The sequence below is a fragment of the Oncorhynchus clarkii genome, chromosome 23 (assembly GCF_045791955.1).
Source record: "Oncorhynchus clarkii lewisi isolate Uvic-CL-2024 chromosome 23, UVic_Ocla_1.0, whole genome shotgun sequence".
Lineage (NCBI taxonomy): Eukaryota > Metazoa > Chordata > Actinopteri > Salmoniformes > Salmonidae > Oncorhynchus > Oncorhynchus clarkii.
In genome coordinates this window covers 36,051,949-36,162,511 of record NC_092169.1, presented here as the reverse complement: position 1 = coordinate 36,162,511, position 110,563 = coordinate 36,051,949, and the positions used below count along the sequence as shown (strand labels likewise).

General features: G+C 42.9%; 4 protein-coding genes, 1 non-coding gene and 1 pseudogene across 7 annotated transcripts; 3 read left to right on the top strand and 3 right to left on the bottom strand.

The window, feature by feature from the left end:
- Nucleotides 1–11,822: 11,822 nt before the first annotated feature.
- Nucleotides 11,823–38,049, top strand: LOC139381902 (eukaryotic elongation factor 2 kinase-like). Of its 3 annotated transcripts, none has more exons than XM_071125761.1 (18): nucleotides 11,823–12,831; nucleotides 13,294–13,577; nucleotides 14,156–14,230; nucleotides 23,559–23,659; nucleotides 29,955–30,015; nucleotides 30,194–30,231; nucleotides 30,879–31,050; nucleotides 33,456–33,605; nucleotides 33,856–33,988; nucleotides 34,112–34,239; nucleotides 34,492–34,714; nucleotides 35,040–35,110; nucleotides 35,211–35,315; nucleotides 36,371–36,505; nucleotides 36,586–36,774; nucleotides 36,875–36,999; nucleotides 37,207–37,385; nucleotides 37,510–38,049. In XM_071125761.1, the coding sequence occupies exons 2-18, from the start codon at nucleotides 13,329–13,331 to the stop codon at nucleotides 37,623–37,625; spliced, it is 2,250 nt and encodes a 749-aa protein (XP_070981862.1). In that variant the 5' UTR covers nucleotides 11,823–12,831; nucleotides 13,294–13,328; the 3' UTR covers nucleotides 37,626–38,049. The 3 variants fall into 3 exon arrangements, with proteins under 3 accessions (XP_070981862.1, XP_070981861.1, XP_070981863.1); XM_071125760.1 differs by having other exon boundaries at nucleotides 12,792–12,947; XM_071125762.1 differs by lacking the exons at nucleotides 11,823–12,831; nucleotides 13,294–13,577 and having other exon boundaries at nucleotides 14,167–14,230; nucleotides 23,563–23,659.
- A 7,124-nt stretch (nucleotides 38,050–45,173) lies between these two features.
- trnal-aag (transfer RNA leucine (anticodon AAG)) lies at nucleotides 45,174–45,255 on the top strand. Its single transcript has one exon. It is a non-coding gene; the product is annotated as a tRNA-Leu (tRNA).
- A 168-nt stretch (nucleotides 45,256–45,423) lies between these two features.
- On the top strand, nucleotides 45,424–68,187 carry LOC139381133 (DNA-directed RNA polymerase III subunit RPC5-like). The gene is made up of 20 exons (XM_071124454.1): nucleotides 45,424–45,603; nucleotides 51,992–52,087; nucleotides 52,223–52,273; nucleotides 52,386–52,463; nucleotides 54,225–54,340; nucleotides 56,017–56,099; nucleotides 56,236–56,393; nucleotides 56,517–56,636; nucleotides 56,736–56,821; nucleotides 57,587–57,631; nucleotides 57,723–57,814; nucleotides 57,998–58,118; nucleotides 58,343–58,424; nucleotides 58,634–58,693; nucleotides 60,080–60,237; nucleotides 60,345–60,406; nucleotides 60,492–60,973; nucleotides 63,507–63,584; nucleotides 66,527–66,652; nucleotides 66,869–68,187. The coding sequence occupies exons 2-20, from the start codon at nucleotides 52,025–52,027 to the stop codon at nucleotides 66,923–66,925; spliced, it is 2,118 nt and encodes a 705-aa protein (XP_070980555.1). The 5' UTR covers nucleotides 45,424–45,603; nucleotides 51,992–52,024; the 3' UTR covers nucleotides 66,926–68,187.
- A 3,335-nt stretch (nucleotides 68,188–71,522) lies between these two features.
- LOC139381280 (protein NLRC3-like) lies at nucleotides 71,523–79,761 on the bottom strand (annotated as a pseudogene).
- A 2,149-nt stretch (nucleotides 79,762–81,910) lies between these two features.
- On the bottom strand, nucleotides 81,911–90,486 carry LOC139381847 (cerebellar degeneration-related protein 2-like). Its single transcript, XM_071125661.1, has 6 exons — nucleotides 90,193–90,486; nucleotides 88,431–88,543; nucleotides 86,132–86,280; nucleotides 85,706–85,876; nucleotides 84,434–84,659; nucleotides 81,911–84,299 (listed from the first exon to the last, which is right to left on the bottom strand). The coding sequence occupies exons 1-6, from the start codon at nucleotides 90,272–90,274 to the stop codon at nucleotides 83,643–83,645; spliced, it is 1,398 nt and encodes a 465-aa protein (XP_070981762.1). The 5' UTR covers nucleotides 90,275–90,486; the 3' UTR covers nucleotides 81,911–83,642.
- A 10,155-nt stretch (nucleotides 90,487–100,641) lies between these two features.
- Nucleotides 100,642–104,758, bottom strand: LOC139381279 (zinc finger protein 665-like). Its single transcript, XM_071124741.1, has 4 exons — nucleotides 104,726–104,758; nucleotides 104,446–104,556; nucleotides 104,207–104,330; nucleotides 100,642–104,095 (listed from the first exon to the last, which is right to left on the bottom strand). The coding sequence occupies exons 1-4, from the start codon at nucleotides 104,756–104,758 to the stop codon at nucleotides 101,775–101,777; spliced, it is 2,589 nt and encodes an 862-aa protein (XP_070980842.1). The 3' UTR covers nucleotides 100,642–101,774.
- Between the last annotated feature and the right edge of the window lie 5,805 nt (nucleotides 104,759–110,563).

Genomic DNA, 110,563 nt, shown 5'->3' with positions numbered 1-110,563 from the left:
ATACCGGTTTCTTTCATTTAATGTTCATGTTATGGGGATATTTATATAAAGGAAATTTGTCTTTTGTGTCTGTTGAAAATTAAAGATTACTGACAGAGCCATAAGAAAATATTGCTTTATTTATCTGATCATATTGTAATATATTTGTTAGGTTTTCAGTAGGTTCAATTAGGTTCACTAGACTATATGCGTCATTTAAAAAATTTTCAATGAACATTCGAACAGTCCGGCCCTCGTCTTGTAGCTGATTTTTTTATTTGGCCCTCCGTCCATTTGACTTTGACACCCCTGTTCTACATTGTAGAATAATAGTGAAGACATCAAAACTATGAAATAACATATATGGAATCATGTAGTAACTAAATTAGATTCTTCAAGGTAGCCACCCATGCCTTGATGATAGCTTTGCACACTCTTGGCATTCTCTCAACCAGCTTCATGAGGTAGTCACCTGGAATGCATTTCAATTAACAGGTGTGCCTTGTTAAAAGTTCATTTGTGGAATTTCTTTCCTTCTTAATGCGTTTGAGCCAATCAGTTGTGTTGTGACAAGGTAGGGGTGGTGTACAGAAGATAGCCCTATTTGGTAAAAGACCAAGTCCATATTATGGCAAGAACAGCTTAAATAAGCAAAGAGAAACGAACATTGACACATGAATGAACATTGACACTTCACGTCAATTAATTACCATTTAATTAATCTAAATATAATTTCAAAATGTACAAATAATCAAACTTGTATGTAAATGTTAGACATCTTAGTAGGTAGGCTTTACTACTAAAGCATAATTTTGGTTGAAAAAAAAAGTCCATACCAGATATGGCCAACCTTGCTCCACTCCCTGATCTACTGGGTGAGCAGACATCTACTCCAGCCCAGCAATAATACACATTGATAAGTTAAATCAGCTGTATTAGTGCTGGGCTAGAACAGAAGCCTACACACACAGCATACTTCCAGGAGAACGATTGGCCTGCTACAGTGTAATACATTTGTAGCCTACATTACATTGTGTGTGACTTTCAACTGTATTGTTGTATACAACATTTGCTAACATAAGTACACATACAAACCATGGCAAAAAAGGATGTGCAAGCAGTGTCTTGGGACATTTACTGGGGACGCTTGATTGGCAGAACGACTTTCACAGCTCTCCATATCTGAGGACAGACATCATTGAAACAGGCTTCATTTTAATACAATTAGACAGCCTGACTATTATCGCTCTGTCTGTCTTCTTAGTTTTCCTCTCTAGGGACTAAAACTGGGGAATATGTTCATGTCATCCCACAACCTGCCCTGTCCAACTAGTACATTTGGAGCATGAGTTTTTAATTTACAATGTTAAATAGGCCTACATCAATTAGGGCTGACACCATAGGGTTGATTGTTTGGTCGATAGTCTGTTGGTCAAACTATGTTTTTTTAGTCAAGCAGTGGCAAATATTTAAAAAAATTATGGCATCTGTTTGATTCACGCCTGTGGAGGCCGCGGGGATTGCACATCAGTATCACATTTACCATTAATTACCATCATTTGTCATCTACAATTCTTGTTGGGTTATGGTCATTTCTGTTAATGCATTCAATATATAATTATTACAGTCTTACCGTTGTCATTGTAGGAGTGGACACGTTGTTTGCAGAGCACACAACCTAGGCTACACTTGTGAGAAACGTTTTGGTTTATTTCATTCCATTTATGAGTTGTCAATTTATTAATTGTCTTTTGTTTGGAGCTCTTCTGTCAATCTTGAGTAAGGACATGCACCTGATTACGCACAGAAGTAGGCCTAGGTTACCTGGCCTGTGTGCAAATGTAGGCTTTTAAATGTGCCTATTTGGGGATCTGATATTATTTCTTATTGTCTTAATTCACCATCACTATAGAGCTTCTCAAAGCAGTTCTAGTGTTGAGACCGTGAAGAGGGTGAAGGTAGTGAATGGCCCTTCTATAAGCGCTGTTGACCGCAGTGGCAGGTCTAGTGTTGAGACCGTGAAGAGGGTGAAGGTAGTGAATGGCCCTAAAGAGGATGAAGGTAGTGAATGGCCTTTCTATAAGCGCTGTTGACCACAGTGGCAGTTCTAGTGTTGAGACCGTGAAGAGGATGAAGGTAGTGAATGGCCCTTCTATAAGCGCTGCTGACCGCAGTGGCAGTTCTAGTATTGAGACCGTGAAGAGGGTGAAAGTAGTGAAAATAAAAGTAATGACGTGTTGGAGTGGAAAGTTGTAATCGTGTTTGATGCGACCACGGGGTCTAATATGCACCGTATTCGATTACCCAATGCCATTAAGAAAGAGATAGGGTAAGTCACATTAGCCCGGTTCATTGGTAATGGTAGACTGTTAATATTCTGTGCTGACCATCTTCAGCAAGGGAAGATTCTGAAAATGAAAACTCATGGGGAAGAAAATCACAAGTCATGTCCCTGGAGATTCGGCTAAGCTGAGGGGGGTCATTTCTGGGGTTCCACTATCTATGTCCATAGATTATATAAAATAAAATATATAGGAGGGCATAGTGGTTGAAGCAAAAAGGCTGTTCAGTAAGAAAAGGGGCGGAGAAGTGAAAGCCAGTATTATTCATGTTTGAGAAGGTTGTACCTAAGAATGTACAGATGGGCTTCCTGGATTTCACTGTTAGAGAGTTTGTCCCACCTCCATTAAGGTGTTTTAAATGCCAAAGAATGGGACATGTAGCGGCTCTGTGCAAAGGAAAGAAAATATGTGTCAATTATGGAGGGGAACATGATTATGGTGAATGTGGGAACAATGTCAGGTTTGGTGGATGCCAGGTGCAGAAAGAGGCTAGAGAGGTTCAAAGATACAAAATCACTCATAATGTCTCTTATGCAGAGGCTGCAAGGCAGATTAGTTGAACTATTAGGCAGAATGATGGAGATAATAGGGCTACTCCTGGAATAAGTGGACCTACTGTAGGAAATGTTGTTTATGTTGGTCCAGACACGGATACGAGACCTGCTCAGAAATCTCGCTCTCACAAATGTGTCGTTTCAAAGGATACCTTGATAGTTAATCAGATTTACTTCATAGCCTTCATTGGAAAGGTGATCAACATGACAACATTGTGGAAGGAAGAACTGCCAAGTTGAAGATCATTGTGGAAGCAGCAACAGAGTTTTTAGGAGTAACAGATGTTACTGTTGCCATGATTGTTCATTTGTTGACTCCTAATAATACTAATGATGGAATGTCTCAGTATGATGATAGTTAGTTATGGTTTTTGTCATCCTTCAGTGGAATGCCAGATGCCTTATTGCTAACGGTCAGGAGTTTAAGGCTAAGACCACATCTTGATTGTATTATTTCTGGTTATTGTTCAAATCAGATCTGATAGATCAATTAGACAAGGTGGTGGTTGTGCCACGTTCATAAGAGAAGGTCTTGTATAGTGTCACGCCCTGACCATAGAGAGCCATTGTTTCTCTATGGTGAAGTAGGTCAGGGCGTGACTGGGGGGTATTCTAGTTTATTATTTCTATGTGGGGTTCTAAGTTATTATTTCTATGTTGGTGATTTGTATGATTCCTAATTAGAGGCAGCTGGTAATCATTGTCTCTAATTGGGGATCATATTTAAGTAGCTGTTTTTCCCTCCTGTGTTTGTGGGATATTGTTTATGTGTAGCTGCATGTTAGCACGCCATTATGTTAGAACATCTCGCTCAGCAGACAAAACATTACAAACAGCTAGCAGCTAAGTAGATTGGTCAGAAAAGCAATACAATCAATCGCTTACCTTTGATGATCTTCGAATGTTTGCACTCACGAGACTCCCAGTTACACAATAAATGTTCCTTTTGTTTGATAAAGATGATTTTTATATCCAAAAACCTCCATTTGGTTGGTGCGTTTTGTTCAGAAATCCACAGGCCACAGGCAGGTCATGACGGGCAGGCGAAAATTCCAAATAGTATCCGTAAAGTTCGTAGAAACATGTCAAACCTTTTTTATAAACAATCCTCAGGTTGTTTTTACAATAAATAATCGATAATATTTAAGCTTTTTCAATAGGAGAGAGAGAGAAAATGTCTGCTCCAAGTTGTTGCGCATGCAAAACTCTGCTGGCACCCAGCCATCCACTGACGCGATGTGATCCTTCTCGCTCATTTTTCAGAATAAAAGCCTGAAAAAAGACTGCTCACACCATGTGGAAGCCATGGGGAAAGGAATCTCATTGATATCCCTTTAAATGGAGGAAAGGCATGCAATGGAACAGGGAGATTAGTTTTTCTTAGGCACTTCCTTGTTGGATTTTCCTCAGGTTTTCGCCTGCAATATCAGTTCTGTTATACTCACAGACAATATTTTGACAGTTTTGGAAACGTTAGTGTTTTATATTCTAATCTGACAATTCTATGCATATTCTAGATTCTGGGCCTGAGAAATAGGCAGTTTCATTTGGGTACGTTTTTCATCCAAACATCAAAATACTGCCCCCTACACTCAACAGGTTAAATAAAAAAATATGTGGAACCCAGATCACGCTGCACGTTGGTCCGAGTATGCTTACAACGATCGTGACAGAATATCCCACCAGTCAAGGACCAAGCAGCGGGCAACGATGGGGAAAATAAGTTGGACATGGGAGGAAATAATGGAAGGACAGGAGATCCTTCCTTGGTGGCAGACGAAAGGTTATGATGGAGGACAGCAACGACGCCGGGGTTCGCGGCCACAAGGAAAGCCCAAAATACAGCCCAATTTTTTGGGGGGGGGTGGCACACGGGGTGGCCGAGGTGTGTACCAGAGAGCTTCCGGAGACGGTTTCCAGTCCAGAGCATCCGGCGACGGTTCCCAGTCCAGAGCTTCCGGCGACGGTCCCCAGTCCAGAGCTTCCGGCGACGGTCCCCAGTCCAGAGCTTCCGGCGACGGTCCCCAGTCCAGTGCTTCCAGCAACAGTTCCCAGTCCAGAGCTTCTGGCGACAGTTCTCAGTCCAGAGCTTCCGGAGACGTTTCGCAGTCCGGAACCTCCAACGACGGGCCTCAGTCCGGAACCTCCAACAACGGTCCACAGTCCGGAACCTCTACCGACGGTCCCCAGTCCAGAGCCTCCGGCGATGATCCACGGTCCGGTGGTACAAAGGCGGAGGGATCAGCGTATCAGGGATCCAGAACCGGAGCCGCCACCGAGGGTAGATGCCCACCCGGACCCTCCCCTATAGGTTCAGGTTTGCGACCGGGAGTCCGCACCTTTGGGGGGGGGGGGGGGGGGGCTAGTTTTTGTATTGTCTAGGGGTTTTTGTATGTCTAGGGTTTTTGTAGGTCTAGGTGATTTGTATGTCTATGGTGGCCTGATATGGTTCCCAATCAGAGGCAGCTGTTTATCGTTGTCTCTGATTGGGGATCATATTTAGGTAGCCATTTCCCTTTGGGATCTTGTCTATGTGTAGTTGCCTGTCAGCACTTGTTTTTATAGCGTCACATTTTGTTATTTTGTTAGTTTGTTCAGTGTTCATTATTTTAATAAATAAGAATGTATGCATACCACGCTGTGCCTTGGTCCGATCTTTAAGACGAACGTGACATTATTTGTTTTTGTCTTTGCTTAGTTTCACTTTCTATTAAATAATGTGGAACTCAACATCTGCTGCGCCTTGGTCCGACATTTATTCTAGCGAATGTGACAAACACGGTATATAAACATAATATGACATTTGTAATGTCTTTATTATTTTGGAACTTCTGAGTGTAATGTTTACTGTACATTTTTATTGTTTATTTCACTTTGTATATTATCTAATTCACTTGCTTTGGCAATGTTAACATATGTTTCTCATGCCAATAAAGCCCCTTGAATTGAATTGATACTCTCCCCCTGCAAGCCCTTTCAAGAAGTCCAGTCTTCTGGCTCAACATTGGAACTCCTTGTAACGGCAGGTCTGCTGTGAATGTCCTGTCCCCAAACAGTGAATACAGGGCTTTGACGTCTCTCCCCTCCGGTCTGACATCCACTGTTTATCCCTGTCGGATCCGGGTCGGTTCCCCTCCCATTTTGTGGTCAACTGATCGGTTCTCAACTGAGTCAGTGTCTGCTGGAATTTATGGATACTCTGAGCTGTGCACTCGAAGTTGTTGACAATGTCCAATATTTTTGCTCATGTTAAATTCTCCCCATATGCCGCGCTTAACATCTTGCCACACAGCTCCATACTGGCAACTCCATAAACTAGCTGGTCCCTCAGCTGTTCCCAAATCTTTCAGCATCTTTGAACCCACGACTTAAAGAAACACACTCTTCTGCGATCGTCAGCTATCTTGTATGTGCTGAAGCGCTCGTTAGCCTCCTGGAAACACATCCTCTTCTTCTTCTATGAGGTTTTAACGGCAGTTGGCATACAATTTGTTGCATTACCACCACCTACTAGACTGGAGTACAACTCCTTATACAATGCTTGAAAAACGAACTAAATTAATACCCTACCATCTAACACTACACTCACTAATTTCAAAATGATATCAAATAAAATTAACACCACCCTACTCCACTAATTAAATGTATTTAGTCCTACCTCATGCCATCATCCTGAAAGGATGGGGCATCACCACTTAATACACCCTGTAACTCTTCTGATGTCAAGTCTCGCACACCCATATACCTCTCTGCAGCTGTCACCACAACCTCCATTTTCTGAGACTTCTGATCCATCCCTGCAGTACAATTGATAACCATTGCTAAAAATCCAATCATACTAAAACTTATATCACTTTTTGGTCTATTCCTCTGCTCTGGTATGTCTACTACTCTCACCACACCTCCCCCTTAACCCTTCTTCCTCTACTTTCTTCACTGCCTCAGCATATGACAACTTCTGCACTACTCTAACCCTAGAAACCTTAACCTGGCTCTCTCGCACAGGACATTTCTGATCCCCAGCTCCATGGGCACCACTACAATTAACACATTCCACTACTTTCCCCAATACTACACATTTCTCACACCTTGGACCCTCCCTCCTACACACTGCTGCCACATACCCATAAGCTTGACACCTGTAACATCGTAATGTATTCCGCACATACGCTCATACAGGATAACTTATATATCCTAATATTACTTTGTCGGGCAAAGACTCAACTTCAAAACTCAAAAGAACAGACAACGACTCTTCTGTTTCCCCACTCTCGAAACCCTGTCTGCATCGCATCAAACGACGAGCATCCACGACATACACTGGGAATCTTTCCCCTCAGCTGGTCAACTTTTATATTTACCGCTACCCCAGTTATCACTCCTTTCATTGGTGCCCTTTTCTTGAGAACGAGACAATTCACTTTTCTTGCCCCCATTCATTTTACTCCAAGCCATTCTCCCACTGCCTTACAGAAACAAAAACAATTACCAGAACACCACCGCTGTCACCGATTCCACATGACCCAACTATTTTTTTTACTCACCGTGAAACCACAAATGGATCAGCCAAAAGGCAAGAGTACACTTTTTCCATAAACTTCACTCCTACTCTCACTGACTCTTCTTTTCCTGATCCCAGGTGCTTACCTCAGTCTCCGATAACTTCACTGCACCTACCACCTCCGATACTTCACCCTCATTCACTTCCATTTCTCCTCCTGTCTTCAGCTCACTCTGCTCACACTTTCTACCATTCTTCTTTAACAAACCATCCCCCTTTTCCCCACCATTTTTATCCAACTCAAGTTCAACCTCTTCTTCCCTCTCTCTCTCTCTTAGACCTCTTCTCCCTATCTTTTTCCTCCATTCCTCCTCCGTTTTCCAAGTATACATCTCCTTATGATAATACTGCTGCCCCACTCCTGACACCCATCTAGTTCTTGCTTTCTCTAGGGACTCCATTTCCACCTCCTGGAAACACAAACAGGTTTTACTACTAAAAGTGCCATAGCGCTCATTAGCCCACGCGCCGTTTCTTCCCAGCTGAGCAGCTAATTTACTAACGTTAGTACTAGCTAACTTTCTAGCTCATTCACTCGGTTCGTCATCAGTAGTCTGAGGATTTTGCCTCAGAATTCCGTTATCCTCGTTGCCAGTTGTTGCATCCTAAGGTGCTGGACCGTGGTAAAAACAGTTTCAGGTTGGATATTCAACGGATATTCACGCTTTCAAACCACTTGAGACTCCAAATAAGTGTCATGATGTTTGAAAAATTGCGCACAACTTTACACAGGTCTTATTTTGACAATTTGGACATTAATGTGCTTTCCAAAGCTAATAAACATGTGGAAATGTGAGCAGCATTGTGTATTCCTAGTTTAATTAGTTAGGGAGTGTAAACAACTACAAACTTTTTTTACATTCAAATTTCAATAGCTCCTTGATCATGTGACCTACTTGACTCAAACAAAGTTCAGATGTCCACTGACTACCCTTCTATATTGCACACTCTTTAGTTTCTCAATTTTCATCTCACACGTTTTTACATGAATTTGTCAAACTTTCTAATTTCAATAGCTCCTTGGTCATATGACCGACTGGACTCAAACAAGGTTCCAAATGTACACTTAGTGGGCCTACACATTGCACACCCTTTAGTTTGTCCATTTTCATCTCACATGTTTTTACATACATTTTTAGAACATTCTAATTTCAATAGCTCCTTGGTCATGTGACCTACTGGAGGTTCAGAATGTCCACTGACTACCCTTCTATATTGCACACCCTTTAGTTTGTAAATGTTTCATCTCATGCGGTTTTACATGCATTTTAAAACATTTTTAGTTTCAATAGTTCCCGGGTCATGTGACCCATAACCCTCAAACTACTTTCAGAATATCTGCTGACTAGCCTTATATATTGCACACCCTTTTGTTAGTCCATTTTAGTCCATTTTAGGAGTAATGGTTAAAGTGCTATTGAAATTTGAAAAAAATTGATTTGTCACTATGTTGACGGTCCCTAACTGCTGTTGGTGGACATAAGGAAAACTACAGGTGAATAGCCGTCGAATATCCAACCTGAATCTATCTTTACCTCGGTAGATGGTGGGTTCTTTTACTGAAGACTCTGAAGCATACTAATAACAAACGGAACAGAAATATTTAATGTTCTCCTTAACACATTACAGTCGACTACTCTCTACAGTATCTTCAGCCCAACTCTCCCATACATCATTGAACTTTTACGGACCTTGCATCTCATAATCCAATCACTTCAATGCAAGAATGGAAACCCCATTGTCATTTTATAATTCAAATAACTCAACCCCTGCATACAAATCCCATTGGCTATTTGCAACCACTTTAAACTCATTAACACAATACATTTCTCAATACATCTCAAAGTCCACTCGAATTCCAGTTTTGGTTGTGGTTCAAGAAATGGCCGTAACTGATAAAGAAAAAGCTTGTTGGGGAAGACATTTGCTAGGGTACATAGTGGAGTTACCTTGGATGAAGTATATAAGCAACATATATGTGAGATTTTAAATGCTCATGTTAATGTGTATAAGAAAATGGATAGTGTTGACTCTTCATTGGATGCTGATTTTACCATACATGAGATGTGTTCAGTCTTAATAGGCTGTGGATATACAGCCCCAGGTCATGATCAGTTTGTGCTATGTAATGTTTAAGCATCTACCTGATGAGGTCATACATGTTCTCCTGGGATTATTTTAAAAGCTTTGGAGTGAGGGGGTTATACCTTCTGATTGTAAACGTGCAGTAATATTATCTTTTATAAAGCCTGGTAAGGACTCTTCATGTGCTGAGAGTTATAGACCAATAGCACTGACCTCTAACTTTTGTAAACTGATGGAAAAGATGACAGTAAATAGATTGTTGTTTTTCCTGGAACAGGTTTATTAAGTCAATGTCAAAGTGGATTCTGTAAATGTAGATCTACTTTAGATGCATTAGTAAAGATGAGCATTGAAGTTGAAAAACTTTGGTCATAAAAGAAGTAATGGCTACTGTATTTTTTTACAGGTCAACATTCACAAGGCAGCAGGGCCAGATGGATTACCAGGACATGTATTCCGAGCATGCGCTGACCAACTGGCAAGTGTCTTCACTGACATTTTCAACCTCTCCCTGACTGTCTGTAATACCAACATGTGTCAAGCAGACCACCATAGTCCCTGTGCCCAAGAACACTAAGGTAACCTGCCTAAATTACTACAGACCTGTATCACTCACATCTGTAGCCATGAAGTGCTTTGAAAGGCTGGTCATGGCTCACATCAACACCATTATCCCAGAAACCTTAGACCCACCTAATTTGCATACCGCCCCAACAGATCCACAGATGATGCAATCTCTATTGCACTCAACACTGCCCTTTCCCACCAGGACAAAAGGGACACCTATGTGAGAATGTTGTTCATTGACTACAGATCAGCGTTCAACACCACAGTGCCCTCAAAGCTCCTCACTAAACACCTTCCTCTGCAACTGGATCCTAGACCTCCTGATGGGCCGCCCCCAGGTGGTAAGTGTAGGTAACAACACATCTGCCACGCTGATCCTGTCCTATTCGGTGTCCTGTGTGAATCTAAGTGTGCGTTCTCTAATTCTCTCCTTCTCTCTTTCTCTCTCTCGGAGGACCTGAGCCCTAGGACCATGCCCCAGGACTACCTGACATGATGACTCCTTGCTGTCCCCAGTCCATCTGGCCGTGCTGCTGCTCCAGTTTCAACTGTTCTACCTTATTATTATTCGACCATGCTGGTCATTTATGAACATTTGAACATCTTGGCCATGTTCTGTTATAATCTCCACCCGGCACAGCCAGAAGAGGACTGGCCATCCCACATATGCTCTCTCTAATTCTCTCTTTCTTTCTCTCTCTCGGAGGACCTGAGCCCTAGGACCATGCCCCAGGAATACCTGACATGATGACTCCTTGCTGTCCCCAGTCCACCTGACTGTGCTGCTGCTCCAGTTTCAACTGTTCTGCCTTATTATTATTTGACCATGCTGGTCATTTATGAACATTTGAACATCTTGGCCATGTTCTGTTATAATCTCCACCCGGCACAGCCAGAAGAGGACTGGCCACCCCACATAGCCTGGTTCCTCTCTAGGTTTCTTCCTAGGTTTTGGCCTTTCTAGGGAGTTTTTCCTAGCCACCGTGCTTCTGCTGTTTGGGGTTTTAGGCTGGGTTTCTGTACAGCACTTTGAGATATCAGCTGATGTACGAAGGGCTATATAAATACATTTGATTTGATTTGATTTGATCCTCAACATGGGGGCCCCTCAGGAGTGAGTGCTCAGTCTCCTCCTGTACTCCCTGTTCACTCATGACTGCATGGCCAAACACGACTCCAACACCATCAAGTTTGCCGATGACACAACTGTGGTAGCCCTGATCACCAACAACGATGAGACAGCCTATAGGGAGGAGGTCAGAGATCTGGCCATGTGGTGCCAGGACAACAACTTCTCCCTCAACATGATCAATCCAGAAACCTTTCAGTTACTAGCCCAAAGCTCTAACCATTAGGCTACCTGCAGCCCCTAAATTATACATTGTACATTTAACTTGTCATTACATCTGGTTGGCAAGCATGTGAATGGTTTGTGTCTGGAGTGTGTGGTCGATGAAACGGTGGAGCATATGTTGTTATATTGTTGTAAGTATGTTGAAGAGAGGGAAAGATTGAAGTGTAGGGTCATTGAGGTTGGACGGGTTGGGGGGGTGGGGGATTGGAAGGAATTGTGGGGATGGGGGAGGGTCTATTAGAAGTTAGTAGGGCTCTTTCATATTCTCAGAAGTACTGAGTTAAATCTGAGGATTTAAAAATGTTGTAAACTGTGATTGCCTATACACTCCAGCACAGTAGGTGGCGGCATGCACCTTTAAAGTTGGTTTGCGGACAGCCACTATATCATAGAAGAAGAAAACGAAAAAGGAGGAAAAAACGTTAATAGTACTCTTTGTCTATTTCGATACGCAGTTAGTATAAACTTCCTCCAGTCAGAATTAATCTAAACATAACTCAAGAAATCTGTCATTCATTTTTACGTTTTTGCCAAGGATATCTAACTACGATGCTTGGTGCAGTATTTCAAAATTAAAATATTTGCTTGAAACGAGGCTTCTCTCAGAAGAATCCCTACTCTTGACCAATCAGCGACGTAGACTTCGCCTCCGAACTTCGCCTTGCCTCTCGGAAAAATCCCGTGTGCCCGAACTGCCGAAAAACACCTCACAGATTTTCAAAACGAACAAAAACTTCACAAAATGTCGTCATGATATTTGCACGAAGTCTTCCGAACTGTTTTGGATGGGAAGCATGCGGACGCTGAAGCATCTGTGGTTTCAACCCAGTCTATATTGGGTTGTTGGTTAGGTTAGGGACGTCCCAATGAGCCCGAGTAGCACTAACCATTTCATCTGTCGCACTGCTAACGTTAGCTGCTTGAGAGTGACTTTCAACTGTTTGCTAGATGTTGGACATGCACTTTCACCACGTGGCATCGTCTGTATTTTCATGCAAATGTGACAAACTCTACTAATTTCATTTTAGTGTTTGTGACCACTCGCAGTGGCCATACATATACTTATGTACATTCTTTTTTTGGCTCGCTGCCTAAAGGGGTGCGGCTGTCTGAGACTGTAAACAATACGTGTACGCCGCCAACCTGGACGGGTGAACATACAAAACTACAGAGAAGAGGGACTCGCCCTGGACCCTCTGGCCACCTCGGAGAGTCAGAATCCACCACAGTTCAGCAGCGGCCCTCTGACTTGGAATAACAGCTAGCTAGCAAGGCAACCCAACTAATTGAAAACGTTGCAAATACCGCCAGACAGAGGAAGTTGTTGGAGGATTATCAAGGCACGCATATTTTCATCGAGTAGTCTCTGTACACCCTTGATCAGATTAGGTAAATCGCCGCAGTACTGTCTTTGTCTACACTCATGTACTGTAAATGCACTGCAGCAAATGTTTTTTTATAAGCCCTCAACTCTTTACGAAACATTGAAAAGGTGTGATTGATGGGTGAGCCCCGAGCCTTTCTCACTACTGTTCAGCTGCAGTTTTTGTTCAATGGTAATACGTGTAGTAATAATTATTACTTCATAAAATAGTTGTACTAGTTGGATGTCTAAACAAGTGTTCCTGTATGCAATGTAAGACTAAACCAAATACTGCCATCCACATGTGACAGTTTGTTGCATTTGTGATGATTGAATAGGCCACAATTAAACACAGTTAGTTAGATTGTCATTGCGTCAGTATTTGTATTTTTTGTGTTTTATTGAACCTTAATTTAACTAGGCAATACAGCCATCTCTGTGTGTACATGCATATTCACATCTTTGTGTTTCTGTTGCAATTTCCCCAGCCCAGTACTCATCACACACACCCCTACAAGCCACCATGGAGGATGACCTGATGTTTAGTATGGAGGAGGTGGGCAGTGCTCAGCATAACCCAAGGAAACAGAGAACCCCAGGTCAACATGCTCCATCCCTTAGCGAAGCTAATGATAGCGGTGAGGACGACTACTACATCTGTCCCATCACAGACGACCCTGTCAGCCAGGCCAAAGACATCTGTGGCTATCTGAAGAACCTGGTCCACAGCAATCAGCTGTCCAACTCTCCCCAAAACTCCTTCATGTACAAGGTGAGCAGCAGTAGTGTAGGTGCAATATTACCAGGGTTCAGAAGATTCTTTAAGTACCAGCTGACTGGCAACATGTTGCCATGTACTGTATTGCTCTGTCAGTATGCAAAATGCTGAGCTCTTGCGCACACTGCTAGAGAGAAGGAGAATGCCATCTGTGTGTGATTGCATTGCTGTGGCTGACAGCAGGTCAGCTCCCTCTCGTCTCTACTCTCAGAACAGGAAGTACCTAGAGAGCAGCTCTCACCTCACATGATGATGTCATATGTAAACAACCCTTTCACAACACGGGTCGCAACCCTTGGCCTTTTGATCCAGTAGGCCAGCCTGTAGAGTGGGGAATAATAAATAGCCCTCCCTCAGAGTTCGGCAGACTGTTTGAGATGTAGAATTTATGGGTTGCCATGTTGGAAGCAAGTTCCAAAACACATTCTACTGGCAATAACATGATAATATTTCCCTTTTCATGGAAAGTTCAACACCAACATAGTCAACCAATCGCATATATTTTGCTCTGCTCCTCACATATGGTAAAGTTGCTAATATTAAGCAGTTAATTTCTCTGCCTCTCCACATAGAATGAAACAGAAACAGAGAAGGAAACTCCACAACAACGGTCAGTCGAGTTTGGGGCGTTATCTGACAATGGATGGGTACGTTACTCAGCACGTTGTTTCATTCCCCCCTCCTTTTGCATCAGTGACTGCCTCCTTTTTCCTCACCTTCCCGTCATTAATTCAGTCTTTAAATAATTTCTTCCTTCCTTCCATTGTATTTGCATGACCTGTTTTATCTAACCATTAGTTCCTTAGTTGTAATTTGATCTTCCCTAACCCGTGCAGGAGTCCTCAGGAATATATCAACAGTTAGTTAGGCTAATGCAAATCTAATAAGCACTTGACGATAATGGGTGAAACAGGGTATTGTTTCTTATTCTAAATGTAATTTTCAGCTCTACTGCGGTGCAAACTGTATCAGAAAAGCAACAGGCAGACAGGCTGTTTATACTGTACCATAACTTACCACTACTTTGTCTTATATCTGGTGATGCAGTTTTGTGAGGAGGTAGTGTCTGAGCACAAGGCCACAACCACAGATGTACTGTATATGATATCATTGAGGGTACAACCACAGCTATGCTGTATATAGTATCATTGGGGACGTGTGAAGGGACACTCAAACTGCAGGTGTCCTGGGACTGACGTGCAATGCCCAGTGTGTGTTTCTCACCAACCAGACGTGGCTTTCTGCCTGTTAAAAACATGACCTTCGTCTATCAATGTAAATAGTTTAGGCTAAATATACACTAGGCTAGATGGATGTCAGTTGCCACCTACTGCTTATTAGGTGCTGTACTGTGGTTGCCCTCAGCTCTAGCTTCTACAACCTAATGTGTGTGTATATCGGGGGTGGGGGGTTGGATTAAAAGCAGAAGACAAATTTCCATCTCTTAGAGTAACGTTAAATCTTATCTAAATTGCAGAGTGTGTGTGGCATAGTGAGTAGGTCACGCCGTCCACTAAATGCTCTTTCGTTTTTCCATGTTGTTTTAGCAGATGTCTAGTTCGGATTTGCTGTACTTGACGCACATGTGCTTTGCAAGGCTGCAGAAAGGTTTCAGCATGGAGGTAATTTTTGTTGTCTCTTGGTTCCCTGCTGTGTTCGACCAAAGCGCCGATTGTTACCGGGACCTCCATGCAAAAAATCTGCATGTAGACACATTGCCAATACGATTGGATTACCTGGTCAGTTGAAGGTGAAATTATTTGCTGGAAAGTGGAAGCTAGGTACTGGCAATTTCTTAGCTAAGCTATCTAGCAAAGTGATTGCTTTGTAGTTTGATAGATAACTAACTAGCCTGAATGTTAATGAACTTATCTTTGTAACTTACCACCACACCGTAAAGCAACACACGAGTTGAAAACACGTGATACACAAAACGGACTGCAGCCTAGTGCAACATCCTCAACGCAGCGGTGCGGACTGCTCCATTGACAATGAATGACTTGCGTCAAACTCTTTGCGTTCCCTAGGGAACTGGTGGACATGACAGGCTGACTACACCGCTCACGACACGTGCGCGAGTGTTGCAAAATTAATTTAGAAATCTATATTATTCAATTATTGCACCCACACTGCTCGCGCGCGCCAACGAGCGTCTGCGTTGCCAAGGGCTAAAATAGAAGTTCTATTTGTGATGCAGATCGCTCTGCAAGTCCTGCCTCTCCCATCTCCTCATTGGTTTATAGAAGCAGGTACCCACGTGCCATCTCCTCATTGGTTATACCCACGTGGGTGACAGAAGACGAACAAAGTCAGTGGCGGTAATGCACCTAATTTATGAAAGTTGGCAATCGTAATATAAAGTCAAGAGAAGAAAAAGCCTGGAAGGATGAGAGATGACTAGAAACAATTCGGTTGACCGTTGTTTGTGTGGATTAATTGGTGGAGTAGAGGACCTTGTGCATTTCAGGTAAAATAACAACTCAATGTTTATATCCCAGGACAAATTAGCTAGCAACAGCAAGCTAGCTAAATAGGACAAATTAGCTAGCAAGTGCAGGGCTAGCTAAATAGGACAAATTAGCTAGCAAGTACAAGCTAGCTAGCTAAATTGCCATACATGTTTAATGCTTTTTGACCTGTCCCCAAATTATTAGAATTGGTTCAGAGTTTGTTTTGATATTTTAACCTGCGTGTTTTGATTGCGTTTGGTGTGGGTGGGGACAAAATACATTTATGCACGATGGCGCACACGCGCAGCCGGTTTGGGTTCCGTGTGAGGCTGGAGAATGCTACTGTATGGGAGGGTCAGGTTACTAACAGGTTTACATTGCTAGCAAATGCCGCTAGTATCACTGTTACACGGAACCCAACCCAGCTGCGCACGTGCGCCATCGTGCATTAATTTATTTAGTCCCCCCACACCAAACGCGATCACGACATGCAGGTTAAAATATCAAAACAAACTCTGAACCAATTATATTAATTTGGGGACAGGTCGAAAAGCATGAAACATTTATGGCAATTTAGCTAGCTAGCTTGCACACACTAGCTAATTTGTCCTATTTAGCTAGCTTGCTGTTGCTAGCTAATTTGTCCTGGGATATAAACATTGAGTTTTTATTTTACCTGAAATGCACAAGGTCCTCTACTCCACCAATTAATCCACACAAACAACGGTCAACCGAATTGTTTCTAGTCATCTCTCATCCTTCCAGGCTTTTTCTTCTCTTGACTTTATATTAAGATTGGCAACTTTCATAAATTAGGTGCATTACCACCACTGACCTTGTTCGTCTTTCTGTCACCCACGTGGGTATAACCAATGAGATGGCACGTGGGTACCTGCTTGTGGGTATAACCAATGAGGAAATGGCACGTGGCTACCTGCTTCTATAAACCAATGAGAAGATGGGAGAGGCAGGACTTGAAGCGCGATCTGCGTCACAAATTGAACTGACTTTAATTTTAGCCCATGGCAACGCAGACGCTCATTGGCGCGCGCGATTAGTGTGGGTGCAATAATTTAATAATATAGACTTCAAAATGTATTTTGTAACGCTTGTGCACGTGATGTGAGCGGTGTCGTCAGCCTGTTAGTTCTGATAAAGCTGAGTACAACAGTCCTGACATTCATGTGTAGTCAGGAGTTTTTCCTGGTTAGGCCTCAGACAAGAAAAGCTCCTGTGCTGGCTGTGGTTGTAAAATGAATCTGGTGACAGCACGTTAATGATCTATGCTATTGTGCAATGTAGAGCTCTTGGGTGACTTTCAGATAGGACAGCTAATGTGAGACGTTTTATCCTCCTAGTAGGTCAATAGAAAGACTCCTATTTCTACATTGATACTTATATATCATAGGGCCAATAGTTTTCCATGGTCAGGTTATGTGGTCAGGAAAAACTCTTGGCCCTGTATCATATCTCATGATTCATTATGATTATCTTTTGCTGAAAGTTCCTGAAGCAAACTTCTCATGATCCTCTGTTGATTTGTCTGCTTATTATTCTGAACTTCCGGCGCCGACAGAGATGGCCGCCTCGCTTCGCGTTCCTAGGAAACTATGCAGTTTTTTGTTTTTTTACGTGTTATTTCTTACATTAGTACCCCAGGTCATCTTAGGTTTCATCACATACAGTCGAGAAGAACTACTGAATATAAGATCAGCGTCAACTCACCATCAGTACGACCAAGAATACGCTTTTCGCGACGCGGATCCTGTGCTCTGCCTTACAAACAGGACAACGGAGTGGATCCCATGCAGCGACCCAAAAAAACGACTCCGAAAAAGAGGGAAACGAGGCGGTCTTCTGGTCAGACTCCGGAGACGGGCACATCGTGCACCATTCCCTAGCATTCTTCTTGCCAATGTCCAGTCTCTTGACAACAAGGTTGATGAAATCCGAGCAAGGGTAGCATTCCAGAGGGACATCAGAGACTGTAACGTTCTTTGCTTCACGGAAACGTGGCTTACTGGAGAGACGCTATCCGAAGCGGTGCAGCCAACAGGTTTCTCCACGCATCGCGCAGACAGGAAAAAACATCTTTCTGGTAAAAAGAGGGGCGGGGGCGTATGCCTTATGACTAACGTGACATGGTGTGATGAAAGAAACATACAGGAACTCAAATCCTTCTGTTCACCTGATTTAGAATTCCTCACAATCAAATGTAGACCGCATTATCTACCAAGAGAATTCTCTTCGATTATAATCACAGCCGTATATATCCCCCCCAAGCAGACACATCGTTGGCTCTGAATGAACTTTATTTGACTCTTTGCAAACTGGAAACCATTTATCCGGAGGCTGCATTCATTGTAGCTGGGGATTTTAACAAGGCTAATCTGAAAACAAGACTCCCCAAATTTTATCAGCATATCGATTGCGCAACCAGGGGTAGAAAGACCTTGGATCATTGTTACTCTAACTTCCGCGACGCATATAAGGCCCTGCCCCGCCCCCCTTTCGGAAAAGCTGACCACGACTCCATTTTGTTGATCCCTGCCTACAGACAGAAACTAAAACAAGAGGCTCCCACGCTGAGGTCTGTCCAACGCTGGTCCGACCAAGCTGACTCCACACTCCAAGACTGCTTCCATCACGTGGACTGGGACATGTTTCGTATTGCGTCAGACAACAACATTGACGAATACGCTGATTCGGTGTGCGAGTTCATTAGAACGTGCGTTGAAGATGTCGTTCCCATAGCAACGATTAAAACATTCCCTAACCAGAAACCGTGGATTGATGGCAGCATTCGTGTGAAACTGAAAGCGCGAACCACTGCTTTTAATCAGGGCAAGGTGTCTGGTAACATGACCGAATACAAACAGTGCAGCTATTCCCTCCGCAAGGCTATCAAACAAGCTAAGCGTCAGTACAGAGACAAAGTAGAATCTCAATTCAACGGCTCAGACACAAGAGGCATGTGGCAGGGTCTACAGTCAATCACGGACTACAGGAAGAAATCCAGCCCAGTCACGGACCAGGATGTCCTGCTCCCAGGCAGACTAAATAACTTTTTTGCCCGCTTTGAGGACAATACAGTGCCACTGACACGGCCTGCAATGAAAACTTGCGGTCTCTCCTTCACTGCAGCCGAGGTGAGTAAGACATTTAAACGTGTTAACCCTCGCAAGGCTGCAGGCCCAGACGGCATCCCCAGCCGCGCCCTCAGAGCATGCGCAGACCAGCTGGCCGGTGTGTTTACGGACATATTCAATCAATCCCTATACCAGTCTGCTGTTCCCACATGCTTCAAGAGGGCCACCATTGTTCCTGTTCCCAAGAAAGCTAAGGTAACTGAGCTAAACGACTACCGCCCCGTAGCACTCACTTCCGTCATCATGAAGTGCTTTGAGAGACTAGTCAAGGACCATATCACCTCCACCCTACCTGACACCCTAGACCCACTCCAATTTGCTTACCGCCCAAATAGGTCCACAGACGATGCAATCTCAACCACACTGCACACTGCCCTAACCCATCTGGACAAGAGGAATACCTATGTGAGAATGCTGTTCATTGACTACAGCTCGGCATTCAACACCATAGTACCCTCCAAGCTCGTCATCAAGCTCGAGACCCTGGGTCTCGACCCCGCCCTGTGAAACTGGGTACTGGACTTCCTGACGGGCCGCCCCCAGGTGGTGAGGGTAGGCAACAACATCTCCTCCCCGCTGATCCTCAACACTGGGGCCCCACAAGAGTGCGTTCTGAGCCCTCTCCTGTACTCCCTGTTCACCCACGACTGCGTGGCCACGCACGCCTCCAACTCAATCATCAAGTTTGCGGACGACACAACAGTGGTAGGCTTGATTACCAACAACGACGAGACGGCCTACAGGGAGGAGGTGAGGGCCCTCGGAGTGTGGTGTCAGGAAAATAACCTCACACTCAACGTCAACAAAACTAAGGAGATGATTGTGGACTTCAGGAAACAGCAGAGGGAACACCCCCCTATCCACATCGATGGAACAGTAGTGGAGAGGGTAGCAAGTTTTAAGTTCCTCGGCATACACATCACAGACAAACTGAATTGGTCCACTCACACAGACAGCATTGTGAAGAAGGCGCAGCAGCGCCTCTTCAACCTCAGGAGGCTGAAGAAATTCGGCTTGTCACCAAAAGCACTCACAAACTTCTACAGATGCACAATCGAGAGCATCCTGGCGGGCTGTATCACCGCCTGGTACGGCAACTGCTCCGCCCTCAACCGTAAGGCTCTCCAGAGGGTAGTGAGGTCTGCACAACGCATCACCGGGGGCAAACTACCTGCCCTCCAGGACACCTACACCACCCGATGTCACAGGAAGGCCATAAAGATCATCAAGGACATCAACCACCCGAGCCACTGCCTGTTCACCCCGCTATCATCCAGAAGGCGAGGTCAGTACAGGTGCATCAAAGCTGGGACCGAGAGACTGAAAAACAGCTTCTATCTCAAGGCTATCAGACTGTTAAACAGCCACCACTAACATTGAGTGGCTGCTGCCAACACACTGACACTGACTCAACTCCAGCCACTTTAATAATGGGAATTGATGGGAAATGATGTAAATATATCACTAGCCACTTTAAACAATGCTACCTTATATAATGTTACTTACCCTACATTATTCATCTCATAGGCATACGTATATACTGTACTCTATATCATCGACTGTATCCTTATGTAATACATGTATCACTAGCCACTTTAACTATGCCACTTTGTTTACATACTCATCTCATATGTATATACTGTACTCGATACAATCTACTGTATCTGCCTATGCTGCTCTGTACCATCACTCATTCATATATCCTTATGTACATATTCTTTATCCCCTCACACTGTGTACAAGACAGTAGTTTTGGAATTGTTAGTTAGATTACTTGTTGGTTATTACTGCATTGTCGGAACTAGAAGCACAAGCATTTCGCTACACTCGCATTAACATCTGCTAACCATGTGTATGTGACAAATAAAATTAGATTTGATTTGATTTATCATATCTCTCCCTGTATTGTTTTCCTCTATCAATTCAAAAGAGGGATTTTGAGCACATACAGTTAATCAAACTTACTCACCTGACAGATAGGGCAGGTGTGCATCAGTGCTGCAGTCTTCTCGTTCACAGCCGCTGCCTTCTTAGCAGCCGCTGCCTTCTTAGCAGCCGCTGCCTTCTTAGCAGCCGCTGCCTTCTTTGCAGCCGCTGCCTTCTTTGCAGCCGCTGCCTCCTTGGCATCAGTCAACAAGTTCAACTTCAACTTGAGAGTGGAGCATTACAAATCATAGCCTATCACTGTGATTCGATATGTTGATTATTTAAGTCAGGTGTTAGAGCTGGGCTGGGACAAAACCCTTTACACACTCTTGCTCTTCATGACTTCCTGCAATGACTGAAACAGACCAAAGCAGGAGAATAGTGTTCCAGGTTGAAACAGTGTACCTAGTTGAGAGGTGATAAGACTCGGGCACTCCCAATGGTTCTGGAAAACAGAAGGTGAAAATAAGGTTTGCAATTTGGCATCAATAACATGATGGTAATTCTACCTAAAAAACAAAACAAATGTGTGAATACCAATTCATTTAAATACCCACCATAGCAGGTAGGACTTAAGTTTACACACTGTAACCTGGCCTACTAGCTACACTAAGGATCTGCTGTCCAGAGAGTAACAGCAAACATATCAATGTTTTCCTGCGGTAAAGTAAGCACACTGAATCGCGAGGATGCTAATCAGTCCATCTTTGAAAGCTCTCAAAAAGCCAGACTAAAATAATACAGCTAGCTGGGGTAGCTACAAGTGAAGTAGGCTACTCACCCACGGACACAAACACACTTTATCAAGAATGCCTAGTCCTAGCTTCACCATCTAAGTTAGCAAGCTAGACTGTTGGTTTATAAAAGCCAAAGAAAGCTAAACTTGTTTTTATAAATTTTTTGTGCATTTAAATGGCTAGACAAATAGACAGCAAATGTAGCCATCTAGCCAGGCTAATGTTGTTAACTAGCTAGCCATGAGCTAGCTAGCTAGATAACATGCATTTTCAATTTAAAACTTGCCCATGACAGTACACAGAATTGTCAATTTAAAAAAAACTTTAGCCAATTTATTAATTACTAAATGTAGCTAATATTAACATTACATGTGGCTAACATTAACATGCCTGTCCCGTCCAGATCATCATGGATTTGGTGAGTGATGTGAATCTTGAGACAGGAATTTGTAGTTCTTTATGAGCAGCTAATTAAGCATTTCATTTTTGGAGGGGGGTAAATATAGGCTAATATATTGATAAAAGTCACCTTGTCTGAGAGCGATTTACACGTTTATGAAAACGTCACGCCAGGGTAAGTCTATACAAAAAGTGTTTCTAAAATCCACAATGGATAAAATTAATGATGGATAAACTATTTGAACCATTTCCGTGTTTGACCGGCAGGTTTTATGGGTATTATGACTCATACTGTGCTTGGCTATGGTGCCAAAGATTTTTATAACTAACCCAAGATAGACCACAGCCTGTCGTTTCCAATGGGAACAAATGAGTCGTTGTGGGCAGAACAAGCAAGGAAGGGGCAGAAAAAGCAAGGAAGGGGCAGAGCCAAGCATGAGCTAGCGAGATCTTATTGGCGCGTTCTAGCATGTACAGTACATTCGGAACGTAATCAGACTCCTTCACTTTTTCTACATTTTGCTACATTACAGCCTTCTTGTAAAATCATTTAAATCGTTTTTTTCCCTCATCAATCTACACACAATACCCCATAATGACAAGACAAAAACAGGTTTTATAAATGTTTGCAAATGTATAATAATATTTTTTTTTTTTAAATGAAATATTACATTTACATAAGTATTCAGACCCTTTACTCAGTAATGGTTGAAGCACCTTTGGCAGCAATTACAACCATGAGTCTTCTTGGGTATGACGCTACATGCTTGGTACACCAATTCTTCTCTGCAGATCCTCTCAAGCTCAGGTTAGATGGGGAGCGTTGCTGCACAGCTATTTTCAGGTCTCTCCAGAGATGTTCAAGTCCAGATTCTGGCTGGGCCACAGAAGGACATTCAGAGACTTGTCCCTAAGCCGCTCCTGCGTTTTCTTTGCTGTGTGCTTAGGGATGTTGATCTGTTGGAAGATGAACCTTTGCCCCAGTCTGAGGTCCTGAGCACTCTGGAGCAGGTTTTCATCAAGGTTTTCATCAAGGATCTCTCTGTAATTACAAACTGAAAACCACATGAGTGTCCGACTCCCTGCAGCACATGCAGTCTGGAGGAGAGGAGAAAATGTGCGTCTTAAAAATAATACTTCCGATTTGTTTTTGTTTTTTGGGCTGACAAAAATATCTACCAGAATTCCATGACTGTCACATCCTTAATCTGTGTGTTTTCATTTATGTTTCCCCAGTGTCTGTAGCTTCCCTTAGCATAAGCTGTGATACAGTGTGATCTTCTAAAAGATGAGTCTTGTTTCCCATTGTTCCAGGCAGCGTGGAATAGAGCCTTAGAGAAGGCCAAGGCCATGCCTGATCTCTGGGCTGAGTTTCACCTGGAGGAAGTCAAGACAGAGCCATGCATACGATACAGGTACAGATTTGTGTGTGTGTGTCAGTAGTTGACAAATACACATCATCCCCACACCCCTGCCCTTTCTGTAGGTACAGTACATTATATAAACATCACTGCATTTCCTATGGCCCTTACAAGTTTTTCTTGGCCTGTGCACAAATCTCCCTTGTGGCAGATATCTGGGCTGTCTGCCTGCTCACGCCAAAACACTTAGTCTGAAGCCAAAAGGGATGTAACCACATTTTGCACAGAATTTGAGAGAAATAAGCTTTTTTGTACATTTGGAACATTTCTGGAATTTTTTATTTCAGCTCATGAACATTACTATTTATTTTAGCCAGGTCTACGGAAGCATGATATGAAGAAAATGTAGCCTATTTCAGAAGAACAGAATAGCATACTCTGAGTCGTCCTTATGTTAGGCCCTGATCTGGCTGTGAGCTACACTAGTTAATTTAGCAGACAAGATTTGCTCATCATTCCTGTTACATTATTTTAAAGTTAGAAAAATAAAATTGGGGCCTCCCGGGTGGCGCAGTGGTTAAGGGTGCTGTACTGCAGCGCCAGCTGTGCCATCAGAGTCCCTGGGTTCGCGCCCAGGCTCTGTCGTAACCGGCCGCGACCGGGAGGTGCGTGGGGCGACGCACTATTGGCCTAGCGTCGTCCGGGTTAGGGAGGGATTGGTCGGTAGGGATCTCCTTGTCTCATCGCGCACCAGCAACTCCTGTGGCGGGCCGGGCGCAGTGCGCGCTAGCCAAGGTTGCCAGGTGCACCTCCGACACATTGGTGCGGCTGGCTTCCGGGTTGGAGGCGCGCTGTGTTAAGAAGCAGTACGGCTGGTTGGGTTGTGTATCGGAGGACGCATGACATTCAGCCTTCGTCTCTCTCGAGCCCGTACGGGAGTTGTAGCAATCAGACAAGATAGTAGCTACTACAACAATTGGATACCACGAAATTGGGGAGAAAAAGGGGTAAAATAAAAAAAATTTAAAAAAAATAAATAAAAAAAGAAAAGAAAAATTAAATTGAACATGGCTCAATAAAATAGATAGGATATTTTTCCCCAAATGATTTCTGAGGGATTGTACACGTGTGGCTATTCTGTATTGAGCGGTTAACAAGGTGATAATTTGAAACAGGATTCATTTAGTTATTTATGCAATTTTAGCAGTGGTTACGTTTGTAATATGCCAGTTAGTCTACACCGGTTGTAAAGCGGATCATGTGTTTAATTGTAAAAATTGAGCAATAAATATAGTCGCTCCAGAAAGATGGGAACCTCTTTTAAATAGTGTCCGCTGGCCAGCCAAAACTCTGCGTTTGCGCAGTGACTGGGTTTATAAGGAACGCATGTTTCACTAGGATTTCTGTAGGCTATGGGCTCTCCAACCCTGTTCCAGGGGTCCTAGACCTATAGGCTATGGGCTCTCCAACCCTGTTCCAGGGGTCCAAGACCTACAGGCTATGGGCTCTCCAACCCTGTTCCAGGGGTCCTAGGCCTATAGGCTACACTTAGAGTTATTTGGCCACATTAGTTGTGATACAAACCTTATCAAGAAATATAGGCCTATGGGCAAGACATGATGAATGTGACTAAGATTTGAAATAGTTGCAAAAAAAATGCATGTGCTGTTTCTTGCCTTAGAATATTATCTCACCCATCAGACTATTCTCAATTTAATCTTGTATTTACATATTCTAAATCATATACAGTGGGGCAAAAAAGTATTTAGTCAGCCACCAATTGTGCAAATGCTCCCACTTAAAAACTATGACAGGCAAAATGAGAAAAAAAATCCAGAAAATCACATTGTAGGATTTTTTATTAATTTATTTGCAAATTATGGTGGAAAATAAGTATTTGGTCATCTACAAACAAGCCAGATTTCTGTCTCTCACAGACCTGTAACTTCTTATTTAAGTTCTCCTCTGTCCTCCACTCATTACCTGTATTAATGGTACCTGTTTGAAGTTATCAGTATAAAAGACACCTGTGCACAACTTCAAACAGACACACTCCAAACTCCACTATGGCCAAGACCAAAGAGCTGTCAAAGGACACCAGAAACAAAATTGTAGACCTGCACCAGGCTGGGAAGACTTAATCTGCAATAGGTAAGCAGCTTGGTTTTAAGAAATCAACTGTGGGAGCAATTATTAGGAAATGGAAGACATACAAGACCACTGATAATCTCCCTCGATCTGGGGCTCCACGCAAGATCGCACCCCGTGGGGTGAAAATTATCACAAGAATGGTGAGCAAATGGGCTCCCAGAACTACACGGGGGGACCTAGTGAATGACCTGCAGAGAGCTGGGACCAAAGTAACAAAGCCTACCATCAGTAACACACCACGTCGCCAGGAACTCAAATCCTGCAGTGCCAGACGTGTCCCCCTGCTTAAGCCAGTACATGTCCAGGCCCAACTGAAGTTTGCTAGAGAGCATTTGGATGATCCAGAAGAAGATTGGGAGAATGTCATATGGTCAGATGAAACCAAAATATAACTTTTTGGTAAAAACTCAACTCGTCGTGTTTGGAGGACAAAGAATGCTGAGTTGCATCCAAAGAACACCATACCTACTGTGAAGCATGGGGGTGGAAACATCATGCTTTGGTGCTGTTTTTCTGCAAAGGGACCAGGACGACTGATCTGTGTAAAGGAAAGAATGAATGGGGCCATGTATCGTGAGATTTTGAGTGAAAACCTCCTTCCATCAAGGGCATTGAAGATGAAACGTGGCTGGGTCTTTCAGCATGACAATGATCCCAAACACACCGCCCGGGTAACGAAGGAGTGGCTTCGTAAGAAGCATTTCAAGGTGGCCTAGCCAGTCTCCAGATCTCAACCCCATAGAAAATCTTTGGAGGGAGTTGAAAGTCCGTGTTGCCCAGCAACAGCCCCAAAACATCACTGCTCTAGAGGAGATCTGCATGGAGGAATGGGCCAAAATACCAGCAACAGTGTGTGAAAACCTTGTGAAGACTTACAGAAAACGTTTGACCTCTGTCATTGCCAACAAAGGGTATATAGTATTGAGATAAACTTTTGTTATTGACCAAATACTTATTTTCCACCATAATTTGCAAATAAATTAATTAAATATCCTACAATGTGATTTTCTGGATTATTATTCTCATTTTGTCTGTGATAGTTGAAGTGTACCTATGATGAAAATTACAGGCCTCTCTCATATTTTTAAGTGGGAGAACTTACACAATTGGTGGCTGACTAAATACCTTTTTGCCCCACTGTATGTGTGAAAATAGTTTTGATTTAGAATGGACCAGGGTCAGGGGGGAAAAGATATGGCATCCGTATGCACTTGAATAGCGAATGAAGGGACTATTTTTCGGTGGTTGATTTTCATGCCAAGCAGGTAGGCAACTCCTGTTGTAAATGTGCTTAATATTAGGGAAGTTGAGAAATAAATATAGTAGGCCTAGCCTATAGAAAGCTGATGGGATCCTCCTCATTTTTAGAGGCTATCAAAACACTTATTTCAATTCATATTTAATTTATTTCACCTTTATTTAACCAGGTAGGCCAGTTGAGAACAAGTTCTCATTTACAACTGCAGCCTGGCCAAGATAAATCAAAGCAGTGTGACAAAAACAACAACACAGAGTTACACATGGAATAAACAAACGTACAATCAATAACACAATAGGGGGAAAATCTATATACCGTGTGTGCAAATGAGGTAAGGCAATAAATAGGCCGTAGTGGCAAAGTAATTAAATCAAATGTATTTATAAAGCCCTTCTTACATCAGCTGATATCTCAAAGTGCTGTACAGAAACCTAGGAAGACACCTAGAGAGGAACCAGGCTATGAGGGGTGGCCAGTCCTCTTCTGGCTGTGCCGGGAGGAGATTATAACAGAACATGGCCAAGATGTTCAAATGTTCATAGATGACCAGCAGGATCAAATAATAATAATCACAGTAATTGTCGAGGGTGCAACAGGTCAGCATCTCAGAACTAAATGTCAGTTGGCTTTTCATAGCCGATCATTGAGAGTATCTCTACCGCTCCTGCTGTCTTTAGAGTTGAAAACAGCAGGTCTGGGACAGGTAGCACGTCCGGTGAACAGGTCAGGGTTCCATAGCCACAGGCAGAACAGTTGAAACAGGAGCGGCAGAACAGTTGAAACTGGAGCGGCAGCACGGCCAGGTGGACTGGGGACAGCAAGAAGTCATCAGGCCAGGTAGTCCTGAGGCATGGTCCTAGGGCTCAGGTCCTCCGAGAGAAAGAAAGAATTAGAGAGAGCATACTTAAATTCACACAGGACACTGGATAAGACAGGAGAAATACTCCAGATATAACAGACTGACCCTAGCCCCCCGAACATAAACGACTGCAGCATAAATACTGGAGGCTGAGACAGTAGGGGTTGGGAGACACTGTGGCTCCGTCCGACGATACCCCCGGACAGGGTCAAAAGGGCAGGATATAACCCCACCCACTTTGCCAAAGCACAGCCCCCACACCACTAGAGGGATATCTTCAACCACCAACTTATCATCCTAAGACAAGGCCGAGTATAGCCCACAAAGATCTCCTCCACGGCATAACCCAGGGGGGTGCGCCAACCCAGACAGGAAGATTGCGTCAGTGACTCAACCCACTCAAGTGACGCACCCCTCCTAGAGACGGCATGGAAGAGCACCAGTAAGCCAGTGACTCAGCCCATGTAATAGGGTTACAGGCAGAGAATCCCAGTGGAGAGAATTACAATTTAGCAATTAAACACTGGAGTGATAGATGTGCAGAAGATGAATGTGCAAATAGAGATACTGGGGTGCAAAGGAGCAAAACATAAATAAATAAATAAATAACAATATGGGGATGGGGTAGTTGGGTGGGCTATTTACAGATGGACTATGTACAGATACAGTGATCTGTGAGCTGCTCTGACAGCTGATGCTTAAAGTTAGTGAGGGAGATACGTCTCCAGCTTCAGTGATTTTTGCAATTCGTTCCAGTCATTGGCAGCAGAGAACTGGAAGGAAAGGCGGCCAAAGGAGGAATAGGCTTTGGGGGTGACCAGTGAAATATACCTGCTGGAGCGCATGCTACGGGTGGGTGCTGCTATGGTGACCAGTGAGCTGAGATAAGGCAGAGCTTTACCTAGCAAAGACTCATAGATGACCTGGAGCCAGTGGGTTTGGTGATGAATATGAAGCGAGGGCCAGCCAACGAGAGCATACAGGTCGCAATGGTGGGTAGTATATGGGGCTTTGGTGACGAAACTGATGGCACGGTGATAGACTGCGTCCAATTTGCTGAGTAGAGTGTTGGAGGCTATTTTGTAAAAGACATCGCTGAAGTCATTGTGCCAAAGGTGATCCTATTCTGCTCAAACTCCAGGGCTCTCATGAAGTGTTTGATTTGGTAGAGGGATTAGAGGGACAGTAGGACACTGAGTACCAGGCCATTAGAAAGTGTGGTATGCTACTAATGACCATCAGAGCACAGTTTTGGAGAAGCCTAGTTACCGTGACTCAACGGTCATGTGGAATTTGGTTGCGGTCATGACTCGTGGCTACCGGACAACTCTAGTCGTAACCTCGCTCTACCTAAGCCTCTCTGGTCTCTTAGCCAATGGCATGGTGCCATCTTCTTGTCCCATGCCCCCAGTAGCAGTGGCTGACTCCTGACTGGAATAAAAACCCTGGTACACAGAGTTCTAGGCAGAGACATATGCTTGGCAGGACAGACTGTGTAAATATTTTGCCTCTGCGTCTGTTATATGTCTTATCGGTGTGTATGGCTGACCCAGTCTCAGACAAGCCAAGCATTCATAATCTGTACATACAGTGTGTTTGAAATTCTCCCCCTAGGATCAGATCCAGTCTAGAGAAGGAACCCTACAAACTGTTAATGATCCCAATGGTGAGAATTGATTGTGACGTGTAACGTCAAGTTCACATGGGTGATAAATGCATTCCCACATGGTCTTTGGGTCTGGGCTCTGACATTGAACATCACCAAACCAATGGAATATCTCACAACCCCTTTTAATCCTGGGGGACGTGACATCATAGATTAGACTATTTTCAGGTTATGGATGACTATATTTGGACTATTTGAGGATAAGCAGAGCAGGTCCTGGTTAGAACAAAACCAAGTACTCTAATGTTTGTCAGTTTCTGTTTTCAGTCCCCTTGTTCTAACCCCGACCCCTTCAGTATATGGACTAATTTCTAGTCATCACCATATTGCTAAAACAAGTCCAGAATTCTGGACCATATAGAACTGAATAATAATGTTTGATCAATGGATGTTTATTTGCTTGATCTCTCCACAGGTACAAGGCTATCACAGCGGAGTGGTCTCAAGACACAGTGCACATCAAGATGTCTGGCCAGGTATGCCTCCACTCCTAAATCAGCAGTAATCTATGTTATTATTCATCAGAACATTGTTGGACTTGTGGATATGTATGTGGAATGTAGTAACACTGTTTACATGAATGTGAAAGTCTTCCGAAGCTTGGTGAGTTGAGTTTCTCAGCAATTATTGATTTGTCTTTTTGGTTTCTCACAGCCTTTTGGACGCGGTGCCATGAGGGAATGCTTCAGAACGTAAGTGTCACACACTTTATCTTTAATAATGTTCTCCATACGGCCTGGTCTCTTATTGGCCTTTTGTTCCTGCTAGTTTCAGAGCCGTGTGATCTTTCCTCTTCATGCAGTGTAAACAAAATGACAAGACGGTACGAGCTGCTCAGGTCCCCAATCCACATTCCACAAATATCTCCCTGACCCATTTAGTCCAGTTTAGAGCCCTAGATAGATCCCTAGACAGAAACAAACATTCCATGACTACAACATTCTAATTCACATTCTCAATTCTCAAACTTTTCATGACAACATGGCACCCAGTGGAGTTCTCTATCTCAAAGTTTGTGACCTTATGATATTATGATCCCTTTCTGTGGGGACAGTGTAGTGGAGGCAATGAGGCATCCATCCTGTCTATATCAGACCACTGGCAGTCCAACAAATAAACCCTCACCCACTAACAAGCTCACGCACAGGTTCTCACCATAGAAAGCATCTTTATGGTTTATCAGCAAAAATACACAAATCCCAAGAGATACGCCACTCAAACCCTTAGGAGTATTTCACCTTAGTTGGATTTACTCATTTAAATGTTCCTGACATTTTAATACAGTGCCATTCTTATAATCTTTGTCATTTTTCCATATTTCCTTTCCATCTTTCTGCAGGAAGAAGCTGTCTAACTTCTCCCACAGTAGTAACTGGAAGAGTGCGTGTAACTATGTGACGAAGCGCTACATGGAGCCTGTGGACAGGGATGTGTACTTTGAGGATGTCAGGTTGCAGATGGAGGCCAAACTCTGGGGAGAAGAGTACAACCGCCACAGGCCACCCAAACAGGTATGGATGGAACATTTAATTAACCAATGAGTCATCCAGTTGATTGGTCAATTGATTGATTGATTAGATCAGCCTTTCTTAAAGTATGGGTGGGTCGCGGACCTGTTCATGGTGGGTCTTAACGTGTTAGAGTAAAAGTATGATTTCATTAATTACTGGAATTTATTTGTCCAAGTGTAAATGGACTCTATTCATTGCGCTATCTGCTTAGCAGCCGTGTCAGCTTGGCAGCTGCGTGAGTGGGGGAGCGATGCCCGTGTGCTTCGCAGTTTACCAAATCTTTTTTCTGCAGTTTTCTTGAAGATCACTCTGCGACCCACACGACGCAGCGCTGTTGTTCAGCAGCAGATGATACGCTGTCAGACAATGACTTGCCATTCTCACTCGCCTTCACTCACCGATGTCATCAAATGACTTGTGTCATCAAATGGCGTCACGTTTGCCACAAGTTCTGACAGCTCAATTGTCATGAAATGCAAATACGGCGATGAGTTTCTCTCTCTTGGTTTAATATAAACTTTGAGAAACAACGAGGGGCGTCCACAATGTGTTTGGTGCGGGGAAGTGCTTAGTAATGATTCTCTCAAAATGAACAAATTAAAACAACACATTCTGACCAAACATCCACAGCATGATGGTAAACCCAGAGAGTTTTTTCAGAACAAGGCATTGTTGTCATTTTATAACAGGCGATAGATAATAAGCAGAAATAAGGGAATATCATCTCTCAATGTAGATGTGAGTTTCTCTTTAAAACAATTCCCTAGTACACAGCTATTAATGTTAGTTAGATTGCTAATATTAGCCAAAGCAAGCAAGCTAGCTAGCTACTGATAGTGCAACACTAAGTTACAGTGCATATGAAGATAAAAGGATCAGGCCTACTGTACATCTTACTGTAGAAAGGATTGTTGAAAACAAGTCTAGGTTGGAACTGTTGCTGTTAAAATACAAGTAATAATTTTTATTCTGAACTGGAATAAACTGATTGAAGCAAGATGCTTTTTTGAGGCAAACCCACACATAGTTCTGGGTTGTTCATCTTCAGCAGGATGCATGACCTCAGGTTAACATTCTCAAGCATTTATATTCTGGGCTCAGGTTTAAAAACTGAGCCCAGGTTTAAAAACTGTGATGTGCTCAGTGTATTCCAATTCAGAATGAAAATTATTTATTGTATTTTAACAACCGTTCCAACCTAGATTTTTTTTTTTCAACAATAGTTTCTACAAAATGGAAATACATTAGTTACGTAAGTATTCAGACTCTTTTCTATGAGACGCGAAATTGAGCTCAGGTGCATCCTGTTTCCATTGATCATCCTTAGGATGTTTCTACAACTTGATTGCAGTCCACCTGTGGTAAATTCAATTGATTGATCTAGAGGTGAAAGAAACGCACACCTATTTAGGTTTAGGTGCTGGCTAGCAGAGTAGAAATCTTGAAAAATTAAAGGAGAGCTGCACACTCTAGGAGCACAGATGCAATAATTTAATGTAATAACCTAATATCCAACGCTTCGACAGACAAACTCCTAAGAGTGTGTGGCTCTCCTTTAAATTAAATTGATTGGACATGATTTGGAAAGGCACACACCTGTCCATATAAGGTCCTACAGTGCATGTCAGAGCAAAATCCAAGCCATGAGGTCAAAGGAATTGTCTGTAAATCTCGAGACATGATTGTGTCGAGGCACAGATCTGGAGAAGGGTAGCAAAACATTTCTGCAGTATTGAAGGTCCCCAAGAACACATTGACCTCCATCATTCTTAAATGGAAGAAGCTTGGAACCACCAAGACTCCTAGAGCTTGAGAAGATCTGCAAAGAAGAATGGGAGAAACTCCCCAAATACAGGTGTGCCAAGCTTGTAGCGTCATACCCAAGAAGACTCAAGGCTGTAATCACTGCCAAAGGTGCTTCAACAAAGTACTGCATAAAGGGTCTAAATGTTTGTTCATTTTTGACATTTCTAAAAACCTATTAGTGTTTTGTCATTATGGGGTATTGTGTGTAGATTGATGAGGGGGGAAAAATAATTGAATCCATTTTAGAATAAGGCTGTAACGTAACAATGTGGAAAAAGTCAAGGTGTCTGAATACTTTACAAATGCACTATAAGAGTGTTTTTAATGAGGAAAAATAAACATGAATAGCTATTTATATTATTATATTTCATTGTTATTTGTCTATATTGCATTTGTTTGAGGCATAAGGGCAATGAAAAGTACAGATATTTATGTATAGTTGAAGGTGTCAAAAGAGGGGGTCCCAGGAAAACACAGAATTTCTCATTTGGGTCCCAGGCTGAAACAGTTTAGGAACCCCTGGATTAGATGATTGATTGTGGATTTTCCACGATTTTCTAACAATGAAACTAACCATTCTCACTCTCTCCCCCTCCCAGGTGGACATCATGCAGATGTGTGTGATTGAGATGATGCAGCGTCCAGGTAAACCTCTGTACCACCTGGAACACTACATTGAGGGGAAGTACACAAAATACAACTCCAACTCCGGCTTCGTCAAGGATGACAACATCAGGCTCACTCCACAGGTACTTCTTCGTCAAGGACGACAACATCCGGCTGTTACTGCTGTAAATGTGTTGGACAACTTCATGGATTACTCCTGAGCTGCAGAACCCAACAATGCATCTTCATCTTTGTTATCAATTGAAAATGCTAGATTTGAAATTGTATCATTTTTCTTTGTTCTGTGTGTGAACTTCCAACCTATCAAAATGCCTGTAAACCACCATATTTTCGTTTTTTGCTGGTAACTAGTGATTTTCTGTCTGCCTGCAGGCATTTAGTCACTTCTCATTTGAGCGTTCGGCCCACCAGCTGATTGTGGTGGACATCCAGGGGGTGGGGGACCTCTACACGGACCCCCAGATCCACACAGAGAAGGGCAAAGGCTTTGGAAATGGAAACCTGGGTACGGCTTTCTCTCACACAGTCACACTGTTAGCAACACAAAGGTAGACTGACATTTTCAGTTGTGACCCACCTAGCGAAAGACTTTCAATTAGATTGCAACATACTTGTATGTGTATTACAGGTGTGCGGGGCATGGCGCTGTTCTTCCACTCCCACCTGTGTAATAAGATCTGTAAGAGTATGGGCCTCACACCCTTTGACCTCTCCACTGCAGAGAAAAGCCAGCTGGACTGCACCAACAGACTGCTGGTGAGACCATAGAAATATATTGAAGTAGAATCAGTGTGTGAGACCGATGACACATAGCATCACATATTATCCTAGTTGTAGCCACAGGCATCGTATTACCACAGAAATTATATTAGCACATCACAGACAGGATACAACCGTGGAAATTATTTGAACACAGGCCCGAGACGTCATGCAACTTTTATGCAGCTATTTAGAATTGTCTTTTAGTCCTCATATTTAACAATATTTTCAACCCTCCCCTCCAATCAGAGGTCGGCCCAGACGGTACTGAGGGGTAGTGAGGAACAGTGTGGTTCAGCTCGTGTTCGTACCATCTCAGTGGGCCGTGCGCCCCCATTTCTCTCCCGTCTGTCAGAGACCCTGACTGGGGACAACACTATAAGTGACTCCATCCCCTGCTCGCCCCTCGCCTTCCCTGGCTCCCCCCTAGGACAGCACTTCTCTATGGGCTCCATGGGAAAGTCTCCTCTGGGTAGGAACAGGGCTTAGAGGTTATAGTACACCCAAATAACACTTATCTAATTTTATGTTAATCTAGAAGGTTATCTGTGGGCCTGTGATGTCAGTGACCCAACATCTGGGTTTGTTTTATTAGCTGCAGCCCAGCATTAGCATGACGTTCCAAATAGCATGCCTAAAGCCCCATAAAAACGAACTAACCGGTGTTGTTATTTGATACCCTAGACTAGAGGTTGAATGAACAAGGGCTCAGTTTGAGATATAGTTGAACTACTTCAACTCTTTAAAAAAAAAAATCTGCCATTCTTCTAATCTAACATCTGGTTTCCCACCCTCAGATTGGTCTTTTGTAAATGAGATGGATGAACGGGAGAAACACAACAACCGCAGCCACAGCCCAGAACACAAGGTCAGTGAAGGCTTTGTGGAAATGGCTCTTACGATCCTGATCACAAGAATGACATTAGTTGTGGTTGACATAAACTGAGGCCTGTGCTTGTTTTCTGTAGGACTCAGAGAATGGAGGAGACAGTGGGTGTCCAAGTGAGAGGAGGAGTGAAGGGGACCCCAACGATGGGGGACATTACTCTTCTCTACACCAACACTCAGTCTTGGTGAGCTTGTCAGTCATAAATACTTTATGGAAACAGTCAACTACTTCCTCTTTAGTCTTGTATTGTTTCTAGCTGACACCAAAGTTATTGTTCATGTTTGCTCACCATTTACATTTGAGTAATTGAGCAGACGCTCTTATCCAGAGCGACTTACCGTTTTCATACTGATCCCCCATTGGAAGTGCCATGCTCTACCAACTGAGCCACACTGGACCACCATGACATGGATTCTCTGACGCCCCAACATCAAAAGCTGTTAACCTATTACTCTCTGTATAGCCATGTGAGTGTGAATCTAACCTTCTCTTTAGCTCCGTTTATGTCACCATGTAGGCCCGCCCCACCTCTACAGCAGTCTGAGTCGGATGGGTAAACAAAATAAATGACCATTATCAAAGCCACCTTCGCTATAATCAAATAACCCCTTGCTCATCTTTGTCGCCCCCTATCCTTTGCTCACTAGTGTAGAGTTCCTGCTGTCTAATCTATGGCTCCATTCCATGGGATAACTGACAGCTAACTGGGTTTTTGCTGCTGTGTCTGTCTCCTTGCTAGAGAAAGGTTCCTAGCAGATCCTCCCTTAACCCAAACCTAAATTATCTTGCTGTAAATGTCTCCAACAGCCAACAGCCCTGTCCTCTGCATGAAGGGGACTAACCCAGGCCTTTGCAGGGTTGGAGCACTGACGTTGCACTGTGTCAGTTGATGATTTGACACATGCTTGTTTTCTAAGGATGTATGCTTAGTAGGGGCAAAGGTTTTATTGCACCCAAGAAAAGGAATTCAAACTCAGCAGCCGCCCTGTGTTTTGGTCTTATTCTATGTGTGTCCTTGTTTGGCCTCTCCATGTCAACATGTTCACCTGGTCCCTCCCTGATCAAATCACCTAACCAATCAATAGGTCTGTAACTGCCTGTTCCATCTCTCACTGCATACCTGTGGTATGATTAGCATTAGTGTTAAATCAGATATGTACAAGTTGAGGCTTGAGTACTATGAACATGCATACATATACAGTGCTTCATTGACCTTTTCTATGCTCTCTGTCTGTTTAGCTGACAGATGAGAAATGGAGTGTCTACCACACTTCTCGTTCTCACGTCCACCGGCCATCCTGTGTTGCTGTGGAGGTGGAGAGACTCGACTCCATGATCCTGGAGAGGAAGACCGGGAAGTCCATCCTGGGGAAAGTGAGTGGCTGGGACACACACACACATGCACGTACACACACTAAAAACACACAATAAATCTCCTTTTGCCTCTTCCCCAGGTCCACCTGGCGATGGTGAATTACCACGAGGGTGGTCGGTTCTGTGAAAAGGAGGAGCAGTGGGACCAGGACTCAGCCATGTACCACCTGGAGACGGCAGCCATGTGTGGGGAACTAGAGGCTATCATTGCCCTGGGACAGTGTTACCTACAGCTGCCACACCATATACTGTCAGAGATTGAGCTAGAGGTATCTCTTTCTCTCTACCTCTCTCTCTAATTCACAATGTGTCTTTTGACTCCTTCTCTATATTGTAATTCCATGCTGTATGTTGTTTTCTTGTGATCAGGACAACTCAGGGAGCCGTATGAAGGGTTTCAAGTTCCTGCTGCAGGCTGCTGAGGCAGGAGACAGACCCTGTATGATCCTGGTGGCCAGGGCCTTCGACACAGGCATCATCCTCTCACCAGACAGGTCAGAGACTGGGGGGACATATCAGATATCAACTAATGATGGGACCATCTATGATGAGAAGCTATCAACCCAGAACAATACAGATTACACAAATACAACTAATAGAGAGCAGTCCCCAAGACACCGACTATATCAGGACTGTGAAATGGATGTTAAATGAAAAGCGCTTCTTCATAACAAACCTATAAAAACCTCTGTGGTTCTCAGGTCCCAGGACTGGAAGGAGGCGGTGAGCTGGTACAACTGTGCCCTGAACATGACGGACTACGACGAGGGGGGCGAGTATGACGGCATGCAGGACGAGCCTCTCTACCTGCTGCTGGCCAGAGAGGCTGAGATGTACCAGGAGGGGGGCCATGGCCTGGACCTAGACCCACAGAGAGCAGGTAAGTAAGCAGAGAGAAACACAGCTGAACTTAAACTAGAACTAAACCCTAACTTGAGCCCTCGGTGTGATAACCTCTGTTGTACTTACAGTGACTAACCACAGACTCTCTTTCTCTGGCCCAGGTGATCTGTTCACACAGGCAGCAGACGCAGCCATGGAAGCAATGAAAGGCCGACTGGCCAACCAGTACTATATGAAAGCAGAGGAGGCCTGGGGCATGATGGAGGAAGAGGAGTAGGAGACAGAGGGGACGTCACTCTGCAAGGCCAAAGGAATCGGCTAATGTAGTGATGGATACTTCTCCCTAATGTTTTAAAGTTTACAGACACTTTTACTGTGATTTCCTAAATGCAGTGTGAGTGTATGATCTGTGTGTGACCATTTATGCAGCTGTCCTCTGGCCTAACTGTGTTTCTTGGTGATAACTGAAGGAATTGTCTTTATTTTACACTTTCTATTTGGAACTGGTTTTTGTCTTTTCATCTATTTTCCCCTTTTCTATTCCTGTCCCCATTGCCCTTTTGGATATACAGTGTATTCAGACCTCTTGACCGTATTATTTTATTTGTTTCTTCTCATCAATCTACACACAAAACCCCATAATAACAAAGCATAAACAGGTTTTTAGATTTTTTTTGCAAATGTATATATAAAAAAAAAAATGGAATTATCACATTAACATAAGTAGTGAGGACTTTGTTGAAGCACCTTTGGCAGTGATTACAGCCTTGAGTCTTCTTGGGTATGACGTTACAAGCTTGGCACACCTGTATTTGGGGAGTTTCTCCCATTCTTCTCTGCAGATCCTCAAGCTCTGTCAGGTTGGATGGAGAGCATCACTGCACAGCTATTTTCAGGTCTCCAGAGATGTTTGATCGAGTTCAAGTCCGGGCTCTGGCTTGGCCACTCAAGGACATTCAGAGACTTACCCTGAAGCCACTCCTGTGTTGTCTTGGCTGTGTGCTTAGGGTCGTTGTCCTGGTGGAAGGTGAACCTTGGCTCCTGTCTGAGATCCTGAGCGCTCTAGAGCAGGTTTTCATCAAGGATCACTCTGTACTTTGCTCCGTTCATCTTTCCCTCTGCTGACTGATCTCCCAGTCCCTTCCTCTGAAAAACATCCCCACAGCATGATGCTGCCACCACCATGCTTCACCGTAGGGATGGTGCCAGGTTTCCTCCAGACGTGATGTTTGGCATTCAGGCCAAATAGTTCAATCTTGGTTTCATCAGACCAGATAATCTTGTTTCTCATGGTCAGAGTCTTGAGGTGCCTTTTGGCAAACTCCAAGCTGGCTGTCATGTGCCTTTTACTGAGGAGTGGCTTCCGTCTGCCCACTCTACCATAAAGGCCTGATTGGTGGAGTGCTGTAGAGATGGTCTCCACAGAGGAACGCTAGAGCTCTGTCAGAGTGACCATCAGGTTCTTGGTCACCTACCTGACCAAGGTACCCTTCCCCAGATCTGTGCCTCGACACAATCCTGTCCCGGAGCTCTAAGGACAATTCCTTCGACCTCATGGCTTGCTCTGACATGTACTGTCAACTGTGGGACCTTATGTAGACAGGTATGTGCCTTTCCAAATCATGTCAAATCAATTGAATTTACCACAGGTGGACTCCAATCAAGTTGTAGAAACATCAAGGATGATCAATGTAAACAGGATGCACCTGAGCGCAATTCTGAGTCTCATAGCAAAGGGTCTGAATACTTATCTAAATAAGTTTTTATATATATATATATATATATATATATATACACACACACCTTTACAAACAATTCTGAAAACCTTTTTTCACTTTGTCATTATGGGGTATTGTGTGGAGATGGATGAGAAAAAACAATCCATTTTAGAATAAGGTTGTAACAAATGTGTTAAGTCAAGGGGTCTGAGTACTTTCTGAATGCACTGTATGAATGTGGTTGCAATTTAGAAGCAAATGACTAAACTGAAAAGAAGTTTGATTTTGTAAAATGAACATTTCATGAACAAATAGCTTTTGTTGACTTTGTTGGTTTTGCCTATCACTTCTGTATGTTAGTAATAGACTTACCGAGTGCACTTGTTGCATTGTTTGCATGCTTGTGTATAAATTAATGCATGGAAGTAGCTATATGTAAATGTCTCTTTGGAATAAATAAACGTCTATTGCATTGTAAATTTGAGTTGTATAGTTGTATACAGTACCAGTCAAAGGTTTGGACACACCTCCCCATTCAAGGGTTTTTCTTTATTTTTTACTATTTTCTACATTGTAGAATAATAGTGAAGACATCAAAACTAGGAAATAACACATATGGAATCATAAAGTGCAAATATATTTTTGATTCTTCAAAGTAGCCACCCTTTGCCTTGATGACAGCTTTGCACACTCTTAGGATTCTCTCAACCAGCTTCATGAGGAATGATCATCAAGAAATGAGGAATGATCCTTCAACAGTCTTGAAGGAGTTCCCACATATGCTGAGCACTTGTTGGTTGCTTTTCCTTCACTCTGCAGTCCAACTCATCCCAAACCATCTCAATTGGGTTGCAGTCGGGGGATTGTGGAGGCCAGGTCATCTGATGCAGCACTCCATCACTCTCCTTGGTCAAATAGCCCTTACACAGCCTGGAGGTGTGTTTTGGGTCATTGTCCTGTTGAAAAACAAATGATAGTCCCACTAAGCGCAAACCAGATGGCATGGCGTATCGCTGTGGTAGCCATGCTGGTTAAGTGTGTCTTGTATTCTAAATAAATCACTGACGGTGTCATCAGCAAAGCACCCCCACACCTCCATGCTTCACGGTGGGAATCACACATGCAGATATCATCCGTTCACCTACTCTGCGTCTCACAAAGACACGGCGTTGGAACCAAAAAAATCTAATTTGGACTCATCAGACCAAAGGACAGATTTCCACTGGTCAATTGTCCATTGCTTGTTTCTTGGCCCAAGCAGGTCTCTTCTTATTGGTGTCCTTTAGTAGTGGTTTCTTTGCAGCAATTCGACCATGACGGCCTGATTCACGCAGTCTCCTCTGAACAGTTGATCAAATCACATTTTATTGGTCACACATGGTTAGCAGATGTTATTGCGAGTGTAGTGAAATGCTTACGTTTGTTGATGTCTGTTTCTTGAACTCTGAAGCATTTATTTGGGCTGCAATCTGAGGGGCAGTTAACTCTAATGAACTTATCCTCTTGTCCTCATGAGAGCCAGTTTCCTCATAGTGCTTGATGGTTTTTGCAACTGCACTTGAAGAAACTTTCAAAGTTCTTGACATTTTCTGGATTGACTGACCTTCATGTCTTTAAAGTAATGGGGGACTGTCATTTCTCTTAGCTTATTTGATTTGTTCTTGCAAGAATATGGACATAGTCTTCTACCAAATAGGGCTATCTTCTGTATACCACCCCTACCTTATCACAACACAACTGATTGTCTCAAATGCATAAAGAAGGAAAGAAATTCCACAAATGAACTTTTAATAAGGCACACCTGTTAATTGAAATGCATTCCAGGTGACTACCTCATGAAGCTGGTTGAGAGAATGCCAAGAGTGTGTAAAACTGTCATCAAGCCAAATTGCCAGTTGGCCTGGACCCCTTTTACTGCCGATACGGAGCCCCGCCGATCCATCACGACTGGACTACCGACGTAATCTGCCCGAGGGGTTTTTTCAACAGGCTCCTCATTCACGACGTCCCCTGAATGCCCGCCTGCTAGCCGCGGCCCGCTAGCTGTCTAGAGCATATCGGACTGTTAGTTTAAGATGCCATCAGCCAATTTCTTTGGCCACTATACCTATTTTGCCAATTGGCCTGGACCCCTTTTACTACACGGAGCCCTGCTGATCCATCACGACTGGTCTGCCGACGTAACTGCACGAGGGGGCTACAACATATTTCTTCAGTTGCGACGTCCCTCTAAGGCCCCTCTGCTAGCTTGCTATCCCCAGCCCGCTAGCTGTCTGAATCGCCGTGTCTCCAGCCCGCCTAGATACTCACTGAACCCCTATGATCACTCAGCTACGCATGCCTCTCCCTAATGTCAATATGCCTTGTCCATTGCTGTTTTGGTTAGTGATTGTCTTATTTCACTGTAGAGCCTCTAGCCCTGCTCAATATGCCTTAGCTAACCCTTTAGTTCCACCTCCCACACATGCGGTGACCTCACCTGGTTTACCTCACCTTCACCACCTGGAGGCGGCCCGTCAGAAGGTCCAGGACCCAGTTTCACAGGGCGGGGTCGAGACCCAGAGTCTCAAGCTTAATGACGAGATTGGAGGGTACTATGGTGTTAAATGCTGAGCGGAAGTCAATGAACAGAATTCTTACATAGGTATTCCTCTTCTCCAGGTGGAATAGGGCAGTGTGCAGTGTGATGGCGATTGCATCGTCAGTGGACCTATTGGGGCGGTAAGCAAATTGGAGTGGGTCTAGGGTATCAGGTAGGGTGGAGGTGATATGATCCTTGACTAGTTTCTCAAAGCACTTCATGATGACAGAAGTGAGTGCAATGGGGCGATAGTAATTTAGTTCAATTACCTTTGCTTTCTTGGGAACAGGAACAATGGTGGCCACCTTGAAGCATGTGAGGACAACACACTGGATAGGGATTGGTTGAATATGTCCCTAAACACACCTGCCAGCCTACAAATCGATCCCGCTCCAGAGTACAGCCCTCGTTGCAATGCTCATTCCTTCGACGATAAACGTGAATCCGACCATCACCCTTGGTGAGACAAAACCGCGACTCGTCAGTGAAGAGCACTTTTTGCCATTCCTGTCTGGTCCACCGACGGTGGGTTTGTGCTAGAGGTCGACCGATTAATCAGAATGGCCAATTAATTAGGGCCGATTTCAAGTTTTCATAACAATCGGTAATTTATGTTGAAAAATGTTAATATATTTAAAGCATGAAATATTTTTTCCTGAATTACAATGATTTCATTTTCAGACAAAGTGGATGATACTACCTCCTATAAATATTACTGCTTATACCAATTCGTACTCCTAAAAATGTGCCTTTAGAAGTGAACAAGCAATTACCCAGTTAGTGTCTTCCTCATTATTGTCCACCTCCCCACAGAAGCGGCACAGTTGGCTCAGGTCATGTAGCAAAACATGTCAAGTAGTCTATACATCTCTACATGTATTTTTCTGAGCAAACAGGGCACAGGGGAATAGTATAGGTTTCTTGTAACATAATTATTTAAATACATGTGTTTTAGTGGCCATCTAGTCAGAAGTTGGATCAATGATAACCTTGAAAGATCCTTATAAATGTTTATTTTATCTACAATTATATTGAATTATAAATTGAACATACCAGTGTTGGAGGAGAGTGACTGCTATTTCTTCTCTAATGATGTTAACATCTTTGACCGTATTTGAAAAGGATGAGGGGAGAATCAATGTACCTTTAGCACATCAAATATATCTGAAGTTATCAATTTGTACAGTATGTGCTGAAACCATAAATGCATGTTATGGTAGATGTCATATTACATGATAATCTACCATGTTCTAAAATGTAACATATACAGTCAATTATATGCAATATGTAGAATATGTAGAAAACTGCTACCTAACCTGTTCACTGCTAGAGTAAAAGCACAACAAACATATGTTTTTATTATAAACATAGAGCAACAGGTAGAAAGAAGTGTATTCCAAGACCAAAAGGAAATCAAAATCAAAGTGGTTAGGTGGTTATTGAATCAGCATTTACAAACAGCAAGGGACTTTGCAGTTATGATGCCTGCAGCTCAACTCATTCAACCAATTAGGCAACCGTACACAGCAAAGTCTTGGTGATTGTCCACTGAATCATTAAGGAGAAGACAACTTCAAGATTGACACAATTGTAGATCACAGAAAAAGAACAACAGTACATCACTTTATCCAGACCAAGAGGTATTAAGGAGCTGGTCATTTTCTGGGCCTGTAGGCTAGAATTAAAATCCTGAACATAATGTGAGCTGCAATAGGGAGGCCATCCAGGGTGCAAATCAGTGGAGGGGAATCTAAGAATGCAGGGATTCCAGCAGGGTGTGAGTTGAAGTAGTCAAATCTGGAGCTGACAAGGCTCTGACTGAGCATCTTGGGGAAATCGCTAGATGGTGTGGAAGAAGAAGCAGAACGTTCATGTTAGGGCTAAAATGTAAATGAATTGATCATCTCGGATGATCTAACATCTGAGAATGGGCAGGCAGTCCCTCGTATGAAGAGCATCTACATCTTGCTGATTATGTGCTGTCATCCAGGTGGAAATGTCACCTGAATATCTGATGTAGGAAAAGAGATAAGTTGAGTTTTCTGTGGATATGTATATGTACTGTACATCTGTGTATGTGTTTATATATAAATATATATCTTGGTATATATTTGTATTATTATTATCATTATTGTGTTTTGTGGTTGAGGGATGGGGGAGGTTGATGGGGATGGTGGAAGTGCTAGGGGTGTCCTATTGAGGGCAAAGGGACCTATAGGGGAGGGGATTCTTCTTGGAGGCACATTCAGACATAGTTTTGTTTATTATATTATTATACTTTTTCCCCCTTCTTTTTTCTGTTATTATAACAGTTTACTGTGATTATGGATATACACTCATGTTGACTTATATATTTGAACTTTATTTTTTTGCTCAGAGTACAAATGTTTGATTTATTATTATTATTATTTGATTTATTATTATTATTATTATTATTACTACTGTACCTACATTCTTAAAAACAAAAACAGAAAAAGTGTAAAAAAAAATGTAGGAAAAGCACGATGGGATGGGGGATTGAGGAATGGGTAGAGAGAACAGTAGAGGGCTCTGAAAACTATTATTGCTGAAATAACCACTTCCTTTTGTGACTAGTCTAATACTTCCCGTGGAACACATCAGGGGGCATGATAGGTCACCAAATTATTCTGAAGTGTGCCAGTCATTGCAGTCCCAAGATGGAGGGAGGGGTGATTTCGGCCGACAAGAAAATGGCCTTGCCAAAATCCTCCCGTCCTTCTAATTTCCTTAATTTTGTGGCTAAAGTCAAATAGTTCCTGTGGCACACACTACTGGTCAACATGAGCTACCAAAAGGATTCTGAAGTGTGTCAGGCCTTGCAGTCCCAAGATAGAAGGGGAGAGAGAATTTCCACCGGCAAGAAAATAGCCTTGCCAAAATCCTCCCTTCTAATTTCCATAATTTTGTGGCTAGAGTCAAATAACTTCTGTGGCACACATCAAAGTAAAATACTTTCTATAGAAAAACGTTATTAGGCAACTGAAATTAATAGTTGATGTATGTGTGTTATATTAAACATAGAGGAAGGAGTAAAATGTAGGCAAGCAATAAACATTTCAGAACAACTACTAGTCGAATAAGACATGTGAGAGATAATGAATTTTAGCAAAGAGATTTATTTAGACTAATACACTTGAAACAAATAGCCAAACCGAAAGCTGCAGACATTACCGGTGCCTCGCCCGCGATCAAACCGAGATAAATAATTAAATGAAACGCAGCATAACGTGTTCAGAAATCTCAACGAGCAACAAGTCGCAGCAATGGAGAATTGAGTGAGTGCGCGTTCACGCGAAAGGGGGGTGTCTGGTAGGAGGAGTTTATCCGCACAACCCGGCCATCGACAAGTGCCAATATACCCTCCAAACACCTGCTTTTCCGGCACTTCATAAATACATAACCATACTTAGCGGACTGATGCGATGTCATGTCACTGCTGACTGGAAGTAATTTTACAACATTTATGAATCTATTAATCTTGTTATATACAGAAGTAATGGTACACGATAGCGTGGCCGAGCGGTCTAAGGCGCTGGATTAAGGCTCCAGTCTCTTCGGGGGCGTGGGTTCGAATCCCACCGCTGTCAGGAATATTTTTCGGATCGCGGGCTCTACTTCCGCAGTCCAGTGAGTTGGAAATCGCTACAAGGGCATAAATCTTTATGGATTATATGAAACATTTTAACACAATCTCATGTTAAACGCCTTTGCGACATCTGTAGGCTAAAACGTAAACCTTTTATCGCTTTGCATTGTGGGAATCCAAATAGCAGCTCCTCCCCACGTGTCTATGTGGAGCCAAGCAACGACATGGCAGCGCTCAGATAGCCACAGTTACTCACTTCTTTAAAGCTCGATCACCTGAAGTATTTCAACATAGCAAACCATTAACATACGTCAATGAAATAAACTGAGGGGAACGGTGAAGTGTGCAGGTGAGATCTAGCCCTTAACTTTTATTGAAATACAGAGAAAACTCACAAAATCGAGGCCTGGCAAATGACTTCCAATTATATTTGATAGCTTGCAAGCTAGAGTTTCGAGCAAACGTTAGCCAACACAACCGGGTATATTGCTAGCCAGTACTCAAGTAAACAGCCACATCTAAAGATTTAGCTGGTTAACCATATCATGAGATATAGCTAGTTAGCCATAATTACTTAACGTTAGATTTTTTACGTGTTACTCGTTATTTTACGGATTAGTTTTGTTTTTAGCGTTGGTTTGGCTCAAACGGTTTGATTGAATAAGTAGCTCACCAATACTTGTCACGTTGTCAATGCAAATTAGCTAACTAATGTACGGTAGCTAGTTAATTTAGCGATCTTAAACTTACAATGAACTGCGAGGACTACTCACAATAAAATGTATTACTTGGTGGTGGGCTGTTAGATGAATGGTTAGATTTCTTCAAGACGATCGATCTGAGGGAGGTGCTGTTTTTTTTTTTTTTTACATTTTGTGCATATGTATTTCTTATAAACATCCGTTTGTTGGCAATGTCAATTCTTACATATTTAAAAGTAAGTGTTTTTTTTTTATGTTCGCTAGCAGGACAGGCAAACGCCGCAGAGTACTACCGAGCAACTCGTAATATCATGTACGTTATTATTACAGAGAACAAAGAGACAGATTTCACCGGATGTATAATTGTGAAGCATCCGCTTGGCGTTTCCATTCGCTACCAAATATGGGAGAAGATGGAACAAAATTGATTTTGGTTAACACTCTGCTAATTTTCTCACCGATGAAACATTTGATCTATACAGTTTTCTGTTCCCAAAAATATAATATGTTACGAACAGAGTGGACTTTACCCTTTGCCAAAGTTTTTTTTAATTGTTTAGGAGTACCAAGGCGAATTGAGTTATTGCACACGCTCACTTCAGAGTAGGCGTTCCTTAACATAAATATGCAAATAGTGGTAGAACGCGCAAATAGGATCTTGCTAGCTCGTGCTTGGCTCTGCCCACCTTGCTTGGTCTGCCAACTATGACTCAAATGACCCATTTGAAACAACAGGCAACAGTCTCTTGGCTTCGGTATAACAAATCTTTGGTAGTAGCTCTGCTGATCACATCTGCCAATCACGTTATCCGTATTTAAGATAGTAGACAGAGATCTACGTCAGACGAACTGTTATCAGTGTGTCTTTTTCTTGTTGTAATCAAACTATTTAGTTATAGAAACGTGATATAATTTTCACCAGGTAAGCCAGTTTCACCTTTATTTAACCAGGTAGGCTAGTTGAGAACAAGTTCTCATTTGCAACTGCGACCTGGCCAAGATAAAGCATAGCAGTGTGAACAGACAACACAGAGTTACACATGGAGTAAACAATTAACAAGTCAATAACACAGTAGAAAAAAAGAGTCCATATACATTGTGTGCAAAAGGCATGAGGAGGTAGGCGAATAATTACAATTTTGCAGATTAACACTGGCGTGATAAATGATCAGATGGTCATGTACAGGTAGAGATATTGGTGTGCAAAAGAGCAGAAAAGTAAATAAATATAAACAGTATGGGGATGAGGTAGGTAAAATTGGGTGGGCTATTTACCGATAGACTATGTACAGCTGCAGCGATCGTTTAGCTGCTCAGATAGCAGATGTTTGAAGTTGGTGAGGTAGATAAAAGTCTCCAACAATTTTTGCAATTCGTAGACAGCATCCAATTTGTTGAGTAGAGTGTTGGAGGCTATTTTGTAAATGACATCGCCGAAGTCAAGGATCGGTAGGATGGTCAGTTTTACAAAGGTATGTTTGCAGGCATGAGTGAAGGAGGCTTTGTGGCGAAATAGGAAGCTGATTCTAGATTTAATTTTGGATTGGAGATGCTTAATGTGAGTCTGCAAGGAGAGTTTACAGTCTAGCCAGACACCTAGGTATTTGTAGTTGTCGATGAAGACGGCTTCACAGTATTGTCTCTTGTCGATGGCGGTTATGATATTGATACTGTCGATGTAAACTGTAAAATTACTCCCAATTTAGAACTCAGTAATTTAGCTTGCTTGCTACTTAACTAGCTAGTTCCAACAAGTATATCTGTTGCTTGCAAGCAGGAGCAGATGGCTGTATCACTAGCTAATGTCATTCTGGGGCAAGGAGCGTTTTGACAAAACGGATGGCACTGTGATAGACGGCATCCAATTTGTTGAGTAGAGTGTTGGAGGCTATTTTGTAAATTACATCGCCAAAGTCAAGGATCGGTCAGTTTTACGAAGGTTCTCGTCTCTGGACCACACACGGTTTAGAAAGGGTAATACTGCATGAGTTGATGACAGTTTGATGGTCTCCATCAGAAGTCCAGGCTTTTGGCGTAGATTGTAAAGTGCTCATTTCTGGATTGCAGTATTTTAAGATTGTGCCCCCCATGGCACTTGATATACACTGAGTGTACAAACATGAACACCTGCTCTCTCCATGACATAGACTGACCAGGTGAATCCAGTTGAAAGCTTATTGATGTCACTTGTTAAATCCACTTCAATCAGTGTAGATGAAGGTGAGGGGACAGTTTAAAGAAGGAATTTAAAGCCTTGAGACAATCGAGACATGGATTGTGTATGTGTGCCATTCAGAGGGTGAATGGGCAAAACAGATTTAAGTGCCTTTGAATGGGATATTGTACTAGGTGACAAGTAACACTGCTGGGTTATCATGCTCAACAGTTTCCTGTGTATATCAAGAATATTCCACCACCTAAAGGACATCCAGCCAACTTGACAAAACTGTGGGAAGCATTGGTGTCAACATGGGCCAGCTTTCAACACCTTGTAGAGTCCATGCCCTGACAAATTGAGGCTGTTCTGAGGGCAAAAGGGGTACAACTCAATATTAGGTTCACTATATTTAGATATTTCAAATACTGCCTGAGACACCATTGCTATTTGTCTCCGTACTCAATAAATGGTGAAACACTTTCTGATGGTGTTATTTGTTTGAATTCATATGAAACGTACATTATGGAAAACCTGTCTCGCACTGTCATGATTAGTAGAATAATGAATTTATTGGCACTGACAACTTTTAGGTTAGTAGAAAAGTTAATCATTTAAACACTTAAATATACTCACATTTAGTATTTCACGTTCATTTATCAACTGTTTTTTCTATAATCCTACAGGCTCTATATTATTCTCCGTATCTTATATTCTAATGCATCCAACATTATGCATGTCCACCATGGTATTGGAGAACACTCATCTTATTACAGAGCACTTTGTACAACTGTTTTTAGAGAAGATTACATTGCAAGGTATGCTATGTGTGTAGGCTATGCCATCTGTATTGGCTAATATGCACATGACACACAACCCTTTCCATCTACATGCATTTATTTGGGTTTCTATGCAAAGTACAGTGTCTTCAGAAAGTAATCAGGCCCCTTGACCTTTTTCCACATGTTGTTACGTTTACAGCCTTATTCTAAAATGGATTAAATAAATACAAATCCTCAGCAATCTACACACAATACCCCATAATCACAAAGCCAAAAGTTTTTTATTTATTTTTTGCAAATGTATTAAAAATTAACATACCTTATTTACATATGTATTCAGATCCTTTGCTATGAAAATTGAGCTCAGGTGGATCCTGTTTCCATTGATCATCATTGATGTTTCTATAACTTGATTGGAGTCCATGTGTGATAAATTCAATTGATTGGACATGATTTGGAAAGGAACACACCTGTCTATATAAGGTCCCACACTTGACAGTACAGGTTCAGAGTAAAAACAAGCCATGAGGTCGAATGATTTGTCCGTAGAGCAGCGAGACATGATTGTGTCGAGGCACAGATCTGGGGAAGGGTAGCAAAACATTTTTGCAGCATTGAAGGTCTCCAAGAACACATTGGCCTCCATCATTCTTAAATGGAAGAAGTTTAGAACCCCCAAGACTCTTCCTAGAGCTGGCTGTTAGGCCAAACTGAGCAATCAGGGGAGATGGGGGTTGGTCAGGGAGGTGACCAAGAACCTGATGGTCACTCTGACAGAGCTCCAGAGTTCCTCTGGAGATAGGAGAACCCTCTAGGACAACCATCTCTGCAGCACTCTACCTATCAGGCCTTTATGGTAGAGTGGCCAGACTGATGCCACTCCTCAGTAAAAGGCACATGACAGCTCGCATGGAGTTTGCCAAAAGGCACCTAAAGACTCTGACCATGAGAAACAAGATTCTCTGGCCTGATGAAACCAAGATTGAACTCTTTGGCCTGAATGCCAAGCGTCACGTCTGGAGGAAACCTGGCACCATCCCTACGGTGAAGCATGGCAGCATCATCTGTGGAGATGTTTTTCAGGGGCAGGGACTGGGAGACAAGTCAGGATTGAGACAAAGAAGAACCGAGAAAAGTACAGAGAGATCCTTGATGAAAACATGCCCCAGAGCGCTCAGGACCGCAGACTGGGGTGAAGGTTCACCTTTCAACAGGACAACGACCCTAAGCATACAGCCAAGACAATGCAGGAGTGGCTTCAGGACCAGTCCATGCATGTCCTTGAGTGGGCCAGCCAGAGCCTGGACTTAAACCTGATCGAACATCTCTGCAGAGACCTGAAAATGGCTGTGCAGCAATGCTCCCCATTCAACCTGACAGTGCTTGAGAGGATCTGCAGATCTGCAATACCCAAGAGGACTCTGATGCTGTAATCGCTGCCAAAGGTGCTTCAACAAAGTACTCAGTAAAGGCTCTGAATACTTATGTAAATGTCATATTTCTGTTTTTTTATTTTAAATACATTTGGTAGAATTTCTAAAAACCTGTTTTTGTTTTGTCATTACAGGGTAGTGTGTGTGTGTGGATTGATGAGGGGGGCGAAAACAATTGAATACATTTTAGATTGAGGCTGTAACGTAACAAAATGTGGAAATGTCAAGGGGTCTGAATACTTTCTGAAGGCACAGTATATGATTTAATGTTTCTTCAAGCCTGCCGGTACAGTGCATTCGGAAAGTATTCAGACCCCTCTTTCCAAATTCTGTTCTAAATGGATTAAATTTAGTTTTTTTCTTCACCAATCTACACACAATACCCTATAATGACAGCAATTTTTTAATATATTTTTTTTACAAAAGTATTCAAAAGCCTGATTTGGTTGAGTGCTGCTGAGGTTTCTAGAAGGTTCTCCAATGTCGACAGAGGAACTCAGGAGCTCTGTCAGTGACCTTCGGGTTCTTGGTCACTAGCCTGACCAAGACCCTTCTCCCCCGATTGCTCTAGGAGTCTTGGTGGTTCCAGACTTCTTCCATATAAGAATAATGGAGGCCACTGTGTTCTTCTGGGCCTTCAATGCTGCAGACATTGTTTTGGTACCCTTCCCCAGATCTTTGCCTCAACACAACCATGATTCAAAAATGTAATTTACTGACAGAGATGGCTAATGAAACACATTGACATTTACAGTAGCCAGCTAGGCTAGTCAAACTGACTTTTTGCTAGCTTTCAATAAATTGGCTAAGTGGTCAAGACAATTCGTATTGCATGCTGCTGCGTATTTCAAGTGCACTCAAACAGATATTTATCTTATTTCAGTCTGGGAGCTAGCTATATCTGTTCCTCTTCATCAGACAGCAGCTTGTGTTTTCAGAAGAAACTGTTTACGTTTTAGATTGAAGCAGGCCATTGGCTGCCTTCATCCCGGGGTGTATGTTCAGGATTTCTGATTGGTTCCAAGTTTAGCTGTTCGGCAAATTTGCTAGAGCTGACAGTGTTGAAATATACTTAATGTGCAAGAATTTAAGGTGCAAACAAATTGTATAGTCATCATAAAAATGTGCTCCTCCCTTGACGGGGTTTGATCAACTTCAAGTTTTTCAGCTTCGGCCCACAACTTATACACGTTACATCATTGCACAAGTGTTAGCTAGCAAGCTACATGGCTAAAATAGCCATGTTGCTGATGTGATGTGTCTGTCTAACGAGCTCGATGGTACTGGAATGTCAGAGTTTTGAATGATGTATTGACTGCTAGCTAGATAGCCAGTGTCACTGTTTCTGGCTCACGCAACGTTAGCTATTAACAATTCCTTTAACGTTAAATTTACTTACTGTCCTATTACGTCACCATATTTTGGCAGCATCACTCGGTCACACACTCACATCAGACAATAGTCACAAGCATAGTTATAAAAATGAGCTGTGTGTGCGGTACGTAGGCTGATGTGATTGGTCAAAATACCAAATTGTGAATAATTGCTTAGAATTGGGCAACCTGGCTCAACACAGCCATAGTAATGAGTAGTGACACTGTATTTACGTTGCTACTTATCTACCCCTGTTTAGTTTGTCGGTCACTCAGCATCACTGTTATTCTAGGTTGGCTCTCCGGAGGTCTCCTGCTGCTCTTCTATGACATCTCCCCCTCCCCTCACCATGGCCAGCGGGGAGGACGATGACCCCGTCATACAAGAGGTGAGTGACTAGTTTCCCCAGCACTCCTGTTTACCAGTCTATTTCTTCCCAAACCTAGGTTTTATCATCTTGGCGAGAAAGATGAGTGATGGAAAGAATATGAACCCAAGATTCCTCTCTTTCTGTTTCTTTTAGATTGATGTATACCTGGCCAAAAGCCTTGCGGACAAGCTCTATCTGTTCCAGGTAGGTTCTGCATCTACTCTGCAACAAGCTGTATGGATTTGATATGTTCCTGGTTAAGATCTTGTACAGCTATCTTATCTTAATTTCGCTTGGTTTTTTTTCTCCTTCATAGTATCCAGTACGCCCTTCCTGTATGACCTATGATGATATCACTCATCTGTCTGCCAAGATCAAGCCCAAGCAGCAGAAGGTGTGACTGGGCTCCCTTGTTTAAGAGATTTTCATCTCATATGGATATCCATCTCATTTGGACACACAGTTGTTTTTCTTAATTTTTACTATTTTCTACATTGTAGAATAATAGTGAAGACATCAACATTATGAAATAACACATTGAGTCATGTAGTTACCAAAAAAGTGTTAAACAAATCTAATTGTGTTTTCTATATGAGATTCTTCAAAGTAGCCACCCTTCTTCATGAGGTAGTCATTTCAATTAGCAGGTGTGCCTTATTAAAAGTTAATTTCCAATGCGTTTGAGCCAATCAGTTGTTGGTAAAAGACCCAAGTCCATATTATGGCAAGAACAGCTCAAATGTATTATAATTTTTTATCCTTTTTATTTAACTAGGCAAGTCAGTTAAGAGCAAATTCTTATTTACAATGACAGCCTACCGGGGAACAGTGGGCCTTATTCAGGGCCAGAACGGCAGAATTTTACCTTGTCAGCTCGGGGATTCGATCCAGCAACCTTTCGGTTACTCCCAACGCTCTAACCACTAGACTAACTGCCGCCCCAAATAAGCAAAGAGAAACGACAGTTCATCATTACTTTCAGACATGAAGGTCAGTCAATGCGGAAAATTTAAGAACTTTGAAAGTTCCTTGAAGTTCAATCTCAAAAAACATCAAGCGCTATGATGAAACTGGCTCTCTTGTGGACAGCCACAGGAAAGGAAGACCCAGAGTTACCTCTGCTGCAAAGGATATGTTCATTAGAGTAACCAGCCTCAGAAATTGCCCAAATAAATGCTTCAGAAGTCAAGTAACAGACACATCTCAACATGAACTGTTCAGAGACTGCGGGAACCAAGCCTTCATTGTCGAATTGCTGCAAAGAAACAACTAAAGGACACCAATAAGAAGACTTTCTTGGGCCAAGAAACATGAGCAATGGACACTCGACTGGTGGAAATCTGTCCTTTGGTCTGATGAGTCCAAATGTGAGATTTTTGGTTCCAACCACCGTGTCTTTGTGAGAAGCAGAGTAGGTGAACGTATGATTTCCGCATGTGTGGTGGAGGAGGGGTGATGGTGCTTTGCTGGTGACACTGTCAGTGATTTATTTAGTATTCAATGCACACTTAACCAGCATAGCTACCACAGCATTCTTCAGCGATATGCCATCCCATCTGGTTTCCACTTAGTGGAACCATAATTTGTTTTTCAACAGGACAATGACCCAACACACCTCCAGGCTGTGTAAGGCTATTTGACCAAGAATGAGAGTGATGGAGTGCTGCATCAGATGACATGGCCTCCACAATCACCTGACCTCAACCCAATTGAAATGGTTTGGGATGTGTTTGACCGCAGAGTGAAGGAAAAGCAGCCAACAATGGCTCAGCATATGTGGGAACTCCTTCAAGGCTGTTGGAAAAGCATTCCAGGTGAAGCTGGTTGAGAGAATGCCAAGAGTGTGCAAAGCTGTCATCAAGGCAAAGGGTGGCTACTTTGAAGAATCTAAAAATCAAAAATGTATTTTGATTTGTTTAACACTTTTTTGGTTACTATATGATTCCATGTGTTGTTTCATAGTTTTTGATGTCTTCACTATTATTGTACAATGTAGAAAATAGTAAAAAAAAAAAGGAAAAAAAACCCTTGAATTAGTAGGTGTGTCCAAACTTTTGACTGTTACTGCATGAAGGACAAACCACATTATCCATCTTCCCTAGCCTGTCCTATTATTAAACAATATCCTCAGTTTATCATTTGTGTCTTTGTGTAGGTGGAGTTGGAGATAGCCATCAACACTCTGAGTCCTAACTACTGTCGAAGTAAAGGCGAGCAGATCGCCCTCAATGTGGACGGAACCACCTCAGAGGACTCCAACACCTACTCTGTGTGAGTGCACTACATACAGTGGTTGCTCCACTGAAAGTTTTGCGATTATGCTGTGGTACTTAGGGGTAATTTTTGGTTTAGTACGGTACCCTGCGTCACCACTTCATTGCTCCAGACCAGCACAAGGGGGAGTTAGAGCATTGTATATGCTTTTGGGTCCTACTGTGTCTCTAACTGACAATGAATGGGTGACATAAACCTAAATAGAAACTGATAATTGTGCACAACTTCAGTATTACTTACTAAAACTGTTGTTACACTAAGGTTTTTATTTTATTTTGTTAGGATTATTTTGCTCTTACTGTGGTACTGTAGACCACTCCCGACCGGTCATGTTATACAGCACCTGAGTGGTGCAACGGTCTAAGACACTGCATAGCAGTGCAAGCTGTGTTGCTACAGATGCTGGTTAAATACCCGTTCCGGCCTCGACTAGGAGACCCATGAGATGACTGTAGGTTTTTGGTTTCTCTCCCTTTAAAAACAGAAATTAATCATTCTAAATAACAAACTGGCTTTATTTACAAATTAGTAACAATGTCTCACCCCATGTTTAAGATTGGCCTTTTTCTCCCTCATTTTACATTATTTGAAAACATCATCTCCAAAATGTATTTTTTTTTAAACAAAGCGATTCATTATTATTCATTTATAATTATATAAAAGCCCCTTGGATATTCTCACAGATATTATTGACCCTGTTATTAACAGGACAATATATATTGGTCATGGCTCCTGAGTGGCGCACAAGGTTCAAGGGATGAGGGCAGGGGGCACAGGATGAGCCGCAGAGCCGGGCACAGAAGACAGACTTAGCCCATGGGGAACGGAGGAGGAAAGGTGGACCCCCACCCCGCCACACTGGGTAGCACAGAGCAACACTATAAGGGGCGTTGCACTAATAATGGTGCTGTCTATAGAAACGTTCCTGCTATTCTAGCAGGTAGCTGGACAATAGACTGGCCTAGATGTTTTTCAAAGTTAGGTTCTATGTAGTAGTAGTAGTAGCAGTAGTAGTAGCAGTAGCAGGACAATATGCTTTGTGGATGGGGCCTCTCTTGCTACAGATACCCGTGCCGGCCGCCACCGGCAGACCCATGAGGCAGCTTTTGGTTTTCATTTAGAATCCTCCAATCCCCTATATGTAATTATTGGTGTAGAGTCGCGTCATATTTTTCAATATGCTGTAGGTCTACCGTAGGCGACATGAGTCTCGCTAGTGTTGTGTAATGTGGTGTCGGTCATATTTATTTAAAGAGCATATTGAAGTTAGAAGCAAAAGCCTACAACTTTTTTATCACAGTTTTATCACGGGGATCATTTAGCTCAATAGCCCAGCACTGTAGCCTACTCCCGACCGTCACAATGTACAGCACCATATTTTACGTTACATCCTAACAGAAACCCAGAGGGTTTTTCATTTTTCTTGGACTAGAAACACCATAATATTAATCAAATGAATTAAGCAAAATGTCTTAAAATCAGTCCCATATACTATGTATATAAATGTAAATCTCCCGCAGGCCAGATTGAATTGGCTCATATGCTGCCCACCCATGACTTTGTACACTTTGTGTTGGTTCATTTCTTAGTACTCTGTGTTAGTTTCATTTGTGTATGTCATCTGTCATATGCTGTGTCTGTGACATGCTGGTCATTCATCAATCTCCTTGCAGGAAGATGATGGACAAGCAGACGTTCACATCCATCCAGTCCACGACCAACACCTCCAGATACGCTGCTGCCATCTTCAGGAAAGGTAGCTGTGTTTCTGTACATTCATATCCATCAGCACTGACATTGCTCTCCTGCGTGTGTTCATGTTAGTTTTGATATCTAAATGTTTGTCTCTGACTCGGTGTGATGTCACTGATGGGTGTTGATGATGTCATCAGGTGAGCTCCACATCACGCCGCTGCAGGGCATCCTCCAGATGCGACCCAGCTTCTCCTATCTGGACAAGGCTGACTGCAAACACAGAGAGCGGGAGGCCGCTAACGAGGGGGGAGACTCCTCTCAGGACGAGGCAGATGAAGATGTCAAGGCCGTCACTGTAAGGAAACACACACAATAACAATCACAATTCACACAAAATGGCCCTCTTAAATCAATTGTTGAGCTCTGTTTTCTTTGTCAGTATTGGGATGGTCAAATTAAACCTGTCTCTTTCCTCTAGGTGAGGTTTTCCCGTCCTGAGTCGGAGCAGGCTCGTCAGAGGCGTATCCAGTCATATGACTTCCTTCAGAAGAAACAGGCAGAGGAATCCTGGGTCCACCTGCACTACCACGGCCTCAATGTAAGGGGGCGCTCTCACACACTGTTTTATGTGACCTCTGTTCATCCAAGTCACAGCCAATCTCAACTTAACACCTACTTTGTGTGTGTGTGTGTTTAGGACGGGCGTTCGGACCACGAGAGGCTATACCTGTACTGCCAGGCTATGGGAGGTTCCGAGAACACAGAACTGGTGAAAACTCCAAAGTGAGTACTAACACGTAGTATCCCTATCTGAAAGTGAGTACTAACACGTAGTGTCTCTATTTGAAAGTGAGAACTAACACGTAGTGTCCCTATTTGAAAGTGAGTACTAACACGTAGTGTCCCTATTTGAAAGTGAGTACTAACACGTAGTGTCTCTATTTGAAAGTTGCTTTTGTGTGTCATTCCTTATCTCTCTTCCCTCCCGTTCCCTTTATTCATCCCTCCCTTTTCTCCTGATCCCTTTATTCATCCCTCTCCCTTTTCTCCTGATCCCTTTATTCATCCCTCTCCCTTTTCTCCTGATCCCTTTATTCATCCCTCTCCCTTTTCTCCTGATCCCTTTATTCATCCCTCTCCCTTTTCTCCTGATCCCTTTATTCATCCCTCTCTCTTTTCTCCTGATCCCTTTATTCATCCCTCTCTCTTTTCTCCTGATCCCTTTATTCATCCCTCTCTCTTTTCTCCTGATCCCTTTATTCATCCCTCTCTTCCCTCCCGCTCCCTTTATTCTTCCCTCCTGCTCCCTTTATTCATCCCTCTCTCTTTTCTCCCGGTCCCTTTATTCATCCCTCTTTTCTCCCGGTCCCTTTATTCATCCCTCTTTTCTCCCGGTCCTTTTATTTATCCCTCTTTTCTCCCGGTCCCTTTATTCATCCCTCTTTTCTCCCGGTCCCTTTATTCATCCCTCTTTTCTCCCGCTCCCTTTATTCATCCCTCTTTTCTCCCGCTCCCTTTATTCATCCCTCTCCCTCTTTTCTCCCTCAGGGAGTACCTGGCAATGCTCATGCCTCCTGTCACAGAGGAGAAGATGTAAGTCAAACTTGCATGGTGTGTAATGTATTAAGCCATGTTGTAACATTTCAGGTATGAAACTGATGAGTCCTTGGTGTGTGTGTGTCAGTGTGAGGCCCGTAGGTCCCAGTAACATGCTGTCCATGGCCCAGCTCCGGACGCTGCCGCTCGGTGACCAGATCAAGACCCTGATGAAGAACGGTACACTAACCTTGTTACTTTTGCTCCAATAAATCTTTATTTTCCCCAAGGGAAATGTTTTCAAATCAAATGTATTTGTCACATGTGCCGAATGCAACTGGTGTAGACTTAACTGTGAATTTGTTGCTTACGAGCCCATGTCCTCCATCTTATTCTTTCCATAATTTCTCTCTTCCCCTCTAGTTAAGGTGATGCCGTTTGCCAACCTGATGGGTTTGCTGACCCCTGGGACAGACTCCACTGCAGTGCTGCGCTGCATCCAGCAGGTGGCACTACTGGTGCAGGGCAACTGGGTGGTCAAAAGGTGAGACGAGCAGGATTGTGGCGGACCAGGTTCACAGATCCAGATTAAATTGATCCAAAAAAGTCTTCCTTTTGGATTAATTATTCAAGATCTAAATGTGTGATTTCATGAACAAAGATTATGCTTGGATACTTAAAAAAAAGAAAGAAAAAGATGAACTATTGTCCCAGAAATATTTCAGGTCATGTCCCTGACAGCAGTTGAACACTCTTTTGTTCCTTCAGTGACGTGCTGTATCCTAAGAACAGCTGTAGTCCCCACAGTGGTGTGCCTGCTGAGGTGCTGTGTCGAGGAAGAGACTTTGTGGTGAGTCACACTGGTAATACCCTTATCATATCTCCGAGCAGATCTTCCTGCACAGGTCCACAGTACAATTGTGCATGTTCATTGACAAGAGGTTCAAATTTCAAGACTTCATGGTGAAATTTAAACAGGAATAAAAATATGTTTTGTGTATATATATATATATATATATATATATGTGTGTATGTGTTTTATGTTCTTGTTTCTCTTAGATGTGGAGATTCACTCAGGATCGCTCGGTGATGAGGAAGGAGATTGCAGCCATCATCAAGGTAATCATCAACTGTTTTAAACAGTTCACTGCACCAGGGGGTGCTACTAAAGCCACCTGCCGTGTCTCACACCTGGCCAAAGATACCCAATTCAAATACCACTCTATTTAAAGTATATGGTGTAACACACTTCACAAGTGTTCCTATAAGTCAATCAATCAAATGTATTTATAAAGCCCTTCGTACATCAGCTGATATCTCAAAGTGCTGTACAGAAACCCAGCCTAAAACCCCAAACAGCAAGCAATGCATGTGTAGAAGCACAGTGGCTAGGAATAACTCCCTAGAAAGGCCAGAACCTAGGAAGAAACCTAGAGAGGAACCAGGCTATGAGGGGTGGTCAGTCCTCTTCTGGCTGTGCCGGGTGGTGATTACAACAGAACATGGCCAAGATGTTCAAATGTTCATAAATGACCAGCAGGGTCAGATAATAATAATCACAGTGGTTGTCGAGGGTGCAACAGGTCAGCACCTCAGGAGTAATTGTCAGTTAGCTTTTCATAGCCAATCATTGAGAGTATCTCTACCGCTCCTGCTGTCTCTAGAGAGTTGAAAACAGCAGGTCTGGGACAGGTAGCATGTCCGGTGAACAGGTCAGAGTTCCATAGCCGCAGGCAGAACAGTTGAAACTGGAGCAGCAGCACGGCCAGGTGGACTGGGGACAGCAAGGAGTCCTCATGCTAGGTAGTCCTGAGGCATGGTCCTAGGGCTCAGGTCCTCAGAGAGAGAGAATTGGAGAGCATACTTAAATTCACACAGCAGAAAAACTCCAGATTTAACAGACTGACCCTAGCCCCCCAAGACATAAACTACTGCAGCATAAATACTGGAGGGTGAGACAGTAGGGGTCGGGAGACACTGGTCCCTTCCGACGAAACCCCCGGACAGGGCCAAACAGGCAGGATATAACTCCACCCGCTTTGCCAAAGCACAGCCCCCACACCACTAGAGGGGTATTTTCAACCACCAACTGAGACAAGGCCGAGTATAGCCCACAAAGATCTCCGCCACGGCACAACCCAAGGGGTGGGCGCCAACCCAGACAGGAAGATCCCGTCAGTGACTCAACCCACTCAAGTTTAAATTTGTTCCTCCCCTCACTAACAGTTACCCCCAGAGGGTGTTACTAAATGTCTGCCCCCCCCCCCAATAAGTTACCTCCAGAGCAGTTGAAGCTGGTGGGAGGAGCTATAGGGGGATGGGCTCATTGTAATGGCTGGAATGGAAATATGGAACGGTATCAAACAAATGGAAACCACATGTTTGACTTTGTTCAATTTATTCCACTCCACCATTACAGTGAGACTGTCCTCCTATAGCTCCTCCCACCAGCCTCCTCTGCTCCAGAGGTTGTTGCTAACTATTTGTCCTCCCTGTTATTTCCAGCTCCCCCCGGAGGACGTGAAGGACTTCCTGGAACATATGGCGGTGCCTCGTATCAACCGTGGCTGGGAGTTCCTGTTGCCAAGCGACGGTTCCTTCATCAAGAAGCACCCTGACGTGGCCCAGCGGCAGCACATGCTGTGGATGGGGATACAGAGCAAGTAAGACATGACATACACAAACACACACACATTATCACTCACTGTTTGCCTTGGTAAGGTAACATGGACAGAGACGGTTGATTTTATGTTTCATGTTTTGTTTGCAGATTGGAGAAGGTCTTCACCTTCTCTAAGGATGACCTGGTATCCAAAAAGGACCTAGAAACAGGTGTGTGCGCTTATAGCAGCGTCTTTCTGGCATAATGTGTTTTATAATTGTCTCTAACTGAAAACTGTTTCTCTGTCCTTTACAGAAACTGTGCACGTGAGTGGCGAGCAGCGGCTGAAGGCTGCCCATGAACGTGCACGGCATAACCAGCCCTCTCTAGAGAAGGACCTGAGCGCTCGTCGACAGGGTGGAGCTGGGGCGAGTGGTGGAACTGGGGTTCGGGTCAAAGAAGAACCTGTCAGTGAAGACGAACCCATGGACTCGTGCTCATCCGTGCACCCTAATGGTTTGGTTAACGGTTACCCCTCATCCTCCGCTACCTGCCCCGCCTCAAACCCTCATAACGGGCACGGCGGGACCCCCACTCCCTCACCGTCCCCTGAGCTGAGGGACTTTGTGTGGAACACGTTCAGGAAGCAGCACGTGCTGACGCTGAGCGAAGTCAAGAGGCTGTTCAACCTCCACTTGGCCTCCCTGCCTCCCGGACACAGCCTGTTCCACTCAATCTCAGACCGCCTGCTGCAGGATACTATACTGATGAGCCAATGCAAACAGATACTGGTGCCTGTGAGTATTAGATCCTGTCCCTGCTGCATGACTACCATCCCACCAGGGCTCCCTTGGGTTTTGGGTTTTGAAACTGGCATGATAGGGGGTTTGGGGTCAGTTCCTCTGGAAAACAGACAACCCCCTGTGGTACTGGAGAATTTCAGTTAAAGATCGGCCCATTCTTCCACCCGGTGAGTAAGTCTAGATATCCACAGATAAAGAGCCTCTCCTTGGACTAAAGAGATAGGCTTTTGGCTCCCGACCAGACCAGATTAAACTCAGCCTGCCCGGGTTGTCTTCTCTGCTGCAATGATGGTCTCTTGCTTGCCTCAGGAATACAGCCATCACCTTTCCTAAACAGAACAACAAACTGTGGTTTTGGTGTGTGATCTATCCCTGTAGCAGCACACCGGCTTTACTCCTGAGGGTAGTAGGTAGGAAGTAGAGTGAGAGCAGTGAGGCGATGGAGGGTTGGCCTTATCAGGTTCAGCTCTCTGATTAGAGCCTGATGGCTGTGTGATTGTACAATCGAACTCTTCAATTATATTACACCCCACCAGACTGCACTGTAACTTAGGTGAAGCCTACATTTTCCTAATGAGGTGTGGTTCTTTAAACTTTGCTCTCATGGTTGTCTTAATGCCATAGTACTCATCAGAGAAGTAGTTGAATGAACATTGTTAGCATTAATACCATGACACTGCTACCTATTGTTTACAGGTCTGAGACACTGCTACCTATTGTATACAGGTCTGAGACACTGCTACCTATTGTATACAAGTCTGAGACACTGCTACCTATTGTATACAGGTCTGAGACACTGCTACCTATTGTATACAGGTCTGAGACACTGCTACCTATTGTTTACAGGTCTGAGACACTGCTACCTATTGTTTACAGGTCTGAGACACTGCTACCTATTGTTTACAGGTCTGAGACACTGCTACCTATTGTTTACAGGTCTGAGACACTGCTACCTATTGTTTACAGGTCTGAGACACTGCTACCTATTGTATACAGGTCTGAGACACTGCGACCTATTTTATACAGGTCTGAGACACTGCGACCTATTGTATACAGGTCTGAGACACTGCGACCTATTGTATACAGGTCTGAGACACTGCTACCTATTGTATACAGGTCTGAGACACTGCTACCTATTGTATACAGGTCTGAGACACTGCTACCTATTGTATACAGGTCTGAGACACTGCTACCTATTGTATACAGGTCTGAGACACTGCTACCTATTGTATACAGGTCTGAGACACTGCTACCTATTGTATACAGGTCTGAGACACTGCTACCTATTGTATACAGGTCTGAGACACTGCTACCTATTGTATACAGGTCTGAGACACTGCTACCTTATTGTATACAGGTCTGAGACACTGCTACCTATTGTTTACAGGTCTGAGACACTGCTACCTATTGTATACAGGTCTGAGACACTGCGACCTATTTTATACAGGTCTGAGACACTGCGACCTATTGTATACAGGTCTGAGACACTGCGACCTATTGTATACAGGTCTGAGACACTGCTACCTATTGTATACAGGTCTGAGACACTGCTACCTATTGTATACAGGTCTGAGACACTGCTACCTATTGTATACAGGTCTGAGACACTGCTACCTATTGTATACAGGTCTGAGACACTGCTACCTATTGTATACAGGTCTGAGACACTGCTACCTATTGTATACAGGTCTGAGACACTGCTACCTATTGTATACAGGTCTGAGACACTGCTACCTATTGTATACAGGTCTGAGACACTGCTACCTTATTGTATACAGGTCTGAGACACTGCTACCTATTGTGTAGATAAGGAACAAGTCTCCCTCTGAGTATCAAATCCCCTTTTCCAACCTGGCTTAGGTTCATATCCCCCTTGCGCTCCTCGGGATTTTGTAGGATTTAGATCCTGGAAGGAGGAATGAGGTAGGGAGGTATGGGGAGGGGTTGGGCGGACCTGTCCACTGTTAAATAGCTTCTATTATTGGCTGAGAGCACAAAGCCTATTACCGTTCCAGGAGGAGTTAACCATTAAGCCCTGTGTAGAATTTGCCTGTACACACACATCTAGGATCAGATCCCACTCCCCAAATACGGACTAAACAATAGTCCGTCAGATGAATGCAAAACTGACTTTGGATCAGCTTCGAGGGGCAACTTTATCCTATCCCAGCAGAGGTTAATGCTTTCTGGGAGTGGAGAGGGTTGAATCAGGGATTTGCTTAATGGTTTTGGGATGGATTAGAGATACCGTTACATTTACATGTTGGTCATTTAGCAGATGCTCTTATCAAGAGTGACTTAGTCATCTTCTTAACACAGCACGCCTGTTTTGTTTTGTTGAGATTGGGAATAACTTAATCCAAAGTGTAGCTTCTTGTAATATAAGGTATCCCGTGTCTGTAGAGCCCAGTGCTATAAGACTCGGGGTCACTGCAGGGATTTCACTCCTGTCCCCTCTCCTGCAGTTTCATCAGTTGTCTTTCTCTTAGTGTATTTTCATCGGTTTGGTCTCTCTTTTTCCCTGTAGTTTCCAGCCCAGAGCACGGCAGCTGCGGATGAGCAGAAGGTGTTTGTTGTGTGGGAAACAGGAGAGACCTTCGACAAGGTAACAACACCTGGGGTCAGGGTTCTTCTTATAGTCAAGTGTGTAATAATTTTGTTTTCCTTTTCACTCATCATTCCACATGCCCACTGCAAACAGGGGAGAAATAATCACGAGAGTGATACACGCACATGTTCATTCACAATCGACATAAAATGGCAGCTACTCTCAGTACGATGCTATTCTTCGCTATTCTTCGCTACAACCGAGCAGGGCTCATAATACTCTCTTCAAACTTAACTCTAACTTCCTCAAAATGTTACTAAGACACACCTTAAACACTCTTGACATGTTAGCGAGTTATAACATTTATATTACTCTTTTTTTTATCATCAATAAAGTACCTGAAAACAGGGGAGAAATAATCACGAGAGTGATGCGGTGTTGTTTTCTCAATTCAACATTTAGTTCAATGAGAAAAGGCCGCGATTTCCCCAGGAATATGGGTGGAGACCAGAGCAATTGATCTCCGGCTAATAGATTGAGAGCATTTCGTAGATCACAGATTAACACTTTTAGGCACCACAAAATAAAGTAATCAATATAATGTTTACACATTACTCTCACAATTCGTACCCTTTGTACACTTGACGGATTTTAACTTTAACACAATTATATGAATGTTATCAATCTCTATCAACTAATACTGAATGCATCTTTTTAACCTTAGATGTTTTAAGATCCTCACTTACTAATACTTTTTAATGTATAACAGGCTATGAATATTTCCTTTAACCTGTCACACACCCACTGGATCACTTGTATGTAACCTGTGTTTTGAAATCATGCAGAAATACTCTGATCACAAGTCTGCCTTTACAGTGGCTTGCGAAAGTATTCAACCCCTTGGCATTTTTCCTATTTTGTTGCCTTACAACCTGGAATTAAAATGTATTTTTTGGGGTATTTGTATCATTTGATTTACACAACATGCCTACCACTTTGAAGATGGAAAATATTTTTTTATTGTGAAACAAACAAGAAATAAAACCAATTTAACTTGTTCGCATAACTATTTACCCCCCAAAATCAATACTTTGCAGAGCCACCTTTTGCAACAGTTACAGCTGTAAGTCTCTTGGGGTATGTCTCTAAGCTTGGCACATCTAGCCACTGGGATTTTTGCCCGTTCTTCAAGGCAAAACTGCTCTAACTCCTTCAAGTATGCTGTATACCAGCGGAATCCATCCATCTTTAAATCATACCACAGATTCTCAACTGGATTGAGGTATGGGCTTTGTCTAGGCCATTCCAAGACATTCAAATATTTCCCCTTAAACCACTCGAGTGTTGCTTTAGCAATAAGCTTAGGGTCATTGTCCTGCTGGAAGGTGAACCTCCGTCCTAGTCTCAAATCTCTGGAAGACTGAAACAGGTTTCCCTCAAGAATGTCCCTGTATTTAGCACCATCCATCATTCCTTCAATTCTGACCAGTTTCCCAGTCCTTGCCGATGGAAAAACAGCCCGACAGCATGATGCTGCCACTACCATGCTTCATTGTGGGGATGGTGTTCTCTGGGTGACGAGAGGTGTTGGGTTTGCGACAGACAGCATTTTCCTTGATGTCCAAAAAGCTCAATTGTAGTCTCATCTGACTAGAGTACCTTCTTCCATATGTTTGGGGAGTCTCCCACATGCCTTTTGGCGAACACCATACGTGTTTGCTTATTTCTTTCTTTAAGCAATGGCTTTTTTCTGGCCACTCTCTCTTCCGTAAAGCCCAGCTCTGTGGAGTGTACGGCTTAGTGGTTCTATGGACAGATACTCCAATCTCCGCTTTGGAGCTTTGCAGCTCCTTCGGGGTTGTCTTTGGTCTCTTATTTTTTATATTTTATTTTGCATTTTCCAATTAAGAACATTCAAAACAAAAATGAAAAGATAGTGACAGTAACAGATAAGCATAATATTTGTATTTTTTTAAATTATATATACAATAAACAAGTCATACTTATTTTTTTAATTAAACAAATAATGAGACATTGCATCATAATATATTTGGTCTCTTTGGTGTCTCTGATTAATGCCTTCCTTGCCTGGTCCGTGAGTTTTGGTGGGCGGCCCTCTCTTGGCAGGTTTGTTGTGGTGCCATATTCTTTCCATGTTTTAATAATGGATTTAATGGTGCTCCGTGGGATGTTTAAAAGTTTCTGGTATTTTTTTATAACCCAACCCTGATCTGTACTCTCTACAACTTTGTCCCTGACCTGTTTGGAGAGCTCCTTGGTCTTCATGGTGTCGCTTGCTTAGTTGTGTTGCAGACTCTGGGGCCCTGTCAGAACAGGTGTGTATATTTAGAGATCATGTGACACTTAGATTACACACAGGTGGACTTTATTTAACTAATAATGTGACTTCTGAAGGTAATTGTTTGCACCAGATCTTATTATGGGCTTCATAGCAAAGGGGGTGAATACATGTGCACACATAATTATTACATTTTTTTTTTAAACAAATAACCCTTATCACTTCACCAATTGGGACTATTTTGTGTATGTCCGTTACATGAAATCCAAATAAAAAATCAATTTAAATTACAGGTTGTAATGGAACGGAATGGGCTCCCGCGTGGCGCAGTGGTCTAAGACACTGCATCCCAGTGCAAGAGGCACTGCAGTACCTGGTTCGAATCCAGGCGGCTGTATCACATCCGGCCGTGATTGGGCCGGATGTGGTGGCGCACAATTGGGTTTGGCCGGGGTACGCAGTCATTGTAAATAAGAATTTGTTCTTAACTGACTTGCCTAGTTAAAGGTTCATATTTTTTTAAACTTAAAAAATAATAATAATAAATAGGAAAAACGCCAAGGGGATGAATACTTTTGCTGTGTGCCCTCCCTTACTTAGTTTAAGAAATGTGAAATGCGGATGTGTTTGAGCTCCCTTTTCATTTTTCTGTCTCTACATTTTAAAAGATCTTCATATTGTTGTCACCCCCCCCCCCCAGCACCGTCAGGTCCTGTATGAGATCTTCATGAAAAACTACCGGGTAAGGAGGAACGTGATCCAGACCAGGCTGACGCAGGAGCTGGGAGACCAGACTACCAAGGCTGACATGGACCGCCTGCTCAAGGTACGACTGGCCTTAGAACAAAGTGTAGAACAGACTGCTGAACAGTATCTAGAACTGGCTTTAGAATAGGTTCTGGAACCATCTTCAGAACGGGTTCTGGAATCTGCTCTAGAGCTGGCATTGAGTAGCTGAGTGGGCTGTAGGAACACCATTTAAAACTGTCTGAAGAATCAGATGTGGTAATGTTAACCTGTCTGTTTGGTCCTGGCTTGTTAGGAGTGCTGTGTGAGCTTAGGAGGGATGTGGTACCTCAAGGGTACCCTACAGTCCTGACAACATTGAGGACACGCCCCTGTGGCCACCATCACCCAACCAAACCCACTCCCCCAGAGCCTAGTGGGAGGGCTCTGTACGGGGAGGCAGGGCAGGCAGACACACGAACCAATCGCAGCCCTCCTGCCCCCAGCTCTCAGGACCTGGATTGGAGGACTGAGACGTCCATCATCTGCTCCTGTCAGAACATAATGCTTGTTGTTATTGCAGCTGAATAAGTCACTTGAGCATGGTCCAAATGGAGGCGGCCTGGTGGACAGAAGACCTTCCATATTCACAAGGGCTGGAGCAGGAGCACAGATGTGTGTATTCGAGTGAGACAATACTGAAAAACTAGATTTACTATGCTATTATTTCCCAATCTGTACTTTAGTACCCTAGGAACAGCTCATTGTGCTCTAGTCCAGAAAAGGTAAACTTGATTCAACTAATGTGGGTGGGCTGGTTAAGGGCTGAGCACAAATGTGCAGTCCTGGAGGTACTCGAAGAATGAATAAGGGAACACTGTACTATGCCATTGAGAACTAGACTATATTTTGAATTCATAAAGTGACGCTTTATTTTGTTTTTGAATTAAATTTATTTTACCAGACTGAGGGTGGTGTTCGTCTAAAGAGTTCAGTTTAGTCCTGTAGTTTTATCCTGACGGTAGCCTTTGGGGGGGAAAAGAAACACATTTGAGTCCTTTTACCATTCAGTTTAAGGCCTTAACTAGGGTAGCACATTGCTAGTTTGAGTTGAGTTTTTTCTACTTTTGTTCCTCTTTTCTTGACTTTCATTCAGGGAGAAGGGAGGAATGATAACATTGGTTTGATATTCTCTCCACCCTCTGTCACTGATAAAGGCCATACAGAGCAGGACAACACCGCATCGTGTTGAAGGTTATTTAACAGCTTGTGTTACACAGCTATCAATCAATAGCTGGATCAACCTATATAGCTACAGGCACTTTAAACTACTGTTGTGAGTGAACTAAAAGCAGGGGTTTGCTGAGGTGAATCACAATACAGGAGTGAATTGATGTTGAAGTGATCACAATCATTTAAAACAAAACTGTTTTGACCTGAGCTTTTTTGTGCAAATCCTTAACTGTTAACCCAAAGTTTTACCACAAGGTGGAGGTGAATTTTACTTTCACATGTTCATTTTATATTTGATACAGTTAAACTAGACAGTCAGCGCGGGTAAGGCCTGTTTCGAGTTGCAGAGAAGCACTTGGAAGTGGAACCTCATGGAAAATGTGAATAAAAACTATTGAATGATTGGTTTGCGGTTATTGAATGTCTGGGAGATGAATTAATTTAAAGTTTTGTTGAATTCAAAGGATGCTAATACAATAAAAGTTAAAATATTGTTGGACATAGTTTCAGGCTGTGGAATGTTGTCCCACTCCTCTTCAATGGAGTGAAGTTGCAGGAATTGTGAACAGATCCTTGCGACATGGGGCTTGTTTCAGCATGCATTATCATGCTGAAACATGAGGTGATGGTGGCGGATGAATGGCACGACAATGGTCCTCAGGATCTCGTGACGGTATCTCTGAATTAAAATTGTGTTCATTGCCCGTAGCTAATGCCTGCCCATACCATAACCCCACCGCCACCATGGGGCACTCTGTTCACAATGTTGACATCAACAAATTGTTCGCCCACATGAAGCCATCTGCCCAGTACAGTTAAAACCGGGATTCATCCGTGAAGAGCACACTTCTCCAGCGTGCCATCGAAGGTGAGTATATGCCCACTGAAGTAGGTTACGACGCCGAACTGCATCCGCCCCTGGTGAGGATGACAAGCACGCAGATGAGCTTCCCTGATGTTTTTTGACAGTTTCTGCAGAAATGTTTTGGTTGTGCAAACCCACAGTTTCATCATTTGTCCAGGTGGCTGGTCTCAGACGATCTCGCAGGTGAAGAATCCGGATGTGGAGATCCTGGGCTGGCGTGGTTACACGTAGTGTGCTGTTGTGAGGCCAGTTGTACGTACTGCCAAATTCTCTACAACGAAATTGGAAGCGGATTATGGTACAAAATTAACAAATTCTATGGCAACAGCTCTGGCAGACATTCCTACAGTCAGCGTGCCAATTGCACACTTTACATCTGTGGTGTTGTGACAACTGCACATTTTAGTGTGACCTTTCATTGTCCCCGGCGCAAGGTGCACCTGTGTAATCCGCTTCTTGACATCACACACCTTTCAGGGGAATATATTATCTTGGCAAAGGAGAAATGCTCACTAACAGGAATGTATACAAATGTGTGCACAAAATGAGAGAAACATTTTGTGCTTATGGAATCTTTTATTTCAGCTCATGAATCATGGGACCAACAATTTACATGTTTGTTCAGTGTAGTATAATAAAAAGTATGAGCTGGCGCATACATAGTCAACACCTCTACACAAAATAATTTTCTCTTAACTGTGAATAAACTGTAAACTACAAAAAGTCGCACACTCCATATATAACTTCCCAGTAATTTATTGGGTTAAGAACCATGTTTCGGCATCACTGTGCCTTCAGGTTCACCGAAACGTCAGTGACGTTGGTGGGTTTTTTACCCAATAAATTACTGTTGGTTATATATATGGAGTGTGCTACTCTGTTTTTATAGCTTACTGTTCTGTATAGTATAACAGAGGCCGAATTAGACCCAACAACTTTTTTTCTGACAGATGCTTTTGTTGAAAAGAGCCATTTGGTATTTCATGAAGACAATCAGTGCAACCATCTCTGAAGCATTCCACAACTTTCTGGCCATACAATGTCCAGGATTTTCAGGTGAATATATTTTATCAATGATCTCAAGAGGACTTTATTTGGACATCAGTTATTTTTTGTGGTTATGTTGTATTGCTCAATGAAGATTACAATAATGGAAAACCTGTTCTGGCTGATTTGTCACAAACACACAAGTGGATGAACTTATGTCAGGATTACATGCCCGTTGATGTATAGATATTGATGTGACCTGAGACACGTGTTTTAATGAGAAACGGCATAGACAAACAGGACATCAGAGGGAAACAGGATCTTACACAGGTGATCAATTATTCACTGAACCACCCGTGTTACAAATGGAGAGACCACAGCACCTCTCATCTACCATTCTGTCTTTCTGTGGTCAGTTCCATTTTTAGACCTACACGATTAAAGACCTTTGACCTGAATAAAGTTGACACTGGTCTAAGGTCAGTTTTTTGGGGGTTCAGAGGTGAGTCAGCGGGACAGGAGAGGTGCTGTGGCAGCCCCCAGTTTATAATCTGATGGATAAAAAGCATTATGTAATGTAAACCAACGTGTACAAGCCAAAGTATTTTTAAATACAACAGCTAACAGTTTCTAATCTTCACTCAAAGATAAAATGTGTGATGATGGAGTTTTACACCATAAGGATTGAGAGTCCAACTCAATGATGGTTGTTGTTCTGACAAACCCAGTTTTAATATTAATTCAAGATATGGAAAACTACAGCAAAGGCAATAGAAGTTAAAAACAGAAGTTAATCATCTACAGAATAGCATTAATCATAAACATTGCACATTATTTAGATTTAAGTTACAGGGACTAATAACTGCTTCAATAGCACTTTATATACACAAAAGTGTCTAGCTATGTGAGAAGCCATGTTCCACACAAGGATGTATTAACAACAGTAAAGCATGTGAAACCTGTGAAGACTTAAGAGTGTTCCAAGACACTAAAGGTTGTTTCGCCTGGAGCACAGGGACACAGAGGAGCCATCCCAAAGAGTAAATACTGGGTAGAGAGGCTCAGCGAATGTGGTACGGAAGGTGTACAGGTGGGTCAATCCAGCAGAGACAACTCTGTAGAAGGACAGAGTGCCAGCCAGCCAGTCAAGATACACCTCTACTCTTTTAGAGAGAGAGGAGGGGACATGTATGCCAGTGCTCTCATCGCCATGGCAGTCAATGTAGTTGTAATGAGAGCAGTTCAGTCTCCAGGACTTGGCATTGCATCCATGCCAGTTGTCATCAAACTTGTCTTTTCTATTGATTCCTTTGTATGCCACTCCTATACTGACCCATTCCCCACTCCAGTCTGCCTCCCAGTAGCATCTCCCAAACAAATCCTCTCTACACAGCACTTGTTTTGAGTGGTCAAATCTTTCAGGATGGTTAGGATATGGCTTCTCCTCCCTCACCCGTGTCAACTTTCTGTTCCCTTCAGACAGCAAGAGCAGTCTGTGTGCTGTGTTCGGCTCCAGTGTGAGCTCACAGTGATCTGATTGAAAATATGAAATTGGTTTAGAAAAACCCCACCATTCAGAGAACGTCTATCAGTTTTCCACTCAACCCTGCAATGAATGTTAACTCTAATATGTATCGTTTTCCACAAGAGAAAAAAATAATTGTAAAATATGTTAGTTTTCTGATATTCAATCAAATTGGTTCTCAGTTTGTACTATTGTTTTGCTGACTTCACAGCCATATTGTCCACATCGAAGTTGAGCCTGCTCTCTTCAGCAATGTCTATTCTGTTCAAAAAATAGACAATGATTTATTGGCACATGCAACCGGTAGGGGAAATATATTATGTTACAAAAATTGAATTCATTCACCAACCACATTCATTTTTACTTTAGTTTTTCCAGTTTACAGCATGGCTCATCCAGTAAAGCTGAGAACAGATTCACTCCTGAGTCACCTGGGTAATTGAAGCTCAGGTCCAGCTCTCTTAGTTGCAAGACCTCAGTTAGAGTGTATCTTACATCCCATGTGTACTGACCTCAGAGTCTTCAGTTGACAGTGTAGAGCAGAGAGCAGCTTAACTCCTGAGTCCTGCAGGTCATTGTGACTCAGGTCCAGCTCTCTCAGGTGTGAGGAGTTTGAGCTGAGAGCTGAGGCCAACGCTTCACAGCATCTCTCTGTGATGTAGCATCGATTCAGCCTAAAATACAAAATAGTTGATGGAATGTTTTTCACTGTTAAAATGACCATGATATTGTAAAAATAATGATCCATCCCAGAACTGAATGAATATTGACTGTAGTATCTGTAGTTTACAGTGTGGATTCCCAAGTCCGACACAAAGCAGCTTCACTCCGGAATCCAGCAGGTTATTGTGACTCAGGTACAGCTCTCTCAGGTGTGAGGAGTTTGAGCTGAGAGCTGAGGTCAACTCTTCACAGCATTTCTTACACTGATTCAGCCTAAAATACAAAATAGTGTTGAAGAACAAACACATTGGGTTACTCAATCTGAGCAAGTATCATTTCATATTCTGTGATTTTGATCTGGTATTACAGAGCTTTTTCTGTATGCTTTGACTACTGGCAGCAGCCTTAGAAGACCCTCCTCTGATGTGGAGTATTTCCTCAGGTCAAACACATCTAGCTCCCCTTCTGAAGACAGCAACACAAACAACAGAGCTGACCACTGTGCAGGTGAGAGTTTGCCTTCTGAGAGACTTCCTGGTCTCAGGTAGCATTGGATCTCTTCCTCTAGAGAATAGTCATTCAGCTCATTTAGACAGTGGAACAGATTGATGCACCTATCTGGAGAGAGATTCTTTCTGATCTTCTCTTTGATGTACTTGACTGTTCCCTCCATGCTGGTTGAGCTGCTTCCTGATTCTGTCAGTAGACCGTGTAGGATAGTCTGATTAGACTACAGCGAGAGGCCAAGAAGGAAGCGGAGGAATAGGTCCATATCTCCATTCTCACTCTGTAAGGCCTGATCAACTGCACTCCGGTGTAAGTCGGTCAAAGTTTTGTGTCCAAATTATGATTTTCTGAGCTTACTGGATTAGGATCTCTGTTGGACCAGTGGACTTTTGTCGCCATTCTTGAAAGTGAGAAACACATACAAAGCAGCAAGCAACTCCTGGATGCTCAAATGCAGAAAGCAGTACACCTTCCCCTGGTACAGTCCAAACTCCTCTCTGAAGATCTGTGTGCACAATCCTGAGTAGATTGATGCTTCTCTGATATCAATTCCACACTCATTTAGATCTTCCTCGTAGAATATTAGATTACCTTTCTCTAGTTGCTGGAATGCCAGTTTTCCCAGCGACAGGATGCTCTCCCTCGTCCACAGAGGATCTCCACTTCGCTCTCCAACGTACTTCTGATTCCACTATTTGGTCTGAAAAATCAGGAAGTGCGTGCACATTTCATTCAGAGTTTTGGGGATGTCGGCACTTACTGCTTCATCCAAAATTCTCTCCAGAACTGTGGCAGAGATCCAACATAACACTGGTATGTGGCACATGATAAAAAGGCTCCTTGATGACTTCATGTGTGTGATGACTCTACTGGCCAGGTTCTCATCATTGATTCTCTTCCGGAAGTACTCCTCCTTCTGAGGGTTGTTGAATCCTCATACCTCTGTCAGCAGGTCAATATACTGAGAATGGATCTGATTGGCTACAGGTCGGGAGGTTATCCAGATAAGAGCAAAAGGAATCAGATTCCCCTTGATGAGGTTTGTAAGCAGCACGTCTACCGAAGTGGACTCTGTGATGTCACAACAGCTCTTATTGTTCTGGAAGTCTAGAAGAAGTCTGCACTCATTCAGACCTTCAAAGACAAACAAAACGTTGCCTTGTCATAGTCAGACAAATCCACGTTTTTCATCCCCATGATAAAATGACCAAGAAGCTCATTCAAACTGTGCTTGTTTCCTTTCATCAAATTCAGCTCCCGAAAAGGAAACGGGAATACTAACTGGACGTCTTTATTTGCTTTTCCTTCAGTCTAGTCCAGAATGAACTTCTGCACAGAGACTGTTTTTCCAATGCCAGCTACTCCCTTGGTCATCACACTTATGATTGGTGTGTCTTGTCCGGGTAACGATTTAAAGATGTTGTTGTATTTGATTGGTGACTCTTGTGTTGCTGGATGTTGTCTTAATTTGTCTCACTTCATGTTCACTGTTGACCTCTCCACTTTCACCCTCTGTGATGTAGAGGTCTGTGTAGATCTGGTTGAGACGTCTTGTTGGATTTCCTTGGTCCCCAATTCGCTCAAATACATGTTGAAACTTCTTCTTCAAGGTAGATTTGAGTTTCTCGCCAGACCATAGCAAGCTCATCTAAATAACCAAAGTCATAAAACATTTAGGCTACATGTCAAAATATATTTTATATGGTGGTTAAGGCTGCCCCAATCACAGATGTATAGCGACTGTTAGTAACTCTTCTCATCTGTGGAACCACATGGACAAGGTCAGGTGTTCCCAAACTGGTTTGCACCAGGGACTCATTTTGTGATAGCAAATTCATCAGGGACACCCTCATAATATCAGAACACAACTCCTACTTTAGATTGAGATAAAAAGCAGTTTTACTATGACTTCTGCGGTGCACGTCCGGACATATCAAGTCTTGTCAAATGTTGCAGTTTTAAAGCCAATTTCCTGAAATTGTATTCATTTGCCTTGGGGAAGAGAACATTTTGCAGTTTTAAACCTAATTTCTTGTAATTCTAAACATTTTGCCCTGGGGCAGAAAAAAATTATTGTTCAAAATAACCTTTTGTGTGATTACAAGAAATGTTATGTATGGAGTACTGTGGATATCAATATCCCATGAGCCAGGCTTATGTTGTGCATGTACAGTGCTTTGGAATGTATTCAGACCCCTTGACTTTTTAAACATTTTGTTATGTTAAAGCCTTATTCTAAAATTGATTAAATACACATATTACCCCATTATGAAAAAGCGAAAAAAAAAAGAAAAAAAAACAATAGAAATGTTTGCTAATTTATTAAAAATGAAAAACACTAATATTTTAATTATATTAAATACTCAGACCCTTTGCTATTAGACTCGAAATTGACCTCAGGTGCATCCTGTTTCCATTGATCATCCTTGAGATGTTTCTACAACATGATTATTGTGGTAAATTAAATTAATTGGATATGATTTGGAAAAGCACACACCTGTCTATATAAGGTCCCACAGTTGACAGTGCATGTCAGACCAAAAACCATGCCATGAGGTCGAAGGAATTGTCCGTAGAGCTCCGGGACAGGATTGTGTTGAGGCAAAGATCTGGGAAAGGGTAGCAAAACATGTCTGCAGCATTGAAGGTCCCCAAGAACACGGTGGCCACCATCATTGTTAAATGGAAGAAGTTTAGAACCCCCAAGACTCTTCCTAGACCTCGCGGCCCGGCAAAACTGAGCAATCGGGGGAGAAGGGCCTTGGTCAGGGAGGTAGCCAAGAACCTGATGGTCACTCTGACAGAGCTCCAGAGTTCCTCTGTTGAGATGGTAGAACCTTCCAGAAGGACAACCATCTCTGCAGCACTCCGCCAATCAGGCATTTATGGTAGAGTGGCCAGACGGAAGGAAGCCACTCCTCAGTAAAAGACACATGACAGCAGCTTGGAATTTCCCAAAAGGCACCTAGAGGACTCTCAGACCATGAGAAACAGATTCTCTGGTCTGATGAAACCAAGATTGAACTCTTTGGCCTGAATGCTAAGCGTCACTTCTGGAAGAAACCTGGCACCATCCCTACAGTGAAGCATGGTGGTGGCAGCATCATGCTGTGGGGATGTTTTTCAGCGGCAGGGACTGGGAGACTAGTCAGGATCGAGGGAAAGATGAACGGAGCAAAGTGCAGAGAGATCCTTTATGAAAACCTGCTCCAGAGTGCTCAGGACCTCAGACTGGGAAGAAGGTTCACCTTCCAACAAGACAACAACCCTAAGCACACAGCCAAGACAACGCAGGAGTGGCTTCGGGACAAGTCTCTGCATGTCCTTGAGTGGCCCAGCCAGAGCTTGAACTTGATCGAACATCTCTGGAAAGACCTGAAAATAGCTGAGCAGCGATGCTTGTCATCAGACCTGGCAGAGCTTTAGAGGATCTGCAGAGAAGAATGGGAGAATCTCCCCAAATACAGGTGTGTCAAGCTTGTAACGGCATACCCAATAAGACTCACGACTGTAATCACTGCCAAAGGTGCTTCAACAAAGTACTGAGTAAAGGGTCTGAATAACTATGGAAATGTGATATCAGTTTTTTTTTATGTGTAATACATTTGCATACATTTCTAAAAACCTGTTTTTGCTTTGTCATTATGGGGTATTGTGTATATATTGATGGGGGGGGGGGGGGGTTAAATTCATTTTAGAATAACGCTGTACCGTAACAAAATGTGGAAAATGTCAAGGGGTCTGAATACTTTCCGAATGCACTCTAAGCCCTTTTGTTGGCCGGCAGAACAATGTCCCCCCCCAAAAATAAAAATACAATTATAATTGGGGGTGGCTCATTGATCACTAAACCCACTGATGCCAACTACTTTAATGATTGGCAAGGTTATCTCACTTAGGCATAACATGCCAACAACACATTCTGAACCCACACAACCATGCAAAACTGACCACATTATGAAAGACAAGTATTGTAATTTAGAATTCAGGAAAGTGAGTGTGGAAGAGGTGAAACATTTATTGTTGTCTATCAACAATAACAAGCCACCTGGGTTTGACAACTTGGATGGAAAATGACTGAGGATGATAGCAGATGATATTGTCACTCCTATTTGCCATCTCTTTAATCTAAGCCTACAGGAAAGTTTGTGCCCTCAGGCCTGAAGGGAAGTAAAAGTCATTCTTCTACCCAAGAATAGCAAAGCACCCTTTACTGTCTTGAACAGCTGACCAATCAGCCTGTTACCAACCCTTAGTAAACTGTGGAAAAAATGTGTTTGACCAAATGCAATGTTTTTTCACAGTAAACAAATTAACAGATTTTCAGCATGCTTATAGGGAAGGGCATTCTACACGTACATCAACATGTACAGCACTTACACAAATGACTGATTGCCTGAGAAAAATGTATAATAAAAAGATTGTGGGAGCTATTGTGTTTGACTTCAGTGTAGATTTTGGCATTATCGATCATAATCTGCTGCTGGAAAAATGTATGTGTTATGGCTTTACATCCCCTGCTATATTGTGGATTGAGAGTTACAGAGGGTATTCTTTAATGGAAGACTCTCCAACATAATCCAGGTAGAGTCAGGCATTCCCCAGGGCAGATGTCTAAGCCCCTTACTTTTTTCAATTTTTACTAATGACCTGGCTCTGAGTAAAGCCTGTGTGTCTATGCTGATGCTGATGACTCAATGTATGTATGCTGATGACATGTCAGCTACCACAGCAAGTGAAATCACTGCAACACTTAACAAAGAGCTGCAGTCAGTTTCAGAATGGGTGGCAAGATTTACACTGAAGAAAAATATAAATGCAGCACATAAAGTGTTGGTCCCATGTTTCATGAGCTGAAATAAAAGATTCCAGAAATGTTCCATACGCACAAAAAGCTTATTTCTCTCAAATTTTGCATATATATAGATGCATATCTACATTCCCAGTCATGTGAAATCCATAGATTAGGGCCTAATGAATTGATTTGACTGATTTCCTCATATGAACTGTCACTCAGTAAAATCTGTTAAATTGTTACATATTAAGTTTATATTTTTGTTCAGTATAGTTGGTCCTAATTGTTTCAAAAACTAAAAGCATTGTATTTGGGACAAATCATTCACTAAAACATTAAACCTCAAATAAATCTAGTAATTAATAATGTGGAAATTGAGCAAATTGAGGAAACTGAACTTCTTGGCATAACCATGGATTGTAAACTGTCATGGTCAGATGCAACAGTAGCGAAGATGGGGAAAGGTTTGTCCATAATAAAGCGCTACTCTGCCTTCTTAATAACGCTATCAACAAGGCAGGTCCTAAAGCCCTTAGTTTGGTCGCACCTGGACTACTGTCCAATTGTGGGGTCAGGTGCCACAAATAGGGATTTAGGAAAATTCCAATTGGCCCAGAACAGGGCAGCACGGCTGGCCCTAAAATGTACAGGGAGAGCTAAAATTATCAATCTCTCCTGGCTCAAAGCAGAGGAGAGATTGACTTCATCACTACTTGTATTTGTGAGAGGTTTTGACATGTTGAATGCACCGAGCTGTCTGTTTAAACTGCTAAATCACAGCTCAGACACCCAGGCATACCCCACAAGACATGCCACCAGAGGTCTCTTCACTGTCCAAGTCCAGAACAGACTATGGGAGGCGCACAGTGCTACATAGAGCCATGACTACATGGAACTCTATACCACATTAAGTAACTAATGCAAGCAGTATTATGGAAGAGCCGGACTGAAACAACACAAGCATAGGCACAGACACATGCATATAAACACATGAAAACATATGCACTATACACACATGTACACATGGATTTTGTGTTGTAATAATGTGGTGGTAGAGTAACATTAGTGGCCTGAGGGAACACACTTAATGTGTTGTGAAATCGGTTGTGAATGTATTGTAATGTTTTTAAATTGTGTAACTGCCTTAGTTTTGTTGGACCCCAGGAAGAGTAGTTGGAAATCCATAATAAATACTAATACAACCCCTCTGAATCAGAGGTGGGGGTGCTGCCTTAATCTACGTTCATGTCATCGGCGCCAGAGGAGCAGTTGTTGTTGGGGGTTAACTGCCCTACTCAAGGGAAGAATGGCAGATGCATCAGATTTTTTGCTGTAGGTAAAGAGGATCTAGCCTCCGACCAACAAAGACTTGAATTCTTATGTTTCTCCAGCGAGTCAGCCAGCTCCTTCTGATTCATGTTCCTCAGAACGTGCAGTGTGGTCTTCAGAGCCCCTTCTCTGGCACTGCTCTCCTGCTTCTCATTCTCAGTATGTTTATCTGTGTAATATTTACAAAGAATCCTCTGGAACCTCTTCAATTAATTCTTCACAAAAGAGATGACATTGCATTCAAGCAATTGCAACAAACAATTCAAAATGACATAGAGTACTAAGTCAAAACAGTCTTGGAGGTAAGAATCGAGGTTTCGAAGCCATTTTCCAGCACGAGCAAATTAAGACAACCCACCTTAAATATGGAGAACAGGTCCATTTCATGACTTGGGGCAGACTGACCATTTGGAATTTATGACTCTGACTTCTCATATTGGTCTCTGGGTACTCTGTGTAGGAACAAGGCAAGTACCGTTGCTAAGCTTTTTTTATCTCTGGAAATCGCACTCAGATTTCTTAAAATGACAAGACTTTTTACTCTTGTTTTGGAGGAAAGTCTCCAGTCCGGAATTCTACAGGCTCTCTCTTTGACTTTTCACTCTTCATGGATATACCACTGGGTACAGGGGAGTCTGGTCTCTCCTGCTGGACCCTGTTAACCACCAGAAAAGACATCTTCAATCAGGAGACAGTAGACTTACTTTTTAAATGGGTCTGTGTTAGTATGTCAACATTTTCAGAGACAACCTGGTCCTGAAGCACTTACCTTTGGTTAGTTTGAAAAGGTCCTTCTTTGAATTCTATAGGTTCTCGAATGGACTGGTTACTCTTCATGGACACACAGCTAGGTACAGGGGAGTTGGATCGATCCCTGTCAAAAGCATAATATCGACATCTGCAATCAAGCTACAAAATATCAATAAAATAAAAACGAGAAAATACAGGCTATTCAAATGTTTCCAAACCAAACTAGTTACCTATTTTTAGGAGTGAATGATCCCTGTCTAATCTCTATAGGTTCCCTCTTCATGGACACACAGCTGGGTACAGGTGAATCTGGTCTCTCTGGTTGGATTTTGCTTTGATACAATATAGAAACACTATTGATTACAAATGTATTTCCCATGATGATAAATAGTGAAGGATATGGTACTTGGGGATGTTATCAATACATAGAAAACATGCTATAAACTCAATTGAATCCAGCACATTCAAAAACACTCCTCTCACCCCATGTGTTCATCAGAGTTGTTCTCCCCAGAAATACTCATTTTGGAGTTAGGGTTTCTCTCCTCTCCTCCCCCAGAGAGACTCCTGCTATAACCAGCCTACAGTAAGCACATGAGTACAAACATGAAGACTTAAAAGTGAATGAATAGTTTACCAGAAAGTTAACCTGCAGTCATATTTCACTCCTTCAGCAAAAAGTGACACTGAAGTTCGCCATTTGTTTCTTTGCACCATATTTTCTTATCAAATATGGTGCAAATGGGGTGGCAGGTAGCCTATTGGTTAGAGCGTTGGGCCAGTAACCGAAAGGTTGCTAGATCGAATCCCTGAGCTGACAATGTAAAAATCTGTCGTTCTGCACCTGAACAAGGCAGTTAACCCACTGTTCCAAGGCTGTCATTGTAAATAAGAATTTGTTCTTAACAGACTTGCCTAGTTAAATAAAGGAAAAAAAATAAATAAATTCAAGCAGTTGATTTCTCAGTGAGAGACCGTATCTTGTTCACCAACAAGTTTGTCAACATTCCATTCAGTGCCATTCAGTAAGCATTAAAAAAAACAGATGACACCATGAGGAAATGGCTTTGTATTACTGTAAGTCTAGTTTCCTTGAATTTACCTTGAACCCCATCCCCCACTCTCAAGAAGACATATTACCATATTTATGTACTGGTAGAAATCTAAGTGCAAATTCAATTCATAATAGCATTTTTAGACAGAGGATGATTGCTTTGTGTGGTTGTTTGTAGGCCTATGCCATCTAACAATGATTATTGTCTTACTTGGCATTTACATTAAGACTAGCCTGACCTTTAACCCTTGTATAAGGTGCCTAACCTGTGAATCAGTCACTAATATGTAGACAAAAACACACATACAAACAAAAACGTACTGTCTCCCACCCTGCTGTGCTCTCCATTATGTCCCTGTCACAAAGTGAGAATTATGTCCCGGTCTTGTGATGATGATGCTCCGCCCTGTATGAACCGCTTTGTTCAGATTACATAGATAATAATAGCTACCACCATGACAAACCACATGACATTGCAGTTATACTAATGGACCAATAGAGACACGGAATCCTCTGAGTTTGCATTTATCACAAAGATTACACATGTACTGTATGTATTTACAGTACCACTCAAAAGTTTGGACACACCTACTCATGCAAGTGTTTTTCTTTATTTGTACTATTTTCTACATTGTAGAATAATAGTGAAGACATCAAAACTATGAAATAACACATATGGAATCATGTAGTAACCAAAAAGTGTTCAATAAATCTAAATATATTTTGGATTCTTCAAAGTAGCCATCCTTTGCCTTGATGACAGCTTCACACAGTCTTGGCATTCTCTCAACCAGCTTCATGAGGAATGCTTTTCCAACAGGGAGTTCCCACATGCTGAGCACTTGCTGGCTGTTTCCTTCACTCTGCGGTCCAACTCATTCCAAACCATCTCAATTGGGTTGAGGTTGGGTGATTGTGGAGGCCAGGTCATCTGATACAGCACTCCATCACTCTCCTTGGTCAAATAGCCCTTACACAGCCTGGAGGTGTGTTGGGTCATTGTCCAGTTGAAAAACAAATGATCATCCCACAAAGCACAAACCAGATGGGATGGCGTATCGCAGCAGAATGCTGTGTTGGCCATGCTGGTTAAGTGTGCCTTGAATTCTAAATAAATCACTGACAGTGTCACCAGCAAAGCACCCCCACAACATCACACCTTCTCCTCCTCCTCCATGTTTCATGGTGCGAACCACACATGCAGAGATCATCCTTTCACTTTCTGTAGTCTGCATCTCACAAAGACATGTAGGTTGGAACCAAAAATCTCAAATTTGGCCTCATCAGACCTAAGGACAGATTTACACTGGTTTAATGTCCATTGCCCATGTTTCTTGGCCCAAGCAAGTATCTTCTTCTTATTGGTGTCCTTTAGTTGTTTATTTGCAGCAATTTGACCATGGCCTGATTCACACAGTCTCCTCTGAACAGTTCATGTTGAGATGTGTCTGTTACTTGAATTGTGTAAAGCATATATTTGGGCTGTAATCAGAGGTGCAGTTAACTCTTATGAATTTCTCCCCTGGGTCTTCCTTTCCTGTGGCGGTCCTCATGAGAGCCAGTTTGGCCTCATCAGACCTAAGGACAGATTTACACTGGTTTAATGTCCATTGCCCATGTTTCTTGGCCCAAGCAAGTATCTTCTTCTTATTGGTGTCCTTTAGTTGTTTATTTGCAGCAATTTGACCATGGCCTGATTCACACAGTCTCCTCTGAACAGTTCATGTTGAGATGTGTCTGTTACTTGAATTGTGTAAAGCATATATTTGGGCTGTAATCAGAGGTGCAGTTAACTCTTATGAATTTCTCCCCTGGGTCTTCCTTTCCTGTGGCGGTCCTCATGAGAGCCAGTTTCATCATAGCGCTCAATGGTTTTTGCGACTGTACTTGAACTTAAGTTCTTGATGTTTTACACATTGACTGACTTAATGTAACGATGGACTGTCATTTCTCTTTGCTTATTTGAGTTGTTCTTGTCATAATATGGACTTAATCTTTTACCAAATAGGGTTATCTTCTGTATACCACCCTTACCTTATCACAAGACAACTGATTGGCTCAAACGCATTAAGGAAAGAAATTCCACAAATGAACAAGGCATACCTGTTAATTGAAACGCATTCCAGGTGACTGCCTCATGAAGCTGGTTGAGAGAATACCAAGAGCGTGCAAAGCCGTCATCAAGGCAAAGGGTGGCTACTTTGAAGAATCTCAAATATAAGTTGATTTGTTTAACACTTTTTTGGTTACTACATTATTCTATATGTGTTATTTCGTAGTTTTGATGTCTTCACTATTATGCTATACTGTTAAAAAAAAAAAAAAAAGTGATAAAGAAAAACCCTTGAATGAGTAGGTGTGTCCAAACTTTTAAGTGGTACTGTATCTAATACATTGAACAGGAATTACTAACAGCACTTCTTCTAACTACATAAAGTGTCAGAAAATAACATCCCTGTGCTAGTCTAAAGTGCATCTCATTACAATGTGATTTTACAGTGATGTCAAAGTTTTTTTTTATCATGATACATTAGGATAGCATGAGTTAGGCAGCAAAAACAATTAACCGGACCGTCTGACACACCATCGGAAAAATACTTAGTTCATGAAATGTCAACATTGTATTTGAAAAGCACAGTAATATCATAGCACATATCTGAGTTCTGGTATAGCCTCATTAGATTATATTGCTAACTACTACATCAATCATGTACATACAACTCAGTCTTCATACCCAAATACTTTAGTTTTTACATTTTAGGATCATGCTAACTTTTTTGAAGACATACAGTACAAATCTGAGATGTAAATTCACATAATTTGTCTTTACTCATCACCAAGAGTAAGAAACAGTGGCGTTTGAGGCACAAAGATGATACAAAGTTACCGTTTTGACCATCAGGCTCAGACATTGTCACTTTAAAAGGATATGTAGCTTTTGATTGAACAGTGCATAGAGGTACCATGGAAAAGCACTAGTCCACAGAAAGTTTCCAGAGGTTCCTGGTTCCTGAGAGTAGAAGAACATTGCCCGTAGACGCTAATCTAAGGGCAACATGGCTCAGGTAGGGCAGGTTGATTGAGGCAGAATGAAGACTGAATGTTAGGCACTGTTTGTTCCATGCAAAAGAGCTGGTATATCAGCTGATGTTTGTTGCCTTTCTCTGGCTGCTCCAGCATTCATAGATAGAGATGAGACCTTAGAGTTGGTAATCGATTCAGCTGCAGTTCCACCAGATACAGACACAGTACATCAGTTACCAGGCCTTACAATCTGTAAGGTGCTTGCTTAATAGCTCACCTCCAACAAGAAACAACTGCATGTGCAGCGCAAAAGCAGAGCCATTTTTGCGTGTTTACTACAAAAGCCATACTACGCCAACTACCAGGGCTTTCCTCTGTTCTCACTCAGGTCCTCTTTTGTTTTCTGGATGCAGGTAAATATCTCCTTGAACAGAGCCTTGTACTCAGGCTGGTGAAGTTCATCCTCCTGGCCCTTTGTGTCTATGCCTGCAGCCTTGCGAAGGGAGGCTGGGGCTGGGCTTTGTGGGCAGTCCGAGGGGGCTACACTGGGTGTCTGGAGCTCTTTGTGGTTGTGCTGCTGGTTTGGGTACGGCTCCCCCTGGTGGCAGAGCCGCAGCAGTGCATCATATTTTACCTGCAGGGCGCTGTACTGAGCGTCAACCTCGTTGAGGAGGGAGATCCCACGCTGCTTCACCACCTCTGAATGGCGGACGCACGAACGCTCATGGCTCTCGTCTACCTCTGACCCATCACCCCGGGGTGACCTCAGCTGCTTCTCGCTGTTGCATCTCTTCAAGATGTCACAACCTTTCGGGTTGGAAAGGTACCTGACGTCCATCACGTCTTCCTCGCTCTCTCCATCCTCCCCCATCCCCCTCTCCTGGTTCAGGGGGAAGAAGAGGGTATTGGGCAGCATTGTCAGGCTGACCCTTGACCTCCAAGCTTTGGTGGCATGGTTGGCTCTCCACAGCTGACGAAGCTCCTCAGCCTCACACTCCAGCTCCGCTAGTCTGGCCTAGAGAGAGAGAGAGAGAGACAGAGAGGATTCAGTAATGTAACTCTTAACTACCATTTCACTGCATACAGTAGGAGCAAACAGATTGCATTGGCTTAAAATTATGCTCTGTGTGAGTTGCTTCTCTTCCTCACCTGGCACCCCGCCATCATTCCCAAGCGCTGCTCCAGCACCACATTCTCATTGGCTAGCAGGTCTGCATCTCGCTCCGCACCCTCCCTCCGAGCACGTTCATTGGCCAGCTGGGTCTGTAGAGAGCGGAGTGATTGCCGTAGCGACTCCTGCTCCTCCTCTAGCCACGAGAGGTCAGAGGGAGACCAGCGGTCATCAGATTGGTCACCAGAGTTATAACTTGAGTATCTGAGAGGGGTCAGAGGAAAATCTAACTTTATTTTTTTTAAGTATCAGTCCAGACCAGCAGTTACACACCTAATTAGTCTTACTAAGTTACTGATAAACTGCCAACAAGTTATTCAAGCATCCGTTTGATGAATTGGTAGCAAGATATCCTGTATCAAACAGACTAATCAGAAGTGATCTTTCGTGCAGGGCAGAGATTAGTGTCCTTACAAGTGGACTATGACCTTTGGGTGACAACTGTGACCACGTTTCAGTTAAGTCAGTAGGGAGAGAGTACTATAGTCTGCTTGGCATGTGTTTTGATCAGTGACCTACGAGCTTCGGCCTGGATTAAAGGAGGGGCCAAACCCTAACTGGATTACACAGTCTGAACTGCTACGGCCTCAGAGGGCAGGAAGAGGGCTAGAGTACTAGCAGTAGTACTAGTCTCCTTAACCAGTGTGAACGACAAGAGGTAACACAGAGACAGAGCCAAATCACACCAGAGCAGGGCCAAGAGGGACTTTTGGAAGTCAAAGTGGAATTGAATGAATGCCATCTAGAGTAGGTTTTAGGACCTTAGTTGCCATTAGTTCTGTTCTAGATGGCCTTCGGGTGGGTTAGTCTTCTCTACGTATTTTCAATTAAAAAAGTGTTTACCTACAGTTTAAAAACAATGAATAATGCACAAGCTATTGAGTTCTAAATGCATAAAATGTTAATCAATTTAGCGTCATTTTCCATTTGATGAATCTGACCTAATTGTGCCATGTCTATTTAACCCCATGCAGACCTGACTGATCTATATAGCTTTATATTACGTCAGAAGATTAGGTGAAGGAGAGGGTGTAGAGGAGAGTTCAGACAGGAAGTCAGGAAGTAACAGAGAGTAGCCAGACACCAGCTCCAGTAAGAGGATAGCACAGATTCTATTGTCGACAGACCAGTGCTGGCCCACTTGTTAAAGTATGGGTCTATTCCAGCTCAAGGAACAGTACAGATTGTCCAGATCTAAAAATCGGTGTGTTGAGTAGGTTGTTTGTATTTCATGAGTGCAGTGATCTCACCTCTGTGTGTGTTGCAGGTCATTCAGGCAGTACACACTCTGCGCCCCGTAGGGCTGACATGCCTCTGTAAGGGGTTTCCTATTGGGATTGGCAAGGGCGGTCTTCAGATCCTCTACCTGACATTGAAGATCCTCCATCTGAGTCTGTAGAGCTTCAATCATCTCGGTCAGCCTGAAGAGAGAGAAAATAATCCTCACACATTTAGCTCTCCTCTCACCAACACGTTGTCTTCTATTCCATCTCTAATTATCTGGAGAAAGACTGCGTCCCGATTCTCCAAACCGCCATGGATTTAGATGAATAGGATTAGCATAAGCATTGGCTGGAGGGAGTTTCCACCATTGTTAGATCCATGTGAGAAAAGTGTGCGAGAAGGGTGAAGAACTGGGACACAGCCTCAGGCTTTAAACCCAACAACAGGCTTACCCCTGGATCTTGTGCTGGGCGGCCCTGTTGTCCTGTACCAGGCGGGTGTTGCTCTGCTCCAGCTCTCTGGAAGACTGGTCAAGCTGCTCGTAGACCTTAGCATGCTGGTCATTCACATGCCTCAGGAGGTCCATCTGCTTAGTCAGGTACTGGAGAAGGAAGATGGAGTAGAAAACCAGGACTCAATATCATCACATAACCCACCTTCAACTTCACAATTTTACATTGAATCAAGATTACACCATTGTACTTGTTCAAGTCAATACGATTGGTTTTAAGCCAAGGCATACACATTATTTATTTTGGTTGCTTATCAAACCATGAACGAGATCAAACTTGCAAGAATCAAATGACAACTACCTCCTGTCTGGGCGACTATTATTGCTTTGATAGCAACATGTCTGTACTAGTCTCTGCTGGGCCAAATGAGTATTTGTAAGAGCGCAACACCTCTGGTGAGGAATATAGAATGGCACCAACACATAGTAAAGGTCAGGCTCTTCTTATTAAGACAAGTTGATTCAGACTGAGGTGCTAAAGACACGAGCACAGTGGTGCTGGGATAACATAACTATGATTCTCCCTATACTCTTCTTTCCATCTAGCCCGCTCTTCTCTCGCTCAACGTGTTCTCAATGGAAAAGGGCAATCTTATCAGGGTAAAACAGGGAGAATGCCATAGACAATATAACAGCTCTATCTATGGAGAACGCTGTGAACCTTAAGCTCATTAAGATCATGATGAGTCACAGAAAGCTAAACTAAAAACACCAATTCAAACCAATACTACTACACTAAATGGGAGCTGTACATTATCTTGCAATGCTATTCAGTTACAGAACGTATTCTTTGGAATTCTGCATGTTAATCCATCATACTATTATAAAAAAGTGGCAATTATCTATAGTGTTTTTCCTAGAGTGAGAGAGGTCAATGTTCTCATAAAGGCAAGATAACATTACAATTTACAGCATCAGCTTCCTCCTGTGCTGTTTCTACATGCAGTCAGGTCATGAAATGGATGGCGACGTTAGAGAAATTCATTCTGTCAGTCAGCAGTTTCAAAGATGAGGGGAAGGATTTAGGAGTTGACCCTACTCAAGGAAATTAAATCCAGAGCTCATATGGAAATGAGTGGCTGTTGCTGAGCATACAAGACGGTTTCACTGGTGATATAAGAGAGAAACCACAAATACGGTGAATGTGATATTTAAATACAACTTAACTGGTTAAATATTTAGATTCCCTAGCATTGAGAGAGGCTATTTCATCTCTAGTTACTATAAATCACAACAATTCAATGATGGCAATGTGAGTGTGTCAAAGGTTCAAAGGTATATACACCCCCCCCCCCCAAAAAAAAGAGGACAACTGATATGGGCCAACTTTATCTTTCCTGGCCCTCTGAAAGTTCACTGGACAAGGTGAAAAGCATTGTTGTTTTCAAAGGAGTGAGAGCCCCACTGTTTGATAATGGTGGCGTTGTAATCTTGAACATGGAAAAACAAAATACTTATTCCCTGGAGCTTTACAGTATCGAAAGACAAGGACTCGTATATAGATTTTGTAGTCTTGACAAAACTATTTCAGTCAAAACATCTGCATTATACATTTCACATTCTATTCCATTACCTTTGTGCTTCTAGGGTCATACCCTACATGAACAGATCCAGCAGAGAGATTAAGTCATTAATCAGGATCCGACCCACTAATCTCTTCTTCAAAGGAAGTTAATAGGGTGGCAGGTAGCCTAGTGGTTAGAGCGTTGGACTAGTAACCGAAAGGTTGCAAGATTGAATCCCTGAGCTGACAAGGTAAAAATCTGTCGTTCTACCCCTAAACAAGGCAGTTAACCCACTGTTCCTAGGCTGTCATTGAAAATAAGAATTTGTTCTTAACTGACATGCCTAGTTCAATAAAAGGTAAAATAAAACAAAAAAATGGAAGCCTGCCTTTTGTAAATCTGGAACACTTGATTTTATTTAGGAATTAGAGGAGCACAAATCTGAGGTGAGTTTCTCTTGTTTTCAACACGCAAGGAACACACCAATGCCTAACGGAAAGGCCTCAAGGAACACACCAATGCCTAACGGAAAGGCCTCAGGTTTGCCAACGAGTGCTTGATTACCTGGATACTGTGTGCTACTGCTGGGCTGGAACAAAAGCCTGCAAACACTACAATAGCTCTCCGAAAGTGCCTTTGGCTACAGTTAGGGACTATGTGTCCACATACTTCTGATTGATCAAACAGAGTAATCGCTACCCTGGTAGTTACAGCTTGATTGGTTAAAACCCTTACCTCTATCTCCTGTAGCTGTTCCTGATTAGTGGAGTACATCTGCTGATGACCCTGCTCTAGCTCTCTGTTCCTGTCCAGCAGGGTCTTCCCCAGCTCAGCAGCCAGGTGGAGGTCTGCATGGGAGGAAAGAGAGATCACAGAAGAGGCTCTATAAATAACTTATCAAATGAAAGGTTGGGCAAAGATGAAGCCATTAGTGTGACAAGACCTGGCAGAGACATCTAGTGCATCTATGGCTGTGTCTCAATTCTCAATGTCAGGTGGGTAAATCGATCTGGCAGACATCCTACCTGCATTTGTGGGTCAAATACATGTTACTTGTGCTGCCCTTGATTTACAGTAGTTTGCTTACAATGGAACATGATCCCAAAAGGGATATATCAAGCACACCTCAAATATATTTGAGATATGTAAGCTATTTGACACAAGTCAGGACATTTACAATCAGAAAGGTAAAAAATAAATCTACCTTAATCACTGTGGCCTAATTCATGCGTTGTGAAATGGTCTCTCATTTACAGGATGTGTGCTGGGGAGTTTCTCTCTAAGAATGAAATATAAACTGAATATCTTCTAATATAGAGAGCACCACTATATTTCCCCATTTCCTTTCCTTAGATTTCTATTCCAGAATTCATTAATAAATGGTCAATAAAATATCTTGAACTACGCAAATTAGTGGAACAAAACCTTATTATATGCAGAGTAACCTCTGCAGCATGGGTAAAAGAGTCTGCCCACATCTGGTTTTCAGCAGGTAAAGAAAGCTACTGTAGGTTGAATCTAGCTGCTATGAAAACCGGATGCACCAGATTGCTGGCAACTCCGCTAACTAAGGGTGTGTTAACCATAGACGATAGAGGGCTCATCTTTGGATCTATGCCATTATACTGCCTGTGACAGCGCCATTGAGGCAATCTTCATTTTGAAGTAGTCCATTTTCTTCACGATTGGCTGATCCCTCCTGATGACCCAGTGGTCCATCTCCAACAGGGTCACCAGGAGGGATCAGTCAAAGTTGGAAGTCCTAACCAGTTGACTACGTTAAAATGGTGGAAGCCCTCAATGGTGCTGCCCATGCAAATATGACATTTTGGCCACTAAATGCCTTTATCGTTCTCTATGGCGGTAACCTAGAAGTAAAATATCGCATAATTTGGTCAACTGCGTAATTAACTCCCTTGGTATACGGTCAGTGCTATACGGAATCATTGGGATGTCCCTACCCTAAACCATTTAACATTTCAACTGCAATAGGGTAGGGACGTCCCAAGGGTTTGGGATAGCGCGTACCCTTGGTCTACATGCAGAATCTGCCCACGGGAGATTACATGCAGAGAAGAACATTGAAAAATCTGTAGAAAATGTAAGACAATGGATGCATTGTTTAAAATGGTTGGTTTCATCCGTGGCAGTGGAATGGTAGCCCCGGGTGTTCCAATTCTGCTTGAGATAACCTTGAAATATTTGGCTGAAGTCCCACAATGTTTTCTGTCGCAGTACAGTAGGCTAGAGTTAAACCTACCAATGTGTCCTTTAAAATACATTCGTTAGTGGCACCTGCACCTGCCCTATGAAAAAAATGGGTGCACCAGGCGCTCATTGATTCCACACCTGCTAGAAAAATAATTCATTAGCCTAACGCTGCCGGAGTGCCAAATTGTGGTCACTGCCAGGTTGTTGCTGTCATTTGATACGCACAGCACATGTGAGCCCGCGCTTTCACAGACTCGGTCATCATGGATAGAATAAAAATATTTACCATGCTCAAGGTCCTGGTTGTCATACCAAGGTTCTTCCTCCTTGATTTCGAATTCTTCAACCTCAATCATATCTGTAAGCATCTTCGGTCACAATGACTCACCGACATCAATAGCTTTCACTGGAATAGGAGGCTATTTTCGTGGAAAATGCATTAATCTGCCTTTGAGGTGTTCAATTTCCCCTCATCAGCTGTACAAAGCCGATGTCTACTCACCGGCTACAACTACAGTATTATGAAACTGCCTAACCATCCCACAACACATATTACCACCCGGTGTGGTGAAACACCTCTATTTTTTGGAACACGACCATACGAGCGTTTGTTTCAAAGAACGCTCCGTAAACCACGCCTTAGTGGGCAGAGCTAGGCATGTTAAAATGGGACACGTTTAAATAGGGAGAAAAGCCTCTCATTTTAAAACGTGTCCACAGTGGTTCTGTTTTGCCTAGTTATGAGAATATATTTGAGACCAGTGTATTACAGTTCATTTTCGTCTTTGACTCAATAAGTAAAATATATTTGATTAGTAAACAGGGAAACAAAGAGTCCCAGACAGTTCGCAATATATTGTTATATAATATATATATATATATATATATATATATATTTTTAAATTGTTAAGGTTCTTCAGGCTAAAGGCTCCTGGAGGCACCTTTAGGGGTTCTGCCGGTGTTGCAATCTGAGGAGCCCCTAAAGCCTTCAGGAATGTTTCCTTTTTAGAGTGTAGACGATTCTGTGCTTCCAACTTTGTGGCAACAGTTTGGTGAAGGCCCTTTCCTGTTTCAGCATGACAAGGCCCCCGTGCACAAAGCAAGGTCCATACAGAAATGGTTTGTCAATATCGGTGTGGAAGAATTGACCGACATGCACAGAGCCTTGACCTCAACCACATTGAACACCTTTGGGATGAATTGGAACGCCGACTGCGAGCCAGGCCGAATCGCCCAACATCAGTGCCCGACCTCACTAATGCTCTTGTGGCTTAATGGAAGCAAGTCATCGCAGCAATGTTCCAACATCTAGCGGAAAGCCTTCCCAGAAGAGTGGAGGCTGTTATTACAGCCAAGGGGGGACCAACTCCATGTTAATACCCATGATTTTGGAAGGAGATGTTCAACGAGCAGGTGTCCACGTACTTTTGTTTATGTGGTGTAACTACTCTGTTTAGCTTGACTTCCTCCACCCACTGCAAGGCCAACAGTACGGCCATCAGCTCCACCGTATATACAGCCCAGGTGATCTGTAAGTAGTTTTGGCCCATCTGTGTAAATGGACACAAAATCCTGATATACAGTATCCAAACATATATTAAACTACATGGAGGCAGGAGTAGCTATGGACAGACACATAGTAAAATTAAGCATTTAAATTTTTTTATTTTTCACCCCTTTTCCTCCCCAATTTTATGATATCCAATTGGTAGTTATAGTGTTGTCCCATCGCTGCAACTCACGAACGGACTCGGTAAAGGCGAAGGTCGAGAGCCTTGCTTCGGCTTTATTTGTATTAAAACGTGTTCCAGTGCAACATGTCTAGCTCTGCCCACAGGGGCGTGGCAGATGTTATTGCGGGTGTAGCAAAATGCTTGTGTTTCTAGCTCCAACAGTGCAGTAATAATCTAACAAGTAATATCTAACAATTTCACAACAATACACACACATTGTAAGTAATGACATGGAATTAAGAATATATAAATATTTGGACAAGCAATTTTGGAGCGGCATAGACTAAAATACAGTTGAATAGAATACAGTACATATATATATATATATACAGTGCCTTGCGAAAGTATTCGGCCCCCTTGAACTTCACGACCTTTTGCCACATTTCAGGCTTCAAACATAAAGATATAAAACTGTATTTTTTTGTGAAGAATCAACAACAAGTGGGACACAATCATGAAGTGGAACGACATTTATTGGATATTTCAAACTTTTTTAACAAATCAAAAACTGAAAAATTGGGCGTGCAAAATTATTCAGCCCCTTTACTTTCAGTGCAGCAAACTCTCTCCAGAAGTTCAGTGAGGATCTCTGAATGATCCAATGTTGACCTAAATGACTAATGATGATAAATACAATCCACCTGTGTGTAATCAAGTTTCCGTATAAATGCACCTGCACTGTGATAGTCTCAGAGGTCCGTTAAAAGCGCAGAGAGCATCATGAAGAACAAGGAACACACCAGGCAGGTCCGAGATACTGTTGTGAAGAAGTTTAAAGCCGGATTTGGATACAAAAAGATTTCCCAAGCTTTAAACATCCCAAGGAGCACTGTGCAAGCGATAATATTGAAATGGAAGGAGTATCAGACCACTGCAAATCTACCAAGACCTGGCCGTCCCTCTAAACTTTCAGCTCATACAAGGAGAAGACTGATCAGAGATGCAGCCAAGAGGCCCATGATCACTCTGGATGAACTGCAGAGATCTACAGCTGAGGTGGGAGACTCTGTCCATAGGACAACAATCAGTCGTATATTGCACAAATCTGGCCTTTATGGAAGAGTGGCAAGAAGAAAGCCATTTCTTAAAGATATCCATAAAAAGTGTAGTTTAAAGTTTGCCACAAGCCACCTGGGAGACACACCAAACATGTGGAAGAAGGTGCTCTGGTCAGATGAAACCAAAATTGAACTTTTTGGCAACAATGCAAAACGTTATGTTTGGCGTAAAAGCAACACAGCTCATCACCCTGAACACACCATGCCCACTGTCAAACATGGTGGTGGCAGCATCATGGTTTGGGCCTGCTTTTCTTCAGCAGGGACAGGGAAGATGGTTAAAATTGATGGGAAGATGGATGGAGCCAAATACAGGACCATTCTGGAAGAAAACCTGATGGAGTCTCCAAAAGACCTGAGACTGGGACAGAGATTTGTCTTCCAACAAGACAATGATCCAAAACATAAAGCAAAATCTACAATGGAATGGTTCAAAAATAAACATATCCAGGTGTTAGAATGGCCAAGTCAAAGTCCAGACCTGAATCCAATCGAGAATCTGTGGAAAGAACTGAAAACTGCTGTTCACAAATGCTCTCCATCCAACCTCACTGAGCTCAAGCTGTTTTGCAAGGAGGAATGGGAAAACATTTCAGTCTCTCGATGTGCAAAACTGATAGAGACATACCCCAAGCGACTTACAGCTGTAATCGCAGCAAAAGGTGGCGCTACAAAGTATTAATTTAAGGGGGCTGAATAATTTTGCACGCCCAATTTTTCAGTTTTTGATTTGTTAAAAAAGTTTGAAATATCCAATAAATGTCGTTCCACTTCATGATTGTGTCCCACTCGTTGTTGATTCTTCACAAAAAAATACAGTTTTATATCTTTATGTTTGAAGCCTGAAATGTGGCAAAAGGTCGCAAAGTTCAAGGGGGCCGAATACTTTCGCAAGGCACTGTACATATATGAGATGAGGAATGTTGTAAACATTATTCCTTAATAATGTAAACATTATTAAAGTGACAAGTGTTCCAATTATTAAAGTGTCCAGTGATTTCACGTCTAAGTATATAGGGCAGTAGCCTCTTACGTCCTAGTGATAGCTATTTAACAGTCTGATGGCCTTGAGATTCCATTACATTACAACTCTCCTTCCGTGGCCTCCAATTGCTCTTAAATGCAAGTAAAACTAAATGCATGCTCTTCAACCGATCATTGCCCGCACTTGCCCGCCCGTCCAGCATCACTACTCTGGACGGTTCTGACTTAGAATATGTGGACAACTACAAATACCTACGTGTCTGGCTAGACTGTAAACTCTCCTTCCAGACTCACATTAAGCATCTCCAATTCAAAATTGAATCTAGAATCGACTTCCTATTCCGCAACAAAGCATCCTTCACTCATGCTGCCAAACATACCATCGTAAAACTGACCATTCTACCGATCCTCGACTTTGGCGATGTCATTTACAAAATAGCCTCCAACACTCTACTCAACAAATTGGATGCAGTCTATCACAGTGCCATCCGTTTTGTCACCAAAGCCCCATATATTACCCACCACTGCGACCTGTACGCTCTCGTTGGTTGGCCCTCGCTTCATACTCGTCGCCAAACCCACTGGCTCCAGATCATCTACAAGTTTCTGCTAGGTAAAGCCCCGCCTTATCTCAGCTCACTGGTCACCATAGCAGCACCCACCCGTAGCACGCGCTCCAGCAGGTATATCTCACTGCCACCCCCAAAGCCAATTCCTCCTTTGGCCGCCTTTCCTTCCAGTTCTCTGCTAACAATGACTGGAACGAACTGCAAAAATCACTTAAGCTGGCGACTCATATCTCCCTTACTAGCATTAAGCACCAGCTGTCAGAGCAGCTCACAGATCACTGCACCTGTACATAGCCCATCTGTAAACAGCCCATCCAACTACCTCATCCCCATACTGTATTTATTTATCTTGCTCCTTTGCACCCCAGTATCTCTACTTGCACATTAATATTCTGCACATCTACCATTCCAGTGTTTAATTGCTATATTGTAATTACTTCACCACCATAGCCTATTTATTGCCTTACCTCCCTTATCTTACCTAATTTGCACTCACTGTATATAGACTTTTCTTTTTTTCTACTATATTATTGACTGTATGTTTGTTTATTCCATGTGTAACTCTGTGTTGTTGTATGTGTCGAACTGCTGTGCTTTATCTTGGCCAGGTCGCAGTTGTAAATGAGAACTTGTTCTCAACTAGCCTACCTGGTTAAATAAAGGTGAAATAAAATAAAAAATAGATAGAAGCTGTTTTTCAGTCTCTCGGTCCTAGCTTTGATGCACCTGTACTGACCTCGCCTTCTGGATGATAACGTGGGTGAAAAGGCAGTGGCTCTGGGGATTGTTGTCCTTGATGATCACCACCCTCTGGAGAGCCCTGAGGTTGCAGGCAGTGCAGTTGCCGTACCAGGCGGTGATACAGCCCAACAGGATGCTCTCAATTGTGCAGCTGTAAAAGTTTGGGTTTTAGATGTCAAGCCACATTTCTTCAGCCTCCTGAGGTTGCTCCTTCTTCACCACACTGTCTGTGTGGGTGGACCATTTCAGTTTGTCAGTGATGTGTACGCAGAGGAACTTGAAGCTTTTCATATTCTCCACTGCGGTCCCTTTGATGTGGATAGGGGGGTTCTCCCTCTGCTGTTTCCTGAAGTCCACGATCAGCTCCTTTGTTTTGTTGATGTTGAGTGAGAGGTTATTTTCTTGGGACCACACTCCCAGGGCCCTCACCTCCTCACTATAGGCTGTCTCATCATTGTTGGTAATCAGGCCTACTACTGCTGTGTCATCTGCAAACTTGATGATTGAGTTGGAGGGTCAGCGAAGTGGAGGCGTCGTTTCCTACCTTCACCACCTGGAGGCGGCCCGTCAGGAAGTCCAGGACCCAGTTGCACAGGGCGGAGTTCAGACCCAGGGCCCCCGAGCTTAATGATGAGTTTGGAGGGTACTATGTTGTTGAATGCTGAACTATAGTCAATGAACAGCATTCTTACATAGATATTCCTCTTGCCCAGATGGGATAGGGCAATGTGCAGTGCGATGGCGATTGCATCATCTGTGGATCTATTGTGGCGGTAAGCAAATAGAAGTGGGTCTAGGGTGTCAGGTAAGGTAGATGTGATATGATCCTTGACGAATCACTCAAAGCACTTGATGATGACAGAAGTCAGTGCTACGGGGCGATAGTCATTTAGTTAAGTTACCGGTCCTTTCTTGGTTACCGGAACAACGGTGGATATCTTGAAGCACGTTGGGGTCAGCAGACTGGATAGGAAGAGATTGAATATGTCCGTAAACACTGGTCTGGTCTGCGCATGCTCTAAGGACACGGCTATGGATGCTGTCTGGGCTGGCAGCCTTGCGAGGGTTAACATGTCTTACTCACGTCGGCCATGGAGGAGAGCCAACAGTCCTTAGTAGCTGGCCATGTCGTTGGCACTGTTTTACCACACCTGTACCGTCAGTGTACTCACACTGCACACTCCCTTTTACACTTGCTAATAATTTGATGTGGCATAGGTAGCCAATATAAATACCTTTTCGCTATTGGATGATTTATAAGACGACTATCGAGTATGAATAGTTGTGTCATCCTTGCAGACTACTGGACTATGCACATTTTGTAGGGTCTGTGAAAACAAGTGCACATGATTATTGATGTCTACTCCAGCCAACCTTTATGGCCTATCCTCTGAATATAGCCTACCTAATAAATACAGTTATCGCAGACCTTACACATAAACTAAATAGACAAATTAACTACTGTAAGCATTATTATTGTTAAAGATGTTTAATTCACTCTCATTCAATCGTTTTTATTTACATTTACATTACAAGTGGGCCATATGCATGAGAACAGGCTCTCATAGGGACCAATTAAAGCACAACATGTCTTGGGTGTGACTGGCGGAAAAACCCATTCCATTGTAGAATATACTACACTACAGTATACCTATTCTAGTATCTATCTAACAGTAGCCTATATATAATACAGTGCTAGAGCCTTATCTTAGAAACCCCTGAACATATTGAACTTTGAACGCCACATTTGTGATGTGACTCTGACAATCACTGTTCAATAACAGACGCTGCCCTCGTTTTCTCTCCAATTATCTAACATACAAACCCTCCAAAATAATGACATGAAAATATCGTTTTCACCATACGTTTCAGAATGCACAATTTATTCTGACAAAAAAAAGCTACAGTATGTTCCAAAACCATGTTCCCATCCACTTATATTCAGTGAAGTGTGGGTGAATGGATGATTGAGAAACATTACCGACTCCCCCCAGCGGTGAACAGGGATCTGCAGCAAAATACAAATGGTTTCATTTGAATGGTAGAGAAAAACAAATACGTTGACAAAATCACCAACCGATTCGTTGCATCGGAGTGTTTATAGCTTGTATTATTTTCAACTCTTGTCCCTAAATGCATCGCAGGGATACTTATTCCCATAAATGTTATATTGTTTCTTAGATCATTTATTGTTAGGGCTCAAACAAACCAACAGCGTTTGCTGGCCGATAGCACTTGAGCACGGATGTTGGCAATGGGACATCTACAGCTGGTGGTCCCTAAATACACAGCGCGCAGAACGATCCGCAGACGAACGCTAGATCCACATTTAGTGCGATGTGTGGGCGCCTTTAGACAGCGAACAACAATATTTCAGTTAAGAACCAGCAAAAGTTAAATCAAATAACATTTAATTGGTCGCATACACATTTTCTATTTGTTATCGCAGGTGTAGCGAAATGCTTATGTTTCTAGTTCCAACACTGCAGTAATACCTAACAATACAAAGAAAGGATTCCAATAACATTAGAACGAGCAATGTCAGAGCCCGGAAAATAAATATATACTCTAGAAAAATACAAATGTAGCATGCAACAATTTCAAAGATTTTACTGAGTTACAGTTCATATGAGGTCATCAGTCAATTGAAATGAATATATTGGGCCCTAATCTATGGATATCACATGACTGGGAATACTGATACTGTTGGTCACAGATACCTTAAAAAAAAGGTATGGGTGTGGATCAGAAAACCAGTCTATCTGTTGTGACTACCACTCCCCTTATGCAGCGCAACACATCTCCTTCTCATAGAGTTGATCCGGCAGTTGATTGTGGTCTGTGAAATGTCCCACCCCTCTCCAATAACTGTGTGAAGTTGCTGGACATTGGCGGGAACTGGAACATGCTGTCGTAGCCGCCGAACCAGAGCATCCCAAACATGCTCAATGGGTGACATGTCTGGTGAGTATGCAAGCCATGGAAGAACTGGGACATTTTCAGCTTCCAGAAATTGTGTTCAAATTCTGGCGACATTGCGCTGTGCATTATCTTGCTGAAACGAGGTGATGGCGGCAGATGAATGGCACAACAATGGGCCTCAGGATCTCGTCACAGCAATTTGAATGCACAGAGATTCTATCAATTAAATGCAATTGTGTTCATTGCCCGTAGCTTATGCCTGCCCATACCATAACCCAACCGCCACCATGGGGCACTCTGTTCAAAACGTGACATCAGCAAACCGCTCGCCCACATACATGTGGTCTGTGGTTGTGAGGCCGATTGGACGTACCGCCAAATTCTCTCAAATGATGTTGGAGATGGTTTGGTGGACACAGCTCTGGTGGACATTCCTGCAATCAGCATGTCAATTACACATTCCCTCAAAACTTGAGACATCTGTGCCATTGTCAAATCAAATCAAATCAAATCAAATGTTATTTGTCACATACACATGGTTAGCAGATGTTAATGCGAGTGTAGCGAAATGCTTGTGCTTCTAGTTCCGACAATGCAGTAATAACCAACAAGTAATCTAACTAACAATTCCAAAACTACTGTCTTGTACACAGTGTGAGGGGATAAAGAATATGTACATAAGGATATATGAATGAGTGATGGTACAGAGCAGCATAGTCAAGATACAGTAGATGGTATCGAGTACAGTATATACATATGAGATGAGTATGTAAACAAAGTGGCATAGTTAAAGTGGCTAGTGATACATGTATTAAAAAGGATACAGTCGATGATATAGAGTACAGTATATACGTATGCATATGACATGAATAATGTAGGGTAAGTAACATTATATAAGGTAGCATTGTTTAAAGTGGCTAGTGATATATTTACATCATTTCCCATCAATTCCCATTATTAAAGTGGCTGGAGTTGTCAGTGTCAGTGTGTTGGCAGCAGCCACTCAATGTTAGTGTTGGCTGTTTAACAGTCTGATGGCCTTGAGATAGAAGCTGTTTTTCAGTCTCTCGGTCCCAGCTTTGATGCACCTGTACTGACCTCGCCTTCTGGATGATAGCGGGGTGAACAGGCAGTGGCTCGGGTGGTTGATGTCCTTGATGATCTTTATGGCCTTCCTGTGACATCGGGTGGTGTAGGTGTCCTGGAGGGCAGGTAGTTTGCCCCCGGTGATGCGTTGTGCAGACCTCACTACCCTCTGGAGAGCCTTACGGTTGAGAGCGGAGCAGTTGCCGTACCAGGCGGTGATACAGCCCGCCAGGATGCTCTCGATTGTGCATCTGTAGAAGTTTGTGAGTGCTTTTGGTGACAAGCCGAATTTCTTCAGCCTCCTGAGGTTGAAGAGGCGCTGCTGCGCCTTCTTCACAATGCTGTCTGTGTGAGTGGACCAATTCAGTTTGTCTGTGATGTGTATGCCGAGGAACTTAAAACTTGCTACCCTCTCCACTACTGTTCCATCATAGGGGGGTGTTCCCTCTGCTGTTTCCTGAAGTCCACAATCATCTCCTTAGTTTTGTTGACGTTGAGTGTGAGGTTATTTTCCTGACACCACACTCCGAGGGCCCTCACCTCCTCCCTGTAGGCCGTCTCGTCGTTGTTGGTAATCAAGCCTACCACTGTTGTGTCGTCCGCAAACTTGATGATTGAGTTGGAGGCGTGCGTGGCCACGCAGTCGTGGGTGAACAGGGAGTACAGGAGAGGGCTCAGAACGCACCCTTGTGGGGCCCCAGTGTTGAGGATCAGCGGGGAGGAGATGTTGTTGCCTACCCTCACCACCTGGGGGCGGCCCGTCAGGAAGTCCAGTATCCAGTTGCACAGGGCGGGGTCGAGACCCAGGGTCTCGAGCTTGATGACGAGCTTGGAGGGTACTATGGTGTTGAATGCTGAGCTGTAGTCAATGAACAGCATTCTCACATAGGTATTCCTCTTGTCCAGATGGGTTAGGGCAGTGTGCAGTGTGGTTGAGATTGCATCGTCTGTGGACCTATTTGGGCGGTAAGCAAATTGGAGTGGGTCTAGGGTGTCAGGTAGGGTCGAGGTGATATGGTCCTTGACTAGTCTCTCAAAGCACTTCATGATGACGGAAGTGAGTGCTACGGGGCGGTAGTCGTTTAGCTCAGTTACTTTAGCTTTCTTGGGAACAGGAACAATGGTGGCCCTCTTGAAGCATGTGGGAACAGCAGACTGGTATAGGAATTAATTTAATATGTCCGTAAACACTCCGGCCAGCTGGTCTGCGCATGCTCTGAGGGCGCGGCTGGGGATGCCGTCTGGGCCTGCAGCCTTGCGAGGGTTAACACGTTTAAATGTCTTACTCACCTCGGCTGCAGTGAAGGAGAGACCGCATTGTGTTGTGACAAAACTGCACATTTTAGAGTGGCCTTTTACTGTCCCCAGCACAAGGTGCTTCTGCATTATGATCATGCTGTTTAATCATATTCTTGATATGCGACACCGGTCAGGGGGATGGATTATATTGGCAAAGGAGAAATGCTCACTAACAGGGATGTAAACAAATTTGTGCACAACATTTGAGTGAAATACAATCTTTGTGTGTATGGAACATTTCTGGGATCTTTAATTTCAGCTCATGAAACATGGGATCAATACTTTATATGTTGTGTTTCTATTTTAGTTCAGTGTATATGTATATGATGGTGTGTATAGACAGTATATGAATAGTAAATGTGTATACAGAAGCAGCTATATAGGATGATCCTAGACTAGTTAAATAATGGCTAAATAAAATAAGACTAGACTACAGTATATATGAAGTGGGTACAACAATACTTAAACATTAAAGTGACCAGTGTTCAATGACTATGAACTGTACATAGGGCAGCAGTCTCTGAGGTGCAGGGTAGAGTATCGGGTGGTAGCCGGCTAGTAACAGTGACTAAGGTTTAGGGCAGGGTACTGGGCGGAGGCGGGCTGATGGTGACTGTTTAACATTCTGATGGCCTGAAGATAGAAGGTGTTTTTCAGTCTCTCGGTCCCAGCTTTAATGCACCTGTATTGTCTCAGCATTTCCCAAACTCGGTCCTCGGGACCCCAAGGGCAAAAACCAAAACATGCACCCCTTGAGATCCCGAGGACAGAGTTTGGGAAATCCTGTTGTAGATGGTAGGGGGGTGAACAGGCCGTGGCTCGGGTGGCTGAGGTCCTTGATGATCTTCTTGACCTTCCTGTGACACCGGGTGCTGTAGATATCCTGGAGAGCAGGCAGTGTGCCCCCGGTGATGTGTTTGGCTCTCCAGATTGTGGTTCAGTCAGCCTATCTACAGCCCATCAGGATGCTCTCAATGGTGCATCTGTAGAAGATTGTGAGGGCCAGGCCAAACTTCTTCAGCCCCCTACACTGTCTGTGTGGATGGACCATTTCAGGTTTTCAGTGATGTGCAAACAGAGGAACGTGAAGCTTTTCACCCTTTCCACTGCGGCCCTGTGGGGCCAGGCCAAACTTCTTCAGCCCCCTACACTGTCTGTGTGGATGGACCATTTCAGGTTTTCAGTGATGTGCAAACAGAGGAACGTGAAGCTTTTCACCCTTTCCACTGCGGCCCTGTCGATGTGGATGGGGGCGTGGTCTCTCTGCTGTCTCCTGAAGTCCACGATCAGCTCCTTTGTTTTGTTCACGTTGAGGGAGAGGTTATTTTCCTGGCACCACTCCATCAGGGCTCTCATCTCCAGGGCTCGTCTGCAAACTCAATGATTGAGTTGGAGACGTGTGTGGGACAAAATATTTAACTAACATCTATAGGCAAAAACTTAAAAGCTAAAATATGAATCTTGACTTGAATTTGCTCAGTGTTCTTTCTTCTCATGTGCTTTCAAAAGTTCTGTCCGACTGAAAGCTTTCTCGCATTTTAAACATTTGTAGGGCTTCTCTCCGGTGTGAGTCATCATGTGTCTTTTCCGTTTCCTAGAGTCAGAAAAGTTTCTCCCACAGACAGAACACGGATACGGCTTCTCCCCCGTATGAGTTCGCATGTGTCGAGTGATATAACAGTTTTGAGTAAAACCCTTCCCACAGACTTTACACTGAAAAGGCCGCTCTCCAGTATGGTATCTCATGTGTACCTTCACTTCAGATTTCGATTTGAAACCTTTCCCGCACTCAGACTCTGTGCATTTAAAAGGCCTCTCCTGAGTGTGAATCAGGTCATGCCTTGTCAATGAGGACATGCTAAGAAACAGCTTACCGCAGTATGTGCATGGATAACGCACCCCAGCATGATGTCTCGCCACATGGCCTTGTAACGTCCTTTGTAACGCGTAAGATTTGTCACACTGGGAGCAGGAGAAGTGTTTATCTTCAGGTTTTCTGTGAGCACATAGCATGTGCATTTTCAGTTTTGCATTGTTGATAAAGCCCTTTCCACACTCCCAGCAAAGGCATGGTTTCTCTCCTGTGTGTATTCTCTCGTGTTCGACAACAACCGCTGATAAGTTGAACTTCCTTGGACAGTAGGAGCACTGGTATGGGAGGTCTCCGGTGTGAGTCCTCTCGTGTCTGAGGAGAGCTGCTAAATCAGTGTAGCTTTTCTCACAGTAGGTGCAGAGGAATGGCCCGCTGAATTTATGGACATCCAGATAGTGTTTCTTGAGTGGCTTGACACAATTGAAGCTGTTTTCACACATGGTGCATTTCAAGGGCTTGTGCACCAATTTATGCCTGTCTAGCTTTTCTGGGTCTGCAAACATCCTACTGCACTCAGTGCAGTGGAGAGGGCTGTGGGTGAGTGCATGTACTTGGGCCTCTTCAGACTCATCAGGCACCTTGCACACTATCTTTACAATGTGCTTTCTCATATCATTGATGTTCTTGAACATCTGCCCACAATGAGGACATTTGTGAGGGCGCAGATCTGAGTGGGATCTCATGTGAACTTCAATGCTGTAAGATTTTGGCAAAAGTATTTTACAAATGCAGCACACTTTTGACTGTTTGCGTTTTTCAGTCTGGCTAGATTCGTAAGATGGGTCTTGGGGTGTACTGGTGGAGGACGAGTCACTGTCCTCAGGTGTTGCCTCAAGAGGAGTTCCACTGGCCAGCTCTGTGTCCCCTCCCTCAGGTTTTTGGACTGTTTCACAGGACATCTCAGAGTCCTTCTCATTACTAGCTGAAGATCTGCTACGCCTTTTCTTAGAGTTTTTTTCACATTTTAGTCTCGGTTTCTCCAATCTCTGCGGGTCCTTGTAACTCTTATGACACTTATTCAACATTTCAGGTCTTTCGTCATTTCCATTGAGCTGCTTTGGTCTTTTACCTTTAGGTTTTGACACAACTACTTTACACATATTTTGCTGATGTCTCGTCAGATCAAAATGGCACTGGAAGCGCTTCCTGCACTGGAGACACTGAAATGGGCGCTCCCCTGTGTGGATTTTCTGGTGCCGCTTCATGTCTGCACTGCACTTTAATGTTTTTTCTTTAGTCAATTCTGTTTCGGTTTGTTTACATTCTCGTGCTATCAATGTTTTCATCTGTTGTCTAACTGGTCTACAGGGCAACATCAGGTTAGTAGTGTCAATCCTTTGTAGCTTCACTAAAGGCTTGTGAAGCATGGAGGATATGATCGCATCAGACACGTCTATGCTTGTAATTTCTTCTCCATGACTTACACTGGCTTTATGTGTCTTTATTTGAGGCTTTCTGAAAGATCTCTTCCTTTTGACAATTAAATCTTCATAAGTCTGCACCACCCCATCTGCCCCGATAACCATCACTGTTTCGTACCTGGAGTCCACCTCTTCAACAATATCTTCCGTCTCATCTTTTACTGGTCCAATCCCCACAACCTTCTCTTCTTCATTACCGACATGAACCTCCATGTCGTCATGGTCCACAGGGTCAGCAAACTCTATAGATAGTTTGTTTTTTCTCTCACATTCCACCCTCTCTTCTCTTTCTACTACATTCATACTTGTCCCCGGTTCCATCTCTGTGTACTCTGTCAGTGTTGCAGTGTCCACATCCAACTCGTTGGTGAATGTATCCATGAAGACATTCAAGGATGATACTGGTGTTTCTGATTCTGTTTGTTCTGTTGCAATCACCCTTTCTACAGGAGGGAGACAGAGAGCTGAGAGAATGCAGTCCCCAACAGTGGAAGACAGAGTATCTAGAAAAGGATGAGGATAAATTAAAGACAATGGTTAAATAAAGAATACATTTTAATGTCCTCTACTGAAGAAAAGCTAGCATCTACATGGGTCCTGTGAGAGATGCTTACCATGGTTGTCCAGCTGGCCGAGATCTCTGTGGTACTGAAGCAGGGTTTTCAGCTGCTGAGGGTGAGACATGGACTCAACACATTCCTCCAGAATAGAGGGGACATCACTGAGCAGGAATGCAGCCTGTCACAGAAGGAAAATAGATAGGGTTTAGGGATGATTCAAAAGATACTATACGAAACTTTGTGAATAGTGATCCTTCACTGAATTGATTAAGGTATTATTCTAATTTCAGTACCTGTTGAAAATTTGATACTGGAAGTAGCTTCTCAAGTCTTGAAAGAAATTGACACATGAGTTTCTCTATTGCGGCATCATACTTGGGACCAAATTCCACAGGAAAAACATCCTGATAGAGAATAAGAAATGAGTATAAAATAAAAACACATTTGGTATAAGAAAAAGTGTAATCTGCAACTCACATGGAAGCATACAGCCGTAAACAGAATAAAAGGAGACCTTGGAAAAAGGTCAACATTGGTCAGCATTGTTTATAAATAAGATCAATGTTCACCAACCGGTCGATAGCGACTGGTCAATCTCAAAGGCATTCTTAGTCGATCACCAAACATTTCTGTAAAAAAACAACAACGATAAAGCCTTGAGTTGTTGACGGTAGGTGCACTTGATACAGCAGCCCTAGCACCAGGAAGGTAAAGTGTTCCCTTTTTGAACCATTTTATTAGTCTGAAGGTAGAACTATGCATACTACAGCAAATCTGGTGCACCTATAGATCTACCGCTGGCCAATCAGATAGCTCAGATCAACGTGTCTCCACAGGTTATTCACACCATAGACGCTGGAAGGAAAGCGGCCAGAAGAGGAATTGGCTTTGGGGGTAACCAGTGAGATATACCTGCTGGAGCGCGTGCGATGAGATAAGGTGGGGCTTTACCTAGCAGAGACTTGTAGATGACCTGGAGCCAGTGGGTTTGGCGACGAGTATGAAGCGAGGGCCAGCCAACGAGAGCATACAGGTCGCAGTGGTGGGTAGTATATGGGGCTTTGGTGACAAAGGATGGCACTGTAATAGACTGCATTCAATTTGTTGAGTAGAGTGTTGGAGGCTATTTTGTAAATGACATCGTCGAAGTCGAGGATCGGTAGGGTGGAGAGTTTTACGAAGGTATGTTTGGCAGCATGAGTGAAGGATGCTTTGTTGCGAAATAGGAAGCCGATTCTAGATTTAATTTTGGATTGGAGATGCTTAATGTGAGTCTGGAAGGAGAGTTTACAGTCTAACCAGACACCTAGGTATTTGTAGTTGTCCACATATTCTAAGTCAGAACTGCTGGATGGGCGGGCAGGTGCGGGCAGTTTCAGGGCATGCATTTAGTTTTACTTGCATTTAAGAGCAGTTGGAGGCCACGGAAGGAGAGTTGTATGGCATTGAAGCTCATCTGGAGTAGAGGTCGACCGATTAATCGGAATGATCTCAAGTTTTCATAACAATCGGAAATCTGTATTTTTGGACACCGATTTGGCCTATTTAAAAAATATAAATTTTTTACACCTTTATTTAACTAGGCAAGTCAGTTAAGAACAAATTCTTATTTTCAATGACAGCCTAGGAACAGTGGTTTAACTGCCTTGTTCAGGGGCAGAACGACAGATTTTTACCTTGTCAGCTCGGGGATTCAATCTTGCAACCTTATGGTTAACTAGTCCAACGCTCTAACCACCTGCCTCTCATTGCACTCCACGTGGAGCCTACCTGTTACGTGAATGCAGTAAGAAGCCAAGGTAAGTTGCTAGCTAGCATTAAACGTATCTTATAAAAAACAATAAATCAATCATAATCACTAGTTAACCACACATGGTTGATGATATTACTAGTTTATCTAGCGTGTCCGATGCGGTGCGATTTCGTGAAAAATGACTGTCGTTGCTCCAACATGTACCTAACCATAAACATCAATGCCTTTCTTAAAATCACTACACAAAAGTATGTATTTTTAAACCTGCATATTTAGCTAAAATAAATCCAGGTTAGCAGGCAATATTAACCAGGTGAAATTGTGTCACTTGTCACTTGTACTCAAGAGTCAGGGTATATGCAACAATTTGGGCCGCCTGGCTCGTTGCGAACAAATTTACCAGAATTCTAAGTAATTCTAAGTAATTATGACATAACATTGAAGGTTGTACAATGCAACAGGAATATTTAGACTTAGGGATGCCACCTGTTTGAAAAAATACGGAACTGTTTTCGAAATGATAGTTTCCGGATTCAACCATATTAATGACCAAAGGCTCATATTTCTGTGTGTTATTATGTTATAATTAAGTCTATGATTTGATATTTGAAAAGCAGTCTGACTGAGCGATGGTAGGCAGCAGCAGGCTCGTAAGCATTCATTCAAACAGCACTTTCATGCGTTTTGCCAGCAGCTCTTCACTGTGCTTCAAGCATTGCGCTGTTTATGACTTCAAGCCTATCAACTCCCGAGATTTGGCTGGTGTAACCGATGTGAAATGGCTAGCTAGTTAGCGGGGTGCGCGCTAATAGCGTTTCAAACGTCACTCGCTCTGAGACTTGGAGTGGTTGTTCCCCTTGTTCTGCATGGGTAACACTGCTTCGAGGGTGGCTGTTGTCGATGTGTTCCTGGTTCGAGCCCAGGTAGCGGCGAGGAGAGGGACGGAAGCTATACTGTTACACTGGCAATACTAAAGTGCCTATAAGAACATCTGATAGTCAAAGGTATATGGAATACAAATGGTATAGAGAGAAATAGTCCTATAAATACTATATTAACTACAACGAAAAACCTCTTACATTGAAGTCTCATGTTAAAAGGAACCTCCAGCTTTCATATGTTCTCATGTTCTGAGCAAGGAACTTAAACGTTAGCTTTTTTACATGGCACATATTGCACTTTTACTTTCGTCTCTAACACTTTGTTTTTGCATTATTTAAACCAAATTGAACATGTTTCATTATTTATTTGAGACTAAATAGATTTTTATTGATGTATTATATTAAGTTAAAATAAGTGTTCATTCAGTAATGTTGTAATTGTCATTATTACAAATAAAATAAAATAAAATAAATTGTCCGATTAATCGGTATCGGCTTTTTTTGGTCCTCCAATAATCGGCATCGGCGTTGAAAAATCATAATCAGTCGACCTCTAATCTGGAGGTTAGTTAACACAGTGTCCAAAGAAGGGCCAGAAGTATACAGAATGGTGTCATATGTGTAGAGGTGGATCAGCAAGTTAATACTGTGAGTGTAACGCTCGAAGAGTGATGGGTTCGGGAAAACGCTTTAACATACGTACAGGAATAGCGCACAAACGGGTGACGCCGAACACAGGCGTAAAACACTCTACCCAAGTACAAACTGGTACATACGCTGGACAGCGACAATCCCAACAATAAACAGGAACACCTCTTGACATAACAGCAAACAAGCCCGCACAAACACAGGTGGGCTAATATAACTTAAATAACCCCAACCCAATAACCCCAACAAGGAACAGGTGAAACCAATTAGACAAAACCAAACGAAAAGGGGAAAAAGGGATCGGTGGCAGCTAGTAGACCAGCCGAACGGGAAGGGGAGCCACCTTCGGTGATATTCGTGACAGTGAGATTTAAAAACGTTTAAAACCATGACTTGAGAAATACTCAACGAATACAACAAAGAGCTGCTGTTTTTATGAGTAAGTTCAAGTTTCAGTTATTATTCAGCACTGTGTCAACACTTTGTTCAACACTTTTATAAGACAGAAAATGCATGTTCTCCCTACTTCCGCTCATGCTACAACCACCACTTCAGCTGCAATGAATGACTACAGCAAGGTTATCCGATAAGCTTGCGTTGTTATTATTAGCGGTTTATGTCTTTTTTAATATCAAGGAATATTTCACTTTCTCTGGTCATAGGAGTAACAACATGAATTGGTGCATGAGGCAGAAATAATGCAGTGTGACTTGAGTTTCTCCATCAGCTGCACACCTGTGTCCCCTATTCTCAGTGGAGGGAGGGCGAGCGGAGGGATGGTGAGTCGGGTGAGAGGCAGCCTTAACCGCTGCTCCCTCCCCTCAGACTGACCATCAGATGCAGGCCTCAGTCCAGTAAAAAAAAATATATATAATAATGATTATGCTCACTCAGCTGTGCCTCACAAGTAATACAACAAATTATCTATTACAATTGTGATCATATACCTTCAATTTTTACATATAATTTCAAAATGGTCTGAGAAGAACAACATTGGGAGGGCAATTCAAACATAGCCAATATGCATAAATAATGTATTGGGCCTATAGCCTACTGCACATACCTCATTGCTACATGACTTTTATTTATTATCATTATCACTCCCCAATGGGCTCGGGAGAGGCGAAGGTAAAGTCATACATCCTCCGAAACATGACCCGCTAAAGCCACGCTTCTTAACACCAGCTCGCTTAACCCGGAAAGCTGCACCAATGTGTTGGAGGGAACAGCTTTCAACTGACGACCGAGTCAGCCTGCAGGCGCCCGACCCGACACAAGGAGTTGCTAGAGCCATGTAAAGATTAATTTCTCAAAAGAAGAACATCAACCAAATTCTAAAAGACTGTTGACATCTAGTAGAAGCCATAGGAACTGCAACCAGATTCCTATCAAAAAGGGTTTCCGGGGGACAAAATGGTGCCGTAGAGAGAACACTGTGTTTCAGCGAGCTCCTGTGGCATTCGTAAATGTATATATTTACATTAATCTCATAGCTTGAAAAAGTGGTAGAATTGGCTAAATAAGTTATCCTACAATGAGTCTTGACGGCTATTTCTCAAAAATCTCTGACAACATGCCCAACAGAACTACTAAGAACTCGACCAAAACCACCATCCCTGCAGATGCTAACGTTAGCGAAGCTAACACCGTTGCGGATCCAGGCACAATGGACCTGGTGATACAAAAGATGACGGATAACATTACTAAAGTGATTGATGTTAAGATAAGAACGGTCTTGGAAGCAATAGCAGGCCATTCAGCTGAACTACAGAGGGTTGTCAAACGTGTTGATGAGGCGGAAGGAAGAATTGCCACAGTGGAAACTTCAACTACATCTATGGACACTAAGATAAAAGCACTTGAGAAACAGGTGGCGGAGCACATTGACGACTTGGATAATCGAGGACGCTAAATCCCCTGCATGTTAGCTAGTGGGAAAACCCCCTTTTGGATCTTTACATGTTTAATTTTGGGGTTTAGTATAGTTCGAGTTCAGGGTTCATATCGTTTGTTTATGCTCAGTGAGATAGAAGAGAGTTCAACACATGGAAAAAGGTACCACCCCACTTTTACAGTAGGATTCAGTCTGGATATTGAATGGTCAAAGTGCAATGGCAGGTAACAGACTGCGTGTATGTACATGGAACATTAGAGGGAGTCATAACCCCATTAAAAGGAAGAAGATAATGTATTTTCTGAAAAAATAAAATATTGATATTTCCCTCTTGCAAAACTCATTTGGATGATAAGGAGCATCTGAAATTACAACAAGGGGGGTTTGGTCAAGTGTTTTTCTCATCATTCACATCCAGAAGTAGAGGTGTAGCAATTATTGTGAAAAATAACTTACCACTTAAGGTCTTGAATTGTGTGAAAGATAAATTTGGTTGCTTTGTTATAATTAATGGTACTTTACAAGGGCAGAACATTTCCATAATGAATATTTAATCCCCCCCTGCACACCCCCCTGAATTCCTCACTAAGGTATTTCTAGACTTTTCAGAATTAAACTCGGACACTGCAGTGGTTGGAGGAGATTTAATTGTTTGTTGAACCCCCTTATTGCTAAGTTTCCCAGCGGTATAGCTTCACTCTCTCCTCAAGCTAAGTCACTTAAAGCTATCTGTGATGATCTGGGGTATGCTGATGTTTGGAGAACTTTTCATCCCTCTAACAGAGAGTTCACTTTTTTTCTGCACCTCATGGATGTCAGACTAGAGTAGATTACTTTTTTATGCCCAGGACGTCTTTGCAGTCTGTTTTTGCAGTCGAGCCAGGTGCCATGAAGCCGGCTCAACGCATCTGGCCTCCAGTGCGTCTCCTCGGCCCGGGGTACATGGCACCAGCCCTGCACACGGTGTCCCCGGTTCGCCAGCACAGCCCAGTGCGGTCTGTTCCACCTCGCCGCACTGGCCTGGCTACGGGGAGTATCCAGCCAGGTAAGGTTGTGCAGGCTCGGTGCTTGAGACCTCCAGTGCGCCTCCACGGTCCGGTCTATCCAGGCAAAAGCTCTATGAACATGGCGATAAGCCAGGAAAGTACTTGGCGTACCTAGCTAAAAAGAGAGCTGACTCACAGTCAATTGTTACTATTACTGATTCTGATGGCAATCATTTATATGAAAATAAA

Coding starts and splice junctions, on each gene's coding strand:
- LOC139381133 (XM_071124454.1), top strand. CDS start 52,025: ATGACATCTCCCCCTCCCCTCACCATGGCCAGCGGGGAGGACGATGAC. Junction 52,464..54,224: donor TCAAGCCCAAGCAGCAGAAG/GTGTGACTGGGC, acceptor GTCTTTGTGTAG/GTGGAGTTGGAGATAGCCAT. Junction 56,394..56,516: donor AAGATGTCAAGGCCGTCACT/GTAAGGAAACAC, acceptor TCTTTCCTCTAG/GTGAGGTTTTCCCGTCCTGA.
- LOC139381902 (XM_071125760.1), top strand. Junction 30,016..30,193: donor ACATCAAGATGTCTGGCCAG/GTATGCCTCCAC, acceptor GGTTTCTCACAG/CCTTTTGGACGCGGTGCCAT. Junction 35,111..35,210: donor GCCACAGCCCAGAACACAAG/GTCAGTGAAGGC, acceptor TGTTTTCTGTAG/GACTCAGAGAATGGAGGAGA.
- LOC139381279 (XM_071124741.1), bottom strand. CDS start 104,758: ATGCCTTTGAGATTGACCAGTCGCTATCGACCG. Junction 104,331..104,445: donor CAGTATCAAATTTTCAACAG/GTACTGAAATTA, acceptor CTTCTGTGACAG/GCTGCATTCCTGCTCAGTGA. Junction 104,096..104,206: donor CGGCCAGCTGGACAACCATG/GTAAGCATCTCT, acceptor ATCCTTTTCTAG/ATACTCTGTCTTCCACTGTT.
- LOC139381847 (XM_071125661.1), bottom strand. CDS start 90,274: ATGCTTACAGATATGATTGAGGTTGAAGAATTCGAAATCAAGGAGGAA. Junction 88,544..90,192: donor CAACCAGGACCTTGAGCATG/GTAAATATTTTT, acceptor CCTCCCATGCAG/ACCTCCACCTGGCTGCTGAG. Junction 86,281..88,430: donor AACAGCTACAGGAGATAGAG/GTAAGGGTTTTA, acceptor TTCCTTCTCCAG/TACCTGACTAAGCAGATGGA.